At 46.6% G+C, this 144,179-nt stretch overlaps 1 protein-coding gene across 1 annotated transcript; it reads right to left on the reverse strand.

Moving 5' to 3' along the window:
• Window positions 1-2,927: 2,927 nt before the first annotated feature.
• Window positions 2,928-60,051, reverse strand: ACER2 (alkaline ceramidase 2). The gene is made up of 7 exons (XM_077475223.1): window positions 59,785-60,051; window positions 59,405-59,551; window positions 45,992-46,106; window positions 25,368-25,509; window positions 24,105-24,242; window positions 14,684-14,821; window positions 2,928-4,170 (listed from the first exon to the last, which is right to left on the reverse strand). The coding sequence occupies exons 2-7, from the start codon at window positions 59,510-59,512 to the stop codon at window positions 3,984-3,986; spliced, it is 828 nt and encodes a 275-aa protein (XP_077331349.1). The 5' UTR covers window positions 59,513-59,551; window positions 59,785-60,051; the 3' UTR covers window positions 2,928-3,983.
• Window positions 60,052-144,179: the final 84,128 nt, after the last annotated feature.

A 144,179-nucleotide genomic window follows, 5' to 3' on the forward strand; every position in this document is an offset into this window, starting at 1 on the left:
TTCTTCCCTTCAGATCAGAAGAGCCAAATTTCCTTCCCTCCTGGGCTGGGGTCCTCTTACTTGCGCTCCCTGAGTCCACTCTCTGCGCTCTGAGCCTGTTTGCTTGGCTCTCCCCCCCCCACTGAGCGGGAGTGCAGCTTGTCATTTATAAATTTATTTGGCAAAATTGTGTTTTTAATGGCTCAGAGCATTTGATTGCGCCTGGAGAGTTTTGAATCTTGTGCTACATTTAATAAATGTTGCCAATAATTTTGTTTAACTTCTTCAGATCCGCGCTATAGCCGAATGATGGCTACAGCGTGGACCTGCTTTGACGGGATTACGTCTATTGACGTTCTCTCGTGCCCGAGGGGCCTGCGTGCTTCCTGCAGGGCACTGTGATCAGCGAGTCTATGAGACTCGCTGGATCACAGGTCAGAGTAAGGGGTTGATTCCGACCCCTTACCACGTGATCAGCTGTCAGCCAATGACGGCTGATCATGTGATGTAAACACAGCCGGTAATCAGCTTTTATTTCTCCTCGCGTACAGTGTGACAAGGAAAAAAAAAAAACAAACAATCACTGGCGGCCGTGAGAGGGACATCAGTCCCGATCATAGAGAGCTTCCGCCAGCTCCTCAGTGCCCACCTGTGCCACCTATCAGTGCCCACAATCCGTGCCTCATCAACAGTGCTGCACATCAGTGCCACCTATCAGTGCCCATCAGTGTCAGCTACCAGTGCCCATCAGTGCCATCTTATCAGTGGCCATCAGTGCTGCCTTATCTGTGCCCATCAGTACCGCCTTATCTGTGCCCATCAGTGCCGACTTAACTGTGCTTATCAGTGCCCACCAGTGCAGCCTATCATCGCCCACCAGTTCCGCCTCATCAGTGCATATCATTGAAGGAGAAAAATTACCTGTTTGGAAAAAAAAATGTTTCTAAATTTTCAATTTTTTTTGTTTAGCAAAAAATTTAAATCACAGCTGTGATTAAATACCACTAAAAGAAAGCTCTATTTGTGTGAAAACAATAATAAAAATGTAATTTGAGTACAGTGTTGTATGACTGAGTAATTGTCATTCAAAGTGCTTCAGCGCTGAAAGCTGAAAATTGGTCTGGGCGGGGGGAGGGGGGGGGGGGGGGGGGTTTAAGTGCCCAGTAAGCAGGTGGTCAAAGCAGAACATGGCCAAATTTTTTTTTCCATGTCATTGTTGCAGATCTCCTACCTTCACCCACTTTGCCATACATGTTCTTCTGAGCTCTGTAGTTCCTCTGTAATAGGCTGCTGAACTTGCTGAAAAACGTTATTGCATGCTGACATCCTGTTTGTAAGACCGCTGGCTGCTATCTCTCACCTCAGCTCAGCCAGCGGTCTGGCATGCCCCCTTGTAGTTCTCTGACAGAGCAGGGAGGAACCAGACACGTTGTGGGCGGAAGGGGTCTCACAGCCCCCAGTCTGTGCCACCCATGGAGGAGGTGTCCTATCTCCTCCCTCCTCCTCCTCTGCTCCCTGACAGTCACCGCCCCAACTCCACCTCCACTCCGTCCCCACAGCACCCTGACAAGCGGCACTGGTGGACACTTGATAAGCTGCATTAAATTAATATTATATTAATATGCATTTATATTAAAATGATTTGCATTTAGAAGGCTGTAACCTATCATACCGTGTGTATTATCTTTGGCTTGCTGGCTGCAGAATGAGGGGTGTGATTTCTGTTGAAGTGGGCGAGTTCACATTTACATGTACAAGCCTAGTGTACCTCCCATATTCACTCCGATCCCAGGGATTCATGGGAAATGTAGTCTGATTACAGTTAGAGAAAGCAATCTCTCTTCTAACACCACCTCTTGGGCAGAATACAGGCTGCATTTTTTGAATCATAAAGCTGACTTTAAATTCAATCAGTCATATCTCTTAACCACTTCAATACCAGGCACTTAGGCCGCGTACACACGCGGGGACTGTTCGCTCAACTTTGTCCGTCAAACAGTTTCAGCGGACAGTCCGCTCAAAATTAGCATGGACGGACTTGCCCACACACGACGAACGAACAGTCCGCTGAAACCGTGCGCGATGACGTGAACGGCACGTACGACGGGACTAGAAAATGACGTCCTATACACTGCAATGCAAACTTCGGCGTGTAAATCCTTTCTGAGCATGCGCGGAACTTAGTTTGACGAACAAGCCTACACACGAGGGGACTGTTCGCTGAAACAAAGTTTCAGCGGACAGTTTTTCGGAATTTCCGAAAAACTTTGTTCAGCAGACTGTCCGCTGAAACTGTCCGCCGAAACACTGTTCAGCGGACAAAGTTGAGCGAACAGTCCCCGCGTGTGTACGCGGCCTTAGACACCTTTCTGCCCAGGCCAATTTTCAGGTTTCAGCGCTGTCACAATTTTAATGACAAATGCGCGGTCATGCTACACAGTACCCAAACAAATTTATCATTTTGTTCCCACAAATAGAGCTTTCTTTTGGTGGTATTTGATCACCTCTGCGTTTTCTTCTTCAATGATGGGCAGTGATGAGGTGGCACTGGGCACTGATAGGTGGCACTGGGCACCTGTCTTTTTTTTTTAACACTCATGTTTTTTTTTTCAAACTTCTAAACTGCAATCACCCTACCATTTGTGCACCAGTGTGTTTGCTTTTAGTGGGTTTCCGAGGACAGACCTGCATCAAACCAAGAATGCTGAGTATCCCCGAGTACTATGTCTTTACCCCCGGACATATCTGGTACAAGTGGGAAGATTCATACCAGTCCATGCCAATATAAAAAACAAAACTTTGAGGAAATTTACATCCCTAACAAACAATCCCAGATATCTACTTCTCTCTACTGCATTTGGATGCATTTCACATTCAAGAATCCATAATCTGTCTTTAGCTAGCTTTGTGCTTTACTTACTGGTTTTACAAGCACTACAAAAAGGAAGCACATTTTATAACTTATTTTTTTTATTTTTATATACATTCACAAATAATGAAAGCATAAATAGACATAACTGTAATTGTCAGAATACTGCATACCTGGGCATCATAGTAACACTGAATACTTAGTTGCTAAGACCTTCAACTCCAGTGAATCAGTGTAATGAAAGTTTCAGACCTTAGCAAATAAAAATGCCTGGGAAATGAGGAGTTGTGAATTTTCTAAACCCTGCATTTAACTGTAACCATTTGTATAAAAGGCCTTTCATACAGGCTACCCTATTGTGTTGCTACACGCAGTTAAGATGTCCAGTTCCATAAGCATTAAAATAAATTCACCTTCTATGAAGGTCAGTCTTTTCATTCTAGATAGTTCAACCTTACAAAACATTTGTAAATTTAAAAACCTACACTCCTAGTTATTATGGTTCACAATACTGCTCTAGGTGGACGTATGGCTCACACTTCTATTTGAACCTACCCTCCTAGTACTCCCAAGCTACTGTGCAAACAACTTGGAGCCAGAGTTTGGCAGAATAGGCGGTGCACTTTAAGAGCACTTAACACCTGAAGTATATGTTTAAAATGTCACAGCCAAACCGGGTTATATTTTTATCCCATATCTTCATCATATAGATGAAGCTTGTTTGAAGCAACACTATACAAAAATATAAATAGCCCTCAATAGAATAAAACAAATCACAAGCAAAACAGCTTATTTTCTTTTCATAATTCCAACATACAGATTTCTGCAAGATTGCACTTCAAAAGTTAATTTGTAGAAATAGATTATTTTTTGTAGAAAATAAAACACATATAAATGTACCAATAAATAGGAGCTGTCATGTGTCTTAAAGGAACCGAGCTTGAGGAAGAAAAAAAAAAAAGAATGTTCTCCTTTGTTCCACAAGATGGTAGCAGCTAAGGTTCTGACCAAACAAAGACATATAATAAATTAGTCCTTTACTGGACACACTGCAGAGAAAAAATATATCTAATAGATTCCAGTGTGTATATATTTCATAAGTGAAAAAAACAAGTTCAAGTTTCCAAACTGGAATTCATGTAATTTTCACAGGTGACTTCCTGTGGGCACAAAGCAAGCTGACGTAGGGAACTCCGATAAAAGCCCACTTCTCGCTGGGCCAGAACTTTATGACGGGCCCCTGCTCTGGGATCTCAGATGCAGCATCGAAGTAGGCAAAGCAGACACAGCCGAGGTAGGCAGCCAAGCAGATGAGAATGTGCCTGCAAGACATAAGAACATAATGAGCTATTTGTTCTCTTACAGCCTTATTTACAGAACAACCACAGTCCAAAATAGAAGCAGGATGTTGTTTTAAAAGGCTAGCTGTAATAAAAGAAAGAAGCATGTAATCCGGTATCCAAAACCCAGCCTATAATACTGCATAGTATTGCATAGTGTAAAAGGGAAGCTCCTACTGCAACCCAGAAGTAGTTTTTTCTCCTGGTTCTAAACTGCTCAGCAATGTAACATTCTATAGAAGGAGTGACTTTTCATAAATTGTGTGTTTAAAATTTAGAGGTATTAGGACCCTGTAAACACTTAGTGGCTCTTTTTTTACACGCACATGAACTTTAATGGCATCCCAGTCTTAGACCGTAGGGTTCAATATTGAATTGGCCCAACTTTTGCAGCTATAACAACTTCAACTCTTCTGGGATGGCTGTCCACAAGGTTTAAGAGTGTGTCTATGGCAGTGATGGCGAACCTTGGCACCCCAGATGTTTTGGAACTACATTTCCCATGATGCTCAACTACACTGCAAAGTGCATGGGCATCATGGGAAATGTAATTCCAAAACATCTGGGGTGCCAAGGTTCGCCATCACTGGTCTATGGGAATGTTTGACCATTCTTCCAGAAGCACATTTGTGAGGTCAAGCACTGGTGTGGACGAAAAGGCCTGGCTCTCAGTCTCCTTTCCAATTCATTCCAAGGGTGTTCTATCGGGATGAGGACTCTGTTCAGGCCAATCAAGTTCCTCCACCCCAAACTCGCTCATTTATGTCTTTATGGACCAGGAAGGGACCATCCCCAAACTGTTCCCACAAAGTTAGGAGCATAAAATTGTCCAAAATGTCTTGGTATGCTGACACCTTAAGAGTTCCCTTCACTGGAACTAAGGGGCCAAGCCCAACTCCTGAAAACAACCCAATACCATAATCCACACTCCACCAAATGATTTGGACCAGCGTACAAAGCATGGTCCATAAAAAAACATGATTGAGCGAGTTTGGGGTTGGGGAAATTGACTGGCCTGAGTCCTGACCTAAACCTGACAGAACACCTTTGAGATAAACTGGAGTGGAGACTCCTTCTCCTCCAACATCAGTGCCTTGACCTCACAAATGCGCTTCTGGAAGAATGGTCAAATATTTCTATAGATGCACTCCTACCATCTTGTGGACAGCCTTCCCTGTTATAGCTGCAAAGGGTGGGCCAACTTAATATCGAACCCTACGGACCAAGACTGGAATGTCATTAAAGTTCATGGGCGTCTAAAGGCAGGCATCCCAATACTTTTGGTAATATAATGTCTATAATATATATATATTACATATATAATATTAATGTTAATTGCAAAACGCAGTAACTGCTGGAGCCTATCAAAGTTTAATCTATATAAAAACGCCCAATTTTATTTTGCTCTTTTTTTAGTTTTGAATAGCACATGGAAGAGTTATAACCTGCCACAGTTTTAATGGTTTCTTACCCCCCATTTCCCCACAAAGTGATGGAAAATCCAAAGTAATCACCAAGGTGCAGGGGAGGAAATCTTCCAATTGGACACCTGTCCCGGTGACTGCTGTTTATTGAGGGGATTCCCCTCATTTAGGAGAGATTTCTCAAATTTCCTGTTATGTTTCTAAGAGGGGAATTGAGGAAAATATCCCCATGGGACACAGACATCAATCCAAACCTAAAATGGATTTTAACCATTCTCTTCAGTGCCCAAAGAAGGTGAAATTTGCTTGGTTGGCATGAGTAGCACGTAGTCATCTCACTTATGTTTCCTTATTTATTATGTTGTGTTTTTCACAAAATGTGTTTTCGTTTTTCTGAAGCTGTCCTTTAGTGGTCAATTTAAAATGCAAGGTGGGCTTAGTGAAGTTCTAAACAGTTAAAGGGGTTGTAAACCCTTGGTTTTGTAGTGCAGCAGTTCCCCAGAGCCCCCCCTTTTACTACCCTGAACCCAATCGTTCCAACAATGGGGACGAGCAGAGCAGCTCCAGCCATTGTCTCGGGTCCTCATTGGCTGGATTGATAGCAGCAGGAGCTTTGGCTCCCACTGCTGTTAATCAAATTCAGTGACACGGGAGCCAGGGCGCGGGGCCAAGTCCTGCTGTCTGTGTAAATGGACACAGCAGCAGGACTTGGGAGCACGCCCGCATGAGTGCCCCCAGGGAGTGTGGGTCTCCGTGGGGCACTCGAGAAGAGGAGGAGCCAGGAGCGTGGCTGGGGGACCCCAGAAGGGGAGGGTCGGGGCCACTCTGTGCAAAATCCTTGCACAGAGGAGGTAAGAATGACATGTTTGTTTTCTTGTTTTTTTAAACAAACGCTTACAACCCCTTTAAATACAAAAATAAAATACATGCTGTTTTACCTGCTGAAATTATATGAATAGGTTCAGCCAGTCTTTTTTGTTATTAAAGGATCCTGTGTAATCTGTACAAAAAAGTAGCAACCACTCCAATCTATAACTGGCCTTTGCAGTAGGGTGCACATGGAAGGGCAATGCACATCCCAACCCATTGTGCTCTAGCAGGGGCGTCACATGCGTCCCTGTGCTTTTAAGGGGGGGTGGGCCTTCCCCACCCTTAATCTATCTATTCTTACACAGTAGGTGTTCCTACTATGGAGGCTCTGGAAATTTAGAGAGTAAGGACCACAGTATATACAGACGTCCCTTGGTGTAGGCACTGCGGCATACACATATGTTTTCAAATGTGTGCTAAACAAAACCATCTGTTTTTAAAGTAAACTGTTAGGCAGGGCCAATTCAGTTGTTATGCAGGCTGGTAAATCTTTTGTTTGCGATGTGCATATGCTCTTGTTGGGCGTCACGTGCATCCCTGTGCATTTAAGGGTGGGTAGGAAAAATCCACCTTAACCTATCAATGCAACCCACTTAGTCTCCCCCCCAGCTCACAGTGTATAACCTTCCAACCTTACACTGTTAGAAGATAATATAATATAATATAATATAGGGATTTCTGCCAATATTTCTATCCATAAAAATACTTTAACTTAGAACATGCACAATAAATACAAAGGCATCTGCTACTGAACTCTTCTAGTCAAAATGCTAGTTTCCAATAACATTAGGATACTTGGGGGGCGTGGCATGAACAGACACGCTGACTTGGCATGCTGCTCCATGATCCTCGGGTTCCAGGAAGACAGGCAGCGGTGATTCAGCAGGCTCCTGACCAACTACGGCATGTCTGCATGCTGCCACACAGCTGCACTCCCGCTCAGTGGGGGGGGAGGGGGGGGGAAGAGCCAAGCAAACAGGCTCAGAGCGCAGAGAGTGGACTCAGGGAGCGCAAGTAAGAGGACCCCAGCCCAGGAGGGAAGGAAATTTGGCTCTTCTGATCTGAAGGGAAGAACAGGGAGGGCCGGACATGATCACCCTGCACAGGGCCGAGGAGCGACAGACTTAGGAAGGGGAATTATAGTACCCGGCGGCGGCCGTACATCCCTAAGCCCAAGGCAGGGCTGCATAAACATGGAAAGGGACCTCCCAGGAGAAGGGAGAGACCCCATGGCTTACGGTGATGAAATTGTGGGCCTAAAGGATGAATGTACTGGAGGTGACCCAAATCTTCAGGAGGTGGAGGGAATCCCAAGAGGGATGGCTGAATCCTTCGAAAATGAAAATCTTGGTACTACAAAGCCCAGCAGTGAAACTGCAAAAATCAGCAAAGGAGGGATGAATCCAGAGACAGCCTCTACAGGGATGGTGCAGTATGTTAACCCTTTGTATTGTGACCTTAATAATGAACCAAGTGCATCTCAGAGTTAATAGTGGATTAGGACTTAAGAGAACATTTCAGAGCACTTCCTACAAAGAATGAAATTCAATAACTTATAGCCGCTGTTGAATCATCTTGCAAGCAGGCTGTGGAGGGGCTAAGGGAGGATATAGGGGCACCGGAACATAGAGTGGAGGAAATGGAGATGAGCCAAGATGATATTAGACAAGGAGTGGCTGATACCCAAGATATGACAAAAAAAAACATGAAGAAGTGCTGAACTCTCTGTTGGATCAGATGGATAATCAAGAAAATAGAGATTGTAGGCAAAATATACATATAAGGGGCCTGCGTGCAATAAAACAACATTTTGAATTGCTACCAAAGGTGATCAGTTTGTTTCAGCAAATTCTGGGGCCATCCACACCGGACAAGATTGAAACAGAGTCCATTCTGCCCTTAACTCTACCCCCCCCCCCCCCCCCAATGCAGAAAGGCCAAGAGATGTCATTTGTAAAATACATAGATATCCAGTGAAAGAAGCTATTATGAAAGCAGTCCGCAATAAATCCACAGTTGACTTTTAAGGTGCACAAAAAGCCCTATTTCCAGATTTATCATATAGAACTCTTATGCAACAAAGAATGCTTAAACCCTTGTTGGAAGTCCTACAAGCAGTTAAGTACCGCTGGGGATATCCCTTCAGGGTTATAGCAACACGGAATAGGAAAACAGCAATACTTAAAATTTAAAGATGATTTGCAACACTTCACAGAGGTGCTGGAGCTTCCCATGGTGGATTTTGGAGACTGAATAATTGTAAACCATCACTATAATGACCAGAACGATGGCAACAAGTACCAGTTAAAGGAAGACGGAAGATTGATATGGACAGACAGGATTGTAATTTGGTCTTAGAAGGTGGGGGTGGATGTTTGGGTGGAGGGGAGGATTCTGGTTTGCTATCTTTCCCTCTGTCCTCTCTTTCTTCCTTTCTTTTCTTCCCTTCTCTCTCCCAAAATACCCTTTTTGTTTTCCCCCTTTGTTGGGGCAATGCGCTGTAGTACAGCTAAATAAGAAAAGTATAGGAATATAAATGGCAACCTGGGGTTCACAAGGTATCCTGTTCGTGTTTTTAACCATCTTTCCTTGTCCCGAGACAAGGGACTTTACTTTCTGCCAAGAGGCAGAGGGGGGGGAGGGGGACTCCGGGCACAGGTGGTGCACCTCTGCTCGGATTCATCCTCCCTTTAGGGGGATGTGCCACAGGCAGTGGCATAGTAGGTTATGGGTTTTTTCTTTTTCCTTTCTCCATCCTTCTTCTCATCAGATGCATCCAGGAAGAGAGAGCTCAGGAGGTTAGGAACAGACACTGATCAAGCGCAGAAGTATAGTAAGAGATTTCTGGAAGTAATGAGAGAATGATAGGTAGAATGAAGATTGTATCGTATAATGTGAGAGGGCTTTGCTCGACTGGTAAGAGGGGAAGTCTCTAGCATGAACTATGTCACATGAAAGCAGAGATAGTCTTTCTGCAAGAGACGCACTTCATGGCAGGGTCAACCTTTCTTTTTCCATATAATCAATGGTTCCATGCACCTTCACCCATCCCTAGGGCCAGAGAAGTTACAATAGCTAGCCACAAACAATGCCCCTTAGTACCTATAGAAATATGAGTAGACCCTGAAAGCAGTTCTTTTTTGTTAAGGGCTAGAACCATTATCAGTGTTATACTTTCATTACTATATTTGCCCCTAAACCTTACTGTTAAAGAGGAAGTAAACCCTGATGAGTTTACTTCCTCTTTCATTCCCTGTAAAGGCAAAGCATTTAGTCCATCATTTAGTGCATAGTAGTCCATTATGTGTCACTTACCTGACACAGGAGCCAGCGAAGTCACCGCTGTCCCCTGTAGTTCCGAGCGTCCATCTTCTTGGTGGGTCTCCGTGGGTCTCGCTGCTCCGGCGCTGTGATTCGCTGGAGCAGCGATGACGTCATTACCGCGCATGCGCACGGGAGCTGAGACTCGCGGCATTGCCGTCATCGACGGTGCCCCGCTCAGTGCGCTTGCGCGCCGCTGTCTACGGCGCATGCGCCGTAGATAGCGGTGCCCGTCTTCGGGCAAATATCTCCTAAACCGTATAGGTTTGGGAGATATTTCTTGGACCTACAGGTAAGCCTTAATCTAGGCTTACCTGTAGGTCAAAGTGGTTTGTAAGGGTTTACAACCACTTTAAATTTCTATCTAAAACTTTGGATATTCTGGGGATGTTTCGGGAAGGTTTATTGGTTATAGGAGGGGATTTTAACATCACCTTGGCCTCCAGTCTAGACACTTCTTAGGGGAAAACCTTTGTGCCTCATAAGGCTTTAAGGTATGTTAAATGTTAAACAGGGCCTTCTCTCTCTGCATTTGGTAGAAAGTTGGAGGGTGCTGCATGAGCGAGACAGGGATTTCAGTTATTATTCCAAGACACATAAGCTATATTCAATGATCGATATGTTCTTGGTCAATCAATACTATCTGAATTATGTAAATTCATCAACTATTGAGTCAATCAGCGTGTCAGACCATGCTCCAATAAGCTTAACCTTAGGTCCGGCGTCGATCAAGAGCCTGGAAAGAACATGGCAATTGAACAAATCGATCCTAGATGATAAACAGAATGTGGAATACCTGTCCCGTACATTAGCATTATACTTTGAGACCAATAGATCAGAGGAGGTGTCTGACGAAGTGGTATGGGAAGCCCATAAGGCAGTCATTAGAGGGGAGTTGATTTAGATGGGTTCGCGTATTAGAAAAGAGAGACAGAAAGAAATGGTCGAGCTTCTAGAGGAAATACATAAACTTGAAATTAAACATGAGGCTCATTTAAAACCTGGGGACGGGCAGAGACTGGAGAGACTGCGGGTAAACTTAAAACAGCTCTTTAATCGGAAAGTTCCAAATAAAACATGGGTATTTTGCCCACCGTTTTTACGAAGAGGGGAATAAGGGTGGGAGATTATTGTCAAGACAATTAAAGAAACAACAGGATTTACGCCATGTTAAAGACAAGCGATAAGCAGATACTGGACACCCAAGCAATAGCAGCTGAGTTTCACCATTTTTATAGGTCTCTATATAATATAAATTCAGTTCCTGTGGGGGTGATGAAGGGTGAGCATGCGGACAGAATTTGGGAATATCTCGAAGCCTCAGAGTGGCAGGCCATTCCATCTGCGGCCCTGGAGAAAATGGAAAAAAGCAATCTCGATTCAAGAGTTGGGCAGAGTGATTGCGGCTTTGCCATTGGGTAAAAGTCTGGGGCCAGGCGGTTTCACAAATATGTATTATAAAAAGTTTTCCCCAATCCTGTTGGGTCCTCTTTGCAGATACCTTAATTCTGTCTCGGTCTCTAACCCATTGCCTCCAGAGGCACTGTTGGCTTATGTGACGGTTCTCACGAAGTTAGGGAAGGATCCTCAGTGCTGTGCCAGCTATAGACCCCTCTCCCTCCTTAACTCGGACACTAAGCTCCTGGCAAAAATTCTGGCCCTAAGGTTACAAGACGATATAGTTAAATTGATTCACCCAGATCAAACAGGGCTTATGAAGGGCCGAGAGGCCAGAGACAATACTATTCGGATTCTGCATGTACTGCATTGAATGTATAATGGACCGAACCAGACCCCTCATGTAGTAATCTCAATGGATGCTGAAAAAGCATTCGATAGGGTGGGGTGGGAATTTATGGTCAGAGTTCTGAGGGAGATTGGTCTGAGAGAGATGGGGTGGGTGATGGCACGGTATGCAGATCCTAGAGCAAGGGTTAAAGTCAATGATAGAGTATCAGATTATTTTGAGATACGGAATGGGACTAGGCAAGGATGCCCATTGTCCCCATTGTTATTTGCTATGGTGCTGGAGCCCTTTCTTGCGAACGATTAGGGGAAATAGGAGGATTAAGGGGATTTTTATTGGATCAATGGAACATAAGAGCTCAGCTTACACAGATGATCTACTGTTGTACCTTTCTTTTCCTCAAGAGTCTTGAGTCTTTGACGGAACTGATGTTGGAAATAGACAGGTATGGCCTTATATCTCATTTAAAAAAAAAAAATATTGAGAAGTCAGTGTTGATGCCGAGCCATGTTCTCTTGAGGATGATGACCACTCGGCAACAATCCTTTCCTTTTGTATGGCGCTTTATTTCTATATCCAACTTGGGGATTTATATTTCTTTAGATGCAAAGCGCCCATATGATCTAAATTATGGTCCCTTGGTAGTATCTATATTAAAGGGGTTGTAAACCTTCAAGGTTTTTCACCTCAATGCATTCTATGCATTGAGGTGAAAAACCTCCTATAATACTGCAGCCCCCCGAGCCCCCATTTTACTTACCTGTACCCCCTCTATCTCATCCCAGGGACGAGCACACCAGCAAAAGCCGGTGTCTCGGGTCCTGATTGGATGTATTGATAGCAGAGCAGCCATTGGCTCTTGCTGCTGTCAATCAATTCCAATGACCTGGGTGTGGGGCCGAGTCATACATTAAGTACTAACTGGCTGTCATGCTGCTATCAATCTGCCCAGAGAGGGACAGAGGCAGGAAAACCTTGGCTCTCATGCACAGCGCTGGATCGTGAATGGGCTCAGGAAAGCATAAGGGGGAGAGTGGAGGAGTTTGATACACAGAAGGTTTTTACCTTGATGCATAGAGATGCATTAAGGTGAAAAACCTTTAGGCTTTAGAACCACTTCAAATACTGTATAAACCATGTAAAACATTTTAGTTTGTTTTACTGGATGCGGCTACAGATATTTAGAATACTTAGGAATAATAACTTATGTTGATTAATCCATATAGAAGGGGCATTTCAAACTCAGGGCAAACAGTGTACCGAATTAAAAAGAATTTATTGTCTTCCGTTGGCCGCATTATGTATACTGAGGGTAGCACCTTCCTAATTCAAGAAAAGAAAGATTATGACACATCATAACTGAACAATTATAGTAAAAATTCCAACTTTATTGAACTCAAAAGAAAAGGATCATAAAGGAAGTGTAACTTGACACCTGGGGCACATCCATTTTTGTATCCTTTAACACTGAGGGCCTCACAAAAGGAAAAAAAGGGCCCATGAAACCTCAGTTTGACATGCCAGATATACAGCAAGAGGGAAAAGTATTTGATCCCCTGCTGATTTTGCCCACTGACAAAAGAAATGATCAGTCTATAATATTAATGGTAGGTTTGTTTTAACAGTGAGAGACAGAACAACAAAAATATCCAGAAAAACGCATTTCAAAAAATTATAAATTGATTTGCATTTTAACGAGTGAAATAAGTATTTGATCCCCTATCAATCGGCAAGATTTCTGGATCCCAGGTGTCTTCTATACATGTAACGAGATGAGATTAGGAGCACTCTTAAAGGGTTACCTGTATAAGAGACACCTGTCCACAAAAGCAATCAGATTCCAATCTATCCCCCATGGCCAAGACCAAAGAGATATCTGGGACAAGATTGTAGACCTACACAAGGCTGTAATGGGCTACAAAACCATCGCCAAGCAGTTTGGTGGGAGGGTGAAAACAGTTTGTGATTATTCACAAATGGAAGAAACACAAAAAAACTGTCAATCTCTCTCGATCTGGGGCTCCATGCAAGATCTCACCTCCTGTAGTTTCAACGATCATGAGAACGGTGAGGTTGGGTGAGCCCAGAACTACACGGGAGAATCTTGTCAATGATCTCAAGGCAGCTGGGACCATAGTCACTAAGAAAACAATTGGTCTGAAATCCGGCAGTGCTCACAAGGTCCCCCTGCTCAAGAAAGCACATAGACAGGCTGTCTGATGGTCACTAATGAACATCTGAATGATTCAGAGGAGAACTGGGTGAAAGTGTTGTGGTCAGACGAGACCAAAATCAAGCTCTTTGGCATTAACTCAACTCACCATGTTTGGAGGAGGAGGAGGAATGCTGCATATGACTCCAAGAATACCATCCCCACTGTCAAACATAGGAGGTGGAAGCATTACGCTTTTGGGGCGTTTTTCTGCTAAGAGGACATGACAACTTCACTGCATCAGAGGGGTGATGGACGGGGCCCTGTACCATCAAATCTTGGGTGAGAACCTCCTTCCCTCAACCAGGGAATTGAAAATGGGTCATGGATGGTTATTCCGGCATGACAATGACCCAAAACACACGGCGAAGGCAACAAAGGAGTGACTCGAGAAGAAGCACATTAAGGTCCTGGAGTGGCCTAGCCAGTCTCCGTACCTTAATCCCATAGAAGATATGCAGACGGAGCTGAAGGTTCGAGCTACCAAATGTCAGCCTCCAAACCTTAAAGGATCTGCAAAGAGGAGTGGTACAAAATCCCTCCAGAGATGTGTGCAAACCTGGTGGCCAACTACAAGAAACATATGACCTCTGATTGCCAACAAGGGTTTTGTCACCAAGTATTAAGTCATGTTTTGCAAAGGGGTCAAATACTTATTTCACTCATTAAAATGCCAATTCATAACTTTTTTTGAAATGCGTTTTTCTGGATATTTTGTTGTTGTTCTGTCGCTCACGGTTAAAAAAAAAAAAATAAAAATAAAATAAAAAAACAACAACTACTGTTAAAATTATAGACTGATCATTTCTTTGTCAGTGGGCAAACGTACAAAATCAGCCAGGGATCAAATACTTTTTTCCCTCACTGTAGACCCTATTCATTACAGTGCCTGCCATGTACATTCTTCAAAAAAAGACTTACCATACACAGTGGAGGTAGGGAAAGTTGAAATGAGACCATAATTCACAAAACGCTTTGTCGCTGATCCAGCAAACTAATGCTAAGGTCCACCAAAAGCCTGACATCAGACCCAACTTATAAACTCGCATGTTGTCACACCTAGAAAATCAGGCAGATGATAAATACATTAATGTTAATAGGCTGAACTTTGCAGATAGAAATGTTCTGATGATCTGAACCATATGACATGACAAAAGTACATAAACACAAGAATTAAAAAGGAAGTATGGAGCTAAGTGTTTACCACTATGACCCTGGTTCTGGTCAGCATCTGTATGGAGATAGTAAGCCTTCTCCTTATATTTGTGTGGGTTTTTCTCCAGGGGTATTACTAACGAATGGGCAAAAGGCCAATGTGGTGCCAGTATTTAAAAAGTTATGAAAGTCTTTACCAAGTAACCACAGACGAGTACGTTTTTACCTATAGTTGGAAAGATATTTGAAAGTTTGATACAGTAAAGGACCACATACATAGTCAGCACGGATTCATGAAAGACTGAAGCTGTCAAAAAATCTACTTCCTTTTTATAATGAAGTAAGCAAAAGCATAGATAAGTGAGTAACTGTAGATTTGGTATACATGGACTTTGCTAAAAACTTTGACACGGTTCTCCACTTAAAGCGAATGTGTAAGTTAAAGCTGTAATAAACCCAAAAACAAAAATGTAATTTATTGCAGCTCATCAAACATTAGATGTGGTGGCTGCCTTCGTTTTCTTTATTTAGGTTATTTATCTTTCACCTGGTAATCCTGCCAGTAACACAAGTCCTGTCTCAGAGTGTCTGCATTCTGGATGAAGTAGTAAAGCAGACATCTTTTGGATAGCAGCACTGTCAGCCTAAGGCAAGGGTAGTGTTTTACTAGCAGATTTAGATGGACTTGACCAACAAATTGAGGCTGAACTCCAGCTAACACTTCATAAGCAGTTACAGCAAACATTTTTTTTTCTCTTGGACTAGAGGTTTTAAAGTGATTGTAAGGTTTTTTTTTTATTTATTTAAAATAACAAACATATCATACTTACCTCCACTGTCCAGCTCGTTTTGTACAGAGTGGCCCCGAACCTGCTCTTCTGGGGTCCCTCGGCGGCTCCTCCCTGCATCAGATAACCACCTAGGGGAAATGCTTCCCCGAGGGGGTTACCATGCGGGCGCGCTCCCGAGTTCAGCATTCAGCATCCATAGCCGCCGAATGTATGACTCAGCCCTGCCCCCCGCATCATTGGATTTGATTGACAGCAGCAGGAACCAATGGCTACACTGCTATCAAACTATCCAATCAAGAGCCTCAACCCTCTAACTGCCACTTTTGCTGGACAGGATGGTTTGGTAAAGGAAGATGGACAGCTTGTTGTATTAAACCCAAAATCAAAAATGTAATATAGTGCAGCCTGGACCTATTGGAGCACAGAGGCACCTTTGGACAGCAGCACTGTCCCTCAGTCTGAGGGAGGGTAGTGTTAGAGCAACAGATTTTTCCTTTTGGGATAAAGGTTTTGCATAAATGAATAAAAGCTGACCATTGTAAGCACCCCTTTTTAGTGCTAAATGGTTTTTCTTAATCCTCCAACTGATACATCAGTAGGACAGCTTGGTGTGTTGAAAAATAACAGACTTACTGGCCGGATCACCCAATGAAAATAAATAAAAGAAAGTCTAAAAAAAAAAAAAAAAAAAAAAAAAAAATCAATATGGCCGTTACATCTAAGAGCTGGAATCTACAATTAATCTTTGCTTTTGGGTTTATTATGGTTTTAAAGACTACTACTTAGAAAATTAACTTAGTAAATGGATAGAAAACTGGCTAACAGACCATACTCAGAAGGTAGTGATTAATGATGCATACTCTAAAATGGTCTAAGGCAGGGGTGCTCAACCTTTTGAAGAGCGTGGGTAACTTAAGCGATCTGGTTACCGGCTGTGGTCTCCAATGAAAAGAAATGGTTCAAAATTTAGAATGTTTTTATTTTGAATAGCATAATGAAGACCACTTCAGCCCCCAAAGGATTTACCCAGGTAATGACCAGGCAACTTTTTGCAATACAGCACTGCGTCGATTTAACTGACAATTGTGCAGTTGTACGACGTTATACCCAAACAAAATTGATGTCCTCTTTTCCCCCATAAATAGAGCTTTCTTTTGGTGATATTTGATCACATCTGCATTTTCTATTTTTTGCACTATAAAGAAAAAAAAAAAAAATGTAAAAAAAAAAAAAAAAACGGAAGAGCGACAAATTAAAAAAAAAAAACACATTATTTTATTTTCTGCTATAAAGCATTTCCAAAAAATGTATTCATCAGTTTAGGCCAATATGTATTCTGCTACATATTTTTGGTAAAAAACTTCCCAATAAGCGTATATTGATTGATATAAGCAAAACTTATAGCGTCTACAAAAATATAGATTTATGGCATTGTTGTTTTTTTTTTTTTTTTTAACTAGTAATGGCGGCGATCAGTGATTTTTAGCAGGACTGCGACATTGTGGCGGACAGATCGGACACCTAACTGACATTTTTGACACTTTTTTTTGGGAGTGAGTGACATTACTACAGTAATCAGTGCTAAAAATATGCCTTGATATTGTACTAATGACACAACGATCAAGTCTTCCTGCATAACAGAAAGACGGGCTCTGTGTTATCTACCCTGTCAGAACAGAGATCTGCCTTGTTTACACAGGCAGATCCGCATTTTGTCACTGCGGGGAACAATCACGGGTGGCCGGTGGTCATCGAGTGCGCCGGACCTGCTGATCGGCTCCCCTGTTGACCAATGGCAGCAAGCACGCGCCCACCAAAGCTAGTGCACGAGCCGCCGTACATGTATGCCGGATCGTGCACCTAAGAGAGTGCACCTAATCTCAGCTTGTTACCTGTATAGAAGACACCTGGGAGCCAGAAATCTTGGCGATTGATAGGGGATCAAATACTTATTTCACTCATTAAAATGCAAATCAGTTTATAACTTTTTTGAAATGCATTTTACTCGATATTTTTGTTGTTATTCTGTCTCTCACTGTTAAAATAAACCTACCATTAAAATTATAGACTGATCATTTCTTTGTCAGTGGGCAAACATACAAAATCAGCCAGGGATCAAATACTTTTTTTTTCCCTTACTGTATGCAGGTTTTCAATTTACTTTTACAACTATGTAAATATGTAACTTTTCTTCTCTCCAAGCATAGAAAGGATTTCCCTGCATTGGCTCTACTGTGTGCGTATCCTTCAATTCAATGCAAAGAAAGTCTCAGACCGGTTCAAGGAATATCTTGTACAGTGCCTGTAAGATACTTGGTAAATACCAAGGAATACAAATATGTATTAGGCCCTAGTGGCCAATCAATATTTATTAATTATCCAACTATCCTGTAAGGGCTGAAATACAATAACTTTCCCTTGATTACAGCTCTGCATAGAATTAAGTATTTACAGCTGATAAAAGAATAAAATGGTGCAATATAGAAAAATAAATAACACATTTTCTTTTCTTGTTTAATTACATAATGTGAAAAATAGTTGTTTTGGCCATAACAATCAGAATGTGCTTGCCATTATGGGGAAGGTTACGTGCTATTGGCAACACAACTATTTTACATTACACTATATTTTTTTTAAATAAATCAGAATATACACTAATCTCATTAACGCTCTTTTCCATCTTGTAGTAAAAACTGTTAAAGACCCTGCTAAGTATTAGTAGACGAGTAGAGGATTCTGAAAACTGTACACACCACACCAATCTAATGCCCATCTCTTTTACGTAAGATGGTCAGAAAAAAGACACAGATAGGATTTTGTTGTATGTCACTTTCCAGGAAACTCAAGGTCACATGACAGCGCAAAGTGACAGTGCTGAAACCACACCATTTATCAGTATCTGCAGGAACCTTCAGAGAGGGAAATGGCACGCTGAGAATTTGTTGAACACTGCAGCTTTCTATATAGTGTTTATCATTTTGTATAGGCTTTTAAAGCCACTAAACCAGCCCTTTAAATAAAGCCATAAGGCTTATACAGTAAGGCAAAAAAAAAAAAAATCTGACTAATATTTTGTCTACATTCACCTTACACTGCTATTATGTCAGTAATCTGAAAAATCTGACTGGTTAATATTTGTTAATGCACCCTGCATAATAACACAAAAAACGAAACCTGTACACTACCACAAAATTGCAGTGTATCAAAATAAATAAGAATATCAATCTCTAAAGCAATACATTGATAAAATTATGTTGCGCTACCATTTGTTGTGATTGATATTAATTTGATTTGCCTGATACTGCACATTATTCTTTTGGTAGTTACTTATGTGCTGTAGATATATCACGGAGTAGCGCAACACAGGTTATCACTGCACCTTGCATAATACTGTTTTTACAGTGGTTTTCTGTACATCAAGAATGTTATATCATGAGCTTTAAATTGCTTCAGCCATTTATTCCAGTTTACATACAGCTGTTTAATATTTCTTATTTCTCGTAAGTACACAATATGGACTCTATCAGCTAAATGAAAGCAAGTACTGTAAACATATTCAGTAGAGGTTGACAGCTTAAAAGGGGTTGTCTGGCAGTAACCGGCCCCCTAGCCCCCCCCCCCAGCCCTTTGTTTTACTTACCTGAGCCCCTGAATCCCCTCGGTGGAGACGTGCTCTCCCTCTCTAAATGGGGTCCCAGCTCTTGATTTGATAGATTGATAGCAGCACAGCCATTGGCTCCTGCTGCGGTCAATCAAATCCAATGACACGGGCGCCGGGGCAGAGTCCAGCATTCATGTCCATGGACACAAATGCTGGACAAAGGAGAAGGTAAATATAATTCTAAAGGTGCTATTGACATGACATTTTCACCACGTCGGTAACAACCCATGCAATACATACAAAGAAACCAAAACAAATACGTTCAGAAATGAAGTTATGTGTAATAAAATGGCATGGCACAGGGAAAAAGTATTGAACACGCTAACTAAATTTATTTAATACTTCATAAAAAAATCCTTTGTTGGTAATGACAGCTTCAAGACCCCCTCCTGTATGGAGAAACTAGTCGCATGCATTGCTCAGGTGTGATTTTGGCCCATCCTTCCAAAAAAAAAAAAAACTTTTTTTTTTTGCTTCTAGCATTGTAAACTTGTTCGTCTGTTAACTGTGGAAACGTAATTCCTTCAAGAAATAGATTCATCAATTCCACTTCAGCAGATACTGTAGATATCTATTAGTATTTCGAAGAAGTCTCTGAATTTAGATGTTACTCTACAAGGTTCTGTCCACATTTCCCCTGTGGAAGTTTGCAAAGAAATAACCACGGGGGGCCTGTCTTCACAGTGTACCATATTTGCAGTTTTCCTGCCCTCTCCCCGATGTTCAAAAAGCTTTTGTTTAGAAAAGAAAGTTTTCACCTGGTCATCTCATATTGTAATTGATTCACCACTCTGGTCTGCATCTTAAGTGATTGTAAAGGCTCATTTTTTTTTTTTTTATGAATATCTGAATAATACCTGAATATCCTCGGCGACTCTAGCGGGTCCTCCCCACATCGGACAACCCCCTAGAAGAAGCGCTATCCGGGGGGGTTTACCTGGCGGGCGGCGTGCTCCCGAGTCCAGCATTTGCGTCCATAGACATGAATGCCAGACTCGGCCCCGCCCCCCCGTGCCAGCATCATTGGATTTGATTAACAGCAGCGGGAGTCAATGACTGCGCTGCTATCAATCAATCCAATCAAGAGCCAGGACCCTGAGAGGTTTCAACCCCTTTAAGCGAAGCTGCTTGAGCAGAAGAGGGGATTCTAACACAGCGGCCACAGCGGATGTAGCTTTTTTCTTATAATCTTTATTTTACAAAAATGTTTACATTTTAAACATCATTTACAAAAATCAATACTTTACTTTCACAATATAATAAAATAAAAATAAAAATCTATAACCATCTCTGACCTCTGTTTCCTTGTGTCATGTATGATCATTATATCCAAGCCTAATCTCATTTTAACTTGCACACTACTTCAATCAATCATACAACCCAAACAACCTCCTCTAACACATAACACCCATTAATCCCAAGAAAGAAAAGTAGGAAGCTCTATACTCTTCCCACATTTGCCAAGCTGTTACTGCCTGTTCCTTTAATCCTTTTTTCATCATCATCCTCTCCTCCAGGGACTGCATCTCGCACATCTCACCCACCCATTCCTCTATAGAGGGCTCTGAGTTTTTCTCCACTTTCTGGCTATGATGGTCCGGACTGATATAAATATATCTGGTTGTAAATCTACACCAATATAGCTTGATACATTTTCTAGATTTTTATCCAAAATGTCTGGACTCTCGGACAAAAGTACCAAATAAGTGACATAGTAACTTTTGCCCCCCCCCCCCCCCGGCATCTCCAGCATAGATCTTCATAATCTGCATTTATTCTGTGCCTGTCGACTGGGCATCTATACCATCTAGCTTATATTTTATAGGTTTCTTTCTAGAGGTCTATTAGAAACCGATAATTTGTGTGTTAATATAATTGCATTTTTCCATTTTAATCTGGGGATAGTAATCCCCAGCTCCTCTTCCCATCTTTTTATTATATATATATATATATATATATATATATATATATATATATATATATATATATATATATATAACCCTAAAAGTTCAATAATGAAAAAAAAAAAAAAGAGAAGCACGGCTGATTGCCTGGTTAGGCACCAGGACAGCAGATCATCAAGTAGCAGCACTGTAAGCCATGTGTAAACCAAATATAGAATGCAAGTTATTGCCCAGCAAAAACCCTGACCACCATGAACGTTGTTCAAAATTGTGAATAGGGCAAAACTTTGCTGCACTTTTTTGCATATTGCAGGACTGTGTTGTCTCCAGGCAGCAGAAAACCAAGAAAAAATATAGGAATACATTATTGGAATTATCTAGACCTCCGCTGAGAAGTCTGGGAAGACAGTCACTTGTTGTTCCTGAAGGGAATATTTCCTTTCTCCCTGGCGAGATAGAGTGCTGCCTCGTGGAATTTTTTGTTGAGAAGCTTGGCTATGAAGATGCGAGGAGGGGCCCCTGGCAGTGGAGGCCTAGCTGGCATGCGGGAGCTCTCTCCACTGCCAAAGTGGGAAAGAAGGCTTCACGGCTATAAGTAGTTGCGAGTAGTTGCTCCAGTAACCAGTGTTAATTTAGTCAACTAAAATGACTAAAACAATTTAGTCGACTAAATTAATATTATTTTAGTAGACTAAAATTAAAACAATTGAGATGATTAAAATACAACTAAAACTAAAAGCCATTTTAGTCAAAAGACTATGACTACAACTAAATTGCAATTACTGAAATGTCCTACGTTTTAGTCAACTAAAATCTCCAATACATTTTAGTCGACTAAATACGACTAAAACAATTGCAGAAGACTAAAATGGGACTAAAACTAAAATGCCATTTTAGTCCTAAGACTAAAATTAACACTGCCAGTAACATTGTCCGGTCCTTACCTTCAGCTCCTTCGGAAGCCAAATGAAATGAAAATTACATCTCCGGAGCCTATCATCTTGTTTTTGTATCATCTGGCTGATCTGAAGTTGCATGTGGTCAGAGATTGTCTGTAATGGCGGGATAGCGTCTTCCACCCCATTCAGCCTAGTCTCGGAGGTTTTGTCTCGCTCCCGGAGTTTCTGGAGGTCTTGGCGAATAATATATCTACATATATACACCTTTAACGCTTCAATCTTCGCCGGCAGCGTAGTTTGGCAGGACAAATGGCCTCTAGTACCTTGGCAGTGTCGCTTCCCCCGAGTCTGTCTCTCCCGCTGCAACGCCGCCATCTTCCCCCGGAGTATCCTGGTCTTGCCAATGAAAACAGTCCAATTTAGCCCCAGTGTCCATGTTTTTTTTTTTTTTGGGGTGGGGACATGTTGAGTCAGGACGAGGGATCCCTTCTGAGTAGAACAAGCCTGAACAGGAGATCATAGAGTCACAGGATCACAGGATCAGCAGAACAGGAGAGTTAGCAAGCGGAGCTCTGTACACTTGTGTCCTACTCCCTGCCATATCAGGCCACACCCCCATGAACTCTGATCTTTAGTTCTTTCCATAGATTTTCTATTGGATCCAGGTGATTGGCTGGGCCATTCTAGCGGCTTTATTTTCTTTCTTTGAAACCAATTGAAAGTTTCCTTGGTTTTGTGTTTGGGATCATTCTTTCTGAAATGTCCACCCTCGTTTCAGCTTCATCATCCTCGTAGATGGCAGCAGACTTTTATCAAGAATGTCTTTTTATAGTCATCTTTCCTTCAATGATCTGAAGTTTGCCAGTACCATATGCTGAAAAAACAGCCACCCCACACCATGATGTTCCCACCTCCAAACTTCACTGTTAGTATGTTGTTTTTGGGGTGATGTGCAGTGCCGTTTGACCTCCAAACATGGTGTGTATTATGGCTTCCAAAGAGTCCAATTTTGGTCTCATCTGACCAGACTATATTCTCCCAGTAGTTCACAGGCTTGTCTAAATGTTTTGCAGCAAACTTTAAAGAAGCTTCAACATGCTTTTTCTTCAGTAATAGTCTTGCGTGGTGAGCGTGCATACAAGCCATGGCGGTTGGTGCATTACTTATTGTTTTCTTTGAAACAATTGTACCTGCTAATTCCAGGTCTTTCTGAAGCTTTCCACAAGTGGTCTTTGGCTCTTAGAGAAGTGAAAAGAATTTTCAGAAGAGTTGTCTGTCAGAAATCTTGCGAGGAGCACCTAGTCATTGCTGGTTTATGGTAAAATTATGTTCTTTCCACTTACGGATTATGGCCCCAACAGGGCTCACTGAAAGATTCAGAAGTTTAGAAATCCTTCTGTTACCAATGCATCAGTATGTTTTTCAACAATGTTGCTGCTAAGGTCTTGGGAGATCTCTTTGCTTTTACCCATCATGAGATGTTTCTTGTGCGAAACCTTGGTAATTTATGAGACACCTTTCTAAAAGGCCATCAGTTGAGACTGAACCAACTGATATTAATTTGCACTGACAAGGGCCAGGATTGCCTTCTAATTACTGATAGATTTAAGCTAGTGTCTTGGCTTTCCATGCCTTTTTTGTAGCTCCCTTTCGTCATGTGTTCAATACCTTTTCCCCATGTCATTCTATTTTATTACACATAACTTCATTCAAGAACTTATTTGTTTTTGGTCTCTTATATGTATGAATTGCAAGGGTTGTCACCGACATGTGGTGAAAAATTCATGCCAATAGCACCTTTAGAAATAGATTTACCTAGAAAAATGGTGATGTGTTCAATACTTACTTTACCCTCTGTATATGTATAGAAAAAGAAAGATAAACACCCCATATGTACTTGTATATTATAGTTATGGTCACACATGTACATACCTCTTAAGCTCTGTGATAAGTAAGATTGTACAGGGTATTCCAAGTGTCATTAGAGAAATGTTGTTGATTGCAGGCTTGATGAATGCCAAGACTGTTGTAATTCCAGAAAGAACACCAACTACTGCTTTAAACCTCCATCTGCAACAAAACAGTCCGACAGCTGAACTGACATGAACTTTTTTAAATTTGTGGTTATTTTCAGTATAAGTTTGCAGAAACCTAAGCAGTATGGCTTACATAGGAAATGTCAATTTAGGCTAATTTCTAAATATTTCAAATAAGCTACTTAAAGGATACCTGAGAACAGCAATAAGTTCAGAAACTGGCAGTGGGACAATGGGCGATTGCAGAGCACCTCAGCACATTGAAAAGCTAAAGCGTTCTGCTAAGATAACATATATTCATAAGTTTCCGTGCACATCCATAGACCTAAGTAATGGCGGCTGCTTCAGTGAAAATGGCGAAAGTCACAGTCAGTAATAAAATAAAATCCAACATGTAAAGTTTTACCAGCATACCATTATAGAAATACAAAAAATAGGACACTTATTCGACACCAAATAGTGCAATGTTTCACACTCTCTCCGGTGGGTAGAAACTAGGTGTGTGAAGATATTTCCTCTTTTTTCCCTGTTACTCTGGGACAGAAAGGGAAGAGAAATCTGTCCAACAGGTAACAGACAGTAATGCCCTGTACACACAAAAAGTCAGATCGGATTATGTTGTTGGAAAACCGATCGTGTGTGGGCTCTATCAGACTTTTTCTGTCGGATTTTCCGACGCACAAAGTTTGAGAGCAGGATTTAAAATTTTCCGACAACAAAATCCGATTGCATAAATTCCGACGGACAAAGTGCCACGCATGCTCAGAATAAACTAAGAGACGAAAGCTATTGGCTACTGGCCCGTTTATAGTCCCAATGTACGTGTTGTACGTCACCTCATTCAGAACGATTGGATTTTCCGACAACTTTGTGCGACCGTGTGTATGCAACACAAGTTTCGGACAAAATCCGTCGGAAAAAATCTGACGGATATTTTGGTCGGATTGTCCGACCGTGTGTACAGTGCATTAGAAGAAAATCGGACGGGGGGGGGGGGGGGGGGGGTTAACCTTTCTTGACTCTATCAATGATTGAAAATCAGTTTGAGCTATAGACACTTCAAATGCTGTCACGCCTGAAAAGCTCCTGAAGTGCACACATTTATGTAAAATCTGCTACTACTAGATTTTTTTTCTACATAAATTTGAATTTTTATTACCTGTCGTGTCGGAAAATTCTCGGCAAGTGTCTTTTTGGAAACCACATTGCTAATGCAGACATTAATACCCAGAGAATAGCCAATTCGTCCAACATCTGTCCCAGGAAACTCAGTGTTGCATGAAAATACACTGACCCGATTCCTGGCCAAATACAAAACAATCATTAGTCATTTTAGACATTGGTATTTAGTTCAGCATTAACATAGGTAACTATTCCAGCAAGAGACCATCAATGCATCTAGACTACAAACAAAACCCTACCAACAGCTTCTGAAGCATTATCAACAATTTTGGCTTTGGTAATGAATGAATCTTATTTTCTAAATACATTGCTTTTCTACCTAAAGAGGAGGTCCGGCCGTTTTTTCTTTTCTTTTTAAAGTCAGCAACTGCAAACACTGTAGCTGATAGCTTTTAATAAGAACACTTACCTGTCCAACGAGCCCACGCTGTCGCCCACTGAACCCCCCCCCCCCCCCCCCCCCCCCCGAGAGCCGATCCGTCCATCGGATCGGGTGCTGACCCTGCCGTCCTAACTAAAGGAAACAGGCAGTGGAGCCTTGCGCCTTCACTGCCCGTTTCCTACTGCGCAGCTTTGTGAATGGCCCTGTTTTCTGGGATACACACATATCCCAGAAGGCAACGGGGCCGCTCGCCGAAGAGGAGGAACTGAAGAAACAGTGCCGCAAAAAAGGAAGAGGCAGATTAGGTCCCTGTTGAAGACTTTGAGGTCGAAACACGTAGGGCCAGCAGTTGTTTGCTCCCCACATTGCTATTGTTGTTTTTTATGTATCACGTGATTTTATAATTTTAGTTCTGTTTATCAAAAAAAAATTTCAATAAACCATCATTGGTTGTATTTCACCATGCGAGGCGTTTTTTTATGCTTTGTTCCTTTTATGGTGAACTCTCACGAGACTTCTGGCACCAAGTCCTATAGCAGTTTATGGCACGGAAATCCTACTCACCTTTCTCATCTGGATACCACAAGGAACCCCGAGAGGAAAACAACATCTGGTTGGTGTACTGGGGTGAGTGGCTGGAGCCCCCCCATAAGCTTGCAAGACACACTACTATAAGGTGGATGTGTCCAATCCATCCGGTAAGGGTATTTATATTCTTTCTACTTGCTTATAATCCATTTTCAAGAGTTGCAGAGGTCTGAGAACGTAGCAGGATAATTCACCTTGAATGCCATCTGTGGACTTTTAACTAAGCTTTGGATGCACCAGAGTGATTAATTTTGGGACTGTTCTCAAACATTTCATGGACTTTTTTTACTCACTTGCTTGTTTGTTAGTTATGCACATAATACACTTTTTTCACCTATTTAAATAGGTGCCTTTAAGCGCAGCACTAATTTGTATATATGTTATGTGAAATAGATTAGGAAGACTGCCTGGCTACAGGGGTTTCTGGTAAGTAAATAAAAAAAAGTTTCACTTTTTTTTTTTTTTATTTTTTTTTTAAGAATATTAATGGAATTTTCTACTTTAGGGAGGCCCTTCGCTTTAAGAGCAGAGTGATACAATTCTCTGAAAAAGAAGCAGTAGACCTGCCCAATAAATGGCTGAACTCCAGGCATGTATACAATTTGTGGTCTGGCAATGGTTTGTGAAGACACAAACCTGTGTAAGCCCCTGTACACACGATCGGAGATTTCGATAACCAAATCCATCGTATTTTCTCCGTCGGATTTTGTCCGAAACTGTTGCATACACACGGTCGGACTAAGTTGTCGAAAAATCCGATCTTTCAGAACGTGATGACGTAATTTCGTTACGATGGGACTACATTCAGGCTAGTAGCCAATAGCTTTGATGTAGGAATTTGATCTGAGCATGCGTGGCACTTGGTCCGATCAAAATTCTCTACACATGATCGGAGTATGTCCGACCGGCCCAGTTGGTCGGGAAATATTTCCAACATGTTGGAAAATTGTGTCCGACGGATATTCCGACGGAATCAGTCCGATGCATACCACACACAGTCGGATTATCCGACGACACGGTCCGATAGGACACATTCCGACGGATTCTCCGACCGTGTGTACAAGGGCTAACTCTGCATTATCCAGCACTAATAGACCTAATTACAGCTCCTTAACCTACCAGCACTGCTCATGACCAAAAGGAAAAAGGTCCCAGGGTAAAATAGTAAGCCTTGGGGTCCTGCAATTAAACAGTTATTTGACAGTCTCACCTTAGATCAACATGGTGCCTATGACAGAAAGCACAACGGGCCAAAGCCTGGCTGAGATTCAGGTAGCACGCCCAGACTGCACCATAAGTGACAAAACATTATAAAACATTAACAATGTAGGCCTTCCAACACGTGAGCCACTAAAGTATAGCAGTTTAAGCCGACAATCTTCTATTTTTGATTAAACCTGAAGTAGCCCTAAATCTACTAGCAGAGACTGACAGACATGGGAGACTAAATATTGTGAATTTTGTCAATCATAGTGCTTAATATATCCTAGCCCTAAACAACTTCTAGTTTGGGCTTTAAAGTGGTTGTAAACCCTTACAAAACACTTTGACCTACAGGTAAGCCTAGATTAAGGCTTACCTGTAGGTCCAAGAAATATCTCCTAAACCTACATGGTTTAGGAGATATTTGCCGAAAGACAGGCACCGCTGTCTATGGCGCATGCGCCTTAGACAGCGGCGCGCAGGTGCACTGAGAACGCCGCTATCAGCGGCGATATGCCGCGAGTGGCAGCTCCCGTGCGCATGCGCGGGAGTGAGGCAATTGCAGCTTTGCCGAATGACAGTGGCGGAGCAGCAAGACCCACCGAGAAGATGGATGCTCCAGACTACAGGGGACAGCGGTGACTTCGCTGGCTCCTGTGTCAGGTAAGTGACACATAATGGACTACTATGCGATGCATAGTAGTCCACTATGCTTTACCTTTGCAGGAAATCAAAGAGGAAGTAAACTCATCAGGGTTTACTTCCTCTTTAAATGGGCTGACAACCACATCTCTTACAAAGAAGAAAGATCTCTGTAAGGCTGGGTTCAAACTGCTGCAGAGACGAGAATCGGATGCGATTCGCACCGCACTGAAGTGCAAATCACATCCGATCACTGTGCGATGCGAGTTCAGCCATACAGATAGTATGGCTGAATTTGCATCGCACCCGGCCCAAACTCGCACAGGACCCTTTTTTGGTCCGCAGCAGAATCGGATCGCATGGGTGTTCACACCATGCGATCCGATTCCTGTCCGAGTTTGCAGATCGCACTGCGATATGCGAACTGATCTGGGGGTGTCATTAACGTTTCACTGACACTCCCAGCAGTTCACATAGGGCAGTGTGAACTGCCGCCGGGAGGCATGCGATGCGGGAACCCGCAGCGGATTCGCAGCGTTCCCGCATCGCTGCAATGTGAACCCAGCCTAAGACTGAAAAGCCATATCAGGTGATTTTTTTTTTTTTTTTTTACCTCTTCAAGGAACTATCATACAGTACCTTTGGACATACTTGGTTTAGTGGGAACGGCATGCCTAAAATTAACTAGTCTACTCTACTTATTTCAAAACGATCTCCATCCTAACTTTACTTCATTTGATTTGAAAAGTAACCTAGATTAGAATATTAATGGTTGACCAACCAAAAAAAAAACAAAAAAAAAAATGAATAAAAAAAAAAACAAAAAAAAAAAAAAAAAACATTCCCAGGCTACCAACTTAGCCAGAACATTAGATTGGTGTAAGTACTCTACTATTAAGCAATAAGTGGCATTGCAACAAGGTACAGAAATTTCCCTTTAATGCCTCCACTCAAACAAACATTACACAAATCTTCTCAAAACACACCCTACCATCAGCCCCATCCCTAGTGTTGAAGTTATTATGAGCTCTGTTACCCCATTGAATCAAAATTTAACTGGGGTGACCTTGGTGCTGGGTATCCCCTTTGTAAAAAATAAAAAATAAAAGATTTTAAATTTTGAAAATTAAACTAAAAAGAGTAAGTAACACCTAAGATGAACATCTCTTACTAGGTCTGTTAAATATACACTTGAACACATTTTGTTATATCTGTTCAATTAATGTAAAAATATACCTGTTGATCCTGACAGAAATCTTGTCAGCTGATAACGTACTGCACTTTCTGCCTCTACTGCTGCCTTATAACATAGTTTCCAGCTATCTCTAAGGACTACAAAACAGTTCTTGTTATGTATTGGAGAGGGGGGAGGTTACTGTAGTCCCGCCCTAGGGTGATTATGCTTTTCCATAAAAACAGTAAAGTGAGTGAGCATTGCCACCCTAGGATAGGAAACGCATTACTGATAGCATTACCTGGTTAAAATTAAAGGGGGGAAAAAAAAGCCTGAAAAAAAAAAAAAAAAAGAATACTAATGCAACCTGAAGACTGGTAATCAAAAAATATATTACATTTTTGTTCTTGGGTTTACATCTACAATAGGTATTCATTTTTTTAAATCTTTGAAATGATTTTAAAATACAGCTAGTAGTAATCTGATGCAAAGCCAGACTTAAGCCTCTTACACACAATCAGATTTTCTGCAGACAAAACCTTGGACTTTTGTCCGAAGGCGTGTGCCTGGATTTGCATACAAATGGCAAGGAATTGTTGGCCAACACAAACGTACTGATGCACTACGTGGTTTTTCAGCTCTTTAGCACCATCCTTTGGGCTCCTTCTGCTAATTTTGTGTTAGTAGAAGTTTGGAGAGTGCTGATTTGCACTTTTCATTTTGCAGTTCGCACTTTTTCATTTCGTGCTTTTCAGTTCGTTTCTGAATGGCTGTTCGTCAACCAGACATGTTGCGGATTTGGAGGCGATAACGTGTTATTTATTATTGGCCTTGGAGTTATTGCTTTGACCCAAGTCCAGTCCAGGAACAGGAGGAGGAGTTCTTGGACCAAAAATTGGCTGCTTTATTAATCGTGACTAATTATGTCATATGCCTTTGCTGAGGGAGCTCCAGGAGAATAATCCATGTTTGTTGGAATTATCTCCAGGTGACGGACCCCTGCTTTCACCAACTCTTGGCATTGTTGACCCCCTATATTAAGAAGCAGGACACACGCATGAGGCTTTTATTTTATTTTTTGGTTGAATAATAATGATTTGATTTGTTATATTTTCTATATTTTTGGATGCATAGAATGCACTTTTTGGTTCTATTGGCAGATAGTATGTCTAATTTTATTTGTTTTCTTTTTTTTTAATGCACAAAAAAAAAAAAAAATATATATATATATATATATATATATATATATATATATATATATATATATATATATATATATATATATATATATATTTATATGCTATACGTTTTACTTCAAATGACAGTTTGGGGGTAGGCAATTACATTTAAAGAAAAATACAATGTAAAATTGACAAGGGGCACCAACATAGTTGTATCTTTGATCTTAAAAACTACGGGATAATGGAATTGTGGTAACTTGCCCAAATAAAAAATAAATAAATCACAATAATATTATTCTTGATATCACAAAAAAAAGCCTTTGACTTCCGGTTCCGGTGCCGCATGGAGTGACTGCTCTCCTCCTCAGCTCCCGCATCACGGCCCCCAAATCGGCTATAAAATCCCGCTGAGCGGCCGGGCACCCGACGGAACACCCCCCGGAATCACCCCTCACAACTATGGACCGGTTCCTGGAGAAAACCGGAACGCAAGCACATACGACGCCGCCCGCGACCGCGGCCGCAAATCGAGGCCCCGGCTTCGGCCTACTCGGCCCCCTTCTCTCCACAACGTGCAGCAGACATGGAGGTGAGCTGTGACACTGCGCCTCCCCCCTCTCCACAAGCACTACCAGCATCTCCAGCCCCTCCAACACAGGGTAGCCTCTCCACGCAGCCTGCAGGGGACTCCACCACAGAGCGCATTGCCCAGGCCGTGGCCGCTCTATTATCCCCCATGATAACGGCATCGGTGGAAAAAGCTGTAAATGCAGGCATGCAGCAGCTTAAGGCCCAAATAGGCGAACACCACACCAGATTAAATGATCTGGAACACCGTCTGTCAGACATAAAGGAGGAACTCTGCCAGGCCCAAGCAACGAAACGCTCCCAGGACAGAACAAATCAATATGTTCTACAGAAACTTGATGACCTGGAAAACAGGGCCAGACGGAGAAATCTGCTATTCGTAGGGATCCCCGAGTCGCTACAGTCCTCGGAGCTGTCTAACTTCTGCGCAGTGCGCATCCCAGAAGCCCTTGGCCTTCCGGGCCCTTGCACGGTCGAACGCGCACATCGTATGGGTCAACCTGCACCAGAACGCAAATCCCCTAGACCTATCATCGCAAAGTACCTAAACTAAACTACTCTGACAAGGCCCTGATTCTGCAGAAGTTCAGGCAAACGCGCTCTCTACAAGTGGATGGGATCAAGGTCCTAATCTTTGCCGATTACTCCATCGAGGTCTCCAAGAAAAGAAAGGCATTCCAACAGGTGTGCTCGGAACTCTTCAAAATGCAACTCAAATTCTCCCTAGCCTTCCCGGCTATTCTTCGCCTGAAGGCCCCAAACGGTGACCAATTATCCTTCCAGGACCCCTCTGAAGCTGAAGCTTTTCTCCGTTCTCTGCACCAGGGTGCACATCCTCACACCCCTTCCAAGTCTTCATCGCTTAATGGCTCCCTGGACCAGAGGAGCCCCCGGAAGGACTCACCCAAACGCTTCAGGTCTGCTGCCCCTGATACCCACCATCGGGGCGTCCCTCGTTGATGACACTTCGGTCCTCTTGGATCCCTCTCTCCTCACCTTAACGGTGACCCTCTCGCCAGGACCGCCAGCCTGACTTATCTTTGTGAGTTAATATGTTGTTTTTTTTATGTTTTCGTCCAAGCTTGGTCACGGTCCAGCCTGTTGCTACTTGGCTATCTCGGCCTTAAGCGCTGCTCCCATCCAATGGGCACACCATCAGTGATATTGGCCACCTATGTTCTGTTTGACGCCCTGGCCTAAGTTTACCAGGAGTTCCCGCCGCTCCTGATCTCGCTGCTCCCTTTTTTTATCTTGCGGCCACTTGACATATATTTTTTCTTATATAATACTATATTTTTTTTTATGATAGTGTATTCTGCCTTTTTTTTTTCTTCTCTTTCTTTTTGTACTGTTTTTTTTACACTGTCTTCGGCCCCTTCTGGTTTTTACTTTTATATGCTATACCTGTGGATAATTCCACTCTTGGGTCCTCATAAATGTACTGTTTTAAGCTAATGTGGGTCTGTTACTTTAATCCATGTGTCTATTGAGCTGTGTTGTACTCCTCCTGGACTCACTGTGCATGTCTACTGCCACAACACGGCACGCGCCCTTTTTGGCTCTTGGTGCGTGCCCGCACTCTTGTTCAATATTTAGGCCCACTGCCTGGACGCTCTCGTCCTATACCTCTGGGTCGTGCACTGGGGGCTGGCCTACACAGTGACTCCATGCGGAAAAAAGTGAAGTTCTCTCCAGTGTATATGTTTATGTTTTTGTTTGTATTTCAGTTTGCTCCCCACCTTCCCTGCCCCCTCCCCCCACCTTCCTTCAGCGACAGGGTCTCCTTCCTGACCACCCTATTTCCCCATGTCCCACAGCCCTACCAGGTCCTTCTTATTTCAGCAACAGCTTCTCCTGCCTTGCCCACCGGCTGGCGACAAATTTCTAAATTCTGCCCATTTCCTCTTCTCGACACCCCTGACGTGAGAATAGTCTCATGGAACGTGAAAGGCCTCAGATCTCCTAATAAGAGAATGAAAGTCCTCCGACACCTAAAAAGGTTGAAAACAGATATCGCCCTATTGCAGGAAACCCACTTGTCCGCCCCAGATTTTCATCGTATGAGGAAACTCTGGGTCGGCAAAGTCCTTGGCTCCGACGCCGTTAGTCGTAAAGCGGGTGTTCACCTATTGATCCACAAAAACCTCCCGTGCGAGGTGCTGTCCACGCACTCAGACTCACAGGGTAGGCTCCTCTCGCTGCACGCCCGCTTGGGGACCAAAGAACTAGTGATCATGAACGTTTATGCTCCCAATAACCCTACTAAGTCTTTCTATAGTGACCTGACCTCATGGATACTCCAGACCACCCAGACCCCCCATTTAGTCGGCGGTGACTTTAATGACATCTTGCACCATGCAGACGACAGGTCCTCTCCCCCACGCCGCAGGGCGACAAGTGCTTCGTCTACTCCTTCCCACTTTGCATCCACCATGGAATCTCTCCATCTTCGTGACCTATGGCGTTTATCTCACCCAGCGGACAGGGAATATACCTTTTACTCACACCCCCATAATATGTTCTCGAGAATCGATTATTTTTTTGGCTCTGACGATCTCATACCAAATTTGTCTGAAACTGAAGTGCTTGATATAGCCATCTCTGACCATGCCCCAATCTCCGTTAGTCTTGCTAACCTAGATCTCCCACCTCACCCAAGACTGTGGCGCTTCCCCTCGTAGCTCCATGACAACCCAGACTTTCAACATTTTATGGCAAACTCCTGGCGCGAATACTCAGAAGCAAATTCCCCCCACTCGGACTCCCCCAACCTCTTCTGGGATGCCGGTAAGGCGTTCCTCAGAGGCCAGATCATCTCTTATGCTTCCTCCTTTAAAAGGAACGCACTGTCCCATTACAAACGGGCCAGTGCGCGATTACATTTAGCCCAAAGGTCCCTCTCCACTAACGACTCCCTTGTCAATAGAACCGAATGGCAGGCGGCCAAGAATAGTTTCGACACTTGGGCAAACACACTTGAACAAACTAAAAGATCCCAACTAGACGCGACGCTCCACAAGTTTGGCAACAAGGCGGGCAAGCTCCTGGCGAGGCTGTGCAAGGGCCCTTTCCACCCGACGCACATCACTTCCCTCAAAGACGCGACGGGTGCTGTACAATCTACCCCACAAGCAAATAACAAGGCGATGTTAAACTACTATACGTCCCTCTACGCCCCAGACCCCATAGATAGTAATGCGGCTCGTTCTTTCCTCGATAATGTATTGTTATCTAAAGTTACCCCTGAACAACTAGAAGCGCTCAATGCCCCCATCTCCCTTGTCGAAGTTTCCTCCACGATCCGTAAACTAACCCCGTCCAAAGCACCAGGCCCCGACGGGTTTACCAGTGAATTTTATAAAACCCTCTCCTCCATTACAGAACCCACTCTTCTAAAGGTGTACAATGGCATCTGGTCTGGTGGTTCATATCTCCCTTCTGGAAACCAGGCCGTTATAAAACTCCTATCCAAAAAAGGGAAAGACCCGCTTGACCCAGGCTCATATAGGCCGATCTCCCTCCTCAATCTGGATGTCAAAATCCTGTCCAAAATCATAGCCACGAGACTGGCTGCCATTGTACCCTCCCTTATACACCCTGCCCAATCTGGCTTTGTGAGAGGCAGAACTGCCACCTTGAATATACGCAAAGTTATGCTTGCTCTGGAACATGCTAAAAATAATCCGGATGGGGATTTTGCTATTATAACTTTAGACGCGGAAAAGGCCTTCGACAATGTCAGTTTTGAATGGCTCTTTATGACTTTATCTGAAATGGGCTTCTCGGGGCACTTCTGCCATCTCATTAAAGCCATGTACTCATCCCCGGCAGCTAAATTAGTCGCGGCTGGAGTTCTCTCAGATGAATTCCGCCTGCATAAAGGTACTCGCTAGGGCTGCCCACTCTCCCCGCTCCTCTTTAACATCGCCCTAGAACCTCTATCCAGATATCTGTCCCAATCGGCCCCTCTCCACGGTATTCATATTGGTCCACACGACCTGCGCACCTCCCTTTTTGCTGATGATGTGCTCATCTTCTCGTCAGACCCCGCTTCTGACATGCCCGTTATTAAAGAGGTCTTTGATGCCTTTAGATCATGCTCAGGGCTACGTATAAATTATGGTAAAAGCGAAATCCTCCCGATAGGGTCCTCTCGCAAACCCCCCTGGACACAACACTCTATCTTTTCAGTCGCCAACTCACATATCACCTATCTAGGCATTAAAATTGGGAAATTACCTTCCTCCCTTTACCACCTCAATTACCCCCCTCTGATCACGAAAATCTCTCAAGAAATGGTGAACTGGATGGATCTGCCTCTCTCGCTTCTGGGAAGATGCCACCTGCTGAAAATGGTTAGCTTTGCCAGGCTATTGTACCCACTTCAAACTATTCCTTTGCTCCTTCTCCATAAGGACATAAAAACTCTAGAATCGGCTTTTTCTTCCTTTTTATGGAAGGGCAAATGCCCACGTATAGCCTTAAAAAAGTTGCATCTTCCCAGGCGCGAGGGGGGTATCAGCCTACCTAATGTAAGATTGTATAACCTGTCATGCTTGCTACGAACTAGTCTGGACTGGATCTCTCAATCCTCCAGATACTCCAACTACTCCTTGGAAGCTGCCATGGTCTCTCCACTCTCATTGACAGCACTCCTTCACTGCAGGTGGAAGGCAGTGCCGTCTCTGTTTCAACACAACCTCCTACTCAGGGACACTGCCATAGCCTGGAGGGAAACCAGGAAATGCCTCAAGCTCCCCCCTTTCGTCTCCAGACACCTTCCGATTCAGGGGAATCCTACTTTTACCCCTGGCCTACTCCACAAGCCGTTCCACATCTGGAAAGAGAGGGGCATCATCAATTTTGCTGCACTCTGCGATCCTGAATCTGGGCGCCCTCTGCCCTTTTCCCTTCTAGCTGAAAGGTTCTCCCTCCCGTCAGCTCACGTTTTCCACTACAGGCAATGTGTCAGTTACTTAAAGGATGTCTGCAGCGATGAACGTAAGAGTTTCCCCCTAACCTTTCTGGACCGCCTGCTCAAGGACGATACTTATAAAATTTCTGACATCTACACACCGCTACTCCAGCAGGTCGCTCCTCAATTGACATCCTCATCAGTCACCAACTGGGAGAAAGACTTCCCTGACCCAGATATAGTAGATAAAATTCTGCAAGGACTCAACAAAGTTTACCGCCTAACCCCGAACGAGCTCTGGAGAGAAATGCAACTAAAAATTGCCCACAGGGCCTACCTCCCCTTCCCTTCTTCCAAATCCGATCAGGACAGCACCAAGTGCCCCCTATGTCTCCAGAACAGGCCCTCGCTGGCACACCGTTTCTGGTCCTGTTCCTTCATCTCATCCTTCTGGGATCGGATCCTCTCCTACATCTTTAAAGTCACCCTGCTGAAATTGCCAAAGGACCCCCTTCTTCTCATCTTTGGATACTGGGACCCTCTCCTGCTTCCATGGTCTTCCATCAACAACCGTGTGCCCTTAAGCGGCACGCCATGCAAACCCCCCCATGTGGACTGGTCTCTGCTGTGCCTACTCCTTGCCAGGAAATCCATTCTAAAGAGCTGGACTTCATCTCTACCCCCCTCCGTCGCCCAGACGCAGAAGGAACTCCTTTCACTCCTTTACAAAGATCGCTACAACGCAAACTTCAGGGACGAAAAAGCGAAGTCTCGTTTCTACGCGAGATGGCTTCCCTTCATATCTGACACTCTCCCTCCGGTGGACATCATCAACTTGGACAACTTCACCTTCTCCTATTTTGGCACTAGACTTCCAATCCCGGGGTTGGTTTCACCCCAATCTATTATCTGTGCCTCGCCCAGTAGCCAACTAACCCCTGGATCTTCTCTCTGAAACCCTCCTACCCTAGGGACTCTACATGTGAACCTCATATCCCTTTCCCCCCCTCTCTTACCTGTTTACTTTTCCTTTATGTATCTGTATGCATTCCCCTCTTCCCCTTCCCCCCTCTCTTTGTTTTTTTATCTCTTTCTTTTCTTTTTCTACATCCGATCTGATACTACTGATCCTACGATCTGTTATACTGCTATTCATGGGAAATGGTATTATTTCTGTTTTATATACATATTACGTTTGCAACTGTCTTTATGCAAGATCCATCCAGTCGCTGTCAATACGCCGCTTTATTCCACTAACTTCACCACCATCCTCTTGGTTTTACGTATTTCTGTTTATGGTCTTAGTTTAATACGATAAAGTTACATTCTGCTCCAATTTTTCTTATGCACCTCATCTGCGATGATGGTTCCGCAATATCGCACTTGTTTTCTGTTGCATTTGTATTGTTCTCTTTATTTATTTCTCAATAAATACTCTTTAAAAAAAAAAAAAAAAAGCCTTTGAAAATTTGTTTGTAATAACTCCATCAGTATCACCAGCAAAGCAGCTTCATTACTCTCCAATTAAAGAAGAGAATGTGCGCTGCATTTTGAGATTTAATCATTTGCCACGTCACAAATGTTAATTCTCCATTACGAATGCTAGTTTACATGTGAACGCATTTATAGATAATTCCTAGGTACAAAGTTTTATTTATCTACTGGTTAAAGTAAATGATCTTTTATTTATTCTAAGGAGTTGATTGATTTAATTGTTCATGAGCCTTGTATTTTGTAAACTCTTTCTGAGACATGGAGGTTGGCTTTTTTTCTTTCAGTAGAGGCCCAACTTTCAAAATCTTTGGGGTTATCTTTATTTTTATTTTTATATTTTTTATATAAAAATAGTCTCCCTTTTTTTGGGGTCTTCCTTGTTTCCGTTGCTATAAAAGTAAAATAGTAATTATGGGGTGGCACTATTTTTGGCTATTGGCCATCACTATATTTATTTGGGGTAATCAGGATATGTGTGTATAAGGTTAGTATAGCACATTTAAGCGATTTTGGTCTACATATCCAACCCCCCCCCCCCTTTGGTTAGGGGGTCTGTATATGTGGATGATTTTTTAATGTTCTGTATATTATTTATATACACATGAAGAATACAGAAATATTATATACATATATATTTTTTGTATATTCTATTTGGGGATAGTATAGCTGTAAGAAACTTTTTTTCGTATTTTATGTTTTTTTGACACATAGGGATATGAGGTAAATTTTTGGTAATGTATCCTCATAGTTCTGTATGGGATGCATTACCTATACAATTCGGGTATGTAATACATATATAATCATCTTTTATTATACACTTTTTTGTTTTCTAACTATATATATTTCTTTAGGGGCTCTAATTTGTGGAACATTTTTGGGGAGTGACATCCGGACTATCATGTTCTTTTTATTTATAAATTTTTTGCCCTTACATTCTGTTGGGAGATTTAGACGTCTTGCCCACAACTAAGATGGTTTTAATTTGCCAGACCTCTAAGTCTCAGAACGAGGTTTGGCTCTATTTAATGGTGGTGCGTTACGGCAGGCCCGTTCCCCATTGAAAACGTCACGTATGACGAAACGCATATGGGAGGGCACGCTGTGACGTCACCACGTGTTACGAGAGAAGGACGGGCTCTCGTTTTTTCCGGCCGGCTTGATTTTACATGCGAAAAACGTTAGTTTTTATGTAAGTGTATTTCTACTAATTAAAAAAGCATTGAAGTTTTTTACACTATGGGAGGCTTCTTTTCTTTTTATATTACGAATGTGCACCTGGGTTACTTATGAGATTGTGGAGCGGCTACAGTGTATGAATCGTTCGTTCCTGAGGGATCAAGGATAAAGTGTTCGGTGGAAGCGAGGAGCTGCCGGTGGCTTGGTACTTTAAACGCTCCTTGTGCTTTTACCATCTGGTAAGCGCATTGTTTTGTCAGTGGTGGGACACTATAGCGATAAGGAAGTGTGGAATCACTGTGGTGCGATCGTTTTCCTTTTTTGGATAACATACAGTTTTTATGGACTTTTCTTTATAAATTTTTTTTGATTTATATTATTTGGCGCAGCTCTTTTGTTCATTTTTCTATCTATACTTATGTGTGTGTATCCCACTGTGGAGCAGCAGCCTTATATTTTGTGAAACATTCATTTGTAATTTTTGGACTATTTGTATTTATGTCTAAGATAAATTTTTTGGGGATATTCATTTGAGGAAAATAACGGAAAATTCCTATCAAAATACTTACCGTAATTTTCCTTTCCTGATGGACTCCATGGCAGCAACGTGTGGGTTAAGTCCCGCCTCCACTACCCTATAGGACACCACTCCCATAAATCTTTGCTCCCTGCCCATGGCCGTGTTCGGTAAATAGCCTACTCCAGCCATTTTGGGAGGGAACTCCTGCTGCCATGGAGTCCATCAGGAAAGGAAAATTACGGTAAGTATTTTGATAGGAATTTTCCGTTTTCCTGACAGACTCCATGGCAGCAACGTGTGGGAAATAACTCGCCAAACACACTCGGGTGGGCAAAAATGCTGAACAAAAATGTATGTAACACTGTCAACCGACAGCACCTTTAAACCAAAATCAATGGAAGATAAACTGGTAGGTTCGACACAATAGTGAGCCATAAATGTATGAATGGATGACCAAGAGGCAGCCTTGCAGATAAACTCAGGAGCCACATGACGTGAAGCTGCCCAAGAAGTAGAGAGACTTCTCGTGGAATGTGCCGTAACCGCCTCAGGAGGAGCCAAGCCCTTCTCTTTAAAAGCCCACTGGATCGCCTGAACCACCCACGTGGCGATGGATCTGACCAAAGCCCAAAGGCCTTTGTTTTTACAGTGAAAAAGAACAAAAAGATAATCCGATTGCCGGAAAGAAGCTGTCGCCTCCAAGTATCGTTTCAGAATAATTCCCATGTCGAGAGGATGAAGATCCTGACTCCCAGCCGAATTAAAGGTAGGAAGAGTAATATCCTGAATTTCGTGGAAGACTGAGGTAACCTTTGGATTCGACCCCAGCATTGGCACTAGGACCACTCTGTCAGGAAAAAATGTGAGGAAAGGATCCTTTGATCCTAAAGACTGAAACTCAGAGACTCTCTTTGCTGAAGATATGGCTACCAAAAAAGATGTCATTAGGGACAATTCTTTGATTGAAAGTGTTCTGTCCAGTTGTGAGAAGAAGACGAGAACCAGCGGTAAATCCACTTGGGGAATCTAGGTTTCCTCTGTGGTCTAAGTCTAATTGCTCCTTTAAAGAATTGCTGAACCAAGGGATGTTTAGCCCAGGATACTCCAGAAAAAGCCGAAATTGCCGAGACTTGTACACGAAGAGCGCTGAAAGATAGGGGAATGTCTAGTCTGGACTGTAAGAGACCCAAAACATCCTGAACCGTCAGATTACCATTAGAGCAAGACTTGGAAGACAAGTGACTTGTGAATCTAGACCAAATCCTCTCATACACCTGGTTGGTACTTTTCCTCCTTGCACTCATGAGAGTAGGAAAGGCCTCCTTGGGACAACCTAGAGCCTCTAATCTTCCCCTCTCAAAAACCAGACCCTCAGACATAGATGGGCCGGACAGGGATGGAGCTTCGAGCCCTGGGATAGAAGATCGGGTCTGAGAGGTAAGGGAATCGGATCTCTGACACTGAGGAGCATTAGAAGCGGAAACCATGGCCTGTTGGGCCAAAAAGGTATTACAGCTATCACCTCTACTGCTTCTGATTTGAGTCTCCGCAAGAACTGTAGAATAATAGGAATCGGAGGAAAGGCGTAAGCTTTGTTGAACCGCCATCAATCCGTCAGTGCATCCACTCCGTAAGCCTGAGGATCCCGAAACCTGGAATAATACCTTGCCAGTTTCTTGTTGCAAGGAGAGGCAAATAGGTCAACCTCTGGGGAGAAACACAACGTTAGAATCCGCCTGAAAACTTCCTCTTGAAGAGACCATTCGTTGTTGTCCAGATTGACTCAAGACAGGAAGTCCGCTTGGACGTTCTGCGTTCCTGGAACATAAGTTGCTGTAATGCTGACCAGGTTCTTCTGAGCCCAAGACATGATTGGCTCTACCCCCTGAAGAAGGGACAGACTCCGAGTACCTCCTTGTCACCTTATATATGCCACTGCTGTTGTGTTGTCTAGTCTGAGAAGAACCGAAGTTCCTGAGATCAGATGACGAAAGGCTAGGAGCGCCCGGAAGGCTGTCTTTAATTCTAGAATATTCGACACCATCCCCCTGGAAGGGAAGTCCCAGGTGCCTTGTGCTACTTCCGTCAAACAGTGGGCGCCCCAGCCCCTGTTGCTGGCATCCAAAGTTATTGATATCCATGAGATGGGGAGAATGGAATGACAATTGAATAGATTCTCCTTCTGAAGCCACCAGGGCAGAGAGATTCTCTTTGAAGATGTGATCCGGATAAGTTGAGTCTTGTCGCCTAACCATTGGTGAAGAAACCCTTTTTGGAATGGTCTCATCTTCCATTGGGCCCACTTCACCATTGGAATGGTGGCCACCATAGTGCCAATAATTCTCAGGCACTGAAGAGCCGGGAGATGGGAGGCTGAGAGGGCCGGACGAATTCTGTCCCGAATTACCGCTACTTTCTCTTCGGGTAATGAGATGGTGCCCTTCACTGTGTTGAAGAGTGCGCCTAGGAATACAAGAGACTGAGAAGGAATTAACTGACTCTTTTCTAGATTCAGGATCCAACCGAATTCTTGAAGAGTGGAGATAACCTGATCCTTGTGCAATAACAGACGGTCTCTGTCCTGGACTAGCAGCAGAAGATCGTCCAAATAGTGGTGAAGACGAATCCCCTTGGATCTCAATAGAGCCACTACGGCCAACAACACCTTTGAAAGACTCGGGGGGGATGTTGAAAGCCCGAACGGAAGACATACGAACTGAAGATGTGGTTTTCCTACTGAAAATCGCAGAAACTGCTGAAAATCTTCTGCCACAGGGACATGAAAGTAAGCGTCCTTTAGGTTTATTGAAAACATCCAGTCGCCTGACTGTTGTATTGTTGACAAGGTTTCCATCTTGAACCTTTCCTTTTTGATAAAATGATTCAGATGTGTAAGGTCTATGACTGGCCTCCAAGAACCGTTTTTCTTTTGGACCATAAAAAGAGGAGAATAAATTCCTCTCCCTCGTTGATCATCTGGCACAGGAACGGCAGCGCCTTGAGCCAATAAAGATTTCACGTAGGCCAACAGGATCTGCCTTTTTTCTTCTGAGGTCGGAAGGGAGGTGGGAACATACTTTAGTCTTGGGGACCTGCTGAAGGTCCAAGAATGACCTGAAGAGACCGTTCTGACGGTTCAGAAGTCCTGGACTGAGGCTGCCCAGACATGCCGAAAAAGTAGAAGATGAGCCCCCACCTGGCCTATCTGAGCGGACCCAATCTCAAAAAAAATTTGGTTGGTTCCCTCTCTCCTGTCGCACTGCTCTTGGCGGATTTCTTGAAAGGAGGACTGCCTTGACTTCCATGACCTGGAATATTTTCGACCCGGTCTATAGCTACGGGCCTCCCTGGCCTGCTCTTGATATTGCTTTTTAGGAAAAAATCTCCTCTGGCTTTCTAAACGTCTATCCTGAGGGAGAAACCCAGACTTCCCACCAGAGGCCCGGGTTATGGCATTATCCAACTTATTCCCAAAAAGGGAAGAACCCTCGAAAGGGATACGGCACCACACCTGTTTAGATGCTGGATCAGCCAGCCAGGGACGGAGCCCAAGAGCCCGTTTGGCGGTTACAGCTGAAAGCATAACCCGAGACACTAAGCGGATGATGTCAATCGAAGCCTCCCCCAGAAAAGCCGATACAAGCCGTAACTCCTGGATAGGAGAGTTTTTGCGACTTCATCCGAAATGTTTCTGAGGGTATCATCCACCCTGTCCGTCCAGACTTCCATGGCCTTGGACATTGCCGCTAAAGCCAATGCTGGCTTGCATGCCAAACCAGCAGTGAGGTAGACTCTCTATAAATCGGAAACAATCCGCCTATCTAAGGCATCCTTAAATGAAACTGTATCTTCCAATGGAAGGGTTACATGTTTTACTAGTCTCATCACCGCTGCATCCACGAGAGGAGCTGAAACCAGATACTTGACCTCATCCTCCTTAAAGGGATATAACCTTAGGACTTTTGAGAGCATACTATTCTTTTTCTCAACTTTAGTCCATTCATCCGTGATGACCTCACCAAGTTCAGACAGGAATGGAAAGTTAAGACGCTCCCTTTTAAGTTGCTTAAAATACTTCCTTTGTTTGGAAGGATTAGCCAAGTTCACAGCCTCTCTGATGGCCTTCACCAAGGAGGAGAGTAAGGCAAAGTCAAACCCCACACAGGTACTATCTTCCTCAGATTCACTGTCTGATGCAGCAGCTGAAGGGTGGTTTGTTAGAGAGGCCTCCCAGAGCTCTTGAGCATGCGACTCCCTGACTAGAGACTGAGGTGACTCTGACTGAGGCACAGGAGCCTGACTGGCACCGATCCCCTTGAGGGATTCTTCACCACATTTTCCACAAGGGACCTTAGATGCTGGTCCGTACCCCCTCTCTCACTAGAGGCTTTGGAAAAGCAGAGGTCACACAGGGATTTCCCAGTAGGAACTTGCGATCTGCATCCCCAGCAAGTATTAATAACTGAACGGCCTTGGAGGAGCGAGATCGATCCTCGCTACGGCGCCCGGATCTTGAGGGTGAGCCGTGATGTTTAGACTTAGAATATGAATGCCGGTGGTAAGACTTAGAAGAATCGCTTCCTCTATGCGTTGAGCTGCGTTGCTGTTCTGAACTAGATGGGCTAAGACAGAGATAGAAGAGACACACAGATAAGGAAAGATAACAGACTGACTAATACCGGACCCCCCCCCAGCTCCCCCCCCAGACAGTACCTATTATGAGAGGGCTGGCCAAATACAGGCGGAGGTGAGTCCATATCTCTAGGGGTTTCCATAAATGCTGCAAAGACATATAAGTAAGGCTGAGAGCACCATACACACACACGCCCACCCCCCTCTTCCCAGAAGGCCACCTACCTCCACAGAAGAAATCCTGGACAAGGGGAAGTCATATAATAGTCTACAAGCAATCCCAAAGCTTGCAGGCTATTTCCTATATTTAAATAGGGCGCCTTAGTGACGCCATCATCGTATCCTGTGCGCCGCTACTGCGCATGCACGAATAGCGTCATTTTGCCGCTATCGCGCATGCGCGAACCAAGCCTCGTTCCTGTGCCGCACTCGCAGAACGAATGTATCTAACGAAAAACCAGGAAGTGAGCGGTGGCCGGAACGCAGGCTAATCCAGCCGCCATGCCTATACCCTTATACATGAAAACACAAAAAACGAACGGAAATGAAGGAAAAGCAAGGAACAAACACAAACTGCTGCCATGAAAAAGAGGAACAATCTTACCGCTCCCACACGATCGTCTCCAGGCCGAAGGTAAGAACAAAACATACCGGACTTCTCAGGGCAAAATAGGTCACCTGCTATTTAGCTGGGCTATCCGACCAAATGCGCAGCCTGCCTGCCAGTGGCTAGGTTCCTGGCTTCCTCCAGCGCTTATATCCAATGCCCACTCCATACCCCGCTAGTAGCTAGGGCTTAACGGAGTCATGCGACAATTCCATCCAGTCGCAATTCGGCCAAACCAACAATGGAACCGTGTGGGAGCAATCTTCAGGTAGAAAGACCATAACGTCTGGTCCTACGGAGGAGGACAAAAAAAGAACACGGCCATGGGCAGGGAGCAAAGATTTATGGGAGTGGTGTCCTATAGGGTAGTGGAGGCGGGACTTAACCCACACGTTGCTGCCATGGAGTCTGTCAGGAAACTTATTTTTTTCTTGCTTGATAGTTTTTCCTCTTGCACGATGAAATAAGAAAGAGGAATTGTTTCCTTCCTTTTTTTGAGGGTTTCAGCGCGGTTTTATTTTTCTTTTAGTTTACAAGACCGACTACTTCCAGCTCATCCTTGCTTCCGGGAATGGGTGTTTGTAGTTTTAGACTTTTGTCCGATGGGCTTGTGTACACACACACTCGGAAAATCCGACAACGACATTTGTCGGCGGAAAATTTTAAAACCAGCCTTTCATCACACATTTCCCATTGGAAAATTTGATCGTGTGTACGAGGCTTTAGGCTGAAAGAATGACAGCCAGCATTACAAGCCAATCATCATTTTCCACAGTCCACAGTCATATGAGGAGGTGTATTCACTAAAGTCTCATTTTCAACCTAAGCTGCAGATAGTGAATTTGGCAGCTATTGCAATGCTGCTATCTGCAAGAGGCACAAGCTTTGTGTCTCTGGCACTGGCAATGGTTTTTCTGTATCACACACTTTGTAATTGCCAATTATTAAGGCTGTATTTTTAGCAGGTTTCCTATGTAGGATCAGCTTTAAACATTTGTTTTCCCAGCAATGCAAACACATGCTAAACAGTATAATCGTATCAAAGCAGCTTGATTTATAGTTGTATAAAAGATTTCTAATCCTTACAAAAATATTGAGTATGAACCAACCCAGCATCCCTTATCTAACATATCTGATCATCCCTTATCCATCTTATTTGTTAAAAGGAAGGGGTGCGGATAATCCATGAAATAAAAATACAAAGCATACTGTAATAAATGCCTGGCCAACTTTTTTTATTTACTTTGGGAATACTAGTAAATATAAGACAATACTCAGAACCTTAGCTTTAACAAAGTAAAATGACTGTATAACTGGAACGCTGTTTTCTGAAAACCAGGATGTAAATATGACGGCATCAGCAAGCTGTATTAGCCTAATTCAAGCAAAGCATGAGGATGTTACTGGCTATGTGCTGTGCAGAAACATGCAGTACAGGAAGCCAACAGGAATTCTTTCCTTACACATCTTACATAAATCACACTCACTGTCACACTTACCAACCACAACAAGTAGGGTCCATATTAAATATATGCCGCTGTTGAAGCAGGTGGCGTACTGACGGAACAGGCACATGCATATGGGTGGTAAAACAAAAAACAAAATGTTGCTGACCTATAAAATAAATAAAATCGAAAATCAGCCAATAAATGTACAAAAGATGTGAAAAAGGTACATAGAGCAAAACAGGAAAATTTAAAAAAAAAACAAAAAAAAAATAAAACACAGGAAATTTTTAAACTACAAACTTTTGGCTTGTTTGACTGTTAGAAAATGAATGCTACTTTACACAAGTTAATAAGGTATATATGACTACAGGCCTCTATCATCCACTGGGGGAATAAAGGAACGGATTCAATAACCAATGGTTTATAGTACCACCCTCAAGCACACTGGGCAACAAAACTGTAAGTCAGACCCAATTGCCTATATAGCCTATATAACCCCTCCCATTTCCAGCATGCCAGATTTAGATTTGTGCCTCTGTGCTGGCCAATCTTTTTTTGCTGGTCGCCTGGTTTGGGTGGCTTATGTATACCATTATCGGGGAACAAATCATTTTACAGCAGTCTGAGAAATCAAATTAATTCTGACCTGCTTACAGCATCATGCTCCAGCTTTCTCTGTAAAGTATAGTCCAAATGTGGAAAACTGGCAGACGGACTCTGTCAACAGCTCTTGAATCCCAGGGAACAGTCTCTTCACCAGGAGGTGATTTCAGGACCTGTCTCTGGTGGGGTACATTTGATACGTCCTGGTCATGGGATTCATCAGCAGAGACAGAGGATGCCTTGATCGCCTCCATGCGATCATTACGCACGGTTGTATGCATTCCCTCATTTGTCTTGCAGAACTGAGGCAAAGGGGATTCCAGTCTTGTTCATAACTCCGGACTGTTCAAGGAAAGTTTGTTACGCAGATCTCATTTGTTAGCTTGTATCAAAAATAGATAAAAACATTCAGGCGTGGACAGGCAAGAGATGGTGAGGTTGATGCGTTTCACAAGACGTGTCTTGCTTTGTCAAATGGTTGATGGTTTTGACAAAGCAAGATACTTCTTGTGAAACGCGTCAACCTTACCACCTCTTGCCTGTCAGTGCCTGGATGTTTTTATCTAATTTTGATACTAATAAAGTCGATATTGCACTGTATTTGTGTGCAGCCATTCGTTCTTTTTCTCTCCGCTTAATTTCTACTAGCAGTGGCAGGGCATGCACCCCATTGTTTACATCATGCTTTATGGATTATGGTCTGTGTGACTCCCCTGTGAGCAGCGGTATCTTTTCATTAGCTTGCTAACAGTCTATGCCCACTTACAAGCAGGGTTTGATTTTCCAACCTGTTTCTTGGTCACTAGCTTTTTTTTGGCATGGCTGGATGCTAAGAGATTGGGGCATTTTGAGATCCATAATACAAACTATGATACACAGGTAGACTACTTACAGCAAGGTGTAGCATCAGACTTTGATAGCTTTTTCTGTAGCTGGGAACATAGGAAGCTTCCTCCATGCAGATCCACCATGAGACAAATCCTTTCTTTGGTCATAAGTGGGCCAGTATCTACCCCAGAGTACATTAAGTATCAACTGTCAGGTCTGGGCCTTAGCTTCCTTTTTCATCGTCAAGGGACTACTCACATTCTCAGCAGTCCCCTATTGAATCCGACTAAATATTTTCTGGGTAATCATCCTTGTCTCAAAAGATGGCTTTCCTGTGGCAATCATTTTGACCAGGAAAGTTTAGCATTTAACTATATTGTCCTGCAGGGGACTCCTTTTTTTGTTATCTCAACAAGTGTATTGTGCTGGTATCTTTGTGTCCTGGTCCCAAGTATCACAGGTTGTGTGGATGTTGTAACGGCTATTCGGTTTTTGCTGAATCCCACAGTTTTTTTCAGGAAATCATATTCCCTGTCTCCAGGACACCAGTGGGATTCTCCAGCCTCCTGTTCTGCATTTCCTGGTTTGTTTTGTTTAGGCAAACACTTTTTGGGATATCATTCTCCTTTATTGGGGTAAGGCTCACTCCACTAGGGCAGTGAGGACCCCTTGAGCAGTTGGGCATCAGGCCCCCCTCTTAAGTCTAGGCTAGATGCCAGATCTGTTGAAAAGCTTGGCTGTCCTTTTTAGACTGCTTTTGAACATCCCAGTGGTTACTCAATCTGTTCCAATGTCCCTCAATGGACAATAGAAAAAAATGAATTTTTGTACTTACCTGCAAAATTTATTTGAGTTTATTGAGCGCCACAACTCCTTCCCCTCATATGTTATGACCATTATTTAATACTGCTTGCTACAAACTGAAGCATGCTAGAGATAGTAAAGGTTATCTGGCTATAGGGACTGCCTCACAATTTTGCCTAGTGCCCAGTTCGACTGATGTTGGTGCTATATACGAGTGGTTGCTGAATTAGTTCTTGTGCCCCTCAATGGACTCAAAGAAAGGGATTTTACCAATAAGTACAAACCTTCCATTTTTATTTTTGGCATATAAATGTAGCTCATGAGCTAGTCCAAGAATTGTTAAAAAACTGGAGCTGCACACTATAAAAAGATTATATATTATATATATTAATCCAAGACTATTTTTCAATTCAAGCAGCATTGAACATAGGTGTACACAGCCTATTGCATTAGGGCGTACACCCCAAAGCTCAAAACACATATCTGTGTGTGCGCGCATGAGTATATATACGGATGGTGTCAGCAAAGAAGTGGATGGTGTCAGCAGAGCAGTAGATGGTGTCAGCAGTTTTTATTATTTTCGTTTTTTACAATTTTTTTCATTTTTTCTTATTTTTATTTTTTTTAGGAGAGAAGAACATTTTTTATCTGGTGAAATAACAGGGGTCTAAACAGGGGGAATAATGGATTAAGGAATGCACAGGCACATCCTGTTTGCATGCCTATGGTACTGAATATTACCCATTGAGGAGAGCCTATATATAAGAATGTAACAAGTCTCAACGATATATGTAGAGCTGGTGGTACCTTGATGATGCCAACTTCTGAAGATGCTACAACTAGAAATACTTACCTGTTGACTGCATGTCATTCAAGCTAGAAGAGGTCTCCTACAGCTGTAGATTAGAGTCTCTGGAGATGCTATTATTAGACATATTAATACTGTTGGAAAGGCATGTTTTAATATGAATTGTTTTTACTTTGCACGTGTGCATTCTTTGTATGTATAACTTCAGTGCTTCTGTATTTGAATTATTGCTTTAATAAAAATTATATGTACATAGTATGTATACTTTATGGTGATTCTGGTATTTTTTATATAGAGGGTGCGTTTACTGTTTTGATTACGTGTGTTTATCTGTGTGGTTTGCCCAGTTGTGTGGGTTTACTGTGGGAATATCACAGCAAGCATTCACAATGAATCACATCCACTAATTTGAATTGAAGGGCAGCTTCATGGCTACCATCCAATACACGTTAAATTATGTGATCTCACATACGTGGTAAAATTCTCAGTTTAGCTCAAAAGCAGATTTCCTCCTTAATGCAAGAGGCAAAGAAAATATACCTTTCATACAACACTAGGTGCTCAACTACTGGAAAGAACATTAGTCTCAACTGGTGAAGTCACAAACATGCCTTACTGTGCGAGAACTGGTAAAAAGTCTTGACGTTCGTATCCATTGTTCTCCACAAGATATAGGTGCCAGAAGTCAGTAGGAACAAGACGTGAAACCTGTGACTCAAGCGTCAGACTGAAGCTGCACACGTTGTTCTCCAGGCTTGTGTTTACCATATCATGCCTTCCGAGCAGATGGGTAATAAATGTTTGTTTTACCATGAGGACTGCCAGGATTTCAAGTCAGGCTCCCCCGAAGGGTTAAAGTGCTGTACTACCCTATGCAGTTCTAGAATAACTGTCAGCTATACACATCTTTCAGGAAATCTGTCAAAGGACGTAACAAGGATGCCAATCCTGAGCTCTCCGCCTGAAAATGTAACTTGCTCCCTTGCTTCAATACTTTTAGCCATGGACCCAGAACAAGTAGGCAAATATAGATTTTTATGCAACTTTTATTTGCTCCATACTTGTTCCAGGTCAGTGACTTAAAGGTATAAAAGTTAGACACAGCCTGATGACTAGCATTGCTAGGTCAGCAACGCAAGGATGTAAAACTGTGTGCAAAATGGTTAAAGGCTAAGTTTACAAAAAAATAAAAAATAATAAGAAGAAATTCACATATTTTTGCAAGTAAAACAATGCACATTTATTTTATTTTTTTCTACAGAAGCCTGCAAACTATTGCACCCATGATCAGCGGATCGCAATATCAGGCTCCTACAGCTTTCTGCCTATATCACTGTTCGAGCTTTCAGTTTGAAAGCTGGAGGGAGTGGGGGATGGACTTCGACTGTGCTGATCAGTGTGCTCGCAGTCCACTGCAACTATAAGTCCATCTGCCACAGTGGAAGATGGGTCTTGTAGTTTATGCATGCACAAATGAAACAGCTGTGTGGTTGAAGCCTCACAAAGCCACACTGATTTTTAAAGAGGAAGTAAACCCTGATGGGTTTACTTCCTCTTTCATTCCCTGCAAAGGCAAAGCATAATGGACTACTATGCATCGCATAGTAGCCCATTATGTGTCACTTACCTGACACAGGAGCCAGCGAAGTCGCCGCTGTCCCCTGTAGTCTGCCGCATCCATCTTGCTGGTGGCGTCTCGCAACTACGCCGCTGTCATTCGGCGAAGCCGCGATGACGTCACTCCCGCGCATGCGCGCGGGAGTCGACACGCGCGGCAGCTCCTTTCTTGGAAATGCCGCGCTCAGTGCGCCTGCGCGCCGCTGTCTACGGCACATGCGCCGTAGACAGCGGTGCCTGTTTTCGGGCAAATATCTCCTAAACCATATAGGTTTAGGAGATATTTCTTGGACCTACAGGTAAGCCTTAATCTAGGCTTACCTGTAGGTCAAAGTGGTTTGTAAGGGTTTACAACCACTTTAAGGTGACAGCAGCTGTATGAGAGAGGAAACCCTGCCTGTTATCACAGGGAAGAGGGGTAGATAAGGGGGTTGCTGAACATGTTACACCCTAAATACAGGTGTAATACGTTCAAAGGTGAACTTATCCTTTACCTGATGTGATATTTTTACAGCGCCAACAGTTTGTGGAACACTATACAAAATGAGGGCAGACAGTACAGATTACAATACAATTCAATACAGAAGGAATCAGAGGGCTCAGCACATTGGAGTTTACAATCTTAATTGGAGAGTCAGACAATACAAAAAGGGAATAAACTGTGGGAGATGAGCTGATGGAGAAAATAAAAGTACATGTTAGGTAGAGGCAGGATAGGCTTCTGTAAAGAGTAGGGTTTTTAGGGATCACCTAAAAGTGGACAGAGTAGAAGATAGTCAGACAGATTGGAGTTGAGCGTTCCAGAGGGCAGGAGAGGCTCAGGAGAAGTCCTGGAGGCGAGCATGGGAGGAGGAGACAAGGGAGCTAAAGAGCAGGTGGTCTTGGGAGGAACAAAGAGAACGATTTGCTTGGTACTTTGAGACACGGTTATACAGTATGTATTTATATGCAGTCATGGCCAAAGATATTGGCACCCCTGCATTTCTGTCAGATAATGCACCACTTTGCACAGAAAATTGTTGAAATCGCAACCGTTTAGGCATTCTCATGTTTATTTCTTTTGTTTGTATTGGTATGACACAAAAAAAGTGGAAAAACAAAAAGCCAAATCTGACACATTCCATGCAAAACTCCAGAAAAAAAATCCATTGAACCAAAAGAAAACAGAAAAGCGGGTTTATTCTGTTAAAGTGGAATAGCCCTTTAAATGCTTCTCTGATTAATACAATGAATGGATTTTAAAGTTACAGAATAGTACACTATTAACACATAAAGCATATGCTTTCATTTCTTGCTGTCAGTTACAACTAGTCAGAATCCTTGTTTTTTTTTTTGTTTTTATTTGTTTGTTTTTTTTAACTCTGCAATGCAAAAATCACAACTGATAATTGGCTGGTTGCTATTGGCAACAAAAAAATGCTCCCACAAGTGTACGTTTTATGAATAAACCCCAGGATTTAAAAAAAAAAAAAAAGAACATGTGAGGACAGCCCCTGCACTGATTGTACCATGCAGAATATGAGGGAAAAAGGCCACAGGGGAAAAAAAAAACAACTATAAATGTGCATTTGTTCAGCTCCCTGTGAGGAATGCTTGTTTGACTCATAAAAAACGCATGTGCTGCTGATCTGAGGACAATAACTATGGAACACAGAGAAATGTACCGGTGTAAACGTATAATGTAGTCCTGTGAAAAGTTCTGCCTGTGTTCTGTGGGGCTATTCCTCACAGAGTTTTGTGGCATTTATTTTTAGAAAAGCTAGGCTATTCTCTATAATCTGTACCTTCTTAGAATAAAAACGCTGAAAATTGCTTTTATAAGTAGAAATCTGTGCAGCTCCACACTGAAAAATCAGGCTGAAAATGTTGTAGCGTTAAGCTGGATACACGCTATACAATTTTCTTTAGATATTTTTTATTTCGATTTACCAAAACCATATATGAGGTCAAACCTAAACACTTTCAATTTGAATGCAGTCAGGCAGGCCCTTGTACTACATATAGTATCTCACAAAACATCTTAGGTGTGAAAGGGGAGCAGGTGTGTTAAATTTGGTGTTATCGCTCTCACTCTCATACTGGTCACTGGAAGTTCAACATGGCACCTCATGGCAAAGAACTCTGAGGATCTGAAAAAATAATAATTTTTGCTCTACAGAAAGAAAACCTAGGCTATAAGATTGCCAACACCCTGAAACTGAGCTGCAGCACGGTGGCCAAGACCATAAAGCGGTTTAACAGGACAGGTTCCATTTAGAAGTTGAGTAAACATGCTCAGCGTCATATCCAGGAGGTTGTCTTTGGGAAACAGAGGTATGACTGCTGCCAGCATTGCTGCAGAGGTGGGGGGGGGGTCATCCTGTCAGTGCTCCTCAGACCAAACGCCACACTGCATCAAATTGGTCTGCATTGCTGTCGTCCCAGAAGCAAGCCTCTTCTAAAGATCATGCACAAGAAAGCCTTCAAACAGTTTGCTGAAGACAAGCAGACTAAGGACATGGCTTACTAGAATGTCCCGTGGTCTGATGAGACCAAGATAAACCTATTTGGTTCAGATGGTGTCAAGTGTGTGTGGCAGCAACCTGGTAAGGAGTATGTGTACACAGGCAGAACATTTTCAGCCAACTTTCACCAAATCACGTGTTTTTTCAGCTCTTTACCACCACCCTTTGGGCAACTTCTGCTATTGTTGGCTGGTGTTTAGCATTAGTTCGGAGCATGCGTGTTTGTACTTTGAACTTTAGTCTGATGGACTTGTGTACACACGATCGGATTATCCTCCATCAGACATTTGTTGTCGAAAAGTTTGAGAGCATGCACAGCGTACATTTGTCCATTAAAAAAGCAACAACAATTGTCCGATGGAGCATACAGATGGTCGGATTGTCCGATAAAACAGGTCCGTCACACCGTTGTTGTCGAAAAGTCTGATCGTGTGTATGAGCCTTAAGACTTTGGTTTTCCACTGTTCTGAGCCATACAATCTTTGATCGAATTTTGCAAAGAATGGGCAAAACTGTCACTCTCTAGATGAGCAAAGCTGGTAGAGACATCCCCAAAAAGACTTGCAGCTGTAATTGCAGAGAAAGGTGGTTCTACAAAGAATTGATTCCGGGAGGCTAAATAGAAATGCCCCCCCCACACTTTTCACATATTTATTTGTAAAAAAATTTGGAAAGCCATTTATCATTTTCATTCCACTTTACAATTATGTGCCACTTTGTGTTGATTTATCACATAAAATCCCAATAAAATATATTTACGTTTTTGGTTGTAACATGACAAAATGTGGAAAATGTCAAGGGGGGTGAATACTGTTTCAAAGCACCGTACATGGAGATGAAAACACTGGTAGCTAGAAGAGAAAGAAGAAGAATTCCATGCATGTATGCAGGTTTATGCACCTGTACATGAAGTCTTTATGGAACAGAACTTGCGTTTTATATTTAGGATCTTTTTGTCGGCCTCTGCCAGGAAGATCCCATGTATAAAGATCAGTAGTTATTACATCCATCTGCAAGAGGCCATATCATCATCCATTTCCAATATAAATCATGTTAATTACACTGTAAATATTTGAAAGGAATTCATTCAAACACAAGAATGTCATGTATGACTCCTTAGAGTATAAAGGAAAGGGAAAAAAAAAATGCCAAACCGGCATAGTTCTGCACAATTTATTAAGTAAAATACCATATAAAACCAATGGAACTCACAAGTGGGTGAGGGGGAGAGAGGATGACAGTCTGCACTGGATTGTAATGAGCTGGGAGCTATGTGGTAGTCCTTGGTGAAGAAGAAATCCGGCTGTGGTGGGGAGCAAGGTGAGCCTGGGCTCCATGCAGGGAGACCGGCATCAGGCTGCCCTGTGTGGCCGTGATGGTATATCCAGAAATGGGACATCTGCCCAAAGACGATGTGTCCAGCTGGAGTAGTGAGAGGAGCCACCAGTGCAACCGTTGTGTGAGCCAATCTGGACGCATTTCAGAAGCTTAACCACGGCTCCTTCATCAGCCTGATTGTTTGAGACAATGTTTCAAACAATCAGGCTGATGAAGGAGCCGTGGTTAAGCTTCTGAAATGCGCCCCTCTTGGCTGACACAGTGGTTGGACTGATAGCTCCTCTCACTACTCCAGCTGGACAACTTCTTTGGGCGGACATCCCATTTCTGGATATACCATCACGGCCACACAGCGCAGCCGGATGCCGGTCTCCCTGCATGGAGCCCAGGCTCACCTTGCTCCCTACCACAGCCGGATTTCTTCTTCACCAAGGACTACCACATAGCTCCCAGCTCATTACAATCCACTGCAGACTGTCATCCTCTCTCTCCCTCCTCACCCGCTTGTGAGTTCCATTTGTTTTATATGGTATTTTACTTAATAAATTGTGCAGAACTATGCCAGTTTGGCGTTGTCTTCCCTTCTCTTCCTATTTTACAGATTGTGGATTTCCAGTCCATATATGAAAGCAGCCTTGCCAGCTCCACAGCGTTAGCCATTTTCTACCAATTGACATTTTTTATTCCTATACCTCTGGGAAGAAGTATCTTTCAATACTTATTTTTTAACCTGGTATATGGCATGTAATCACTATAGAATGGCAGTGTCAGCCCTGTAGTGTTTTTTGGTCACGTCTCTATATGACTCCTTAGAGTAACTGTCCCTAGCTGCAATTACACTGGAGTCTCTGATGAGGATTTAGTAGCTATTATGCTTACATAATTAATTATTTCCGGTTATCAAGTAAAAGAAAATTGCTGTGCACACCTCATGTAATTGTTGTTAATGCCTATAGTGTGGTGCGCTGTAAACACACAGCTATGTTGTCTATTTCCTGAAACAGAGGTGTGAATGACTGCTACCTTTATCACTGTGCTGGCACACCAAGGGCATGTTTCCTGGTGAGACAGACTACTGATCCTAAAATTAGATACACTATAAGTTAAAAAAGAGAAGTATAGGAATTGAAAAAACAAACATACATACTCACCTAGGTGGATGCAGTATCCGTCTGATACTGCAGCTGTCCCTCCACCACCTCTAAGATTGAGAACTGAGTGAACATATGACCGCTGATCGCTCAGATCTCTGGTCCTCTCTGAGCACAGGGTGATGACTGTCAGTTGCCGGCTCACTGCTCTGCTCCTCCAGCACTCACTGGAGCACCAGGCTGTGGAGGGGCGGGAGTGATTTGCTCAGGCTCTTGGTGGCTCACAGATGCTGAGCCAGCTACCGGTCAGGCAGCTGGGCCGATCCAGCGCCTTGAAGTGATTCAGTTCGCAGTGTGACTATACAAATATTTAATTCATTCATTCATTCGATCCCGACTTTATTGTCAGGATCCCTGCAGAGTCTCAAGAGGCTCTGTGATATCAGCTGACAGCAGACTATAGCTAGCTGTCGGCTGAATCTTGGTCACAGGAATGCAGAACTAAGTGCACTCCTATGACCCGCAGAAGTATGGCCAAAAGAACTTTAGCTATACTTCTCCTTTAACTGCTTGTCGACCGGCTCACACCGATATACGCCGGCAGAAGGGCACGTACAGGCAGATTAATGTACCTGTACGTTGACCTTTAAGAAGCGGTTAGTGGGTGCATGCGATCCCCGTGAGTGTGATTGCGGGTCCCGTGGATTCGATGTCCGCGGGGATACCAGCGATCGTCTCACAGAGAGGAAGAACAGGGAAATGCTAATGTAAACAAGCATTTCCCCGTTCTGCCTAGTGACAGGACACTGATCACCGCTCCCTGTGATTGGGAGTGGTGATCAGTGTCATGTCACACATAGCCCCTCCCCCCCAGTTAGAATCACTCCCTAGGACACACTTAACCCCTACAGTGCCACCTAGTGGTTAACCCCTTCACTGCCAGTCACATTTACACAGTAATCAAGGCATTTTTAATCGCACTGACCCCTGTATAAATGTGAGTGTCCCAAAATAGCTCCAAAAGTGTCCAATCTGTCCGCCATAATGTCGCAGTCACAATACCAAAAATATGTAGAATACATATCGGCCTAAACTGAGGGAAAAAAAAAATGTTTTTATATATTTTTTGGGGATGTTGATTATAGCAAAATGTAAAAAACAATGTGTTTTTTTCAAAATTGTTGCTATTTTTTTGTTTATAGTGCAAAAAATAAAAACCGCAGAGGTGATCAAATACCACCAAAAGAAAGCTCTAATTGTGGGGAAAAAAGGGCGTCAATTTTGTTTGGGAGCCACGTCGCACGACCACACAATTGTCAGTTAAAGCGACACAGTGCCAAATCGCAAAAAACGCTCTGGTCTTTTGCCAGCCAAATGGTCCAGGGCTTAAGTAGTTAAAGAACAATTGTAATATGCAAGTTACATCAAGCTAGGGCAGCGAATTAACAACAGAATCAAAGAATAATTCAAAGTATGGATATACTCCAGTTTAGACCAATGTAACGATGTATATAACATAGCTGGCCTATTCCCCTGGAAGCTGGAAATCACTATAAGAGACACCACTACTGTAGTCCTCTGTGCTTACTTCCAAGTCCTGTGCTGAATGACTGACTTTCTGCATTCTGAACACAGGAGGTTGGATGCTCAGCGCAATAATGCCCACTGTCTTGCCATTGCACATATGTGTTGGGCAGTTGTAAGGGGATTCATTTGCCTGTGCATGTAAAATCATGGTAGCTGATCTGCAAATATGCTATCCAGACTGACAAACCCTTATAGTATTCCCTCCAATGCATGCATCATAATATATGCCTGCAAACAAATGTACAGCTGTCTATGGAATCCTACAAATCCCCCATACCACAAAAGGAAAACATGTTTTTCATGTACTGTCCACCTTGCTTTGCCCACATTGATAGATCACTATACAATATCCCCCTTTGTCCGCTTTAAACCGCCTACCTAAAAACACACCATACAGCAGGATGGAACAGTACACATGCTGCTGAAAATTTAAAGAGTAACTCCACTTTTGTTGAGAAAAAAAAAATTCCCTCTGGGTGACCTTTGATGTACATTGCAGGGGTTTAACAAACTTTGTTGTAGATGCCTACCTTCTGTTAATCGAAAGAAATAGCTGCTTGTTCGTCTGTTTATGTGGGAAATAAATCTAATGGGAGTGCTTTTATAATAATCAGCTGCTGCACCTGCAGGGCTCTAATGAGAAAAGTTGCAGGGTCTGCATTCCCTTAGACATGATTTCCCTTTGGGAGTACCTCACCAAAAATTACATTTTTGTTGCAGAGGATGCCCAAAATCTGATTTGTATCTTAGTGCAGACTTCTGGGGGGGGGGGCATTCCATACCCCATTTGTGTACAGAATGCCTCCAGGTTGCACTAATATATATATATATTATATATCAGGGACCTCCAAACTTTATAAACAAAGGGACAGTTTATTCTTCTTTAAACTTAATGGGGGGGGGGCGACTGTGGCCCACAGTGGAAAATGTCCCAGTGTCAATGGGAGTAAACAGTGTCCACTCTTTGCTATTAGGGGGAGGAATAGTGCCCCATTGTTTGCGTCAGCAGGAGGAATAGTGCCCCCTCATTGGTATAAGCGGGAGGAATAGTGCCCCATCATTGGTATAAGCGGGAGGAATAGTGCCCCATCATTGGTATAAGCGGGAGGAATAGTGCCCCATCATTGGTATAAGCGGGAGGAATAGTGACCCATCATTGGTATAAGCGGGAGGAATAGTGCCCCATCATTGGTATAAGCGGGAGGAATAGTGCCCCATCATTGGTATAAGCGGGAGGAATAGTGCCCCATCATTGGTATAAGCGGGAGGAATATTGCCCCATCATTGGTATAAGCGGGAGGAATATTGTCCCATCATTGGTATAAGCGGGAGGAATAGTGCCCCATCATTGGTGTCAGCGGGAGGAATATTGCCCCATCATTGGTGTCAGTGGGACGAATATTGCCCCATCATTGGTGTCAGTGGGAGGAATATTGCCCCATCATTGGTGTCAGTGGGAGGAATATTGCCCCATCATTGGTGTCAGTGGGAGGAATATTGCCCCATCATTGGTGTCAGTGGGAGGAATATTGCCCCATCATTGGTGTCAGTGGGAGGAATATTGCCCCATCATTGGTGTCAGTGGGAGGAATATTGCCCCATCATTGGTGTCAGTGGGAGGAATAGTGTCCCATCATTGGTATCAGTGGGAGGAATAGTGACCCATCACTTGTAATAGGGGGGAGAAATGGTGTCCTATAATAGGTGTCAATGGGAGGAATCATACCCCATTGTCAGTGGCAGGAATTATACCCCACAGTTGCTGACACCGGGGGGGGGAAATGCCCAAAAGGGCCATATAAAAGCTAGCAAAAGGCGGAATCCGGCCCCCAGTCTGCAGTTTGGAGACCACTGCTATATAGCATTGCATTTCACAGAGCTGCAGTTTGAAGAGGAAAGGTCATTTTAACAACATTCAATTACAATATGACTTGTTTAGCAATTGTATAACGCTATATTATTTGATTTTTGTTTCCCCCGCAGAAGTGGAGTTACCCATTAAGGCAGACTGCTGAGTCAACAGGTGGCACCACTTGCCATCCTCACTTATTCAGGTCAATGGGACCACACTGACACCACAAGTGGCTGTACCATGTTAGTTCCATTAAACAATAAAAACAAAGGCATTTTGAAGGTGACCGATTGCCTCTCCAATGCCTGTAAGCCGCTGTATGGCTTTCTTTTCAGAGACTAACCTTATACAAGCCTCTAGCCCAAAAAGTAATAGGATTTGTAGCTGAAATTACAGGCTGCCTCACCGATGTAGTATATAGAGCGCACTCACCGTATTGTAAAACTCGGCGATAGTGGGGACGATTTTGTAGTTGCCTTCACACCAGTCCACCTCAGAGCTGCCAGCCTGCAGATGGTCCCATAGCTTCAAAGATGCCATCTCTGATGGACTTCTCTGCAGACAAATCGCCCCTTAGATCTGGTAGAAAGGGATAAGAAATAGAATCCTATAGTCAATGCTTGTTCCTATTGAGTTAGTCAAGTCTGTAGACTATGTAGTACCCATACACCTAGAAGAACTATGTCATAGGAGGCAGACCCTTGCACTGATGAGAAGGAGATTGTACAATCAGATTGTATAGTGTATGGGCAGCCTAGGCTCAGACAATGCCCGATCTCTCTGACAAGTAACATCCAAAGTGGAGGCTCTACCTGCTGTAAGTGTGACGAGCTGCTGCAGATCTTCTTTCTCCTTTGGCTGCCACCTACAGAAAGTCTCTTCTTATGTAAACAGCAGCAGGCGATCTTCAGACTCGTGTATACAGAGCTCGGCTCTGACCGGGCGGCCGGAAAGACGATGTTTAGTATGGGAAGCCGGGTACAGGTCACATCCCATCCAGTGTCTCCGACCATCTGCTCTTTTCTGTAACCGCACACAATAATAAAAGCCGTCCATTAGCCGGATGGATTCCCGCCCCCTGGGGAGGGGCCAGGCCGGCACATGAACCGAGCAGGCCCCGCCCCCTCCAGGCTACGGCTTGTTTACATGATCAGTAGACAGCGGGGTATCAGAGTGAGCCTGGATTATGGACTCAGCCAATCACAGGGCTCCTCCACAAAGAGCCCCCTCTTATTCTCTGCCACTCATTTCAATCGGAGTCTGTCTGGTTTTATCCCCTTATTCCGTTTAATCAGGAATGGATAGCGCTGCTGCCTGATGAATGTATTAGGAATAGATAAGGCGGATTGTTTTTCTACACTCTGATTGAAGTGATATCAAAAGTAGAACAAGCCAGTCAGATTGCGGCTGCGCTGATGGAACCAATGTTATGTCCCTTATCATGTGATTCCATGCTATCCGATTGACATCGGAAATCACATCAGTGTGATTCAGGGCTAAAGGCATGGCTCCCGACTGTCCCTGATTTCTAGGGACAGTCCCTGATTTGGAACAAAGTCACTCTTTCCTCCCATAGCAGGGTTGCCAACATCCCGCAGCACATTTTTTACAGGTAACCTGAGAATTTACTGAACTATTGAAAACGAACACAGTGAATATTTGAACAGTATAAACATGATAGGGAAACACTGACAAAACCTATAACAAAGTCATTTGCTTGATTTACGCTTAAAAGGTCAACACAGCATGAAATGATCAGCCCCTGATATTTACTGGCAGTTGTAAAATAACTGATTTTTTTATGAACTGTCAGTAAATTTACTGGCAGTTGGCAACCCTGTCCCATAGGCATGTGCCAGGTGTGCTGCATAGAAAGGGATTGGGAAAATCTCTGTCCTCAGTCCCTTTCTCTGTCTAAAAAGTGAGACATCTGGGGTCTGTTTAGACCCCTGATATTTCACCAAAGCCCCCCCCCCCCCCATGGGGCTCCTAAAAAAAAGTAAAATAATAAAAATTAACCACTGTCCACTACTCTAGTGGCACCAATCTCTGCCCTACTGACACCGTCCACTACACTACTGGCACCAATCTCTGCTCTATTGACACCGTCCACTACTCTACTGGCACCAATCTCTGCCCTACTGACACTGTCCACTACTCTACGTGCACCAATCTCTGTTCTACTGACACCGTCCACTACTCTACTGGCACCAATCTCTGCCCTACTGACACCGTCCACTACTCTACTGGCACCAATCTCTGCCCTACTGACACTGTCCACTACTCTACTGGCACCAATCTCTGTCCTACTGACACCGTCCACTACTCTACTGGCACCAATCTCTGCCCTACTGACACTGTCCAATACTCTACTGGCACAATCTCTGCCCTACTGACACCTTCCACTACTCTACTGACACCAATCTCTGCCCTACTGACACTACCGAGACCGTCCACTGCCCTACTGACACAGCCCACGAGTCTACTAACACCAACCTCTTCCCTACTGACACCATCCACTGCCCTACTGACACCGCCCACGACCCTACTGAAGTCGTCCCAAGTTGCCTCAAGTCACATAACATGATAAAATCAATGTAAGTGAATGAGAGTCGTCTTAAAGAGGAAGTAAACCCTGATGAGTTTACTTCCTCTTTCATTCCCTGCAAAGGCAAAGCATAATGGATTACTATGCATCGCATAGTAGCCCATTATGTGTCACTTACCTGACACAGGAGCCAGCGAAGTCACCGCTGTCCCCTGTAGTCCGCCGCATCCATCTTCTTGGTGGGTCTCGCAGCTCCGCCGCTGTCATTCGGCGAAGCCGCGATGACGTCACTCCCGCGCATGCGCACAGGAGCCAAGACGCGCGGCATCTTCGTTATCGAAGATGCCAAGCTCAGTGCGCCTGCGCGCCGCTGTCGCTGCCGCCGTAGACAGCGGTGCCCGTCTTCGGGCAAATATCTCCTAAACCGTATAGGTTTGGGAGATATTTCTTGGACCTACAGGTAAGCCTTAATCTAGGCTTACCTGTAGGTCAAAGTGGTTTGTAAGGGTTTACAACCACTTTAATGCACACTACTGCAGTCTCTCTGACTTCAGAAAAGGTTCCTGTACTACTTCAATCTGACTTCTAGGCGACTTGTACCCATTGATTTCAATGGAAGTTGCCTCCAAGTCTGATCCCCTGTCTTAACTGAAGCAACTTTCCAAGAAGTAAAAATAGTTTTCTAGGCAAACCCCTCCCTCCCACAGAGCTGATTATTATGTGATTGGCCACTGGCAAAGTCCCTTATCCTGGAGGCAACTTCAAGTTGTCTTGTAAGTTGCCTCAAGTCGTGCTGTGATTCATACTCAAGTCATTTCCAAGTTGCCTCCCAAAGTCGCGCTGGAAGTCATGTTGCCCCTGTGTGAATGGACTCTTACAGTGCTATTGGGCGCTCATGTGACCTGCTGGAGCTTTCCTCTTCTCCTTCCGGGGGACCTCAGTGGCCCATCTCTCAGCAATGCTCAGAGTGAGGAAGATGGGTCATGTGAGCACCCAGCGGTGCTGTAAATAAGGTATTTTCTACAATGTTACATAAAGACAAAAGCTGGACATTATGGGATTTATTTACTAAAGGCAAATCCACTTTGCACGACAAGTGCACTTGGAAGTGCAGTCGCTATAGATCGAAAGAGAAGATCTGAAATGAGGGGAAGCTCTGCTGATTTTATCATATAATCATGTGCAAGCTAAAATGCTGTTTTTTATTTTTCTTGCATGTCCCCCTCAGATCTACAGCGGCTTTACTTCCAAGTACACTTGTAGTGCAAAGTGGATTTGCCTTAAGTAAATAACCAACAATATAATCCATTTACAGAGCAGATTTACTGATTTTACAAGGACTTTAGGGTTCATTTTGGGGATTACAGAGATGCTGACTCCTGAGCTGATGGTGGGACAGGGCACAAATATTTGCGATTACTGTAAAACTGTAATTTTGTAACTTTTGGAAATGCCAGTAAAAACTTGGCTGTGCTAGTAAATTTTGGCTGTTGTGTTGGTAAATTGTAATCTGGTAGGTTGGCAACGCTGTTTCCAATGTTGGAGAAACAACTGCTGTTTGATTGGGTAATGACACTGGGGTGCAGGATGCATGACACAGAGGACATGTAGGGTGGTGGTCACAGGGGTTAGTACACATGTGATAAGAGAGCTGAACGGCACCAGGGCTGGGCTGGCATGGAAGGACTTGATTCCTGCATTAAAAGCAGACTGTAGGAGCAAGGATTTGGTTCTATCAAGCTGTAGTAGTATGCTAGAACAGTCAAGAGGCAGATGGTCAGTTTCTTCATGACTTGGTGCCAGATTTCCTTCTCTAGATTAGAGCAGTGGCCCGGTCATAAGCAATTATTACAACCGTTTTAGAGTCTGTCACATATAAAGCAGAGATTTACATCTGTCACCTGCATTGACCCTGGCATGCAGTGGTCCTGCAGAGACAACCGTGGGCACTGAGCAAATACATTGTCATATTGTAACATTGCAAGCTCTTCAGTGTATTTAACTCTGCTAAACCTTAATTGGAGGACATTTCGTTTGCTAAAGCAACATGTATTATATGAAAAGTTCATTGTTAATGTTTTTTATAAAATACTTTTTTTTCTTTGTGGGTGGGGGGCATCTCAATGCTGCTAATCTCCTCCAACCTTATTCAGCCACCAGTGGCGTAACTAGAACCTTCAGGGCCCCGATGCAAGAAACCATGAAGGGCCCCCCTGAACCCCAGCCAGGGCTCTTCCCTCCGAGTCCGGTGGTGGAACTCCAGGGCGTGGTCACAGGTATGACCTTTGTGAGCCCTGTAGTTCCACCACTGGTATCAGTAGTTTTTTTTTATTAGTTTATTTTTTATTTTTAGGTGCCCCATTGGGGGACTGTCCCTAGGCAGGATGGGGTCCCTGTCCCCAGAAGAGATGAGGTACTTTTCTCCAGGGCAGATGAAGTTACTGCCCCCAGGTGAGAAGGGGTCCCTGTCCCCAGGGGAGGTGGAGGTCCCTGTCCCCACGTGAGAAGGGGTCCCTGTCCCCAGGGGGAGATGGAGGGGGTATGTAATGGTGTGTGGGAGATGGGGTCCTCTCGTTCACCATGACCAAGCTGTAGGCCATGCACTCATCCATGTTGGCCTTGGCTCCATCCAGTGTGCTGGACAAGCGATCAGCATATCTCCCAGAAAGACCCTTCATCTTTTGTGTATGATGGGGCAGGAGGGGGGCTGGCAGACAAGCCTGCAGTGTCCCCTGGGGAGCCGGGTCTCATAGGGCTGCACTGCATCTGTGTGCTTAAAGTTTGTTTACCCGGGAGAAGTGTGCAGTGTGGGCCGGACTCAGGGGGGGCGGGACTCTAACTGGGGAGAACAGACATCGGACTGAGCGGCAATACATGGAGCAGTAGAGGGGTACTCTGAGTAGCCAGCCGAGGACACAGGTCATGCGGGAATGCACAACTAAAGAGCAGCCAGTGCGATAGTCGAGCATGGAGCTCTGCTAGTCACCCTCCACCTCCAGCCACCCGTGTGCATGGTGCACTGGTACCCCTAGCTGCCTATGCTGCTGCCGGCCATATGTAGAGGGAGCTGTATGGGCCCCCTGCATCACAGGGCCCAGTTGCGGTCGCGACTGCTGCACCCCCCTATAGTTACGCCCCTGTCAGCCACGTCCTGTCTACATGCACTCACTTTAGCATCAGCTACACAATATTACCTAAGAACAGTGGATGATAATGAATTTTGACTGCACAATGTAGGGTAATTTACTAAAACTGGAAAGTGCAAAATCTGGAACAGCTCTACATAGAAACCAAGGGCACACCGTAAAAATCCTGTGTGCATTAGCATTATCACACTTTGTGTCGGTGGGGAGATGGGAAATAACTCCCTCTGCCCAGTTCTGCCATTAATGACGTGCTACTGTACTTCTCTTTCACTGTGCTGGCTGTGCCATAAGTGTGTGTGTGTGTGTGTGTGTGTGTATATATATATATATATATATATATATATATATATATATAAATAAATATACCCCCCTCCCCAACCCGACCCTGATCCATTTCATCCACCTTACCCCCCCCACCCTTTTTTTTTCTTCTCCCTCTCCCTTTCTGCCCTCCTTTCTCCCCCCTCCTAGGGTTTACATCCTGAACCACTCCCTACATCCAATAGTGCTCTATTTCATCAAACAAGGATACTCAACCAACTTTGGTCATGTAGTAAATAGACAAAAATTAACGCTCAAAGTTGGTTGTTATCATACGAACTAGTGGATTTCCAATTCTATTCACGAAACACACCCAAACCTATATTAGCACCAAACAGAACTGTTATTGTTTTAAGCATTGTGATATAGCAAACTTAACACAACCAAAACTCGGATCTCATCCAATATTCACTTTGTCGAATTAGTCTTGAACTTCTATACAGCTAATGATGCCTGCTAGTTCTGAACAGAACTGTAATGCCGCGTACACACGATCAGAATTTTGGTCGGAAAAACCTGTGATGGTTTTTCCAACAGAATTCCAATGGAATTCCGCTCAAGCTGTCTTGCATACACACGGTCACACAAAGTTCTCTGTACTTTTGACCTCCAAGAACATGGGGACGTACAAAACTATGACGAGCGAATAAAATTAAGTTCAATGCCTCCGAGCATGCGTCAAATTGTTTCGGAGCATGCGTAGGAATTTTGCTTGTCGAAATTTGTACAGACGTTCGGAATTTCCGATCGGAACTTTTTCCGAACAAAAAATTGAGAACCTGCTCTCAATCTTTTGCTGGCCGAAATTCCGCCAGCAAAAGTCCGATGGACTCGGACTTCCTTAGGCTATGCATTCGGTGCACGGGGGCCATGACACTCTTTTTGATTTGATTTTCTTGGCCGCCTTGTTCTTGTTCCTTGTCCTTGTTCTCCGGCCGTGTTGTCCTCCGTTGCCGTGGTGAACTGCGCGCCGCGAGTCTCTGACACGGATGCCGGTCACCTCCCCCTCTCTGGCTATGCCCCTACAACGGCGGGTGATGTCACAACGCCGCCAGCATGTGCGGCATCGTCCATCGGGGTGGATGGGGGCGGGCCTGAACTATACTCCCCTTACTAGACCGGATTGGTAGTCTATGGGGGGATACTGCACTAAGGGTCTCTAAAGGGTTGGACGGATAGCCAGCCCCCTCACGCTGCCTAACAGCAGGTAGGTTTTTGGGGGCAGTATATTTACTCTATCATCAATACTTGCCAGCAACTTTTTCCTGAGTTGATGTTTATACAAACACCATAAACTTATGATGCATATTAGTCACTATACTCATTTTATTGACTAGGCTTTTGGTTCTTTTGTTTCTCATTAGATCAGAGAATCAAATCTGGGGTTTCTCATACTGGGTGCATGTGGTTGGGATAAGCCCTCTATGTACTGCTGGTTTAGCGAGTCTATGGCACTCCCCTGACATCACGCACTGGTATAGGGATCTGATCCCTGCAGGCAAAATCTCAATTTTTTTCCCCAATTTTATCATGTTGGATGCCTCTAGAATATTGATGTACAATAAAATATGCTTAGAATATTATATTCAATGGATGCTATTCGATACTCTATTACTTTCTGAATTATAACTGTTGAGTACATTTATCTTGTCTGTTTACCTGCGTTTTCTTTGCAATTTTTACAGATGAGGATATATACTACTCAGGATCTACTAGTGTGGTGTCACAATTCCTATTGTGTTTGTACATATCGCTGTGTGTTTTTGTATATCATGAGTTTGTAGTTGTGCATCCATATACTTTTATTGTCTCACATGTTTTAACTTTTCTAATAAAATGTATTTGATATAGTTCTCCTTAAGACTCCTGCCTTTCAAAGTCCCACAAAGAGGAAAAAATGGTCTAATTTAGATTTAAAGTGTCATAAAACTCAGACTATGAAAAACTCTCATTACATGTTTTAGAACAGAGTGTGCATAGTCACAAAGCCACTAAAGCATTAGTTTTGTATAGAGTGAAATATACCTGGTTCATACAGCCTTCAGCTGTCCCTCCCATATTCACTGAATTCCTATTGGGGGCTGATATTGTGTAGATCTGCTGGTGTCCTCTACTGAGCATGCTGACTCGCTTTGCAAGCGTTGTCTAGTAAGATGAGCAGGATTCAAGCCGCTGGGGTGTGCAGTGCCTCATTTGACCAGAGGTGTGGGGGCGTCGGTGACGCTCAGACGTGTGGAGATGCTAGGAGACACCCGAAACACACCGCTCCCGAGTGTCTCCGAACGTCTCTGAGTGTGTCCGAGTGTTTCCAGGTGTCTATGGTGCCCCTGGACCTCTAGCCACATGCGGTACTGCATAGACAATCAGTGGCTGTGGAACGGTGTATCTGAGTTTCCCTTATTTCCTATGGGGAAACTCGCTCTGATATACGAGTACTTTGGATTACAAGCATTCTTCTGGAACAAATTATGCTCGGAATCCAAGATATTACTGTACATGTAAAAGAAAGAAAAAGAGCCTTGGATGTAGATGCCATCTGAAAAAAATGAAAGCTAGTGTCATTAATTTCTTACTCTGCCTACACCATATTAATGCACAAAAAATACACATTTGATGTTCAATAAAATATTTATAGGGAGCTGTCAAACATTTATCTGATATTTATAATCTAATTTGGGATGCTCTTCTGAAACAGGTTTTTTTTTATCATATGACTGGCACCGGGGGCATTGCTAGGACTACAAAAGATTTGTGGCTAGAGCCCATAGCAGCAAAGTAAAGAAATTCATATGCTTGGGAGGGTATATATATATATATATATATATATATATATATATATATACACATTATTGGATACCCACTTACATCAGAGCCCCCCTCATTACATCAGGGTCCCTAGAGAGCCCCCTCCTTACATCAGGGGGGGCTGCGGTTCCCAACAATTACATTGCCCGGCAGATTGGTACAGAAGTGGACACCAGGGCAATGATTAAAATTGTTGGAACTGCTGAATATAGATAAGAACTTGTGCCTGATAACATTAACTAGTCATGTTCCTCCCTCGGCCACCAGCTGAGCAGATGGAGCCTGGAGCCAAGCCTAGGTAAGAGACTTGGGGCTATGGGCCCCAGATTTGAGGCTATAGCCCCAGTAGCCACCCCCTAGCAACACCACTGACTGGCACAGCACCAATCAGAGCTCGCTAGACACAGACTCACACTGTAGACAACACAACAGAGCTACAGGAACTTAGAGGATTTAAATAAAATAAAATAAAAATACAGTGACATGATATATATGATTTATGTGAATGAATTATGGCAATTAACAATTCTCTGTTTAGTATCACTTTAAGGAGATTCTATCTTACTTTTTGTCCCTGTGATGCCCAGACAAGAAATTGGGAATGCTGATGTCAGTCGGACAGAACGACACAGATAGCAATAAAAACATTACAGAAGTTCTAACCCTTCCACATTCTATTAAAAAAATGTCTTTTGATTTCATCTTACCTGGATAAATTTCTCATCGCATCCTGACATAATCATTTTAACCACTGCCCACTAGACAAGTGCACTGCTAAGAAATTTGTTTGTTTTCATTTTCGTTTCATTCGTTTTTTTTCTTGTTTTTCGGGTCATTCGTTATGAACGCAATTCCTAAATTCGAAAATTCGTAAATTAGTAAATTCATAAATTAGAAAATTAGAAAATTTGAAAATTAGAAAAATCCAAAATCCAAAAATAAGGAAAAAAATCCGAAAATTTGAAATAATAACTAACTAATAACTAACTCTTAAATTATAGGTAATCATAATAATATTAAAAAAAGTTATTATTATTATTGGTTTTTATTATTATTATTTTTTTACATTCCATTTGTTTAGATATGGCATTCATTATTTTGGATAATTTGTAACTTTGGATAAATTCGTATTCGTTACGTTCACTAAGATCCCTTTCACACTGGAGGCATTTTTCAGGCACTAAAGGGCTAAAAATACCACCTGTAAAATGCCTCCCCTGTAGCCCCAGTGTGAGAGCCTGAGTTCTTCCACACTGGAGCGGTGCGCTTGCAGGACATTAGAAAAAGTCCTGCAAGCAGCATTTTTTGAGCGGTTTAGGAGCGGTGTATACATTGCTCCTCCGCCATCCCTGCCCATTGAAATGAATGGGCGCTTTGGTAGCAGTGCTTTTCGGGCGCATTTAACTCTTGCTTCAGCCGCTAGCGGGGGTAAAAATTGTCCCGCTAGTGGCCGAAAAGCGCTGCTAAAATGCGGAGCGGTGCCTGTGTGAAAGGGGTCTAACAGCCAAATTTGAAAGAAAATTATAATAATTAGAATTTAATAGTTATTATTTTAGACTTTAGAATTTTTGGATTTTCAAATGTACAATTTACAAATTTAAGAATTTACGAATGTACAAATGTACGAATTTGCAATATTCAGAAAAATTAGTTAAACGGGTTTTCGTTAATTCAGATGTTTCCGAATTAACAAATTTGGCAAAATGCGTTAAACGAATTTGGAACAAAACACGTCTATTGCCCTCTTTATCCCAAATGAAATAAAATGTTTTGTCTAGAGTTTGGCTTTAGGTGATGGCCCATTAACACTTAAGCAATCCGTTGCAGTGTGTTAATGCATGCGTGTTACAACATGGTTTTGCATACATTGCATCATGGCAGCTCATTCATTATAAATAGAAAAATGTACATGGCTGTTTTTTGGCAATGTAGTGCTGCAGTGTGTTGTACGCTACTGTAATGCACAATGAATGGCCCCCCAAATGCACCACACATAAAGAAACGCGTTGAGGAAATGCACATTAATGTTTTGTTTTAGCGAGCATTGGTGCAAAGAAGAAGTGTAACTGAGCCTTGAATCTGAGATAAAAAGGTAGATTTCAAATGACAGAATAAAGGGCTGTAATAAGATAAACACTAAAAACTGTTTTAGAAAGAAAGAAGGTAATCTTTTCAGGAAGTGAAATTAAAAATTTGCTGTAAACTATGGAATTAGAGTGTGGAAGACTCCAAACTTCTGTTTTATATACGCTTGTCAGCTTAAAATGTCTGTAAACAGCTGTGATGCCACACTTTTTGTGTCTTATGCCACGTACACAAGATCAGAAATTCGGCCAGCAAGACCGATGAGAGCTTTTGGTCGGAAAAATGTGATTGTGTGTATGCTCCAATTTCGGCCAGCAAAAGATTGAGAGCATGTTTTACATTTTTCGGTCGGAAAAAGTTCCTATCTGAAAATGCATTCGTGTGTATGCAATTCCGATGCGCAAAAACTCACACATGCTCAGATTCAACAACGAAATGGAAGCTATTGGCTACTGGCTATTGAACTTCCTTTTTTTAGTCCTGTCGTACGTGTTGTACGGAATTTGGTGTGACCGTATGTATGCAAGGCAGCTTGAGCGAAATCCCATCGGAATTCCGTCGGGAAAACCATCAGGGCTTTTTATGAACAAAATTCCGATCATGTGTACGCGGTATAGGTCGTGCATGAGAAGAAGTATACAATGGTACATTCAAATATACCACTAAACCTGGAAATCAAAGGCACCTATATCCCAAAAGGACATATTTTTCAAATCAGGAATGAGGGGACTTTAAAGATGCCATAACACATAAGCCATTAAAAACATTTGCTTATTGTGCTTTAAATATTAAGAAACAGCATACAAATACTGTTGAATCCTTAAAACCAACTGAAAATATCCAAATATCCAAATGCAAATCTTTATATTGTTGACAAATTCTCTTCACTTGACATGTTTCCCCAATCGGCTTCTTCAGGCACAGCAAAGCGTTATCTATTGTTACAACATGGATATCCATGCACAGCATCTGCAGTAGTTGAGGAGCATCAACTGGGACACATTAGATGATCCTTGGATGTATGCTTTCCCCTTCCTTAGTCCCCCTGAAGTCCATTGGATATAGTGCCATATTCCAAAATGTATGTACGTTTTCAGAAAGATCCCTGGGTCTATTTTGTTCCCTGTAATACCGGTGGGGTCAGTTTCTTTGGTGCATGAACTCAAGTGACTTCCTGTGAATGCTGTTCATGTATTTCTTGGATATCCATGTTGTGACAATAAATAATGCTTTGCGGCTCCTGAAGAAGCCGATTGGTAAAACATGTCAAGTGAAGAGCATTTGAAGAGAAGAGAATCTTTTACAGTAGATGGTTTTGCCATCTGAAATAAAGCTTATATATTGCCATATTGTGTGAATGTACTATACTCACTGATAGACGTACTATTGCATTTAAAGTTACCAAGCTAATTACATGTATCAACAATTCTCAAATTGTTTAGTTGTACTTGGTTCAGCTTTATTCAAATGTGTTGAAACATTTATATTTTTTACAAAAAAAATTACCTAAAATACATTCTTAAAGCAGAGTTCCGCCTGGGAAAAAAAATAAAATAAAAATCAGCAGCTACAAATCCTGCAGCTGCTGACTTTTTTTTTTTTGAAAACTGACATTTTATTGAAATTTCAAGTGAAACAAAGAAATCAAAGAAGGAACAATAAGGCACAGGCAATAAAAGTAAGCGGTCACAGACCACAGTAAGCAAAGGCAAAGAATACAACATTGCATCAACTCATGCATTACAGTACAATGACACTCAGTTACCGGGAGAGTTAGATTCCTGCAGCCTGCTACCGGTCAATTTAACAAACCTTTCTGTGACCAAAAAAGAAAAAGGAAGGGAACTTAAAGAGAAAGAGGGAAAATAGGAAGGGTGAACAAGAACACGAAGAATCGTGCGAACAGGAAAAAGGAAAAAAGAATAAAAAGGAGAACAGAGCATTCCCAATAAAGAGCACAGGATGATGCATAGTACAGTCATAAGCACAACATCAGATTGTCAGTTAAACCAGCATCCCGAGTAGGGGTAAGAGTAGGTGGCGGTTCGTAAAGTTTATGACCCCTGAGATCCTAATAAACTACTATAGAGTAAAAGGGCCGCAATAGCGGGTCTCCTGTGACAGGTCACTTCAACATATAGCAATAGGAGCATCCGAGAAGGGAAAAGCTAAGTCAGGAAGAGAAGAGAAAGAATAGAAATAGGGTGCAAAAGGGTTGAGGCAGCCTCCCGCCCCCAGAGCCCAGGGCTGTCCCCCAAAAAAAAAACAGCCACCTCAGGGAGCAATAGCCCCATGAGAAAAAAAAAAAAAAAACATACATCAGTAGGCTGGGGGAGTCTCGAATAGGACCCAAGGCCCCCAGATTCCGTCGTGCTTATCAAGGGTGTCATTCAGGGAGGCCGTCAGGTGTTCCATCCTCTTAACATCTCTGATCCTCGCGTGGAGCTCAGATAAGGAGGGGGGGTCCGTCTGCTTCCATTTCAGGGCCACCAGGCAGCGGGCTGCGGTTAATACATGCGACAATAGTTTCTGTGACCTTTTAGTGAAGGAGACGGGTGGCAGACCCAACAGATAAATTTTGGGATCCAAGGGCACCTCAGCGCCGAAGATAGATCGGAGCAAGGACTGCACCATCAGCCAGTATGGGCGAAGTAGGGGGCACGTCCAATAGATATGGAATAACGTTCCCCTATCTTTATGGCAGCGCCAGCAACGGGAGTCAGACAGTGGGTATATGGAGTGGAGCAGGTCCGGGGTCTGATACCAATGGAATAGGATCTTGTATTGGTTCTCCTTGTAGAGTGTGCAAATGGAGCTTCTGGAAGCCTGCGACCAGATACGCTGCCACGTGTTTAAAGGTATAGTTTCACCCAGGGCCTGCTCCCACTTGCCCATATAGGCATGCCTTGGCCCGTCCGGTGAGGGGGACGCAATCAGAAGCTGGTAGGTGCGAGATATCATACCCTGTGGGGAAGAGCCCTCCAAACATATTTTTTCAAATTCAGTTAACGGGGAAAAACAAAGGTTGGCCACAAAGGAATGGGCATAGTGCCGAAGTTGCAGATAACTGAAGAAGGCCTGTTTGGGTAGATTAAAGGTGTTCTGTAAGTCTTGGAAGGATTTCAAAAATCTAGTTCTGGGGTCTATCAGGTGTCCATAATGGAATAAGTCTCTGTTCATCCAAAAGTGGGACATCTGCGAGGTCAGGCTGTCCGGGATATTTGGCGTGAACAGGAATGAGGTCACCGGTGAGGAGTCAGTAGTAAGCGGATACGACAATTTCGCACGCCGCCAAAGCGTGCGCAGCAGCGCCATGGGGCCCAGGAGGTGTGCCCCCCCATGTGTAATATCCGAGCTCCAAAGCATGGAGTTCGGGTGAATGGGGGCTAACCACAGCTTCTCAATCTGCGTCCAGCGATTAAAAGCGTGGAGAGTACACCAGGAGGCCACAGGACGCAACTGGGCAGCCAGGTAATATTTGGCTATATTGGGGAATGCTAGGCCGCCCTGGGTACGGGGGGCGTACAGAACTGATTTGCTGATCCGGTGTCTCTTATAGTTCCAGAAAAAATTTAAAAGGTCACTCTGGAGTTTTCTAAAAAGTGAGGCAGGGATAGGGATGGGCAAAGTCTCAAAGAGGTACAAAAGTTTGGGTAAAACGGTCATTTTTAGTGTTGCGAGACGACCAAGCAGTGACAGCCTCAGAGATCTCCACTTGGCTAAGGATGTTTTGATGGATACAAGCAGTTGGGGAAAGTTGGCTGCATAGAGAGAGTCGTAGGAAGGCGTTAGGTGGACCCCCAGGTATTTTAGAGAGGACGTCCTCCACGTATAATCGAATGATTGTGACAGTACCGATACAGTATAGGGGGGGATATTAAGGGGGAGGGCTTCCGTTTTAGAGCTATTGATTTTGTACCCCGAAAGAGCACTATATCTATCCAGTTCGAGATGTAAGTTCGGGAGAGAGATATGGGGCTGCGTGAGAGTCAGGAGAACGTCATCAGCGAAGAGAGAGATCTTGAAATCGCGAATACGTACCGGAATCCCATGGATGTTCGGGTTCTGTCTGATGTGGGCCGCCAGAGCTGCTGACTTTTAATATAAGCACACTTATCTGTCCAGAAAGCCCACAATGTCCCCATCCAAAGCCGACCCGTCCCCACCGACATCCTTAGTGAGGGAAATAGGATGTTAAGCTTTGTGGCTTCACAGCCTGTTTCCTGCTGCGCATGCGTGAGTCGCGCCCCACGATCTGAATGGTCCCTTGTGTCTTCTGGGACCTACATGTCTCCCAGAAGACAGGGGGGGGGGAGGAGGAGGGGCCTGAGATTGCATAGTTCACTGCACAAAGTGCAGTGGTCTATGCCTGGAAGTGGGAGCAGATACTTGGATTTGACATTTGAAAAGTGCCAAATGTGGCACCGGAGGGGGGGAGCAATCCAATCAGCAGAAGTTAGATTTCTGGGTGGAACTCTACTTTAAGCAACACATGAACTTACAAGGGTACTTTTTATGCGTGCAATTTTATTTTTAATAAATTGGTTTTATGTAAAATATATGTCTAAATACAGTTCAGGATCCCACTGTACAAGTTACGATTAAGCCGGTACATGCACATCAAATCATAAAACTTGGTATTTGGTGATAAGCACTTTTTAATATAACATGTTAGGCAAAGGTGGCAAAAGGGGTGGAAATGTCAATTTAGCTAGATTTTCAGGGATTTAGGCTTTGCAAAAATAGTTTCCATCTTTAGTAACAAAAAAACTATTTTCTGGAACCTATTTACCCACATAAACATATTATTTAATTGTACATAATATTTAGTGTCCTTTGTGAGCAAGTGAATTTTTTCACAGTAGTGTGCAGTTAACTGGGCACGTGTACTCAGCAGCGTAAACATTATTTGTGCTGAAAACTTGTAGGAACAGTCGTGCCAAGATAAGAACACTTCCTTAAAACTAGAAGAGTGACGCAAAGCTTATAATCAAAGGATGCATCCTGTGAAGTCAATGAGAAACACACATGCACGTGCTGTTCTCGGGGAAATCACTTGGGTATACAGTGACATTAAACTCTGGTTTAAAGAAAATAGATACTAGTCAAGTAGGTATTCCTAACTCAAAAAGTATCCTATATTGCTTTCAGCCTCCTCCAAATCTCCAAATTCCATATTTTTTATTTTTTATGATGTGAATTGATTTTTCTTAGAGGGTGTCTACGTTTGTTCCCCATGGTCCCACTGTATGTAGGAATGTAACCACTTTCTCTTACTCTCTGCCAAGATGGACTAGGGCAGCCCTCAAATTTTCCACTCGCCTGGAAAATGCAAGCAAAATTTTAGGGCTGACGAGGAAGGGCTGCCTGTGAGCCAGAGGGGGTTGGGGCGAGCAACGCCGGCAGGTGGGTTGAATGGGAGTCCTTCTCCCAGCGATTGTGTAGGGGAAGAGAGAGGAGAGAGCCGGCTGGATGATCAGAGCGCAGGGAACATCACTAGTGGCTTTCATTTCAATTGCTGTGTTCCCCGCACTTGCTATAACATACAGCCCTGGCTTTAGCCATTCAACTATCAAGAGCTGTGGACATTCTTTGAACTATTGAATAATATATCACAGGAATGCATTGATTTTTCTTCACATGATTATCTACAGACACTATTATATGGATACTTTGTTTATTTTGTTTTGGTACAGCGCAACCTTTCTTTATATCTATGGTTAACCACTACGCAGTCCCTAAACATCCTTCCACAACCCAGATTCCTTCATCCTCCTCACCTGTATATAGTGCCTGCTGTCATACCCGCCACACTCCACTCCTGTACACACTGTCATACCCACCACACTCCTCTCCTATACATAGTGCCCCTTGTCATACCCCCCCACAATCCTCTCCTGTACATACTGCCCACTGTCATACACTTCTCTCCTGTACATAGTGCCCCCTGTCTTACCCTCCACACTCCTCTCCTGTACATATTGCTCACTGTCATACCCTCCATACTCTTCTCCTGTAGATACTGCCCACTGTCATACCCTCCACACTCCTCTCCTGTACATACTGTCTTTCTCTCCACATGCCTCTCCTGTACATACTGCCCCCATCATACCCTCCACACGTCTCCTGTACATACTGCCAACTGGCATAACCTCCACACTCCTCTCCTGTACATATTGCCCACTGTAATACCCCCCATACTCCTCTCCTGTACATACTGCCCACTGTAATACCCCCCACACTCCTCTCCTGTGCATACCTCCCACTGTCAAACCCTCTACACTCCTCTCCTGTACACATTTACAACTTTTATACCATCCATATACCATCCATACTCCTTCCCTATGCCTCTTACCCACAAAAACAGTTCTTTAAAATTATATTAAATATCCTCAATGTTACCAGCACTAGAATGGGCACACTTTTGTTACTTCAACTAAGTATTGAACTAACAAAACTATAACTATTAGTACTCATTTAATTTTGTGATTACTACTGTGATGTATGAAGGAACATAGGGGATGTCAGCTACTCTAAATATACCACTAGTAAAAAAAAAAAAAGTGTCCCTGAAAATATTTTTGAAATGTTGGCAACTATGCACCTGGTCACTGCCCAAGGGCTCCATGAGAGGCTCCTGGGGTCCTGTGATATTAAAGCGGTAGTAACATTACTACTTTTTTAGAGGCCCTGAAGTAGGTTATGCCATAACTTACTTGTAAGCACAGGATATTAGCAAATTACGGTACACTTGCCTGTCAGACTGAGCCCTCCAGCACTGTGCTGTGATCAATCCGGTGGGTCCCGGGCGCTAACATCTTCACCCGGTCTTCCTTCCAGGTTCTGTGCCTTCGGTCACTTGCCTGGCTAGGCTGCATTGCTGTCACTCCTATGCATGCTTATGCGCATCCTCTATCTCATTCCCCCTCCTTTACCTGTCATCCCTCTCTCATCCCCTCTCTCTCTCTGTCATCCTCTCTCTCTCTATTTAATTTAATATGTCAAAATTGTTTGCATATTTTATTTATTATAAAAAGCCCTACCAAAATCTTCAGCACCAGGCCCATGATGTTCTTAATCTGGCCCTGGCTGTAATGCAGGGAGCTCAGCAGGGGGAGCAGCCGGGACACATGAGATTCACATTCTTGGAAACATTGGTTTTCCTGTGCATGTCACATGAAGATTTGCATAAACAGAGAGGTGTTCTGGAACCATAGGCAGCAGGAATGATAAGTATTGACAGTTTAGATTAAATGACAGGGCCACTTCAAGGTTCTATTCACTTTTTAGTGACAGGAGACACCAAGACATTAAAGTCAGAGTGACTCTCCCAGAAAGGGAAAACAGACAGCAATGACCCAACAGAGGTTCTACTTTTTTTCCCCTAGAAGGAAGTTCTGGAGTTCCACTTCAAGTTTCACCCTGAAATGAAAAAGCACAGTGAATATACTTCAACATAGCACTGGGGGCTTCTAAATGGCTAACATACAGTAAATTGTTGCTCCCTATGTCTAAGCCTATTAGGGTAAAATGTGTCAAGGAGACATCCTGTATGCCAGTGTTTCTCAACTCCAGCCCTCAAGGCGCCCCAACATGTCATGTTTTCAGATTTCCCTCAGATTAAACAGCCGTCGTAAATTACTAAGGCAGTAAAACTGATCAAATCACCCGTGCAAAATAATGGAAAGCCTGAAAACATGACCTGTTGGGGTGCCTTGAGGACTGGAGTTGAGAAACACTGCTGTATGCTGTCTGAGGCCAAAACATTTTTTTTATGAAGAGGTGACATCATTAGTTACAGTATATTGTTTCCTTGGTGTAATATTGTTTCCTTGGGATTGGGAGCATGGATGGGATCCTCAGCCAGCACCTGGAGCACCTGAAAAATAGGAGAGGAGTTGGTCTGTGGAACAGTGCTAGCAGATCTGGAACATTTAACAATAAATTGTTGTTTTCTTTTTTTTTTTTTTTTAACTAATATTCTTACTAGTGTATGCTTATGGGAGGTGTTCCATGTTACAGTCTCAGACCCGATTTATATGTTTAAACAAGCATTCTGATATCCAGGATTTAAAATTAAAGCAAAACATCCTCTCAATTGTTACACATTTCTGGGAAATTCCTTATAGATTGCTGACGAATCCATATATAGTGTACATGCATTCAGGTCACTGAACTAGAATAAGCCGTGGTTTCCTTTGTTTCCATTTTTGTTGGCAGCCTTCATTAACGCTATTGGTTTCTGGCACAGTGAAGGCATTTTAACTATTTCCTCTAAAACATATACAATGTAATCTCTGATTTTTTATCACTACTGTTGTGAAAATAATGAGAAGACAAGCACATTCCATTGCATAAGAAATGATACTGTTTGCATGTTTTTGCTTCTGTACAGACTTTTATATCTTAAAATCAGGTTCACAGGGGCAACGATCCAAGTGAGGCACAGCTTTTCTTCCAACGGTGATGTGTGATTGCCTCCAGAGGCTGCTCTAGGCTTTGTGAGGCCTTAAGCAAAACCTAGACAAGAGGCCCCACTTATGCCCATAATGGGAAAAATAATCCAAGCGAAAAATGGTATAAATTACATATATTAAGAGCTTTAAAGCACTGGTGTCAGTGCTCTATCACAGTGCTCTCTATCTCGGTGCTGGTGTCAGTGTTCTCTATCTCTGTGCTGGTGTCAGTGTTCTCTATCTCTGTGCTGGTGTCAGTGTTCTCTGTCTCGTTGCTGGTGTCAGTGCTCTATCTCGTTGCTGGTGTCAGTGTTCTATCTCGTTGCTGGTGTCAGTGTTCTATCTCGGTGCTGGTGTCAGTGTTCTATCTCGATGCTGGTGTCAGTGAGGGAGATAGCAGCAGAGAAGCCAATCAGCAGGCAGTGCCAGCACCATGGTTGAAGATCAAGACTGGCACCTCCGGACCCCCGGCATTGGAGCCCTGCATAGGTGGGGTTAAGGGCTGGGCAGAGGGAGGGGTCAGGGGCTGCCCTGACTGTGGCACTGATAACCAGGAGGAAGGTAGCGGAGGGAACGGGGCAGGGGGTGAATTTAAAGGCCAGTGGCTGAGGGATGCTGGAGGAGCAGGGATGTGGGGCCTGGCTCTCTCTTATGCTGGTGGTAGCTGCAGAAGCTGTTGTGGCCAGGTAGGTGTGCCTCTCCCTGCAGCTGAAGCTCGGATCCCCCCGCCCTGATTGACAGCCCCAGAGAGGGGGCGGCCCAGACACCATTTCTCTCCTCGCTCCCTCCTCCCTCCCCCTCTGCAGCTCTGCTTACCAGTCAGACGCCTCCTCTGGGCGTGCGGGGATTGCTCAGTGGAGCATTCCAGTTGGGGGTGACGGCAGCGATCTGTGTCTCCGGAGCAGCGGGAATACGTTTCATTTTGCTCCGGCTGCTGGAATGAGTCTCCTCCTCCGGACAACACAGTGCTGGCCAGCCCTGCCTCCTACTCAAGACACGGCCACAGCCTCGTCCTCTCTCCACTGCCAGACCATGGAGCTCACAGGCAGCATTAACCCTCTGCTAGCCAGAGCGCAGCGCCATCACTGCGGCACTGTTGTCAGCAGAGGTGGCTCTTAATTTATGCGGTCGTGAGGCCCCTGTGAGTACGAGGCCTTAGGCGATCACCTAAGTTGCCTAAGTAGAGAGCCGCCTCTGATTGCCTCCATCTTTTTCAGTGATGTATGGAGCTGCCATAAACTTGTAGCACAACTCAGTACTGAAGTTTTCTTAGTGCTGCAAAATGAAGATTCTACTGGTGCATATAACCTACATGCCTGCATCAAACATAGGTAATATCTGAGCTAAAAGCAAGATTAACAAGGTCATGGAACAACTGGAACAGTTTGCCTGGCTGCCACCATGATAGATGATAGCATTCAAGTGCTAAATCCTGAAGGAGAGTAGGTCAAACAGGAGACCAAACAACGAAATGCTGCCATAAAACCAACCATAACACCTGAGTGCAGGATAGTTACTTTATAAAACCAAGAGCAGTAAAGTCAAGTCACCAAAAAGCAAAGTCATGGTCAGTATTCCAAAAGATGCCTGGCCTTTGGGTCCTGGCATATCTGCGCACATAGCACGATCCCGAAAATTTTTAAGTTAAAGTATAACTAAAGGCAAAATGTTGTTTTATATTTGGATTCAGTGGTAAGGGGTTACAATCACTGTCTGAATTTTATTGCTGTCTGTGTTCTCATTAGGGAGACTCCATCTTTCTACCTGTCCAGATCATCAATACCATTGGGAATAAAAAGTTCCTGTTATGCTGCGTACACGAGACTGGACTTTTCGACGCACTATGTCCTACAGTCTTCCCGACGGACTTTCGGCGGCGTTACGACTGACTTTCCGAATGGACGGGCTTGGCCACACCCAATCACACCAAAGTCCGACGGATTCGAACGTGATGATGAACTAGAATAAGGAAGTTCATAGCCAGTAGCCAATAGCTGCCCTAGCGTTGAAACATGTTCTATTTCTAAAGTCTGTCAGATTTTTGGACAGCAAAGGTGCGATGGAGCCCACACACAATGGAATTTTCTGACGGATTCGTTCCGTCTGACCTTTGCTGTCGAAAAGTCCGGTCATGTGTACACAGCATTACACTTATACACTATTTTGGACCATATGCTTTATTGCAAGTCCCAGGTAATCTTAATGCAGTGGTTTCTTTTACTGTTTCTGTTGCGGGTTCCCACTTTTCTTTACAAATTATTCACCTTCTTTTGGTGACACACATAATTTCCCCACTGCACACCTGGGTTCTTTCTTTATGGCCCACTTTACTTTTCACATATTTATTCCCCCTCCCCCCTTCTTTCATCAGCTTAGTTAAAGAGGAAGTAAACCCTGATGGATTTACTTCCTCTTTGTCTCCCTGCAAAGGTAAAGCATAATGGGCTACTATGCATCGCATAGTAGCCCATTGTGTGTCACTTACCTGACACAGGAGCCAGCGATGTCACCGCTGTCCCCTGTAGCATGGAGCGTCCATCTTCTTCTGGGTATCGCTGCTCTGGCCACTCACAGCACTGGAGAAGCGATGAGGTCACTCTTTGCGCACGGGAGCCACCACTAACGGCATATCGCTGTTAGCAGCGGCATGCTGCTAATGGCGATAGTGCGCCTGAGCGCCGCTGTCTGTGGTGCATGTGCCCTAGACAGCGGTGCCTGTCTTTTTGTAAATATCTCCTAAACCGTGTAGGTTTAGGAGATATTTATTGGACCTACAGGTAAGCCTTAATCTAGGCTTACCTGTAGGTCAAAGTGGTTTGTAAGGGTTTACAACCACTTTAATTATCTTAAATGGTACACTAGTTTACATTATATTATAATATTTTTTCACAGAAGCCCTACGGGCTCATAGCCAATATCATTCCCTAGTACCATAGCTTCTGATGGATGATTCCTTCTTATGAGATGTTCATTCACCAATAGGGTTGAGCAAATCCAAACTGTAAAGTTTGGGTTCATACCGGACTTTTGGGTTTTTGGGTCCCGGACCCGAACAATTTACTGTATGTTCGGGTTCGGTGTTCGGTAATGTAATGGCGCTTTTTTAACAGCTTCAGGGCAGCCAATTAACATTCATTTAACTCGTGTGCCCTTAGAAGCCATCACAGCCATGCATACTAATGGAATGGCTGTGATTGGCCAGTGCACCATGTGACCCAGCCTCTATATAAGCTAGAGGCACACAGCACGTCACTCTGCTTTAGTTGCTGCTGCTGCTTTAAGGGAGAGAATTAGATAGGAGTCCTGCTTCAGAAATTTAATTACTCAACGATCTACCTCGATTTTCTTGTGTGGGTGCAGTGCACAATATTTTTACACTGCCCTGAGCCCAGTGCCAGAGAAAATATAACTTTTATCCGTCTGTTAGTTAGGTTAGCGTCGGCAGGGATTTTATGCAAGCTCAGTGCACCAGCACTGCATATGTTACTGTGAGATACACCTTTTAGATACTGTTGCTCTATTCTAAAAACACCCATTTAGGGCAAAAAAATATATTTTGCAGTGTTACCTGCATATTTGTACGTGTGAGATGCACACTTTAGATACTGTTGTTTTATTCTGCTATTCCAAAAGAAATAATTTACGGCAAAATAATCTTTTTTGAATTGCTTTTTCTTCATATCTGTACGTGTGATATACACCGTTTAGATACTGTTGCTCTATTCTGCTATTCTAAAAACACCCATTTAGGGCAAAAACAAATATTTTGCAGTGTTTCCTGCATATCTGTACATGTGAGATACACACTTTAGATACTGTTCTTCTATTCTGCTATTCCCTGCACAACCAAATGGTGGACAAAATCAGGTGTGTACTGCGCAACACCATCTGTGGCAAGGTCCACCTAACTACGGATACGTGGACCTGTAAGCACGGTCAGGGACATTATATCTCCCTAACAGCACACTGGGTAAATGCAGTGGCGGCTGGGCCTAAGGCGGATAGCAGTTTGGTGCATGTCCTTCCACCACCGAGGATTGCAGGGCGCTTCAGTTTGCCTCCTGTCGCTAACTCCTCCTACTCCACTTCCTCATCCTTTACTGACACCTCATCCGGTCAGCATAACACCTTCACCACCAACTTCAGCACAGCCAGGGGTAAACGACAGCAGGCAGTTTTAAAGCTTTCCTGTTTGGGAGAAAAAACCCACACCTCGCAGGAGTTGTGGAGGACATGGAACAACAGACCGATGAGTGGTTGGTGGCAGTGAGCCTCAAGCCCGGCCTGGTGGTGTGCAATAATGGGCGAAATCTCGTAGCAGCTCTGGGCCTATCCGGTTTGACGCACATGCCTTGCCTGGCGCATGTGCTGAACTTGGAGGTCCAGAGGTTCCTTAAAAATGACCCCCATATGCCAGAACTGCTGCAGAAAGCGTGGGCCGTCTGTGCGCACTTTCGGCGTTCTCACCCTGCTGCTGCTCGCCTGTCAGCGCTGCAGCATAACTTAGGCCTTCCCGCTCAGCGCCTCATATGTGACGTGCCCACAAGGTGGAACTCCACCTTGCACATGCTGGCCAGACTGTGCGAGCAGCAACATGCGATAATGGAGTTTCAGCTGCAGCATGCACGCGTGAGTCGCTCTGCGGAATAGCACCACTTCACCACCAATAACTGGGCCTCCATGTGAGACCTGTGGGCCTTGTTGCGCTGTTTTGAGTACTCCACCAACATGGCCAGTGCCGATGACGCCGTTCTCAGCGTTACACTCCCAGTTCTATGCCTCCTTGAAAAAACGCTTTGGCCGATGATGGAAGAGGATGTGGCACAGGAGGAGGAGGAAGAGGGATCATTTCAAAGGCTTTCAGGGCAGTCATTCACAAGTGGCTCAGAGGATGGTTCCTGCACCAACAAATGCCAGGTACACAATTGTCCAACAAGGGCACAGTTCTGGAGGATGACGAGGTGGAGGATGAGGAGGAGGAGATGGAGGAGGCGGAACCATGTTCACAGCAAGGTGGCACCCAGACCAGCTCATGGCCATCACTAGTGCGTGGCTGGGGGGATACAGAGGACACAGGCGATACACCTCCCACAGAGGACAGCTTTTCATTGCCTCTCGGCAGCCTGGCACACATGAGCGATTACATGCTGCTGTTTCTCCGCAACGAGTGCCCACATTCTAACTGGTGCCGATTACTGGGTGGCCACGCTGCTGGATCCCTGTTACAAGGACAACGTACCATCCTTAATTCCCTCACTGGAGCGTGATCGTAAGATGCGCGAGTACAAGCGCACACTGGTAGACGTGCTGCTGGTGGCATTCCCACCTGACAGCGGGGCACAGTGGAAGCACAAGGCGAAGGCAGAGGAGGCGGAAGAGGTCGCCAACGCAGCCGGGGCACTGCCAGCACCTCAGAAGGCAAGGTTAGCATGGCTGAAATGTGGAAAAGCTTTGTCAGTACGCCACAAGAACCAGTACCACCAGCTGATATGGAACGTGTTAGCAGGAAGCAGCATTTCACCAACATGGTGGAACAGTATGTGTGCACACACCTACACGTACTGAATGACGGGTCTGCCCCCTTCAACTTCTGGATCTCCAAATTGGGCACATGGCCCGAGCTTGCCCTTTACACCTTGGAGGTGCTGGTCTGCCCTGCAGCCAGTGTACTATCTGAACATTTATTTAGCACAGCAGGGGGTGTTATCACAGACGAGCGCAGCCGCCTTTCCAGAACAAATGTGTACAAGCTCACATTCATTAAAATGAACCAGGCATAGATCCCACAGGACTTGTCCGTACCTTGTGCAGAATAGACATGTATACCGGCCTTACCCAGCCATTGTTGTATTTTTGATCTTTCTCACTCTTTTGGGCTGTACCCTAATTTAAAAAAAAAATTATTTAAAAACAAAAACCAGTGTTGGCAACCTCATCCTCCTCCACCGCCACTTCCACCTACACCGCCACATCCACCACCATCTCAACCTCCTACTCCATATGGACCTCGTCCTCCTAGGTCAAGATTATTATTATTATTTTTTTATTACAAAGTATTTTATTTTGTATCACAACAAGAATATACATTTGAAAGTGACATTCAGAATATCGATTCAGTCAAAACATAGAAAGGTTACAGGCTGAATGAATCGAGTGTAACACGTCAGAGATATAAAATGTAAAAACATTTTAGACAGACATGGTAGTGTTAGAGTGAAGGGTTGTTATTCCTGTTAATGGCCAGAGGTATACCTCCTCCCTGGCCACCCCCAATGGGAGCTAGCTGTGCCCAAGAGGAGGAACTTAACCACCGACCCCTAGGTGTGAATGTAAGGAGAGGGACGGAAATTACCATGTGTCTTTTTCCCTAAGATAGGAATCCGTGACTAGGCATCAGTGTTGGTGCATAAGTACCTGGTGCATTGGAAGGGGTACAGTCCGGAGGAATGTTCCTGGGTTTCATCCTTGGAGGTACATGCCCCTGTCCTCCTCCGCGAGTTCCATAGATGTTTTCCCCTCAAGCCCGGTGGCCCTCCGAGGGAGAGGGGTCATCGAGGAGGGGGTACTGTCAGGGCTGGCTTAGCCCTTCCTTCTCTGGGCTGTCTGCTCAGCTGTCGGCTAATTGCCAACTCTCATCTCTCTCCACAGTTACCAGCTGTTCCATATCCAGCTCGTCTGACCTGCCTACTTAAAGCTGTCCAGCTCACTTCATATCTGCCTTCGCCTTGGTCACATCACAAGAAACCATCTCCTGCGGTTCTAGTTAAAGACTGGATTGCTGACATCCCTTCTGGCTCCTTATCCTGCTTGCTGTTGCTCCACTTTGATCCTTGACTTCTGGCCTGGCTGATTACCCGATCTGGTTATTGAACTCTGGACTGGCTGACTACTCGATCCGGTTACTGGACTCTGGCTATGCTTTGACTACGCTTTCTCTATTTACCTTTTTATTTTTATTAACAAGTGTGATTTAATTTTACTTCTGTCTCAGATTCATGGTTTCTGACAGTAGGCGAAGGCCATGAATTCAGAAGATACAGTCAATCCACTTGTTGGTAATATTTTTTCCAGATTGGATGAGAAAGATCACCCCATGGATCAGTTTGCCTTGGCGTTACAAACACTCCTGAGTCGCACGGCTCACCTGGAATCCCCCACTGTGGCTGCTCCGGTACAACCTGAGTTGCAGGCCGTCCCTGCTGTTGCGCCAGTCTCTGTGCAGGCACCCGCATCGAGTACTACCTCTATAGGAGGTATGTTTGGTTCCGCATCAGAGTACGAGAACTGTTGCCGACTACGCCATTGAATTCCATACTCTGGCTGCAGAGGTTGCTTGGAACAATGAGGCCCTCCTGGCTGCTTTTTCTCATGGTCTCTCAGATTCCATCAAGGATGAGATAGCAGCCCGAGATATACCCACTGAGCTGGAGAGCTTGATCTCGTTTGCCATCCTCATTGACTCCAGACTCACAGAAAGACTTTCTCTTAAGGAGTGCTTGCGGAAGCTTCCTGTACGTTTGCCTCCGAGCTTTGTAGTCCCACCCATGCCTCCCTCACCTCCCATGCCTCCTGGTACCGAGTCGGTTAGTGAAGATGAACCTAGCTACCTGGGCTTCACGCATCTCTCTGCGGATGAGAGAGCCTTTAGGAGGAGGGAGAGAATGTGCCTTTATTGTGGCCAGGCAGGTCACTTTTTGAAGTCTTGTCCTACCCATCCAGGGAACGCCCGTACCTTGAGGTCCTGTCATGGACAGACCTTAGGTGGCGTTGTTTCATCCCCAGTTATCCAGAAGGATAAGCCCCTGGTTTCGGTCACCCTTTCTTGGGCTGAGTCGTCCATCGAGATACAGGCTCTAATCGATTCTGGGGTTGCAGGCCTGTTCATTGATGCTGCATTTGTTTTGCAGCACTCGATTCCGGTGCAGTTGCATGACACTCCACGTGCCATTGAGGCTCTTGATGGGAGACCTTTACAGCCTGCCTGTATGACTCATGAGACGGTTCTGTTGTCCATGGCCGTAGGGGCTCTTCACCATGAGATAATCCAATTCCAAGTTATTTCCTCACCCAGTTTTCCGCTGATTATTGGTTATCCTTGGTTACAGAGGCACAACCCCTCTTTTGATTGGCTCCGTGCTGAGGTTCTCTCCTGGTCACCACAATGCAGTGAGACATGCTTCCTGAAGGTATCCAAGGTCCTGTGCACCTCTTCACTCCCCTCCCTGCCCGAGGAGTACCGCGATTTTAGCGATGTCTTTGATAAGGGTCAAGCCGGTAGTTTGCCTCCACACCGGTCTTAGGCCGCGTACACACGCGCGGACTGTTCGCCCAACCTTGTTCGTCAAACAGTTTGACAAACAGTCCGCTCAAAATTAGCATGAACGGACTTGACCACACACGATGAACGAACAGTCCGCTGAAACCGTGCGCGATGACGTGAACAGCACGTACGACGGGACTAGAAAAGGACGTCCTATACACTGCAATGCAACCTTCGGCGTGTAAATCCTTTCTGAGTATGCGCGGAACTTAGTTTGACGAACAAGCCTACACACGAGCGGACTGTCCGCTCAAACCAAGTTTCAGCGGACAGTTTTACGGAAATTCCGAAAAACTTTGTTCGTCAGACTGTCCACTGAAACTGTCCGCTGAAGCCCACACACGAGCGGACTGTCCGCTGAAACACTGTTCAGCGGACAAAGTTGGGCGAACAGTCCGCCCGTGTGTACGCGGCCTTATGATTGCGAAATTTACCTGGTACCATACCTCCTCGTGGCTGGGTTTACCCTTTGTTGGTCTTGGAGGATAAGGCCATGGAGGAGTATGTTGCTGACGCACTTTCTCGAGGTTTCATCCGCAAATCCTCGTCTCCTGCTGGTGCTGGTTTCTTCTTTGTGAAGAAGAAGAGCGGTGAACTGAGACCTTGTATAGATTATAGGGGTCTCAATTGTGTCACGATTAAGAATGCCTACCCGATGCCATTGATTACAGAGTTATTTGACCGCCTCAAGGGAGCAACGGTTTTCATGAAGCTTGACAATCTCGTGCACATTAATCACTTCAATACCGGGCCATAGTCAAATGACGCCCACAGATGGGATCTCCCATCCTGGGTGGATGTCATATGATGCCCTCTGTATTTTGCCGCTCCTGTGGGCCCCTGGGAGCCTGCAGCCTGGCGATCATGGATGAGGTGTGTCCCTCGAACACAGCCCATCCCTAATCTGTGGGATTTTCATCCCCATCCACCCCCCCCCCAATACACGTGACGGGCGGTGTCCAATCACAGCTGGTCACATGTACTGTGCACTCACAGCGCTCGTGCACGCACCTAGGGCGCGTGCAGAGTGGCGATCAGGGATGCGGCTTGTCACCCTGACACAGCCCAATCCCGATTGCAGTAAAGAGCCAATGAAATTGGCTCTTTACCAGGTGACCGGCTGTGTCCGATCACAGCCGGTCACAGAATGTAAACAAACCGCGGTAACGAGATGTTACCGGGTTCTCCTCCTCACACACTGATGGTGTGTGAGGAAGAGATTGCGGTAACATCTCATTACCGCCTAATGTACACATCAACACACACTGATTACCCCCCCAATAAAGAGGACCTGTCACCACCCATCAAAGTACCTGTCACCACCCATCAAAGTACCTGTCATCACCCATCACAGCCCATCTGAGTACCCAAGTACCTGAGTACCTGTCAGCCCATCTGTGTACCTGAATACCTGAGTATCGGTCAGCCCATCTGAGTACCCGAGTACCTGAGTACCTGTCAGCCCATCTGAGTACCCGAGTACCTGAGTACCTGTCACAGCCCATCTGAGTATCTGTCACAGTCCATCTGAGTATTTGACTACCCGAGTACCTGTCCCAGTCCATCTGAGTACCTGAGTACCTGAGTACCTGTCCCAGCCCATCTGAGTACCCGAGTACCTGTCCCAGCCCATCTAAGTACCCGAGTACCTGTCACAGCCCATCTGAGTACCCGAGTACCTGTCATAACCCATCTGAGTACCTGAGGACCTGTCACAGCCCATCTGAGTACCTGAGTACCTGTCACAGTCCATCTGAGTACCTGCCACAGTCCATCTGAGTACCCGAGTACCTGAGTACCTGTCACAGCCCATCTGAGTACCTGTCACAGTTCATCTGAATACCCGAGTACCTGTCACAGTTCATCTGAGTACCCGAATACCTGTCACCAGCCCGTCGGAGTACCCAAGTACCTGTTACCAGCCCATCGGAGTACCCGAGTACCTGTCACCAGCCTGTCGGAGTACCCGAGTACCTGTCACCAGCCCGTCAAAGTACCTGAGTACCTATTTGCAGACCATGCCTCATAGAATACACGTTGAGGTGTTTTCTTTCCAAAATGGGGTCATTTTGTGGGTAATTCCATTGTCCTGATGCTCCAGGACCTTCAAAAGTGTGATAGGTAGGAACGAAATGAGATGTGTAATTTATGCTCCTAGAACGCCTGAAGGTACCACTTCCATGTTGGACCTCTGTATATGGCCAGGCTGTGTAAAAATCTCACACATGTGGGAACGCAATACTCAAGAGGAGTAGCAGAATCTGTTTTGGGGTGTAATTTTTGCTATATACATGTTATGTGTTTAGAAATATCTTATAAATGGACAACTTTGTATAAAAAAAAAAGATTTTCATTTTCTTTCCACGTTTTCTGAAAACTTGTGTAAAAAAATTTACCGTTCAAAAGGCTCATAATGCTTCATAGAATATACTTTGGGGTGTTTGTTTTCCAAAATGGGGTCATTTCATAGGTAATTCCATTGTCCTGGTGCTCCAGGGCCTTCACAAATGTAATAGGTCGTTAGAAAATTAGGGGTGTAATTTATGCTCCTAGAACACCTGATAGCGCTCCCTGCATGTTGGGCCTCTGTATGTGGACACGCTGTGTAAAAGTCACACACATGTGGTATCGCCATACTCAGGATGAGTAGCAGAATGTATTTTGGGGTGTAATTTTTGCTATGTACATGCTTTAAGTTAGAAATATCTTAGAAACTGACCACTTTGTGTAAAAAAAAAATATGTTTTCATTTTCTTTCCACGTTTTCCGAAGACTTGTGGAAAAAAATTAACTGTTCAAAAGACTCAGTATGCCTCATAGAATATACGTTGGGGTGTTTGCTTTCCAAAATGGGGTCATTTTGTGGGTATTTCTACTGTCCTGGTGCTCCAGGGCCTTCATAAATGTAATAGGTTGGTAGAAAATTAGAGCCGTCATTTATGCTCCTAGAACCCCTTACGGTGCTCCCTGCATGTTGGACCTCTCTGTGTGGCCAGCCTGTGTAAAAGTCCCACACATGTGATATCGCCATACTCGGGAAGAGTTGCAGAATGTATTTTGGGGTGTAATTGTAAGTATGCATATGCTGTGTATGAGAAATAACTTATTATTATGACAATTTTGTAAAAAACAAACAAAAACAAAAAACATTCTTCTTTTTCACAAGAATTGTGGGAAAAAATTACAACTTCAAAAAACTCACCATGCCTCTTACTAAATATCCTGGACTGTCTACTTTTCAAAAAGGGGTAATTTGGGGGGTATTTGTACTTTCCTGACATTTCAGAGCCTCAAGAAATGAGATAGGCCATCAGTGCATCAGGTGTGATCAGATGTGATCAATTTTCAGTGATTTGCACCATAGCTTGTAGACTCTATAACTTTCAAAGAGACTAAATAATATCCATTAATTTGGGTTATTTTTACCAAAGAAATGTAGCAGTATAAATTGTGGCCCAAATTTATGAACAAAAATGACTTATTTGCAAAATTTTATCATAGAAACTAAAAAATAGGGTTTTTTTTTTCAAAATGTTCGCTCTTTTTTCACTTATGTCGCAAAAAATTTAAAACCCAGTGGTGATTAAATACCACCAAAAGAAAGCTCTATTTGTATGAAAAAAATGATAAAAATTTTGTTTGGATACAGTGTTGCATTCAAAATGTGAGCGCACTGAAAGCTAAAAATTGGTCTGGGAAGGAAGGGTGTATAAATGCCCTGTATTGAAGTGGTTAAGGAGGGCGATGAGTGGAAAACTGAGTTTAATATCAGAACAGGCCATTATAAATACCTGGTAAAGCCTTTTGGCCTTTGTAACGCTCCGGCAGTTTTCCAGGAATTTATTAACAATGTCCTCCGAGATTTGTTGCAGTTATGTGTGGTGGTTTATCTCAATGATATCCTCATATTTTCCAAGTCCTTGGAGAGCCACCACACAGATGTCTGTCGTGTGCTTCAGAAACTAAGAGAGAACAATCTCTATTGTAAACTGGAGAAGTGCGAGTTCCATCGTGAACAGGTTACATTCCTGGGCTATGTCATTTCCACTGCTGGTTTTTCGACGGACCCAGAGAAACATTCGGCAGTCCTACATTGGCCTCGACCCATGGGTTTACGTCCTCTGCAGCGTTTCCTGGGTTTCGCCAACTATTATCGGAAGTTTATTCGTAACTTCTCATCTCTGGTCAAGCCCCTGACTGATATGACCAGAAAGGACGGTAACCCACAGAGTTGGTCTCCGGAGTCCATTAAGGCCTTTGAGACTCTCAAGGCTGCCTTTGTTTCTGCTCCTGTGTTGGCACATCCTGATCCTACGTTGCCTTTTATCCTAGAAGTTGATGCTTCTGAGACTGGAGTTGGTGCCCTTCTGTCTTAACAAGCTAACTCTGAGAATGCAATGCATCCGTGTGGCTACTTTTCCAAGAAATTGTCACCTGCTGAGTGCAATTATGAGATTGGTGACAGAGAGCTGTTGGCGATCATTTTAGCCCTGAAAGAATGGAGACATCTCCTTGAAGGTACCACTGTGCCTGTTCTTATTCTTACTGACCATAAGAATCTTACATTCTTGTTTGAGGCTAAGCGACTCTCTCCCAGAAGGGTGCGATGGGCTCTTTTCTTATCGAGCTTTAATTACATTGTCTCATTCTTACCCAGTACTAAGAATGTAAGGGCTGATGCCTTGTCACGACAATTTTCCTCCACTTCCAAGTCGCAGTCAGTTACGGCTCCTATGATTCCTCCTGATCGTATCTTGGCTACGGTTTGCACCAATCTTACTTCTCCTTTGGGTGACAAAATTCTTGCTGCTCAGGTCCATGCTCCTCCTGAGAAACCTTGTGACCGCTGCTTTGTCCCAGAGAGTCTCCGTATTGCTGTGCTCCAGACTTACCATTCTCCCAAGGCAGCTGGCCATCCTGGGAAGAATCAACTCATTTGGGCCATTTCCCAACAATTCTGGTGGGCTAGTCTACGGGCTGATCTTACTGCCTTCGTAGCTGCCTGTCCCGTGTGTGCACAGAGTAAGACTCCACGACACCTTCCAGTCGGCCTCCTACAACCCATACCCAATCGAGAGAGGCCCTGGACTCACCTGTCAATGGATTTCATTGTGGAGTTGCCCAACTCCCAAGGCAACACTGTTATCCTTATGGTGGTTGACCGGTTCTCAAAGATGTGTTATTGTATCCCACTTAAGAAGTTACCTACCTCTAAGGAACTGGCTTCCATTTTTGCTCGGGAGATCTTTCGCTTACATGGGCTACCCAAGGTGATTGTCTTGGACAGGGGCAGTCAGTTTGTCTCCCGGTTCTGGCGAGCCTTTTGTGCACAGTTGGGAATCCAGCTTGCGTTCTCTTCTGTGTATCACCCACAGTCTAATGGGGATGCAGAGCGAGCCAATCAGTCCTTGGAGCAATTCCTACGTTTCTATATTTCTGACCACCATAACAACTGGTCAGACCTACTACCATGGGCAGAGTTTGCTCACAATAGTGCCTTGAATTCTGCCTCCAGATTGTCTCCATTTACGGCGAATTATGGTTTTCAACCTTCCATGTTGCCTGATTCGTTTGTCTCTCAGTGTATTCCTGCATTAGAGGAGCATCTCCGTGGTCTTCGTTCCATTTGGGTACAAGTCCAGGAGGCTTTGTGTCATGCTAATGATAGGTATAGACTCCATGCTGACCGCAGACGCCTGGTTGCACTTTCCTACCAGGTTGGGGACAGGGTCTGGCTGTGATCTCTCAACCTCTGGCTTCATGTTCCCTCACTGAAGTTTGCACCTCGGTTTATTGGGCCTTTCTGTATCCTTCGTAGGATTAACCCAGTGGCTTACGCGTTGGACCTTCCTTCTAGTATGCGCATCTCAAATGAGTTTCATGTCTCCTTGGTCCGTTGGTCTGTAACCGATTTACCACCTCTGTGCCATGCCCTCACCCTATTCAGGTTGAGAACCATGAGGAGTATGAGGTACAATCCATTGATGACTCTCCTAGGTTCCGTGGGCGCATAAGTACCTGGTGCATTGGAAGGGGTACAGTCCGGAGGAATGTTCCTGGGTTTCATCCTTGGAGGTACATGCCCCTGTCCTCCTCCGCGAGTTCCATAGATGTTTTCCCCTCAAGCCCGGTGGCCCTCCGAGGGAGAGGGGTCATCGAGGAGGGGGTACTGTCAGGGCTGGCTTAGCCCTTCCTTCTCTGGGCTGTCTGCTCAGCTGTCGGCTAATTGCCAACTCTCATCTCTCTCCACAGTTACAGGCTGTTCCTTATCCAGCTCGTCTGACCTGCCTACTTAAAGCTGTCCGGCTCACTTCATATCTGCCTTTACCTTGGTCACATCACAAGAAACCATCTCATGCGGTTCTGTTTAAAGACTGGATTGCTGACATCCCTTCTGGATTCTTATCCTGCTTGCTGTTGCTCCACTTGGCTCCCTGACATCTGGCCTGGCTGATTACCCGATCTGGTTATTGAACTCTGGACTGGCTGACTACCCGATCCGGTTACTGGAGTCTGGCTATTCTTTGACTACACTTTCTCTATTTACCTTTTTATTTTTATTAATAAACAAGTGTGATTTAATTGTACTTCTGTCTCGGTCTGATTCATGGTTTCTGCCACGGAGATAAAGGACAGTCTTGTCTGGTGCCTTTGGCTTTATGTATTGGTTTGGAGTAGTGGCCTTGAAGCCTAATATAGGCTTTAGGATCTGAATAAAGAGCTCGGATCAGGCCCATAAACTTGTCGCCAAAGCCCCAATGTTCAAGGATTGTAAAGATGTATGGCCAGGAGACCGAATCGAAGACCTTTTGAAGGTCCAGTGATAAAAGCATGCCTGATTGTTTTGGACCTCCTGGCCAGTTTGTCTGGAGACTATGGCTCTTCTGATCTGATCAGGGTCCTGTCTGCCTGGGATGAACCCCACTTGATCCTTATGAACATATCGGTTAATGAAGGAAGCTAGGCGATTTGCAAGGAGTTTGGTAAGGATTTTTAAGTCGCTATTGATGAGGGAGATGGGTCTATAATTACTGACTTCTTCCAGGTTTTTTTCCGGTTTCGGTATTACTGCAATGTAGGCTGTGTTTAGGTGAGGAACAAGTGGGGTTCCCTGTGTCTTTGCGTTTAAAAATGATGTCAAATGTGGAGTCAGGGTGGTGGTAAATGTCTTGTAATAGGGGTTAGGGAGACCATCGGGGCCTGGAGCAGAACCTGATTTGAGGTTCTTAATGACTTCCTGTACCTCTTCTTCTGAGAAGGGGGCCTCCAGCATATTATTTTTTATTTTTATGTATTTTATGTTATCTAAGTTATTTCCCTATCCACAGTTTGCAGAGCACTTGCCATGCTCTTAACAACATTTTGCTGCCATTTGCAGCCCCCTAGCCCTTCCCATTACTTTTTTAGAGCCATTTTAGTCCTCAAAAGTTCTGGTCCCCATTGACTTCAAAGGGGGGCGGGCTCGGGGTCAAGTTCAGGTCAAGTTCGGTCCCGAACTCAAACTTTTTTGCGAAGTTCAGCCCAACCCGTCCAACCCGAACATCCAGGTGTCCGCTCAACTCTATTCACCAATGGGTCTTGCTGGTTTGCCGCCACAGTGCTATCACCTCAGCTCCCGGGGAGATGCTTCAGTGCCTCCAATTGATAACATTATCTATGCCTTTTTTGCCTTGATTCTACCCATAGGCAAGAGTGTTAGGACCATAGGTTTTTTTGCTCCCTCTCTTCCTATTTTAGTAACTATCATTTACAGTCAGTTAACATTTTATTATAGATACTTCCAGTGTACAGCTGCTCCTGATTAGTGGAAATTATATACGAAACGCGTTGAGATCTTACTGGTGCTATGTCACAGCAATCATGCATCTATTATGGGTTTTTATCTTGTTTGAATCATGCACGCAAATATGCGCAAATTTCCATTTACATATTGTGCAAAACGAGAACTAACTTGTCCTAATACATGTACACAAAAATGTGTATAAATACGCGCAAATACATGCAAAAAAAAGTCTGAAAAGTAGATGCTCAAACATATCATGTGCAGGAGGCCTAGGAGACATCCAATGATAATATATAAGTAATTTGCGGAGGACATTTTAATATTATTTATTTTTTATAATATTATTTAGAGAATAGATAAAATCAGGAAAGGCTTTAATGAAAATAATAAACCTGCCAGTTATGCTGGACTCTAAACAACCCTTTAGTTATGTACATCCTGTGCAAGCATTCACAATAACAGAATTGTGGTTTATTTATGCTCAAATGGTAACTGCCAGGAAGGGCGTGCCAGCAGACAAAATGGCTCCTCAAGAGTTGTGCAGGAGGAAGGAAAAGGAATTGTCTGCAAGCAAGGAAAGTGCTGGAGGAGACTGAAGTAGTAACATGTAAAGAGAAGTGTACATAGTTGTCCCAATTGATTGATATATAATCCAACAATTGATTGATATATAATCCACCAATTGACTGCTATACTGTTCGCCGTTAAATTCCCTTAATAAAATAAACAAAAACAAGCACATGGACTGTTCTTGGTCTTAAGGTGACTGAGAAATGAATGCCAGTGTAACAACATATTTGGCGACCCATCGCAGTTTTCGCGTTCCGTCGCCGCCATCTTACTACACCCCACACTGGTCCACAGTAAGGATACACTAATAAGGGGGAAAGCGGACATCTTGTTACACCCACCGGAGTTTCGCATTTTAGACGTATTTATAACAGTAAAGTAAATTTATATAGTGAAATACAGGATTAGTGATGGACGAACTTCCGACTGGACCTTTCGCGAACGCGATCCGCAAATGTGCCCAAATGTTCGTGAACCTTGCGGTTCGCAGCAGACCCCATTCACTTTAATGGCAGGCCAACCTTAAAAATCTCCAGGTCATATTTTCAGCCACAAAATACTTACTAGCTGTGCACACATAGTCCCACAACATGGACACTGACATACCAGAAGTATTAAGTGAATCTGGGATCGACAACGACAAGCATTCTTTTTTTATCTGTGAAATTTTTACAATTCAGGAGCGCATGAAAGCCATGGAGGAGAGGCAAGGTCAGGCCAGGCTATGAAGGGGGTGCAGGAGATGATCAGTGCCACAGTCAGGGCAGCGCAGTCCTGTGCCAGTATCCCAGTGTGCCAACCTGTGCTTTAGCCCCTCCCTATGCCCGGCCCTTACCCCCACCTATGCAGGGCTCCACTGCGGTGGTCCGGAGGTGCCAGTCCAGTGCTGATCCTCAGCCATGGTGCTGGCACTGCCTGCTGATTGGTTTCTCCGCTGCTCTCTCCCTCACTGTCTGACGCCAGCACCGTGATAGAGAGCACTGACACCAGCACCGAGATAGAGAGCACTGACACCAGCACCGAGATAGAGAGCACTGACACCACACCAGCACCGCGATAGAGACTGAGCACTGACACGAGCACTGTGATAGAGAGCACTGACACCAGCACCGAGATAGAGAGCACTGACACCAGCACCGTGATAGAGAGCACTGACACCAGCAACGAGAGCACTGACGCCAGCACCGTGATAGAGAGCACTGACACCAGCACTGAGCTAGAGAGCATTGACACCAGCACCGAGATAGAGAGCACTGACACCACACCAGCACCGAGATAGAGAGAGAGCACTGACACCAGCACCGTGATAGACTGCACTGACACCAGCACCATGATAGAGAGCACTGACACCAGCACCGTATTAGAGAGCAGTGACACCACTCCAGCACCATGATAGAGAGCACTGACACCAGCACTGAGATAGAGAGCACTGACACCACTCCAGCACCGAGATAGAGAGCACTGACACCACACCAGCACCGTGATAGAAAGCACTGACACCACACCAGCACCGAGATAGAGAGCACTGACACCAGCACCGTGATAGAGAGCACTGACACCATATCAGCACCATGATAGAGAGCACTGACACCAGCACCGAGATAGAGAGCACTGACACCACACCAGCACCGCGATAGAGAGCACTGACACCAGCACCAAAATAGAGAGCACTGACAGCACACCAGCACCGTGATAGAGAGCACTGACACCACACCAGCACCGAGATAGAGAGCACTGACACCAGCACTGATACCAGCAACTCGCTGCGGGACCCAAAAATATGACACGGCTCAACCTCTTCAAACAGGAGGGTACGGGCACATAGTACAGGGTGCTTTTTTTGTACAAGTGAGCCAAAGGTAGAAAAAAGGTTTGTGTGCTAGATTATATAAATCGTTTATAGAGTTATGCATATACATGGTCTACTGGTCACATGTGTTGAATTCCTCCGAGATCCATGCCTCATTCATTTTTATAAATGTGAGGTAGTCAACACTGTCGTGAGCTAGGTGAGTATGCTTATTGGTCACGATCTCCCCTGCTGCGCTGAACATCCTTTCGGACAGGACACTGGATGAGGGGCAAGCCAACAGTTCCATTGCAATTTGTGCAAGCTCTGGCCAGAGGTCAAGCCTGCCCACCCAGTAGTCCAGGGGTTCATCACTTCTCAGAGCGTCCACATCGGCCGATAACCCAATGTAGTCGGACACCTGTCGGTCTAGGCATTCCCTGATGCTGGATCCGGATGACACCTGTTGATGGGTCGGCTGAAAGAATGATCTCATATCAGAAGTGACCAACACATCTTCAAACTGCCCTCTTTTTGCAGGCGCTGTTGGATTGGTACCCGTAACTCTTTCTCTGGGAGTGGGAATTCCTCTGCCAGCACACGCAAAAGCAGAATGCAGCATTTCTCTAAGCAAGGCCCGTAAGTGCTCCATTCTGACAGCCCTCTGTGATGGCGGTAACATTTCCGCTATTTTGTGTTTGTACCGGGGGTCTAATTACGTTGCCACCCAGTACTGGTCCTTGACCTTTATGCTTTTTTATACGGGGTCCCTGTTAAAACACTGGAGCATGAAGGCCCCCATTTGCACTAAACTGGAAGCGGTGTGGTGGCCTGGCTCCTGCTCATCATCCAGGATAATGTCGTCCTCCTCGTTCTCCTCTCCCCATCCACAGACAAGAACAGGGATCCCAGAAAGGTTTAAAGCATGCTCTTCTTGCTCCTCCTCATCCTCCCCGGCACCATCCTCCTCTGACTCCTTTTCAGACTCCTTTTGTTGACTTGTCTCAGATAGAGTAGCCCCCTCTGGGAATTCATCCAGCATTGCGACTTCCCCATCTTCCTGCTCCTGCTCCTCCACGGCTTGATCAATGACACAATGCAATGCACGCTCCATAAAGAAGGCATAAGGTACGATGTCACTGATGGCGACATGGCTGCGACTGACCCATTTGGTGATCTCATCAAATGGCCGCAGAAGTCTGCATGCGTCGCGCATGAGCAGCCACTGTCGCGGTGAAAAAATAACAAGCTCCCCAGAACCTGTTCTGCCGCAGAGTTCGTACAGGTAGGCGTTAACTGCACGTTTCTGCTGGAGCAGCCTATCAAGCATATAGAAGGTTGAGTTTCATCGCGTCGGAGAATCGCAAATAAGACATCTGACCGGCAGATTGTGTCGCCGCTGAATGTCAGCAAGGTGAGCCATGGGCGTGTAAGATCTTCTGAAATGGGCTGAGATTTTCCTTTGCCTGCCGCAAGATGTCCTGGACCCCAGGGTATTTGACAATGAATCGCTGCCCGACCAAGTTTAAGACATGTGCCATGCATTGCATGTGTGTAATTTTGCCCTGTTTCAATGCGCTAAGCAGATTGGCACCGTTGTCACACACCACTTTACCAACTGTCAAATTGAGCGGTGTTAGCCACTGATTTGCCTGTGAACGCAAAGCTGAAAGGAGTGCAGGGCCAGTGTGGCTCTTGGCATCCAGGCACAACAGATGCAGCACAGCATGGCAACGTCTCACCTGGTATGTCGAATAGGTTCTGGGGATCTTGGGCGGCACAGTGGAAGAGACGCTAGCAGTGGAAAAGGAGGAGTCAGCCGAGGAGGAGAGGGAGGATGGAGTCGGAGGAGGAGAAGAAGAGCCAGGCCTGCATGCAATCCGTGGCGGTAAAACCAAATCTACACGGGTGCCACGGGTTACATGCTTGACGGCCGTCAGAAGGTTCACCCAGTGGGCAGTAAAAGTTATATACCTTCCCTGCCCGTGTTTGCTAGACCATGTGTCTGTGGTCAGATGTATCTTGGCACCGACACTGTGTGCCAAAGATACATTCACTTGCTGCTGAACATGGCCATATAGCTCTGGGATGCCCTTCTGTGAGAAATACTTCCTTCCTGGGACCTTCCATTGTGGTGTTCCAATGACCACAAATTTTCAAAAGGCCTCCGAGTCCACCAGTTTATATGGCAGTAGTTGTTGGGCTAACAGTTCTGACAAGCCAGCGGTCAACCGTTGGGCAAGAGGGTTATCAGGCGTCATCATTTTTTTTACGCTCGAACATTTGGCCCACGGAAGCCTGCCTTTTTCCAGAAAAACGTGAGGACGGCATGATGGAAGGTGGAGTGGCGGAAAATTCTGAGGAGAGGGGAGAAGTAGAAAAGGCTGGACAGTAAGAGCCTGGAGTGTGGCTTTGGGGGTTCCATTGCTCCCACTGGGCTCAGTGATGGCAGCTCATGTGCCTTCTTAAGGCGGTGGTCCCTAGGTGAGTGTTGGGCTTACCGCGACTTATGCGTTGACTGCAAAGGCTGCAGATGGCAACACTATTGTCAGCAGCAGACACGTTAAAAAAAGCCCACACTGTGGAGCCATGTGCCGGTGTTCTGGGAGCGCCAGATGTGACCGTACATGGTTGATGCCTCGCTCCTGATACATTAGCAGTCTTGTTTGTTCCTCCTGTGCAATGTAACTTTTGCCTGCTTCTCCTCCCTATCTGCTGGTCCACATCTCCCTCTGAACTCCCCTCCTCTTTCTCTCTTGTGGGCACCCACGTGACATCACTAGACACGTCATCATCGACGTCACCTTCCCCACCGCTATAATTAGAGATCTTGGAGTAGGCAGCAACACCGGGGACCAACCTCCTTGGGCTGATCTGGGTACTGTCGTCAGACTGTTGAGTGGCGGTTGTTGCTACCTCCTCTTCCTGATCCAATGCCAAGAATGGCTGTGAATCGGCAATGTCTTGTGATAGATCGGAAAATAATTCCTGTGACTCAAGCGGAGGGTATATGGTGGTGGTGTTGGTGGTAGTGTCTTTGGGGGTGCACACAGCAGAGAGTGAAGAGAGTGCAGATCGAGAGGATGAGGAGAGTGCAGAAGAGTAAGGCTGAGTGAGCCACTCAACCAAGTCTGGTGCGTCCTTTGACGTAATCGAAAGCACCTTCTGCAATTTGCCACTTCGGCTCAAGCCTGTTGCTCCTGCCCTACCCCTACCACCCCTGCGGAAGGGCCTACCTCTTCCTCTGCCTTTCATTTTTTAAATGACCCTGTGACAAAAGTCTCTAGAGAAGTGCAGTATATGTGGAAGAAGGTATATAACACCCCGCTTCAATCTGTCGTTTTGGGGGGCCACTGGTCTATCACACCAGTTATAATACTTTTTTCTAATTGCGTTTGTCACTCTTTGTAGTATCACTGCAGAACTGCTCAGCAGTCACAATGCTGCACAGTGGAAATGCACTATACTATGCTTTCTATATTTAAAAGTATTTTATATGTGTATTACACCCCTATATACTGCACACTAAATAGTACACCTATACCAGTCCTTAAAAGGACCTTTGTGGACCTAATAGTAGCTTGCTAGTAGCTCATCAGATCAGCAGATCAGGTCTATTTAAAAGGTAGGGGGTATGTCCACGTGCTGAAATGTCTCAATTGGCTGTCCTGTACCCCATGATGGATGTGTCATGGGTCAAAGTTCTTCACAATGTAAACGCATATGTCCGCCGCGAACAGTGCCAGAAGTCCGCCGGTTTGGCGAATCGCAAAGTTCGCCGCAAACCGACCGCCGGGCGAACCGCAAGGCCATCTCTATACAGGATTACAACTCAGTTTGACTGCTTAGATGTTGCATTTTAAAAGCAGCGAACTTCTGTCAGATTAGCAAACCTGTGAGATGAGCAGGGATGCCGCTGCTTTTAAAATTCAAGATCTAAGTAGTCAGACGGATTTGTAAGTCCTGTATTTCCTTATATAAACTGACTTTACTGTTATAAATAGGTGTAAAATGCAAAACTCCGGTGGGTGTAACATGTCCGCTTTCCCCCCTTCTTAGTTTCCTTACTGTGCATGAGTGTGGCGTGTAGCAAGATGGTGGCGAAGGAACGTCACTTCCATAGCAAACTGCGATGGGTCGCCGAATATGTTGTTATACCGGGCTGGGCAGGGTGACAGGTGGGCCACTACACTCAGCGGCTCCTACGGGGGCACCGCTATAACAATCTTAAGGCACCTTTTAAAATTATGGACAGTCTCGGGGCACACCATTCTATTACCTAAAAAACTATTCCAGTGCAGCAACATCCAAACATGTAAACCCAACATTAGAGGTGATTTTTTTCTTCCAAAGAAAATACACGTTTGCACACTGGTACTGACTAGTATTCCAATGTTTCTCTTCTCCCTCAATTTCTCTCAATCAGTCAGCTAATAAGACACCAGTGCTGAGGGAGAGAGGCAGAAGAGGATCAAACAAGAATGCCATGGAGGTGACAGACATCCTTCTTATCAACTGATGACATCACTGGTTGTTAGGATGCCAGTATCTACAAAGTTGTAATGGTGTATAATGAAAACCTGTGGCTTTGTAAATCTGAAAGGCAGGCTTGATCCACATGCTGGCTTGCATAACATGTTTGATCAATTGTTAGGCATTTTGTCAAGGCATCCCTGAAGAAGCCTCAAGGCTGGGCACCCTGGTTGAAAAAGGCTGCTCTAATCAATTATCCAGCAGACTCATTCAACTTGAGTCTATATCTGAAAACAACAGGCTTTTTACCACCCTGTGGACAGGAGAAACTGTGCAGCTTGTAAGAAAGCATTTAGAGCTCCACCTGCTGACTGAATAAAATACTATAATAAATGTATGTATTTCAAGTACTTATATAGCGCTGTCAATTTACACAGCACTTGACATTTATATTGTACATTCACATCAGTCCCTACCCTCAAGGAGCTTACACTCTAAGGTCCCTAACTCACATTCATACATACTAGGGACGATTTAGACAAGATCCAATTAACCTACCAACATGTCTTTGGAGTGTGGAAGGAAACCCATGCTGATTATATTATAGATGGTTTCGGAACAGAATAGACATATGATACTTAAATAAATTGTATGTATGGCATCTTTGCTCTCTGTGTCCTTTTGAGGAGATTTAACTTCACTTCCTGTCTGGGAAATGCAATAGGAAATGAGAGGAAATCTCCACAAAGTGAGAGAATTTCCCCCTTAGACAGCTGTCACTAGAACAGGTGTATCAACTATAAGATTTACACTTACCTTCTTTCTGGTGCAGACCCTAGTAGGGACACACAGTGTTAAAAACCTGGCAGGGGATAGATAGGGTTCCACTCCCTACTCTATCCAAAACTAAAGAACAAAGGTTTACATACACTTTCAAGGATAAGTGCACTATAGGACACTTATCCCTTTTCCTTGATCTAACTTAACCCACCCTCCACCTGCACAGATACATACATTACTTATCTTGATCCAGTTGCTGCTGTCGTTGGTGTTTGTTTACTTTCAGTGCCGCAAGCCTCATTGTCCTTGCAGTGCCATGGAATTACAGCCCCATAGAAGAGCTGTATGTAAACAAATACCGGAAGCCACGGCGGCTGGATTGAGGTATGTATGCATCAGTGGAAAGGGAGGGGGGGTTGGTTTAAGTCAAGGAAACGGAGCAAAAAGGATAAGACCATTTTGTCTTAAAGTGCCTTGAAAAAGTATTCATACCCCTTGAAATTTTCCACATTTTGTCATGTAACAACCAAAAACGTAAATGTATTTTATTTATGTGATAGACCAACACAAAGTGGCACATAATTGTGAAGTAGAAGGAAAATGATAAATGGTTTTCAATTTTTTACAAATAAATATCTAAAAAGTGTGGCGTGCATTTGTATTCAGCCCCCTTTACTGATACCCCTAACTAAAATCTAGTGGAACCAATTGCTTTCAGGGGTCGCCTAAGTAGTAAATAGAGTCCACCTGTATGTAATTTAACCTCAATATAAATAGGAGATCATCAGGAGACCCCGCCCCTTGTGGGGCGGGGTCTCTGAGTCACGTCATCCGCCCCATCGCAGCATCGGAGGAGGATCGCTTTTTGAATGTTCAGTGGGAGCGGCGAAGGAAAAAGACAGAAGGACGGACCGGGGGAAGAAGAAGCTGGAGTAAGATGGAAAAGACCGGAGGAAGAAGCAGGGAAAGAAGAAGAGCTATTTTACAATAAAAGAATTGTCAAAAACCGGCTATTGTCTTTTGTCACATTTTACTGCTTCTTTTGGTGACTGTGTAGGGGTACAATGTACCCGACACCCATTCACATAGTGGGGGCTAGAAAATTATGTACATTCATTTAATAGCTTCAAAAAAATTTCTACAGGATATATAGTGCTACATTTAGCAAAACAGTTAGCAATTGGGTTTTAAGGGCCCTGCTCATAGGAGCTTACAATCTAAAATTTGTCTAAACCTTAGAGAGTGGACACAGCTTTACTTTCAGTGTATAACAGGCAACACATCACATTTTTATCTGCAAGATTATAGAAACATACTTAACAGTCATTATTTCTATGCCCCATACACACGATCGGAAATTCGGCCAGCAAAAGACCAACGAGAGCTTTTGGTTGGAAAATGCGACCGTGCGTATGCTCCATCGGACTTTTACTGGTCGAATTCCTGCCAGCAAAAGATTGAGAGCATGTTCTCAATTTTTTCGGTCGGAAAAAAAACAGATCGGAAAGTTCAATCATCTGTACCAATTCCGAAGCGCAAAATTCCTACGCATGCTCAGAAACACTTTTACGCATGCTCGGAAGCATTGAACTTCATTTCTTCGGCTCGTCGTAGTGTTGTATGTCACCGCATTCTTGATGGTCGAAATTTCAGCAAACTTTTGTATGACCGTGTGTTTGCAAGCCAAGCTTGAGCGGAATTCTGTCGGAAAAAACATCCAATATTTTTCCGACGGAAGGTCTGCTGTGTATGGGGCATTACAAAGCATTTCAGCATAATTTTAACTTGATGTGATTGTAGCCGTATTAGTGCAATTGTGACAGAGAAAATTGAGTACTGTCCGTGATACTTTTTTTATTTGCACTAACATACAATTTTTCAGGACAAGCTTTCAGGGTATGTCCCCTTCTTCAAGGTCCAAGCAGTACTCAACATAATTTTAAAAAAGCCACATGTTCACAATATAACACCTGCCACCATCCCACAAATCCACATATATACATTGGTGAGTATGTTCTGCTGGAAGCTGCATTTCCGTATACATGATTAAGCAATGAGATCAAAAGAGTAGAAGGTCAGCACATGCTCCCAAGCCATGCTTGCATGGTCAGACAAGAACAATACACACAACATTGAAAGCATGGCTACATAAACCCACTTTTTTTTTTGTCAATTCAGTAAACGGACAACAGCACACCTATACTATCAGTACTTTGTGACTGCCTCCTCCACATCATATGACCAACCAAATTAATAATACGGAGCCTATATTAATAATAATGCAAACATAACCAAAAGACATTCCACTTATCCCTCTTCCAATATCTCCCAGCTTCTTCCTCGACCATCCCTTTCACATCAAAAATATAAACAATATACATCCTTGCCAAAAATAACCTCACTGTATCTTCTACAGAAATTAACCTCTTCTATCCTACCCATATATTTCTAGCATCTCACATTCCTTGTAGACAACAGAAAAGCACCACGCCTTCCTGGCTGCATTTTTCTCCAATCTCCACAAACCCAGAACCACCATTTCCTCCCTTACAAAAACCACCCCCACCACCTCTCTCAGGAAGCCTTTCAACTTTCCCAACACTTCTTTAGCAAAGACACAGTTCCAAAACACATGGAACACATCCACTCCTCCACAGCCCTCCCTTGGACAACTCCGATCTTACCAAATCCCTACTTTTCAGAAAACTCATGGTCATCAGACACCCCATAAAGGTCATGCAGGATATGTCCCTTTGGCGGTTAGTCACTCCTCTTGTTTTCATACTCTTCCGAATTTGCACACTTTCCTTCTCTCTAAAGTACTGTATCCCATTAGGAAAAAGCTCCCCAGCAATCCAAGCTTTAAGTTTCTTTTTATCACCAACCGAACAACCCCAGACCCCCCAACCTCCATCCTTCCCAGATCTCAAAAATACTGAGGAATGACCCATGCCTGTGGCTTTTTCAGGGCCTGCCTGTAGAGTCCCCATCTTGTAAACAATCTTCCTCCAAGGTACTGCATCATCTCCTTCCCGATTCCGTTACCTCTTAGGTACATAACCCAGTAATGCAGCATCAAAATGTCCCCAATCTTTGGAAGTCTGAAGCCACCTTTGGCCCTTGGTTTAGTAATCTTCTTCCTTGCACACTTCTCCATCCTCCCTCCCCAAAAGAACAAGAACAAGAACAGTAGCCTCATCATCTTCCTCACCCAACCATCAGGAGGCAGGAAGACAACAGAGACATACAACATAATCGGAAAGATCACTGACTTGATGATCAGAACTTTCCCGGTGCAGGACAATTCACGAATCCACCACAACTTTTCCTCCACATGCTCAGTCACCTTCTGAAAACTGCAACTCCCCCTCAACTCCCTGTCAAAACACACACCCAGCAGCTCCATCCTCTTGACCTTCTGACTCCGTCCGTCATTCACCTCCACCTCACGGCCCACACCTGACATTTACTCCAATTCACACTCATCCCAGACACACTGCAGAACAGAATGGCCTGCAATCTTCCACGCCGCACATCAGACATTCCACCAGCCACCAACACAACATCATCCATGTACCCCAACCATTTCACACTCCTTCCACCACTGCCAGGCACAAACACACCCTTGAATGCCTTGTCCTTCTTCACTGCACTTAGTAATGGCTCCATCACGCAGATGATCAAAGGCGACAGGGGGCACCCCTGCCTGACACCAGACATCACAGGGATACTCCCCCCTAGGGTACCGTTGACCAAAACCTGACTTTAGACACCTTTGTATAGTCCTATGATAACGTTCATCAGCTGGTCCGGAAACCCTAGGACCTCCAGAATCTGAAACAGAAACTGATGGGAGACATTGGCATACTCCTTTTCAAGGCCAATCGACTCTAGAAGGCACGGCAAGTTGTTAGATTGCAAATAATATACGACATCCCTCAGCAACGATAGATTGTCAGAAATCCACCGACAAGGAACCGCATACCTGCTGCTCCCCAATCACTTCTCCAACCATAAGCTTGACTCGATCGGCAATCAAGCTTGCCACCATGTTGTAGTCAACATTCAACAGTGTAATTGGCCATCAATTCCTAATGTCTCTCTTGCCGCTCTTTTTATAGATGAGGGTAATCACCCCCTCCCTTAAGGACTATGGCATCTCCCCCACTTAAAACACCAGCCTCACCAACTCATACACCTCATTCTTCATCACCTCCCATGCTTTACAAAACAACTCAACAGTCAACCTATCCTTCACAGGTGTCTTATTCCGGTTCATCACACCTATTACTCACCGCACTTCCTCCTCAGACACAACCACACACATACCAAACCTATCCTCCTCAGACAATCTTGCATCCACTTTCTCGCAATACTCTTGCATCTCCTCAGCATTTACTGCACGTCCACCTGCAAACAAATCCGTATAAAACTCATTCACTGCCCCCACCACCTTCTCACCATTCACCTCCTATCCCTGCACCATCATCAATTTCATCACATTGCGTCCCCTCAAGAGCTTCTTGAAGAAGAACGGCAAATATGTCTTCCCTTCCTTCATGTCCTACACTTTAGCTTGGAAGATTAGCTTCTTTCCTCTCATTACCCAAGCTTTTTTTGTCTCCTGCCAAAGCTTTCCAATCTCCTCTTCTAACTCCCAGCCCCCCTGCCTTAATTTAAGCAGGAGTCTCAACCTATGCTGGAGAGCTTGATTCGCTCCTTCAGCTAGTCCCACCATTTGAAAAATGGGTCAAAATTCCCCTTCCTTCCCAACCACACTTTGTTTTGGAGAGCAAACTTATCAAAAATCCCTTGGTCTTCCAATAGCAGATTACTTAATTTTGAGATTCCTCTCTCAGTCTTGACATCTTGATCAAAAATAAACGTTCCCACCAAAATCTGGTGGTCGGAGAAAAACACCTCCCATTGTTTCCACTCTGCGACCTTCAGTGCCCTGAAACCTAAAATAAAGTAAATTTGCGATTTCATGCTTCCCTTATCTGAAGAAAAGGTTGCTGGGGCTTTGCCTTTTCCATAATAGCAAACTGCTCCATCTTGCAAACAAAAATCATTCAAAATTGCATTAAAAGCTGTGCTGGTGACATTGGTCCGGCTTTCACCTTGGCCTATCCTATCTTCAGCAGTCCTAATAAGATTAAAGTCCCCAGCAACAATGATCTTTTCTCTCCCCACTACGTGGAGCCTCAAAAATTCTAATGCCGTGTACACACAACGGGACTTTTCGACAGACTAGGTCCAACGGTCTTCCCGACAGACTTTCGGCGGGGTTCTGATGGACTTTTCCGAATGAACAGATTTGGCCACACACAATCACACCAAAGTCCGACGGATTCAAACATGATGACGTACGACCAGACTAGAATAAGGAAGTTCATAGCCAGTGGCCAATAGCTGCACTAGCGTCAGTTTTCATCCATCGGACTAGCATACACACGAGCAGATTTCTCGATAGGAACATGTTCTATTTCTAGAATCCGTCAGATTTTTGGACAGCAAAGGTCCGATGGAGCCCACACACGATCGAATTGTCTGACAGATTCGTTCGGGCCTTTGCTGTCGAAAAGTCTGGTCGTGTGTACGTGGCATAACAAATCCATTCTGGCAGTTTTTTGCACTGTTGCATAAACACATACCAACTTAACCTCCCTGGTGGTATGATTATTTCAGATTTTAGGTGCTGAAAGCGGTACCATTATTTGTCATGGAAATTTGGCGTTTTACATTGTAGGCCTGTAATTCCTAGAAATAACTCACTTAAATCTGTCCAAACAAAAGTCTAGTAGACATCCCGGGTATGATAAAGTTTGAAACATGAAATTATAAATTATAATATAATAAATAACTATAAATAATTATAACAAATAATATAATAATAAAAATTATTCAATAACGTAATCAAATCAAAAACACTGAAATTTGCTCAGTTGCAGAATTATCGCTGTCATTACTTTTAGTGTTTGATGATGAATTTCCCCACAAATCACTATCTCTCAATTCTGCAAGTGATTCTAATTTATTATCGCTGTTTTCTAGCTGGTCTAAAAGCACTTTTGACATAAATGGACATTTTTGGTTGCTATAGACAATCTCCAGTTTCCTAGCAGAAAGAATAGTACCATATTTATCGGCATATGACACGCACAGGCGTATAACACCCCTCTTCATTTTAGGAGGGAAGTTTCAGGAAAAAGAAAATAAATTTTAAATGAAGAAATTCGAAGCAAAATAAAGGTCAGTGCCCATCAATGCAGCCTCACCATTGCCCATCTGTAGCCTGATCACAGCGGGGAGACATCACAGGATCCAGGGGACAAGGTAAGTAACCTCTACATGGATCCTGTGATGCGATCCTGAGTCTGACTCGGGGTTACTGCTTTTGGTACTGAAATCTCACCCTGAGCCAGACTCGGCAATACCGCCAGGGAGGCTACAGGATTCTTCCAGGTACATAAACATTACACTCAGAACTATTCCTATCACCACTTCCTGCCATGATTCAACGTTAATTTCTGGGTTTTTAAAGAGCACCCCCACCCCTTCACTTTTATTTTCCACAGCACAAGACCAAACTGTTGGTCCTGCAGACCAGTCCCCATTGCCTGGAGTATACCACAAACCACACTCTTGCAAACAGAAGACACCACACTCAGTCTTAGCCAACTCAGACAAAACAGCTGCACGACGATAGACAGATCCAATTGAATGCACATTCACACTACATATGGACAAAGCCATGAGAAGGATCAAAAAAAACCCTGCAGAAAACACGAAACCTCTCCATCAGGAAGCTTTTTTCCGCTTCTATTCCCTATATCTTTTACAAGAGGATCAACTGATTCACTCTCCAAATATTGCATGGCAGGAGAACCTACCAAGCCCAATGGTGATGTTGCTCCACTTGAATCATCTGACACTTGTGAATCCATACTTAAACTTGGCAGTACATGGGTCACATTTTTTTCAGTGCATTCACCTGGGCTTGAACCCAGAGACAAGTCCCATTTAGGCTTCTATCTCCATGCCTTACTCCCCTGCTCCACCTCAGGCCCTGGTCTTTGAGTGGCAGTTAAAAGGTCTTTTGATCCTGACCCCTCCCTCCTCACCTCCAGTACCTCCATATCCATGTACCATGTAGGAGGAGGAGGGGACGCTGGCGTGGCTTGTTCGGCGCTTCTCTGCTTCTTTCCGTCTTTCCACCTCTCTGGTGGGCGGGTTCCAGCACTCCGGCGCTTGTGTATGCTGGTTGGAGGCGAGGAGGGGACGAGGAAAAGCCCTATGACATCTGTTGGCGTTGGCGTCCAAGAGCCTCCCGAGTTTCCTAGCAGCTGAGCGGCCCGTCAGTTTTTTGCAGAGTAATCGATCAGGCGGGCAGCCGAACGGCCGAGCGCCGATCGCCCAAACAGCCGAGCACCCGAGTGAGCTATCTGGAGGCGGGGAAGGACGAGGAGGGACTAGGAACAGCCAAGTAGTATCAGCGGCTGAGAAGCTGAGCAGTTGAGTGACCGAACAGCTGAGCAAGTCATCCCTCTCAGGCTATACAGTTTTGTTGCTCCTGTTTGAATTGGGAAGCCGGTAAGCAGGCGTGCGGACTTGGATTGTTTCTGCACTCTGCATTATCCTCATTGCACTTTGTAATTTTGCACAAACTGTTTTATGAATGTTTTTGGAATAGTGCAATTTGGGAGGACTGCAGTGTACTTGGTCCAAAATGAACCCCTGCACTATGCTGTAGCCACCCAGGGTATAGGTTATTATAACCTTGACTGTGTTATTTGCATTATCTTATAGACATTTTTATTCAAGCTGATTTTTTTATTACCATTTACATATAATAATTCGGGAATATTGACTGATAGCCCTTTTATTTAGTGCTGCGGATATTTGTTTGTGCTTCTACCATGCTGCCGTTGGTACCATCACTATGTTTGAGTTATTCATTTAAACAGCTGATGAACTACACCATTTTTTTTGGTCCATCATGTATTGCGGTGATTAAACAGCTGGGACTCCTCCGCCACCCACGTTATATCCATAGAAGCTCTCACCGAAAGTTTGTTTGTTCACAGACTAATCATACCATCCCGACTCTTTGGTCAGCAACGCAAACTGTCACTCCACGCATGCACCGTCGGAGTGCTGGTGTACATCAGTTATGTGGTTTGGATGTTTCTATGGCAACATTGTTCAGTGAGTTGAAGGAGAAACGTGGGGTGGATTTTAGTCTGCTGCGGCCAGTGTGAAGATTTGTTGTGTTGCCAAGCAGCAAAATTGAACTTTTAAATGCACATGTATGTGTGTCAGACCATAAGGTTATTTCTATGGATCTGACATCTTCATCCAGTTGTTATAAGCCTAAGCGCAACATTTGTTTTAGAAATGTAAAAAATATAAATCCAGAACTTCTGGCAACAGATTTTCAGCATCTATCTACACAATTTTGCTCTGTTGATGATGCAGTGGCTTATTATAATAGCCAGCTTAGCAGTCTGTTGGACTTTCATGCCCCACTTAAAACAAGAACTGTTACCTTCACTCACTCATCCCCATGGTACACAGATGAGCTTCGTAAGGTGAAGGCAATGGGGCGTGCTCTTGAGCGGTGCTTTTCGAGCCTCTGGCCTCACTGTCCATAAACAAATTTACCGGGATCATCAACATTTATATGCACAGTCCCTTAAGGAGGCTAGGTCACAGTTTTATTCTAATGTTATACGAAATAGTCGAGGAAATTCCAAGCAGCTTTTTTCAACTATAAATCAACTGCTTAAGCCTAACTCTCCGTCACTAACTATTATTTCGGAAGAGCAGTGTAATGAATTTATGGCTTTTTTTCAGATCCAAAATTGATTATATTTGTTCTGCTCTGTCTGGTCCTCCAGCTCAAATTGTCCATCCAAGTTGTTTTGTGCCCTGACAAATGAATTGTTTGCCAGAGGTGTCAGTAGAAGAGGTGCAAATTATTGTTAAGAAAATGAAACCCTCCACTTGTTCCTTGGACCCCTTTCCAACTCCCCTGGTAAAAGCTCATATTTCAGTTTAAGTCCCCTGATTACTGCTGTTATAAATTACTTTTTCGAACTGGCCTTGTTCCTTCAGTTTTAAAAAGTGCTGTTATTAGACCTTTGCTTAAAAAATCCACTCTCGATCCGGAAGTCCTTTCTAATTATAGACCCATCTCTAACCTTCCCTTTATATCCAAAGTACTTGAGAAAGCCGTTGCAAGTCATCTCCAGGATCATCTCAAGCATAACAGCCTTATTGAAAAATTTCAATCAGGCTTCCGTTTTGCTCATAGCATTGAGACTGCTCTTGTTAGAGTTACAAATGACCTTCTTATGTCATCTGATGCCGGCTCTCCATCTTTCCTTATCCTATTGGATTTGTCGGCTGCGTTTGACACTGTCGATCATGGCATTCTTTTAGACAGGCTTCGTTATAATGTCGGACTAAATGACTTAGCCTTCAGCTGGTTTGAATCATATCTCACAAATAGGACTGAACAAACTTCACTGGGTCATTTTAAATCCAAGCCGCATATGGTTACTTGCGGTGTCCCCCAGGGGTCAGTGCTTGGCCCAATTTTGTTCATTCTATATCTCACTCCTTTGGGCCAAATTATCAATCGTTATAATATCTAATTTCATTGTTATGCTGACGATACACAGCTTTATGTAAGAGCAGCAGCCGAAATTCCTTCTGTGCAGTCACCCCTTTCAGTCCTTACCGCCTGTCTGGAGGAGATAAAGGAATGGATGGAACAACATTTCTTGCAATTAAATAGCTCCAAAACTGAGTTTATCATGATTGGTACATCTCACCAGATTAAATCATTGTCGATAACCAGTATTGCCTTTTCTGGCTCTAAAATTCCAGTTTCGTCCACAGTTATTAATCTTGGTGTAAAAATGGATTCTCAACTCACCTATGAAGCACATATAAATCATGTATGTAAGACTTCTTTTTGCCATCTTCGTAATATCTCTAAACTTCGTCCTATTCTTTCCTTTTCTGATGCTGAAAGGTTGGTTCATGCCTTTGTCTCCTCTAGGCTGGATTATTGCAACGCACTTCTCATTGGGATTCCGAGAAAGAGTCTGCAGAGGTTACAGTATATTCAAAACTCTGCAGCAAGGATATTACTCTGATTCTTAAATCTCTTCATTGGCTCCCGGTTTCTGCTAGGATTGAGTATAAGGTCTCTCTTCTTAACCATCAATGCATATATGGACATGCTCCACCGTATCTTAAGGAACTTCTTAGATTGCAAAATTGATGTTGTTCCCTTCGCTCAACTAATTTGAATTGTCTAGAGATTCCAAAAACTAGATTGAAGACAATGGGAGATAGGGCTTTTTTGTGCTGCTGCCCCACGCCTGTGGAATGCTTTGCCTGATAGTTTGAGGGTTTCTCAGTCTACTGATAATTTAAAAAAAGGATTAAAGAGGAAGTAAACCCTGATGGGTTTACTTCCTCTTTTTTTCCCTGCAAAGGTAAAGCATAATGGACTACTATGCATCGCATAGTAGCTCATTATGTGTCACTTACCTGACACAGGAGCCAGCGAAGTCGCCGCTGTCACCTGTAGTCCGCCGCATCCATCTTGGTTGTGGCGTCTCTCGCAGCTCCGACGAATGACAGCGGAGAAGCCGCGATGACGTCACTCCCGCGCATGCGCACGGGAGTCGCGTCTCGGAGCTCCGACGCTGCCATTCGGCGGAGCCGCGATGACGTCACTCCCGCGCATGCGCACGGGAGTCGACAAATTAGGCAAGTCCATTCTTGGACTTGCCGCATTTAGTGCGCCTGCGCGCCGCTGTCTACGGCGCATGCGCCGTAGACAGCGGTGCCCATTTTCGGGCAAATATCTCCTAAACCATATAGGTTTAGGAGATATTACTTGGACCTACAGGTAAGCCTTAATCTAGGCTTACCTGTAGGTCAAAGTTGTTTGGAAGGGTTTACTTCCATTTTAAAGACTTTTCTTTTTAGCAATTTTTTTTGAATTATGTTATCTGTTTGTTTTGATTGTAACTATGTAGCACTTTGAGATCTTTTGATGGAAAGTGCATTATAAATAAAATGTATATTTATTATAATCCTCAGCCCACTCACCAACCTCCTCATCTATATATTGACTCTCCTGCTCTGCCTCCACCTGTTTTATCAAAGCGATCAACTCTTCACACACTCCGCCCACCTCCCTCTCTCCCTCCATGGCTTCATCCGCCACAGCTTCTTCCACCTCACCAACCTGCATATCATTATCCCCCTTCTCTGTCAGATAAATATTCACTCCACTTTTACCCATACATCCTTGCAGTTCCTGTCCGACATCTTCCTTGGAGCTACCAGTGGGATTTTTAGCGTCTGGGAGGGGGTCGGCGCCTTTCCACCTTCCATGCTGGCCACCTGCTCACCCCCCTCATCCGCCCGCTCAGTCTCCTGCTCCTCCGGTTCTCTGCTCACATTCTGCCCTGTAAATCCCCATCTCTGCACAGCCTCCGCATACCAGAAAATCTTCCTCCCCTCTATTTTCGGACAGTTTCTGACAATATGCTCCCCTGAACCACATGGGTCCCATTTTTTTCCGTGCACTCACTCCGCTGCTTTGAGTCCCGGCTTCAAGCTACAGCAATGCTTAGAAGGGCAATCCTCATGAATATGTCCATACTGAAAGCACCCCCTGCAGTAACGGGATTGCCCAGAATAGTAAACAGTACACCGCTCCCCATCAATGGTAAATGCTGGGGGAGGGTAACACACGCCACAAAAACCTGATGCGTCCCTCTTCATGCGTACTTTAAAATGCAGTTTACCTCTATACAAGCCATACTGGTTATAAGCTTCTCTCCTCTGTCAGCCTCCACACAATACCGCAACAAAAATTGTCTCACCAATTCCGGCTCCAAAAAAGGATTATAACAATGTACAATCATGGTCTTCAATCCAGGATCAAGCAATAAACTGACGTCCATCTTCTTAGTTATCAAATTTACTCCCAGATCCGCCTTCACCCAATTCTCATATGCAGCTTGACAGGTATCCTCAGTATGAAAAGAAACATCGTACTGACCACTGTCCACAAAATCTTGGAGAGCAACTAGAAAATGCATTTCCTGGAGAATATGCGTGGGAATGCTGAATAGCATCAAAACTGCCCCATCATATTGCCCCCATCAAAACTGCCGATCATATTCCTCTATTGTAAATCAGTACATGGTGTGTCTGTGCTTTTCCCCACCGCCCATCACTGTGTATAAAAAGCTTTGGTAACCATCAGTGGTGGCCCGTCCATAGGGGGCACCCAGGAAACGACCCCCCCCCCCCCCCAAAGCTTTTGAAAAAAAAAAACTGGTCACTTTAAGAGTGTCCGGGGCGCCGGACACACGGCAGTCTATGGGAAGCTTCCCAGCTTGCAATCAGCTGATTGCAAGCTGGGAAGCTGATTTGCCTGTGTTTAGGGCGTGTGCAGAGTGCAAGCCCACTGCGCTCCCACTGATTTGCCTTGGCTCCTGTCTTGCCTTTTTTATTGGCTGGGACCGGAGGGTGATTGAGCGGTGCTTTTTCGGCACTGCCGCGTTACTTCTAGTTTCCCGGCAGGCTCACTGACAGTGACTTGTGGAGTGCGGACTCCGGAGACGTGACTGCAACTATCCGGGACTGAGACCCTTTGACGTGAGGCGGGGAGGATCACAGTGGCAGCGGATGGATGGACACAGAGCTGCAGGGAATTGGAGAGGATTGCTGTATTTACTCCCCCTCCCTGCATGTCTCTCTCTCTCCCGGTGTTCTGACAGATACAGTCCGCCTATCGAAAAGTGCCCGTTCTGAACTGCGCAGGCGCAGTGCTTGCGCAGTACGGAGCACAAGGAGATTCGGAAAATCTCCAAAGATGAACGGCGCCTGCGCCGTGAGTCCAGGTGCAAGCTCCACCATCCAAGTGGACATAGGGCTGGACATATTAGAGGGCTCCTCGCCACGCTTCGGGCACGGCCTCGCTTCGCTCGGTTCTTTTTATTCTAACTCTATGTCTACTTGGATGGTGGGGCTTGAACCTGGACTCACGGCGCAGGCGCCGTTTATCTTTGGATATTTTCGGAATCTGCTTGTCCTGTGTACTGCGCATGTGCAGTACACAGCGGACACTATCCGACGGGGGACACTATTTGACATGACACCGGCATCATGCTTGCCCCACCTCCTCTGCAGAGCAGCAAACCAAGTGTGACTGCTCCACAGTGAGTACTGTGTCCTGCTGTGAGCCAGGCCCCGCTCCCCCCAGCTCTGATCACTTTTACTTTTCTCAGCTGCTGCAGAGCTTCATGGAGGGGGGAGGGTGGGGCCGCTGAGTGTTGTTCTGCCTGGCAGTGACTGGCAGCTGTGGGGTTTCTTCACCCCCCCGCCTGCATCTCTACCCTAAACACCCTCCCTGACTGCATCTCCACCCTAAACATCCCCCCGGCTGCATCTCCACCCTAAACACCCCCCTGACTGCATCTCCACCCTAAACATCCCCCGCCTTCATCTCCACCTAAACACCCCCCGCCTGCATCTCCACCCTAAACACCTCCCCGTCTGCATCTCCACCTAAACATCCCCTATGCCTACATCTCCACCCTAAACATCCCCCCTGCTGCATCTTCACTCTAAACACCCCCCTGACTGCATCTCCACCCTAAACATCCCCTCTGCCTGCATCTCTACCCTAAACACCCCCTGCTGCATCTCCACCCTAAACATACCCCCTGCTGCATCTCCACCCTAAACATCCCCCCTGCTGAATCTCCACCCTAAACACCCCCCCAACTGCATCTCCACCCTAAACATCCCCCCTGACTGCATCTCAACTCTAAATACCCCTTAAACTGCATCTCCACCGTAAACACCCCCGACTGCATCTCCACCCTAAACACCCCCCGACTGCATCTCCACCCTAAACATCCCCCCTACTGCATCTCCAACCTAAACAACACCCCCCCCCCATGCTGCATCTCCACCCTAAACATCCCCTCTGCGGCCATCTCCACCTTAACATCCCCTCTGCCTGCATCTCCACCCTAAACACCCCCCCGGCCTACATCTCTACCCAAAACACACCCCCCGACTGCATCTCCACCCTAAACACCCCCCGACTGCATCTCCACCCTAAACACCCCCCGACTGCATCTCCACCCTAAACATCCCCCTGGCTGCATCTCCACCCTAAACACCCCCCTGACTGCATCTCCACCCTAAACACCCCCTCGCCTGCATCTCCACCCTAAACACCTCCCCGCCTGCATCTTCACCCTAAACATCCCCCCTACTTGCATCTCCACCCTAAACACCCCCCTGTCTGCATCTCCACCCTAAACATCCCCCTGACTGCATTTCCACCCTAAACACCCCCCCCCCCCCGACTGCATCTCCACCCTAAACATCCCCCCTTACTGCATCTCCACCCTAAACATCCCCCCTGACTGCATCTCCATCCTAAACATCCCCCTGACTGCATTTCCACCCTAAACACCTCCCGCCTGCATCTCCACCCTAAACATCCCCGCTGACTGCATTTCCACCCTAAATATCTCCTCTGCCTGCATCTCCACCCTAAACATCTCCCCTGCTGCATCTCCACCCTAAACACCCCCGGCTGCATCTTCACTCTAAACATCCCCTTTGCCGGCATCTCCACCTAAACATCCCCTCTGCTTGCATCTCCACCCTAAACATCCCCCCTGCTGCATCTTCACCCTAAACACCCCCCTGACTGCATCTCCACCCTAAACATCCCCTCTGCCTGCATCTCCACTATAAACCCCCCCCCCCCCCCGACTGCATCTCCACCTTAAACTCCCCCCGACTGCATCTCCACCATAAAACACCCCCCTGACTGTATCTCCACCCTAAACATCCCCCCGGATGCATCTGCACCCTAAACACCCCCCTGACTGCATCTCCACCCTAAACACCCCCCTGACTGCATCTCCACCCTAAAAACCCCCCTTGCCTGCATCTCCACCCTAAACACCCCCCGCCTGCATCTCCGCCCTAAACATCCCAGCTGACTGCATTTCCACCCTAAATATCCCCTCTACCTGCATGTCCACCCTAAACATTTCCCCTGCTGCATCTCCATCCTAAACACCCCCGGCTGCATCTCCACCCTAAACATCCCCTCTGCCGGCATCTCCGCCTAAAAATCCCCTCTGCCTGCATCTCCACCCTAAACATCCCCCCTGCTGCATCTTCACCCTACACACCCCCCTGACTGCATCTCCACCCTAAACACCCCCCTGTCTGCATTTATACCCTAAACACCCCCCCCCCCGACTGCATCTCCAACTTAAACACCTCCTGACTGCATCTCCACCCTAAAACCCCCCCTGCCTGCATCTCCACCCTAAACACCCCCCGCCTGCATCTCCACCCTAAACATCCCCGCTGACTGCATTTCCACCCTAAATATCCCCTCTGCCTGCATGTCCACCCTAAAGATCTCCCCTGCTGCATCTCCACCCTAAACACCCCCCTGCTGCATCTCCACCCTAAACATCCCCTCTGCCGGCATCTCCACCTAAACATCCCCTCTGCCTGCATCTCCACCCTAAACATCCCCCCTGCTGCATCTTCACCCTAAACACCCCCCTGCCTTCATCGTCACCCTAAACACCCCCCGCCTGCATCTCCACCCTAAACACCTCCCCGCCTGCATCTCCACCTAAACATCCCCTATGCCTACATCTCCACCCTAAACATCCCCCCTGCTGCATCTCCACCCTAAACATCCCCCCTGCTGCATCTCCACCCTAAACAACCCCCTGCTGAATCTCCACCCTAAACACGCCCACCAACTGCATCTCCACCCTAAACATCCCCCCTGCTGCATCTCCACCCTAAACATCCCCCCTGCTGCATCTCCACCCTAAACAACCCCCCTGCTGAATCTCCACCCTAAACACCCCCACCAACTGCATCTCCACCCTAAACATCCCCCCTGACTGCATCTCCACCCTAAATACCCCCTAAACTGCATCTCCACCGTAAACAACCCCCGACTGCATCTCCACCCTAAACACCCCCCGACTGCATCTCCACCCTAAACATCCCCCCTACTGCATCTCCAACCTAAACACCCCCCCCATGCTGCATCTCCACCCTAAACATCCCCTCTGCGGGCATCTCCACCTAAACATCCCCTCTGCCTGCATCTCCACCCTGAACACCCCCCCCCCCGGCCTGCATCTCTACCCTAAACACATCCCCCGACTGCATCTCCCCCCTTAAACACCCCCCGACTGCATCTCCACCCTAAACACCCCCCGACTGCATCTCCACTCTAAACATCCCCCCGGCTGCATCTCCACCCTAAACACCCCCCTGACTGCATCTCCACCCTAAACACCCCCCGCCTGCATCTCCACCCTAAACACCTCCCCGCCTGCATCTCCACCTAAACATCCCCTCTGCCTGCATCTCCACCCTAAATATCCCCTCTGCCTGCATCTCCACCCTAAACATCCCCCTGCTGCATCTCCACCCTAAACACCCCCCGGCTGCATCTCCACCCTAAACATCCCCTCTGCCGGCATCTCCACCTAAACATCCCCCCTGCTGCATCTTCACCCTAAACACCCCCCCCTGCCTGCATCTCTACCCTAAACACACCCCCGACTGCATCTCTACCCTAAACACACCCCCCGACTGCATCTCTACCCTAAACACACCCCCTGACTGCATCTCCACTCTAAACACCCCCCAACTGCATCTCCACCCTAAACACCCCCCGACTGCATCTCCACCCTAAAGATCCCCCCGGCTGCACCTCCACCCTAAACACCCCCCTGACTGCATCTCCACCCTAAACACCCCCCTGCCTTCATCTCCACCCTAAACACCCCCCGCCTGCATCTCCACCCTAAACACCCCCCTGTCTGCATCTCCACCCTAAACATCCCCCTGACTGCATTTCCACCCTAAAAAAAACCCCGACTGCATCTCCACCCTAAACATCCCCCCTTACTGCATCTCCACCCTAAACATCCCCCCTGACTGCATCTCCATCCTAAACATCCCCCTGACTGCATTTCCACCCTAAACACCCCCCGCCTGCATCTCCACCCTAAACATCCCCGCTGACTGCATTTCCACCCTAAATATCCCCTGTGCCTGCATCTCCACCTAAACATCCCCTCTGCATGCATCTCCACCCTAAACATCCCCCCTGCTGCATCTTCACCCTAAACACCCCCCTGACTGCATCTCCACCCTAAACATCCCCTCTGCCTGCATCTCCACCCTAAACACACCCCCCGACTGCATCTCCACCTTAAACTCCCCCCGACTGCATCTCCACCATAAAACACCCCCTGACTGTATCTCCACCCTAAACATCCCCCCAGGTGCATCTCCACCCTAGATACACACCCCTGACTGCATCTCCACCCTAAACACCCCCCTGACTGCATCTCCACCCTAAAAACCCCCCCTGCCTGCATCTCCACCCTAAACACCCCCAGCCTGCATCTCCACCCTAAACATCCCCGCTGACTGCATTTCCACCCTAAATGTTCCCTCTGCCTGCATGTCCACCCTAAACATTTCCCCTGCTGCATCTCCACCCTAAACATCCCCTCTGCTGGCAACTCCGCCTAAAAATCCCCTCTGCCTGCATCTCCACCCTAAACATCCCCCCTGCTGCATCTTCACCCTAAACACCCCCCTGACTGCATCTCCACCCTAAACATCCCCTCTGCCTGCATCTCCACCCTAAACACCCCCCTGTCTGCATTTATACCCTAAACACCCCCCCCCCCCCCGACTGCATCTCCAACTTAAACACCCTCTGACTGCATCTCCACCCTAAAACCCCCCCCTGCCTGCATCTCCACCCTAAACACCCCCCGCCTGCATCTCCACCCTAAACATCCCCGCTGACTGCATTTCCACCCTAAATATCCCCTCTGCCTGCATGTCCACCCTAAACATCTCCCCTGCTGCATCTCCACCCTAAACACCCCCCGGCTGCATCTCCACCCTAAACATCCCCTCTGCCGGCATCTCCACCTAAACATCCCCTCTGCCGGCATCTCCACCCTAAACATCCCCTCTGCTGCATCTTCACCCTAAACACCCCCCTGACTGCATCTCCACCCTAAACATCCCCTCTGCCTGCATCTCCACCCTAAACACCCCCCTGTCTGCATTTATACCCTAAACACCCCCCCCCCGACTGCATCTCCACCATAAACACCCGCCGACTGCATCTCCACCCTAAACACCCCCCTGGGTGCATCTCCACCCTAAACACCCCCCTGACTGCATCTCCACCCTAAACACCCCTCTGACTGCATCTCCACCCTAAACATCCCCCCTGCCTGCATCTCCACCCTAAACAACCCCCTGTCTGCATCTCCACCCTAAACATCCCTCCTGACAGCATTTCCACCCTAAACACCCCCAGATTGCAAATCCACCCTAAACACCCCCCCCCCCCCCGACTGCATCTTCACCCTAAACATCCCCCCTGCCTGCATCTTCACCCTAAACATCCCCCCTGACTGCATCTCCACCCTAAACATCCCTGCCGACTGCATTTCCACCCTAAGCACCCCCCTGACTGCATCTCCACCCTAAACATCCCCCCTGACTGCATCTCCATCCTAAACACCCCCCCAACTGCATCTCCACCCTAAACATCCCCTCTGACTGCATCTCCACCCTAAACACTCCCCGCCTGCATCTCCAACCTAAACATCCCCGCTGACTGCATTTCCACCCTAAACACCCCCCCCCCCCCCCGACTGCATCTCCACCCTAAACATCCCCCTGACTGCATCTCCATCCTAAACACCCCCCCAACTGCATCTCCACCCTAAACATCCCCTCTGACTGCATTTCCATCCTAAACATCCCTCCTGACTGCATCTCCACCCTAAACACCCCCTGGCTGCATCTCCACCCTAAACATCCCCCCTGACGGCATCTTCACCCTAAACACTCCCCCTGCTGCATCTCTACCCTAAACATCCCCCCTGACTGCATCTCCACCCTAAACACTCCCCCTGCTGCATCTCCACCCTAAACACCCCCCTGACTGCATCTCCACCCTAAATACCCCCCCTGCCTGCATCTCCACCCTAAACACCCCTCCGCCTGAAACTCCACTCCAAACACCCCCCCGCCTGCATCTCCACCCTAAACACCCCCCTGCCTGCATCTCCACCCTAAAAATCCCCCCTGACTGCATTTCCACCCTAAGCACCCCCGACTGCATCTCTACCCTAAACATCCCCCCTGACTGCATCTCCACTCTAAACATCCCCCCTGACTGCATCTCCACCTTAAACATCCCCCCGACTGCATTTCCACCCTAAACACCCCCCGACTGCATCTCCACCCTAAACATCCCCCCTTACTGCATATCCACCCTAAACATCCCCTCTGACTGCATTTCCACCCTAAACACCCCCCCCCCCCCGCTGCATCTCCATCCTAAACATCCCCCCTGACTGCATCTCCACCCTAAACAACCCCTGGCTGCATCTCCACCCTAAACATCCCCCCTGACGGCATCTTCACCCTAAACACTCCCCCTGCTGCATCTCTACCCTAAACATCCCCCCTGACTGCATCTCCACCCTAAACACTCCCCCTGCTGCATCTCCACCCTAAACACCCCCTTGACTGCATCTCCACCCTAAATACCCCCCCTGCCTGCATCTCCACCCTAAACACCCCTCCGCCTGAAACTCCACTCCAAACACTCCCCCCCCCCGCCTGCATCTCCACCCTAAACACCCCCCTGCCTGCATCTCCACCCTAAAAATCCCCCCTGACTGCATTTCCACCCTAAGCACCCCCAGACTGCATCTCCACCCAAAACACCCCCGACTGTATCTCTACCCTAAACATCCCCCCTGACTGCATCTCCACTCTAAACATCCCCCCTGACTGCATCTCCACCTTAAACATCCCCCCTGACTGCATTTCCACCCTAAACACCCCCCCGACTGCATCTCCACCCTAAACACACCCCCTGCCTGCATCTCCACCCTAAACACCCCCCGACTGCATCTCAACCCTAAACATCCCCCCTTACTGCATATCCACCCTAAACATCCCCCCTGACTGCATCTCCATCCTAAACATCCCCCTGACTGCATTTCCACCCTAAAAACCCCCGCCTGCATCTCCACCCTAAACATCCCCGCTGATTGCATTTCCACCCTAAATATCCCCTTTGCCTGCAGCTCCACCCTAAACATCCCCTCTGCCAGCATCTCCACCTAAACATCCCCTCTCCCTGCATCTCCACCCTAAACATCCCCCCTGCTGCATCTTCACCCTAAACACCCCCCTGACTGCATCTCCACCCTAAACATCCCCTCTGCCTGCATCTACACCCTAAACACACCCCCCGACTGCATCTCCACCTTAAACACCCCGACTGCATCTCCACCATAAAACAGCCCCCGACTGCATCTCCACCCTAAACATCCCCCCGGCTGCATCTCCACCCTAAACACCCCCCTAACTGCATCTCCACCCTAAACACCCCCCTGACTGCATCTCCACCCTAAACACCCCCCTGCCTGCATCTCCACCCTAAACACCCCCGCCTGCATCTCCACCCTAAACTTCCCCGCTGACTGCATTTTCACCCTAAATATCCCCTCTGCCTGCATCTCCACCCTAAACATCCCCTCTGCCTGCATCTCCACCCTAAACATCCCCCCTTCTGCATCTTCACCCTAAACACCCCCGTGACTGCATCTCATCCCTAAACATCCCCTCTGCCTGCATCTCCACCCTAAACACCCCCTGCCTGCATTTCTACCCTAAACACCCCCCCGACTGCATCTCCACCTTAAACACCCCCCGACTGCATCTCCACCCTAAACACCCCCCCGACTGCATCTCCACCCTAAACACCCCCGCCTGCATCTCCACCCTAAACATCCCCGCTGACTGCATTTTATCCCTAAATATCCCCTCTGCCTGCATCTCCACCCTAAACATCTCCCCTGCTGCATCTCCACCCTAAACACCCCCCCGGCTGCATCTCCACCCTAAACATCCCCTCTGCCTGCATCTCCACCCTAAACATCCCCCCTTCTGCATCATCACCCTAAACACCCCCCTGACTGCATCTCATCCCTAAACACCCCCCTGGATGCATCTCCACCTTAAACACCCCCCTGACTGCATCTCCGCCCTAAACACCCCCCTGACTGCATCTCCACCCTAAACACCCCCCGCCTGCATCTCCACCCTAAACACCCCCCTGCCTGCATCTCCACCCTAAACATCCCCCCTGCCTGCATCTCCACCCTAAACACCCCCCTGTCTGCATCTCCACTCTAAACATCCCTCCTGACAGCATTTCCACCCTAAACACCCCCGACTGCATCTCCACCCTAAACACCCCCCCCCCGACTGCATCTTCACCCTAAGCATCCCCCTGACTGCATCTCCACCCTAAACATCCCCCCTGACTGAATCTCCATCCTTAACATCCCCCCTGACTGCATTTCCACCCTAAATACTCCCCGCCTGCATCTCCACCCTAAACATCCCTGCTGACTACATTTCCCCCTAAACACCCCCCTGACTGCATCTCCACCCTAAACATCCCCCCTGAGTGCATTTCCACCCTAAACACCCCCCTGACGGCACCTCCACCCTAAACATCCCCCTAACTGCATCTCCACCCTAAACACCCCCCGACTGCATCTCCACCCTAAACATCCCCCTGACTGCATCTCCACCCTAAACACTCCCCCACCTGCATCTCCACCCTAAACACCCCCCCCCTGTTTGCATCTCCACCCTAAACACCCCCCACCTGCATCTCCACCCTTAACACCCCCCCTGATTGCATCTCCACCCTAAACATCCCCCCTACCGGCATCTCCATCCTAAACACCCCCCCTGACTGCATCTCCACCCTAAACATCCCCCCTGACTGCATTTCCCCCTAAAAAAACCCTGACTGCATCTCCACCCTAAACACCCCCCCCCCCCCCACCTGCATCTCCACCCTAAACATCCCCCCTGACTGCATCTCCACCCTAAACACCCCCCACCTGCCTGCATCTCTCCACCCTAAACACTCCCCCGCCTGCATCTCCACCCTAAACACCCCTCTGCTTGCATCTCCACCCTAAACATCCCACCTGCCTGCATTTCTACCCTAAACATCCCCCCTGCTGCATCTCCACCCTCAACATCCCCCCTGCTGCATCTCCACCCTAAACATCCCCCCTGCTGCATCTCCACCCTAAACACCCCCCCCCCCCCGACTGCATCTCCACCCTAAGGCTGGATTCACACCTATGCATTTTTAGTACTTTTTGCATTTTGCAGATTTGCACTACAGAACGTGTTCCATAGGAAACTATGTTAAATGGACTGTAGTGAAAATCTGCACAATGCAAAAAGCACTACAAATGCATAGGTGTAAATCCAGCCTAAACATCCCCCCTGCTGCATTTCAACCCTAAAAACCCCCGCTGACTGCATCTCCACCCAAAACACCCCCCGACTGCATCTCTACCCTAAACATCCCCCCTGAAATCATCTCCACCCGTAAACATTCCCCCTGACTGCATCTCCACCCTAAACATCCCCCACCTGCATCTCCACCCTAAACCTCCCCCGTGACTGCATCTCCACCCTAAACACCCTCCTCGACTCCATCTCCACCCAAAACACCACAGACTGTATCTCTACCCTAAACATCCCCCCTGACTGCATCTCCACTCTAAACATCCCCCCTGACTGCATCTCCACCTTAAACATCCCCCCTGACTGCATTTCCACCCTAAACACCCCCCCCCCCCCCCGACTGCATCTCCACCCTAAACACACCCCCTGCCTGCATCTCCACCCTAAACACCCCCCGACTGCATCTCAACCCTAAACATCCCCCCTTACTGCATATCCACCCTAAACATCCCCCCTGACTGCATCTCCATCCTAAACATCCCCCTGACTGCATTTCCACCCTAAAAACCCCCGCCTGCATCTCCACCCTAAACATCCCCGCTGATTGCATTTCCACCCTAAATATCCCCTTTGCCTGCAGCTCCACCCTAAACATCCCCTCTGCCAGCATCTCCACCTAAACATCCCCTCTCCCTGCATCTCCACCCTAAACATCCCCCCTGCTGCATCTTCACCCTAAACACCCCCCTGACTGCATCTCCACCCTAAACATCCCCTCTGCCTGCATCTACACCCTAAACACACCCCCCTGACTGCATCTCCACCCTAAACATCCCCTCTGCCTGCATCTACACCTTAAACACCCCGACTGCATCTCCACCATAAAACACCCCCCGACTGCATCTCCACCCTAAACATCCCCCCGGCTGCATCTCCACCCTAAACACCCCCCTAACTGCATCTCCACCCTAAACACCCCCCTGACTGCATCTCCACCCTAAACACCCCCCTGCCTGCATCTCCACCCTAAACACCCCCGCCTGCATCTCCACCCTAAACTTCCCCGCTGACTGCATTTTCACCCTAAATATCCCCTCTGCCTGCATCTCCACCCTAAACATCTCCCCTGCTGCATCTCCACCCTAAACACCCCTCTGCTTGCATCTCCACCCTAAACATCCCACCTGCCTGCATTTCTACCCTAAACATCCCCCCTGCTGCATCTCCACCCTCAACATCCCCCCTGCTGCATCTCCACCCTAAACATCCCCCCTGCTGCATCTCCACCCTAAACACCCCCCCCCCCGACTGCATCTCCACCCTAAGGCTGGATTCACACCTATGCATTTTTAGTACTTTTTGCATTTTGCAGATTTGCACTACAGAACGTGTTCCATAGGAAACTATGTTAAATGGACTGTAGTGAAAATCTGCACAATGCAAAAAGCACTACAAATGCATAGGTGTAAATCCAGCATAAACATCCCCCCTGCTGCATTTCAACCCTAAAAACCCCCGCTGACTGCATCTCCACCCAAAAACACCCCCCGACTGCATCTCTACCCTAAACATCCCCCCTGAAATCATCTCCACCCGTAAACATTCCCCCTGACTGCATCTCCACCCTAAACATCCCCCACCTGCATCTCCACCCTAAACCTCCCCCGTGACTGCATCTCCACCCTAAACACCCTCCTCGACTCCATCTCCACCCAAAACACCACAGACTGCATCTCTAACCTAAACGTCCCCCCTGACTGCATCTCCATCCCAAACATCCCCCCTGACTGCATTTCCACCCTAAACTCCCCCCCGCCTGCATCTCCACCCTAAACATCCCCCTGACTGCATTTCCACCCTAAACACCCCCCGACTGCATCTCCCCCCTGAACATCCCCCCTGACTGCATCTCCACCCTAAACATCCCCGACTGCATTTCCACCCTAAACACCCCCACCTGCATCTCCACCCTAAACATCCCCCCTGCCTGCATCTCCACCCAAAACACCCCTCCGCCTGCAACTCCACTCCAAACACCCCCCGCCTGCATCTCCACCCTAAACCCCCGTCTGCATCTCCACCCTAAACATCCCCCCTGATTGCATCTCCACCCGTAAACATTCCCTCGACTGCATCTCCACCCTAAACATCCCCCCTGCCTGCATCTCCACCCTAAACATCCCCCCTGACTGCATTTCCACCCTAAACACCACCCTGCTTGCATCTCCACCCTAAACATCCCCCCTGACTGCATCTCCACCCTAAACACCCACCTGCTTGCATCTCCACCCTAAACACCCCCCTGCTTGCATCTCCACCCTAAACACCCCCCTGCTGCATTTCCACCCTAAATATCCCCCCTGCTGCATCTCCACCCTAAACACCCCCCGACTGCATCTCCACCCTAAGGCTGGATTCACACCTATGCATTTTTAATGCTTTTTGCATTTTGCAGATTTGCACTACAGAACGTGTTCCATAGGAAACTATGTTAAATGGACTGTAGTGCAAATCTGCAAAATGCAAAAAGCACTAAAAACGCATAGGTGTGAATCCAGCCTAAACCCCCCCCCCCCGCCTGCATCTCCACCCTAAACACCCCCCCCGACTACATCTCCACCCTAACTGCCCCCGACTGCATCTCCACCCTCAACACCCCCGACTTCATCTCCACCCTAAACACCCCCTGACTGCATCTCCACCCTAAACATCCCCTCTGCCGGCATCTCCACCCTAAACATCCCCTCTGCCTGCATCTCCACCCTAACACCCTAAACACCCCCCCACCTGCATCTCCACCCTAAACATTCCCCGCCTGCATCTCCACCCTAAACATCCCCCTGCCTGCATCTCCACCCTAAACACCCCCCCCCCCCCCCCCCGCCTGCATAACCACCCTAAACATCCCCCCGCCTGCATAACCACCCTAAACATCCCGCCTGACTGCATTTCCACCCTAAACACCCTCCTGCCTGCATCTCCACCCTAAACATCCTCCCTGACTGCATCTCCACCCTAAACACCCCCCTGCCGGCTTCTCCACCCTAAACACCCCGACTGCATATCCACCCTAAACACCCCCGACTTCATCTCCACCCTAAACATCCCCTCTGCCTGCATCTCCACCCTAAACATCCCCTCTGCCTGCATCTCCACTCTAACACCCTAAACACCCCCCCCCCCCACCTGCATTTCCACCCTAAACACCCCCACTTGCATCTCCACCCTAAACATTCCCCGCCTGCATCTCCACCCTAAACACCCCCCGCCTGCATCACCACCCTAAACATCCCCCCTGACTGCATTTCCACCCTAAACACCCCCCTGCCTGCATCTCCACCCTAAACATCCCCCCTGACTGCATCCCCACCCTAAACACCCCCCTGCCTGCATCTCCACCCTAAACACCCCCCTGCTGCATCTCCACCCTAAATATCCCCCCTGCTGCATCTCCACCCTAAACACCCCCCGACTGCATCTCCACCCTAAGGCTGGATTCACACCTATGCATTTTTAGTGCTTTTTGCATTTTGCAGATTTGCACTACAGAACGTGTTCCATAGGAAACTATGTTAAATGGACTGTAGCGCAAATCTGCAAACTGCAAAAAGCACTAAAAATGCATAGGTGTGAATCCAGCCTAAACACCCCCCCCCCACCTGCATCTCCACCCTAAACACCCCCCCACTACATCTCCACCCTAAACACCCCCCGACTGCTTCTCCACCCTAAACACCCCCGACTGCATCTCCACCCTAAACAACCCCTGACTGCATCTCCACCCTAAACATCCCCTCTGCCGGCATCTCCACCCTAAACATCCCCTCTGCCTGCATCTCCACCCTAACACCCTAAACACCCCCCCACCTGCATTTCCACCCTAAACACCCCCCACCTGCATCTCCACCTTAAACACCCCCACCTGCATCTCCACCCTAAACATTCCCGCCTGCATCTCCACCCTAAACATCCCCCTGCCTGCATCTCCACCCTAAACACCCCCCCCCCTCCACCTGCATAACCACCCTAAACATCCCCCCTGACTGCATTTCCACCCTAAAGACCCCCTGCCTGCATCTCCACCCTAAACATCCCCCCTGACTGCATATCCACCCTAAACACCCCCCTGCCTGCATCTCCACCCTAAACACCCCCTGCTTGCATCTCCACCCTAAACATCCCCCTGCCTGCATTTCCACCCTAAATATCCCCCCGCTGCATCTCCACCCTAAATATCCCCCCTGCTGCATCTCCACCCTAAACATCCCCCGACGACTGCTTCTCCACCCTAAAGCTGGATTCACACCTATGCATTTTTAGTGCTTTTTGCATTTTACAGATTTGCACTACAGAACGTGTTCCATAGGAAACTATGTTAAATGGACAGTAGTACAAATCTGAAAAATGCAAAAAGCACTAAAAATGCATAGGTGTGAATCCAGCCTCAACACCCCCCGACTGCTTCTCCACCCTAAACACCTCCGACTGCCTCTCCACCCTAAACACCCCCGACTTCAGCTCCACCCTAAACACCCCCTGACTGCATCTCCACCCTAAACATCCCCTCTGCCTGCATCTCCACCCTAAACATCCCCTCTGCCTGCATCTCCACCCTAAACACCTCCCACCTGCATTTCCTCCCTAAACACCCCCCACCTGTATTTTCACCCTAAACACTCCTGCCTGCATCTCTACCCTAAACATTCCCCCGCCTGACTCTCCATCCTAAACATCCCCCCTGCCTGCATCTACACCCTAAAAAACCCCCCTGCCTGCATCGCCACCCTGAACACCCCTCTGCCTGCAACTCCACTCCAAACACCCCCCTGCCTGCATCTCCACCCTAAACACCCCCCGCCTTCATCTCCACCCTAAACATCCCCCCTTCTGCATTTCAGCCCTAAACACCCCCCTGACTGCTTCTCCACCCTAAACACCCCCGACTGCCTCTCCACCCTAAACACCCCCGACTTCAGCTCCACCCTAAACACCCCCTGACTGCATCTCCACCCTAAACATCCCCTCTGCCTGCATCTCCACCCTAAACATCCCCTCTGCCTGCATCTCCACCCTAAACACCCCCCACCTGCATTTCCTCCCTAAACACCCCCCACCTGTATTTTCACCCTAAACACTCCTGCCTGCATCTCTACCCTAAACATTCCCCCGCCTGCCTCTCCACCCTAAACATCCCCCCTGCCTGCATCTACACCCTAAAAAAAACCCCTGCCTGCATCTCCACCCTGAACACCCCTCCGCCTGCAACTCCACTCCAAACACCCCCCTGCCTGCATCTCCACCCTAAACACCCCCCGCCTTCATCTCCACCCTAAACATCCCCCCTTCTGCATTTCAGCCCTAAACACCCCCCTGACTGCATCTCCACCCAAAACACCCCCCGACTGCATCTTTACCCTAAACATCCCCCCTGACTGCATCTCCACCCTACACATCCCCCCTGACTGCATCTCCACCCTAAACATCCCCCGACTGCATTTCCACCCTTAACACCCCCCCACCTGCATCTCCACCCTAAACATCCCCACCGACTGCATCTCCACCCTAAACACCCCATGACTGCATCTCCACCCTAAACACCCCCCAATTGCATCTCCACCCTAAACATCCCCCCTGACTGCATCTCCACCCTAAACACTCCCCCGCCTGCATCTCCACCCTAAACACCACCCTGTTGCATCTCCACTCAAAACACCCCAGACTGCATCTCTACCCTAAACATCCCCCCTGACTGCATCTCCACCCTAAACACCCCCCCGACTGCATCTCCACCCTATACACCCCCATGACTGCATCTCCAACCTAAACACCCCCCCGACTGCATCTCCACCCTAAACACCCCCACCTGCATCTCCACCCTAAACATCCCCCCTGCGGCATTTCAACCCTAAACACCCCCCCTGACTGCATCTCCACCCAAAACACCCCCCGACTGCATCTCTACCCTAAACATCCCCCCTGACTGCTTCTCCACCCTAAACATCCCCCCTGCCTGCATCTCCACCCTAAACGTCCCCGACTGCATTTCCACCCTAAACACCCCCCACCTGCATCTCCACCCTAAATATCCCCCCTGACTGCATTTCCACCCTAATCACCCCCCCCCCCTGACTGCATCTCCACCCTAAACACCCCCTGACTGCATCTCCATCCTAAACATCCCCCCTGACTGCATTTCCACCCTAAACTCCCCCCGCCTGCATCTCCACCCTAAACATCCCCCTGACTGCATTTCCACCCTAAACACCCCCCGACTGCATCTCCACCCTAAACATCCCCCTGACTGCATCTCCACCCTAAACATCCCCCGACTGCATTTCCACCCTAAACACCCCCCACCTGCATCTCCACCCTAAACATCCCCCCCGCCTGCATCTCCACCCTAAACACCCCCACCTGCATCTCCACCCTAAACACCCCTCCGCCTGCAACTCCACTCTAAACACCCCTCCGCCTGCATCTCCACCCTAAACCCCCGTCTGCATCTCCACCCTAAACATCCCCCCTGACTGCATCTCCACCCTAAACATCCCTCGACTGCATTTCCACCCAAAACATCCCCCCACCTGCATCTCCACCCTAAACATCCCCCGTGACTACATTTCCACCCTAAACATCCTCCTGTTTGCATCTCCACCCTAAACACCCCCCGACTGCATCTCTACCCTAAACATCCCACCTGACTGCATCTCCACCCTAAACATCCCCCCTGACTGCATCTCCACCCTAAACATCCCTCGACTGCATTTCCACCCAAACATCCCCCCACCTGCATCTCCACCCTTAACATCCCCCGTGACTGCATTTCCACCCTAAACACCCCCCTGTTTGCATTTCCACCCTAAACTCCCCCCGCCTGCATCTCCACCCTAAACACCCCCTGACTGCATCTCCACCCTAAACACCCCCAATTGTATCTCCACCCTAAACATCCTCCTTGACTGCATCTCCACCCTAAATACTCCCCCGCCTGCATCTCCACCCTAAACACCCCCAATTGTATCTCCACCCTAAACATCCTCCTTGACTGCATCTCCACCCTAAATACTCCCCCGCCTGCATCTCCACCCTAAACACCCCCCTGTTTGCATCTCCACCCAAAACACCCCCGACTGCATCTCTACCCTAAACATCCCCCCTGACTGCATCTCCATCCTAAACATCCCCCCTGACAGCATTTCCACCCTAAACACTCCCCACCTGCATCTCCACCCTAAACATCCCCTCTGACTGCATTTCCACCCTAAACACCCCCCCCGACTGCATCTCCACCCTAAATACCACCCCCCGACTGCATCTCCACCCTTAACACCCCCCTGCTGCATTTCAACTCTAAACACTCCCCCCCCCTGACTGCATCTCCACCCAAAACACCCCCTGACTGCATCTCTACCCTAAACATCCCCCCTGACTGCATTTCCACCCTAAACACCCCCCCTGACTGCATCTCCACCCTAAACACCCCCTGACCTCATCTCCACCCTAAACACCCCCCAATTGCATCTCCACCCTAAACATCCCCCCTGACTGCATCTCCACCCTAAACATCCCCCCTGACTGCATTTCCACCCTAAACACCCCCCTGACTGCATCTCCACCCTAAACACCCCCTGACTGCATCTCCACCCTAAACACCCCCCAATTGCATCTCCACCCTAAACACCCCCGTCTGCATCTCAACCCTAAACATCCCCCCTGCTGCATTTCAACCCTAAACACCCCCCTGACTGCATCTCCACCCAAAACACCCCCCGACTGCATCTCTACCCTAAACATCCCCCCTGACTGCATCTCCACCCTAAACACACCCCCACCTGCATCTCCACCCTAAACATCCCCCTGACTGCATTTCCACCCTAAACACCCCTCATGACTGCATCTCCACCTTAAACACCCCCTGACTGCATCTCCACCCTAAACACCCCCCAATTGCATCTCCACCCTAAACATCCCCCTGACTGCATCTCCACCCTAAACACTCCCCCGCCTACATCTCCACGCTAAACACCCCCCTGCTTGCATCTCCACCCTAAACACCCCCCCCGACTGCATCTCCACCCAAAACACCCCCGACTGCATCTCTACCCTAAACATCCCCCCTGACTGCATCTCCATCCTAAACATCCCCCCGACTGCATTTCCACCCTGAACACCCCCACCTGCATCTCCACCCTAAACATCCCCCTGTTTGCATTTCCACCCTAAACACCCCCCCCCCCCCCGACTGCATCTCCACCCAAAACACCCCCGTCTGCATCTCTACCCTAAACATCCCCCCTGACTGCATCTCCATCCTAAACATCCCCCATGACTACATTTCCACTCTAAACACCCCCCGCCTGCATCTCCACCCTAAACATCCCCCTTGACTGCATTTCCACCCTAAACACCCCCCGACTGCATCTCCACCCTAAACATCCCCCCTGACTGCATCTCCACCCAAAACACCCCCCGTCTGCATCTCTACCCTAAACATCTCCCCTGACTGCTTCTCCACCCTAAACTTCCCCCCTGACTGCATCTCCACCCTAAACGTCCCCGACTGCATTTCCACCCTAAACACCCCCCCACCTGCATCTCCACCCTAAATATCCCCCCTGACTGCATTTCCACCCTAAACACCCCCCCTGACTGCATCTCCACCCTAAACACCCCCTGACTGCATCTCCATCCTAAACATCCCCCCTGACTGCATTTCCACCCTAATCTCCCCCCGTCTGCATCTCCACCCTAAACATCCCCCTGACTGCATTTCCACCCTAAACACCCCCCGACTGCATCTCCACCCTAAACATCCCCCTGACTGCATCTCCACCCTAAACATCCCCGACTGCATTTCCACCCTAAACACCCCCCACCTGCATCTCCACCCTAAACACCCCCCCCCCCCGCCTGCATCTCCACCCTAAACACCCCCACCTGCATCTCCACCCTAAACACTTCTCTGCCTTCAACTCCACTCTAAACACCCCTCCGCCTGCATCTCCACCCTAAACCCCCGTCTGCATCTCCACCCTAAACATCCCCCCTGACTGCATCTCCACCCTAAACATCCCTCGACTGCATTTCCACCCTAAACATCCCCCCACCTGCATCTCCACCCTAAACATCCCCCGTGACTGCATTTCCACCCTAAACACCCTCCTGTTTGCATCTCCACCCTAAACACCCCCCGACTGCATCTCCACCCAGAACACCACCGACTGCATCTCTACCCTAAACATCCCACCTGACTGCATCTCCACCCTAAACATCCCCCCTGACTGCATCTCCACCCTAAACATCCCTCGACTGCATTTCCACCATAACATCCCCCCACCTGCATCTCCACCCTAAACATCCCCCGTGACTGCATTTCCACTCTAAACACCCCCCTGTTTGTATTTCCACCCTAAACTCCCCCCGCCTGCATCTCCACCCTAAACACCCCCTGACTGCATCTCCACCCTAAACACCCCCAATTGTATCTCCACCCTAAACATCTTCCTTGACTGCATCTCCACCCTAAATACTCCCCCGCCTGCATCTCCACCCTAAACACCCCCCTGTTTGCATCTCCACCCAAAACACCCCCGACTGCATCTCTACTCTAAACATCCCCCCGGACTGCATCTCCATCCTAAACATCCCCCCTGACTGCATTTCCACCCTAAACACTCCCAGCCTGCATCTCCACCCTAAACATCCCCCCTGACTGCATTTCCACCCTAAACACCCTCCCGACTGCATCTCCACCCTAAACTACCCCCCGACTGCATCTCCACCCTAATCACCACCCCCCGACTGCATCTCCACCCTAAACACCCCCGCCTGCATCTCCACCCTAAACATCCCCCCTGCTGCATTTCAACCCTTAACACCCCCCCTGACTGCATCTCCACCCAAAACACCCCCCGACTGCATCTCTACCCTAAACATCCGCCCTGACTGCATTTCCACCCTAAACACCCCCCCCCCGACTGCATCTCCACCCTAAACACCCCCTGACTGCATCTCCACCCTAAACACCCCCAATTGCATCTCCACCCTAAACATCTCCCCTGACTGCATTTCCACCCTAAACACCCCCCCTGACTGCATCTCCACCCTAAACACCCCCTGACTGCATCTCCACCCTAAACACCCCCCAATTGCATCTCCACCCTAAACACCCCCGCCTGCATCTCAACCCTAAACATCCCCCTGACTGCATCTCCACCCTAAACACTCCCCCGCGTACATCTCCACCCTAAACACCCCCCGGACTGCATCTCCACCCTAAACACCCCCCCCCCCGACTGCATCTCCACCCAAAACACCCCCGACTGCATCTCTACCCTAAACATCCCCCCTGACTGCATCTCCATCCTAAACATCCCCCGACTGCATTTCCACCCTGAACACCCCCACCTGCATCTCCACCCTAAACATCCCCCTGTTTGCATTTCCACCCTAAACACCCCCCCCCCCCCGACTGCATCTCCACCCAAAACACCCCTGTCTGCATCTCTACCCTAAACATCCCCCCTGACTGCATCTCCATCCTAAACATCCCCCATGACTACATTTCCACTCTAAACACCCCCCGCCTGCATCTCCACCCTAAACATCCCCCTTGACTGCATTTCCACCCTAAACACCCCCCGACTGCATCTCCACCCTAAACATCCCCCCTGACTGCATCTCCACCCAAAACACCCCCCGTCTGCATCTCTACCCTAAACATCTCCCCTGACTGCTTCTCCACCCTAAACTTCCCCCCTGACTGCATCTCCACCCTAAACGTCCCCGACTGCATTTCCACCCTAAACACCCCCCACCTGCATCTCCACCCTAAATATCCCCCCTGACTGCATTTCCACCCTAAACACCCCCCCTGACTGCATCTCCACTCTAAACACCCCCTGACTGCATCTCCATCCTAAACATCCCCCCTGACTGCATTTCCACCCTAAACTCCCCCCGTCTGCATCTCCACCCTAAACATCCCCCTGACTGCATTTCCACCCTAAACACCCCCCGACTGCATCTCCACCCTAAACATCCCCCTGACTGCATCTCCACCCTAAACATCCCCCGACTGCATTTCCACCCTAAACACCCCCCACCTGCATCTCCACCCTAAACACCCCCCCCCCCCCCCGCCTGCATCTCCACCCTAAACACCCCCACCTGCATCTCCACCCTAAACACCCCTCCGCCTTCAACTCCACTCTAAACACCCTCCGCCTGCATCTCCACCCTAAACCCCCGTCTGCATCTCCACCCTAAACATCCCCCCTGACTGCATCTCCACCCTAAACATCCCTCGACTGCATTTCCACCCTAAACATCCCCCCACCTGCATCTCCACCCTAAACATCCCCCGTGACTGCATTTCCACCCTAAACACCCTCCTGTTTGCATCTCCACCCTAAACACCCCCCGACTGCATCTCCACCCAGAACACCACCGACTGCATCTCTACCCTAAACATCCCATCTGACTGCATCTCCACCCTAAACATCCCCCCTGACTGCATCTCCACCCTAAACATCCCTCGACTGCATTTCCACCCAAACATCCCCCCACCTGCATCTCCACCCTAAACATCCCCCGTGATTGCATTTCCACCCTAAACACCCCCGTTTGTATTTCCACCCTAAACTCCCCCCGCCTGCATCTCCACCCTAAACACCCCCTGACTGCATCTCCACCCTAAACACCCCCAATTGTATCTCCACCCTAAACATCTTCCTTGACTGCATCTCCACCCTAAATTCTCCCCCGCCTGCATCTCCACCCTAAACACCCCCCTGTTTGCATCTCCACCCAAAACACCCCCGACTGCATCTCTACTCTAAACATCCCCCCGGACTGCATCTCCATCCTAAACATCCCCCCTGACTGCATTTCCACCCTAAACACTCCCAGCCTGCATCTCCACCCTAAACATCCCCCCTGACTGCATTTCCACCCTAAACACCCTCCCGACTGCATCTCCACCCTAAATTACCCCCCGACTGCATCTCCACCCTAAACACCACCCCCCGACTGCATCTCCACCCTAAACACCCCCGCCTGCATCTCCACCCTAAACATCCCCCCTGCTGCATTTCAACCCTTAACACCCCCCCCTGGCTGCATCTCCACCCAAAACACCCCCCGACTGCATCTCTACCCTAAACATCCGCCCTGACTGCATTTCCACCCTAAACACCCCCCCCCCGACTGCATCTCCACCCTAAACACCCCCTGACTGCATCTCCACCCTAAACACCCCCCAATTGCATCTCCACCCTAAACATCCCCCCTGACTGCATTTCCACCCTAAACACCCCCCCTGACTGCATCTCCATCCTAAACACCCCCTGACTGCATCTCCACCCTAAACACCCCCCAATTGCATCTCCACCCTAAACACCCCCGCCTGCATCTCAACCCTAAACATCCCCCCTGCTGCATTTCAACCCTAAATCCCCCCTCCTGACTGCATCTCCACCCAAAACACCCCCCGACTGCATCTCTACCCTAAACATCCCCCCTGACTGCCTCTCCACCCTAAACATCCCCCCTGACTACATCTCCACCCTAAACGTCCCCGACTGCATTTCCACCCTAAACACTCCCCCACCTGCATCTCCACCCTAAACATCCCCCTGACTGCATTTCCACCCTTAACACCCCCCCTGACTGCATCTCCACCCTAAACACCCCCTGACTGCATCTCCACCCTAAACACCCCCAATTGCATCTCCACCCTAAACATCCCCCCTGACTGCATCTCCACCCTAAACACTCCCCCGCCTACATCTCCACCCTAAACTCCCCCCTGTTTGCATCTCCACCCTAAACTCCTCCCCCCGACTGCATCTCCAGCCCAAACACCCCCGCCTGCATCTCCACCCAAACACCCCTCCGCCTGCAACTCCACTCCAAACACCCCCCCGCCTGCATCTCCACCCTAAACATCCCCCCTGACTGCATTTCCACCCTAAACACCCCCCCCCCCGACTGCATCTCCACCCAAAACACCCCGTCTGCATCTCTACCCTAAACATCCCCCCTGACTGCATCTCCACCCTAAACATCCCCCCTGACTGCATCTCCACCCTAAACATCTCCCCTGACTGCATTTCCACCCTAAACACCCCCCTGACTGCATCTCCATCCTAAACACCCCCCTGTTTGCATCTCCACCCTAAACACCCCCCTGACTGCATCTCCACCCAAAACACCCCCGTCTGCATCTCTACCCTAAATATCCCCCCTGACTGCATCTCCATCCTAAACATCCCCCATGACTACATTTCCACTCTAAACACCCCCCGCCTGCATCTCCACCCTAAACATCCCCCTTGACTGCATTTCCACCCCAAACACCCCCGCCTGCATCTCCACCCAAACACCCCTCCGCCTGCAACTCCACTCCAAACACCCCCCGCCTGCATCTCCACCCTGAACATCCCCCCTGACTGCATCTCCACCCTAAACATCCCCCCTGACTGCATTTCCGCCCTAAACACCCCCCCCCCCTGACTGCATCTCCACCCTAAACACCCCCCAATTGCATCTCCACCCTAAACACCCCCCGACTGCATCTCCACCCTAAACATCCCCCCTGACTGCATCTCCACCCTAAACATTCCCCAATTGCATTTCCACCCTAAACACCCCCCGACTGCATCTCCGCCCTAAACATCCCCCCTGACTGCATTTCGACCCTAAACACCCCCCCCCCCCCCCGCCTGCATCACCACCCTAAACATCCCCCCTGACTGCATTTCCACCCTAAACACCCCCCTGATGGCATCTCCACCTTAAACAACGTGATGCTCAGGATGCATAGTCTGTCCTGTGATGCTAGGGCTGTATACTCTGTCTTGTGATGCTGGGGCTGTATACTCTGTCCTGTGATGCCGAGGCTGTATACTCTGTCCTGTGATGTTGAGATGTATACTCTGTCCTGTGATGCTCAGATGTATACTCTGTCCCGTGATGCTTGGGCTGTATACTCTGTCCTGTGATGCTGGGGCTGTATACTCTGTCCCGTGATGCTGGGGCTTTAAATTCTGTCCCGTAATGCTGGGGCTGTATACTCTGTCCCGTCATGCTGGGGTTGTATACTCTGTCCCATGATGCTGGGGTTGTATACTCTGTCCCGTGATGCTGGGGTTGTATACTCTGTCCCGTGATGCTGGGGCTGTATACACTGTCCTGTGATGCTGAGCTGTATACTCCTGACACTATGGGGAGAAGTTAATGGAATAGAGGGGACGGAGTGCGTGGATTCTATAAGGGGTGGGGCTTATGAGAAGTGGGATGGGTCAAAAGGGAGGGGTGGGGTCTGGCGCAACCCCATCCTAAAACTTTACCAGCCACCACTGGTAACCATGGAAACAAAACAGACAACAAAAGCCGGGATGCCCTAAATTTAATGACATTTTCTGAAATGATCACTAAACTTAAACAGCTTTTTCTCAAAAACTGTAAAAGATATGAACATTTTAAAGTGTGTTTGGCATCTGTAGATGAAAATATGAAGGAGCTGAAACTTTTGGTAGCGGAAGAAGATTGTAAAGATTTTAAGCATGCTCTCATTGACTTCAATGTTAAAAAAAGTGTTAAAAAGCTTAATATTTTAAAAAGTATAAATAGTAGAAAAAAAGTCGAAGAAGTCCCATCATCAGCTGAAAGAGCTGAACATTTTAAAAGTTGAATGGCTTTAATAGCTGAAAGTATGCAGAAGTTACACAGAGCCAAAAAACGTACAGAATAAAAACATGATTAATAAATAAAAAACGAATAACAATAGTGGGACTGCTAAAGCAGTCCCACTAAACATGTCACTGACCTGTAAATTCAGCAACTTCTGTAAAACATCCACAGCGATCGTCTTCAGATCCACTTCACCACGATGTTCGCGCTTTACCTGGATTCTCAGAATTTCTCAAACGCATTGAACCCCGCGACATGGTGATGTCCTTTTTTGGTTCCGCCTTTCTTTGGCCTCTCGTTTATCTGGGGTCCCCTCAGAAGAGGAGCCCCCAGAACACCCCCAACTCAAAACCTAGGCATATATGACACCTGATCGTAAGTCAGGAGGCCGAGCAGTACTCCGTAAGGAAGAACCTGGCCTTCTCACGTCAAAGGAACCCTCCCTACCGCAACCCTTTATATAAGGTAGGTTGTATTGTTAGCACACTGACACACTCCCAATAGAAGTATATGCCCACCAGTATCTTTCAATCTGTCTCTTCGTGTATGCCTAAATTGATTGCATCTGATGGTCAGGAACACATAATACTATTTGCAACTGTGTTAGCCCTTGGCTATGGGCATCAAATCTCCAACAGGCCAAAGATCGAAGTCCATTTGCATGCACATAAACAAAGCAACGGTTTTCTAAGCATATGCACCTGTGCAGTGTAAACCCTACACCCCCCTGACTGCATCTCCACCCAAAACACCCCCCGACTGCATCTCTACCCTAAACATCCCCCCTGACTGCATCTCCACCCTAAACACCCCCCCACCTGCATCTCCACCCTAAACATCCCCCTGACTGCATTTCCACCCTAATCACCCCTCATGACTGCATCTCCACCTTAAACACCCCCTGACTGCATCTCCACCCTAAACACCCCCCAATTGCATCTCCACCCTAAACATCCCCCCTGACTGCATCTCCACCCTAAACACTCCCCCGCCTACATCTCCACCCAAAACACCCCCGACTGCATCTCTACCCTAAACATCCCCCCTGACTGCATCTCCATCCTAAACATCCCCCCGACTGCATTTCCACCCTGAACACCCCCACCTGCATCTCCACCCTAAACATCCCCCTGTTTGCATTTCCACCCTAAACACCCCCCCCCTGACTGCATCTCCACCCAAAACACCCCCGTCTGCATCTCTACCCTAAACATCCCCCCTGACTGCATCTCCATCCTAAACATCCCCCATGACTACATTTCCACTCTAAACACCCCCCGCCTGCATCTCCACCCTAAACATCCCCCTTGACTGCATTTCCACCCTAAACACCCCCCGACTGCATCTCCACCCTAAACATCCCCCCTGACTGCATCTCCACCCAAAACACCCCCCGTCTGCATCTCTACCCTAAACATCTCCCCTGACTGCTTCTCCACCCTAAACTTCCCCCCTGACTGCATCTCCACCCTAAACGTCCCCGACTGCATTTCCACCCTAACCACCCCCCCACCTGCATCTCCACCCTAAATATCCCCCCTGACTGCATTTCCACCCTAAACACCCCCCCCTGACTGCATCTCCACCCTAAACACCCCCTGACTGCATCTCCATCCTAAACATCCCCCCTGACTGCATTTCCACCCTAAACTCCCCCCGCCTGCATCTCCACCCTAAACATCCCCCTGACTGCATTTCCACCCTAAACACCTCCCGACTGCATCTCCACCCTAAACATCCCCCTGACTGCATCTCCACCCTAAACATCCCCCGACTGCATTTCCACCCTAAACACCCCCCACCTGCATCTCCACCCTAAACACCCCCCCCCCCGCCTGCATCTCCACCCTAAACACCCCCACCTGCATCTCCACCCTAAACACCCCTCCGCCTTCAACTCCACTCTAAACACCCCTCCGCCTGCATCTCCACCCTAAACCCCCGTCTGCATCTCCACCCTAAACATCCCTCGACTGCATTTCCACCCTAAACATCCCCCCACCTGCATCTCCACCCTAAACATCCCCCGTGACTGCATTTCCACCCTAAACACCCTCCTGTTTGCATCTCCACCCTAAACACCCCCCGACTGCATCTCCACCCAGAACACCACCGACTGCATCTCTACCCTAAACATCCCACCTGACTGCATCTCCACCCTAAACATCCCCCCTGACTGCATCTCCACCCTAAACATCCCTCGACTGCATTTCCACCCAAACATCCCCCCACCTGCATCTCCACCCTAAACATCCCCCGTGACTGCATTTCCACCCAAACATCCCCCCACCTGCATCTCCACCCTAAACATCCCCCGTGACTGCATTTCCACCCTAAACACCCCCCTGTTTGTATTTACACCCTAAACTCCCCCCGCCTGCATGTCCACCCTAAACACCTCCTGACTGCATCTCCACCCTAAACACCCCCAATTGTATCTCCACCCTAAACATCCTCCTTGACTGCATCTCCACCCTAAATACTCCCCCGCCTGCATCTCCACCCTAAACACCCCCCTGTTTGCATCTCCACCCAAAACACCCCCGACTGCATCTCTACTCTAAACATCCCCCCGGACTGCATCTCCATCCTAAACATCCCCCCTGACTGCATTTCCACCCTAAACACTCCCAGCCTGCATCTCCACCCTAAACATCCCCCCTGACTGCATTTCCACCCTAAACACCCTCCCGACTGCATCTCCACCCTAAACTACCCCCCGACTGCATCTCCACCCTAAACACCACCCCCGACTGCATCTCCACCCTAAACATCCCCCCTGCTGCATTTCAACCCTTAACACCCCCCCCTGACTGCATCTCCTCCCAAAACACCCCCCGACTGCATCTCTACCCTAAACATCCGCCCTGACTGCATTTCCACCCTAAACACCCCCCCCCCCCCCGACTGCATCTCCACCCTAAACACCCCCTGACTGCATCTCCACCCTAAACACCCCCCAATTGCATCTCCACCCTAAACATCCCCCCTGACTGCATTTCCACCCTAAACACCCCCCCTGACTGCATCTCCACCCTAAACACCCCCTGACTGCATCTCTACCCTAAACACCCCCCAATTGCATCTCCACCCTAAACACCCCCGCCTGCATCTCAACCCTAAACATCCCCCCTGCTGCATTTCAACCCTAAACCCCCCCTCCTGACTGCATCTCCACCCAAAACACCCCCCGACTGCAGCTCTACCCTAAACATCCCCCCTGACTGCATCTCTACCCTAAACATCCCCCCTGACTGCATCTCCACCCTAAACGTCCCCGACTGCATTTCCACCCTAAACACTCCCCCACCTGCATCTCCACCCTAAACATCCCCCTGACTGCATTTCCACCCTTAACATCCCCCCAGACTGCATCTCCACCCTAAACACCCCCTGACTGCATCTCCACCCTAAACACCCCCCAATTGCATCTCCACCCTAAACATCCCCCCTGACTGCATCTCCACCCTAAACACTCCCCCGCCTACATCTCCACCCTAAACACCCCCCTGTTTGCATCTCCACCCTAAACTCCCCCCCGACTGCATCTCCACCCAAAACACCCCCGACTGCATCTCTACCCTAAACATCCCCCCTGTCTGCATCTCCATCCTAAACATCCCCCGACTGCATTTCCACCCTGAACACCCCCCGCCTGCATCTCCAGCCTAAACATCCCCCTGTTTGCATCTCCACCCTAAACACCCCCCGACTGCATCTCCACCCAAAACCCCCCTGTCTGCATCTCTACCCTAAACATCCCCCCTGACTGCATCTCCATCCTAAACATCCCCCATGACAACATTTTCACCCTAAACACCCCCCGACTGCATCTCCACCCTAAACATCCCCCCTGACTGCATCTCCACCCTAAACACCCCCACGACTGCATCTCCACCCTAAACATCCCCCCTGCCTGCATCTCCAGCCCAAACACCCCCGCCTGCATCTCCACCCAAACACCCCTCCGCCTGCAACTCCACTCCAAACATCCCCCCGCCTGCATCTCCACCCTAAACATCCCCCCTGACTGCATTTCCACCCTAAACACCCCCCCCCCCGACTGCATCTCCACCCAAAACACCCCCGTCTGCATCTCTACCCTAAACATCCCCCTGACTGCATCTCCACCCTAAACATCCCCCCTGACTGCATCTCCACCCTAAACATCTCCCCTGACTGCATTTCCGCCCTAAACACCCCCCCCCCGACTGCATCTCCACCCTAAACACCCCCCAATTGCATCTCCACCCTAAACACCCCCCGACTGCATCTCCACCCTAAACATCCCCCCTGACTGCATCTCCACCCTAAACATCTCCCCTGACTGCATTTCCGCCCTAAACACCCCCCTGACTGCATCTCCACCCTAAACACCCCCCTGACTGCATCTCCACCCAAAACACCCCCGTCTGCATCTCTACCCTAAACATCCCCCCTGACTGCATCTCCATCCTAAACATCCCCCATGACTACATTTCCACTCTAAACACCCCCCGCCTGCATCTCCACCCTAAACATCCCCCTTGACTGCATTTCCACCCCAAACACCCCCGCCTGCATCTCCACCCAAACACCCCTCCGCCTGCAACTCCACTCCAAACACCCCCCCGCCTGCATCTCCACCCTGAACATCCCCCCTGACTGCATTTCCACCCTAAACACTCCCCCCCTGACTGCATCTCCACCCAAAACACCCCCGTCTGCATCTCTACCCTAAACATCCCCCCTGACTGCATCTCCACCCTAAACATCCCCCCTGACTGCATTTCCGCCCTAAACACCCCCCCCCCCCCGACTGCATCTCCACCCTAAACACCCCCCAATTGCATCTCCACCCTAAACACCCCCGACTGCATCTCCACCCTAAACATCCCCCCTGACTGCATCTTCACCCTAAACATCTCCCCTGACTGCATTTCCGCCCTAAACACCCCCCTGACTGCATCTCCATCCTAAACACCCCCCAATTGCATCTCCACCCTAAA

The sequence above is a fragment of the Lithobates pipiens genome, unplaced genomic scaffold (assembly GCF_037356315.1).
Source record: "Lithobates pipiens isolate NorthernLeopardFrog02 unplaced genomic scaffold, aLitPip1_a1.2 Scaffold_13, whole genome shotgun sequence".
NCBI lineage: Eukaryota > Metazoa > Chordata > Amphibia > Anura > Ranidae > Lithobates > Lithobates pipiens.

Excerpts from the sequence above, each read along its gene's own strand:
- ACER2 (XM_077475223.1), bottom strand. The coding sequence starts at position 59,512 with ATGGCATCTTTGAAGCTATGGGACCATCTGCAGGCTGGCAGCTCTGAG. Across the intron at positions 24,243-25,367 it reads AGAATTTTCCGACACGACAG|ATGGAGGTTTAAAGCAGTAG; the intron begins GTAATAAAAATT and ends GTTTTGTTGCAG. Across the intron at positions 4,171-14,683 it reads CCCTACCTCCACTGTGTATG|GCACATTCTCATCTGCTTGG; the intron begins GTAAGTCTTTTT and ends TATGTCTTGCAG.